Source organism: Echiichthys vipera (genome assembly GCF_963691815.1).
Source record: "Echiichthys vipera genome assembly, chromosome: 23".
Lineage (NCBI taxonomy): Eukaryota > Metazoa > Chordata > Actinopteri > Perciformes > Trachinidae > Echiichthys > Echiichthys vipera.
Window position 1 is genome coordinate 1,220,480 of NC_139848.1, and position 140,549 is coordinate 1,361,028.

The 140,549-nt window shown below is 48.0% G+C and overlaps 9 protein-coding genes across 9 annotated transcripts in view; 7 read left to right on the plus strand and 2 right to left on the minus strand.

Annotated features, from left to right (window-relative positions):
- The first annotated feature begins 12,810 nt into the window (after positions 1-12,810).
- Positions 12,811-23,230, plus strand: LOC310964577 (protein Shroom2-like). The gene is made up of 10 exons (XM_083937761.1): positions 12,811-12,902; positions 13,155-13,172; positions 14,210-14,332; positions 14,418-16,746; positions 16,840-16,889; positions 19,125-19,715; positions 20,373-20,876; positions 21,943-22,117; positions 22,203-22,475; positions 22,581-23,230. Exons 1-10 carry the CDS (start codon positions 12,835-12,837, stop codon positions 22,851-22,853), a joined length of 4,404 nt encoding a protein of 1,467 aa, XP_083793887.1. The 5' UTR covers positions 12,811-12,834; the 3' UTR covers positions 22,854-23,230.
- A 5,119-nt stretch (positions 23,231-28,349) lies between these two features.
- On the minus strand, positions 28,350-31,777 carry sumo1 (small ubiquitin like modifier 1). The gene is made up of 5 exons (XM_083937781.1): positions 31,688-31,777; positions 31,279-31,353; positions 29,383-29,460; positions 28,730-28,801; positions 28,350-28,566 (listed from the first exon to the last, which is right to left on the minus strand). Exons 1-5 carry the CDS (start codon positions 31,697-31,699, stop codon positions 28,498-28,500), a joined length of 306 nt encoding a protein of 101 aa, XP_083793907.1. The 5' UTR covers positions 31,700-31,777; the 3' UTR covers positions 28,350-28,497.
- A 2,373-nt stretch (positions 31,778-34,150) lies between these two features.
- On the plus strand, positions 34,151-46,706 carry map3k2 (mitogen-activated protein kinase kinase kinase 2). Its single transcript, XM_083937767.1, is given in 18 exon segments — positions 34,151-34,463; positions 36,787-36,859; positions 37,282-37,400; positions 37,705-37,745; positions 37,869-37,968; positions 39,163-39,276; positions 40,183-40,279; positions 40,382-40,512; positions 40,603-40,682; positions 40,877-40,941; positions 41,487-41,579; positions 41,685-41,918; positions 42,014-42,162; positions 42,260-42,391; positions 42,517-42,646; positions 42,738-42,915; positions 43,058-43,092; positions 43,095-46,706. Coding segments are annotated over 17 exon segments (1,935 nt in total). The 5' UTR covers positions 34,151-34,463; positions 36,787-36,804; the 3' UTR covers positions 43,277-46,706.
- Positions 46,707-47,948: 1,242 nt separating this feature from the next.
- Positions 47,949-56,964, plus strand: cyp27a2 (cytochrome P450 family 27 subfamily A member 2; the record flags this gene model as incomplete). Its single annotated transcript, XM_083937971.1, has 9 exons — positions 47,949-48,167; positions 49,884-50,074; positions 50,946-51,145; positions 51,214-51,411; positions 51,500-51,663; positions 53,700-53,866; positions 54,356-54,437; positions 54,518-54,754; positions 54,939-56,964. The coding sequence occupies 9 exons, from the start codon at positions 47,949-47,951 to the stop codon at positions 55,053-55,055; spliced, it is 1,575 nt and encodes a 524-aa protein (XP_083794097.1). The 3' UTR covers positions 55,056-56,964.
- A 12,865-nt stretch (positions 56,965-69,829) lies between these two features.
- On the plus strand, positions 69,830-71,202 carry tmem198ab (transmembrane protein 198ab; the record flags this gene model as incomplete). The annotated part of the gene is made up of 4 exons (XM_083937770.1): positions 69,830-69,991; positions 70,068-70,649; positions 70,739-70,941; positions 71,050-71,202. Exons 1-4 carry the CDS (start codon positions 69,835-69,837, stop codon positions 71,200-71,202), a joined length of 1,095 nt encoding a protein of 364 aa, XP_083793896.1. The 5' UTR covers positions 69,830-69,834.
- Positions 71,203-73,703: 2,501 nt separating this feature from the next.
- Positions 73,704-79,890, minus strand: LOC310964583 (desmin-like; the record flags this gene model as incomplete). Its single annotated transcript, XM_083937769.1, has 9 exons — positions 73,704-73,800; positions 75,286-75,374; positions 75,895-75,938; positions 76,025-76,245; positions 77,291-77,416; positions 77,490-77,651; positions 78,375-78,470; positions 78,564-78,624; positions 79,319-79,890. 9 exons carry the CDS (start codon positions 79,888-79,890, stop codon positions 73,759-73,761), a joined length of 1,413 nt encoding a protein of 470 aa, XP_083793895.1. The 3' UTR covers positions 73,704-73,758.
- Positions 79,891-83,401: 3,511 nt separating this feature from the next.
- dnpep (aspartyl aminopeptidase) lies at positions 83,402-94,618 on the plus strand. The gene is made up of 15 exons (XM_083937620.1): positions 83,402-83,474; positions 83,718-83,805; positions 86,178-86,266; positions 87,591-87,704; positions 88,191-88,316; positions 89,180-89,304; positions 89,427-89,511; positions 89,651-89,758; positions 90,883-90,960; positions 91,085-91,165; positions 91,301-91,461; positions 92,572-92,611; positions 92,768-92,869; positions 93,807-93,974; positions 94,405-94,618. Exons 1-15 carry the CDS (start codon positions 83,469-83,471, stop codon positions 94,453-94,455), a joined length of 1,422 nt encoding a protein of 473 aa, XP_083793746.1. The 5' UTR covers positions 83,402-83,468; the 3' UTR covers positions 94,456-94,618.
- Positions 94,619-97,748: 3,130 nt separating this feature from the next.
- Positions 97,749-121,227, plus strand: ptprnb (protein tyrosine phosphatase receptor type Nb). The gene is made up of 23 exons (XM_083937972.1): positions 97,749-97,867; positions 108,025-108,075; positions 109,965-110,075; positions 110,173-110,272; positions 110,375-110,528; positions 110,706-111,156; positions 111,389-111,532; positions 111,719-111,753; positions 111,856-112,019; positions 112,598-112,684; positions 114,133-114,212; positions 114,298-114,362; positions 114,541-114,753; positions 114,848-115,156; positions 115,867-116,014; positions 116,095-116,168; positions 116,242-116,319; positions 116,542-116,661; positions 117,608-117,774; positions 119,300-119,353; positions 120,260-120,324; positions 120,933-121,006; positions 121,095-121,227. The coding sequence occupies exons 1-23, from the start codon at positions 97,789-97,791 to the stop codon at positions 121,164-121,166; spliced, it is 2,895 nt and encodes a 964-aa protein (XP_083794098.1). The 5' UTR covers positions 97,749-97,788; the 3' UTR covers positions 121,167-121,227.
- Positions 121,228-122,835: 1,608 nt separating this feature from the next.
- bin1b (bridging integrator 1b) overlaps positions 122,836-140,549 on the plus strand; it is a 24,677-nt gene continuing 6,963 nt past the window's right edge. Inside the window, exons 1-11 of the mRNA XM_083937618.1 lie at positions 122,836-123,214; positions 131,651-131,731; positions 133,693-133,747; positions 133,828-133,922; positions 135,222-135,317; positions 135,389-135,496; positions 136,984-137,069; positions 137,204-137,279; positions 137,880-137,935; positions 138,026-138,070; positions 139,872-139,908. Of these exons, the coding sequence (XP_083793744.1) occupies positions 123,134-123,214; positions 131,651-131,731; positions 133,693-133,747; positions 133,828-133,922; positions 135,222-135,317; positions 135,389-135,496; positions 136,984-137,069; positions 137,204-137,279; positions 137,880-137,935; positions 138,026-138,070; positions 139,872-139,908 (816 nt within the window). The 5' untranslated portion in view covers positions 122,836-123,133. The remainder of the gene's footprint in view (positions 123,215-131,650; positions 131,732-133,692; positions 133,748-133,827; positions 133,923-135,221; positions 135,318-135,388; positions 135,497-136,983; positions 137,070-137,203; positions 137,280-137,879; positions 137,936-138,025; positions 138,071-139,871; positions 139,909-140,549) is intronic.

The following is a 140,549-nucleotide window of genomic DNA, read 5'->3' on the forward strand; positions in this document are numbered from 1 at the left end:
TTTTTACATATTTTTTAATAGTTTAGCCTCTTGAAACAGATTTCTGCATGTTTTATTTTGCTCTCATGTTCCTGATAATATGACAGAAGGCGTCTTTGTCTAATAAGATGCTTTTTTTAACAGTGGATCAGCTGTTAATAAGCTGTATTTCCATAATAAAGCAGTTAATGCAAACGTTTAATACAAAAGCAAATCCAAATGAAGGAAGTTGAACCATAAAAACTGTTTAAAATCTTTAAAGATCACTAAATTGTTGCTGTTTTAAACCAAATATCACCGTTTTTCAGCAGTTTTTGACATGTTTTTAAAGATAAAATCTCATTATTTTGTGTCATAAACTTTTCTTTTCATCAAATATGAATTATTACATAACCTCTTTCCATAAAACGTCATTAAAACCAGCTCATAAAAGCACATATCTGTAGATTTAAGCATCATTATTCGTTATACGTTGACTTCACATCTCTCTGGGTGATTAAATTGTTTTAAAATGTGAAAATGTTTCGATTTAAACATTAAAAACAACCTGAAAATAAGTCAAAACCTTGTTAAATTAACTATAAACTGCTTTTGAATGATGGAAAATAACCGTGTTTGATGAGCAGCTGCAGGAAAATCCCATTTTGTATAGTTTATTTTACATCAGCTGCATAATTCAGGACAAATGCACGAGATCTAAACGTGTCCAATAACATTAATCTGATAATCGTGTGTAACGTGTGCACGTGGCGTCCAGATTGAATTCTTCCTCTTTGCAAATAAAGGAGCACTTTGTTCTTTATGATGCTGCAGGATTAAAAACTCCACTTTTATTTACTGCAGACAACAAGAACAGGTTTTCTTCTTCTGCATGAACCAGAGTCGCCCCCTGGTGGCAGGAGCCGTGCAGCACAGTTTATATTAGTGCACTTTTTACTCCACAGCCTCTGGAGCAGCACCTGTGCAACACCACCTTTAAATAATCCATGGTTTTAAAGCAGGACCTTTAGTGGAAACGTCTCTTTTTAGTCACTTTCTTAGTTTTTCCTCTAAAGTCCAAACTCTGACCCACGGATGCACCTTTGGGTCTTTGCTGCAGCATCAAAACTGCTTCATCCATGATCCCAGAGAAACACGGAGGCTTGGGTTCGACCCCAGGTTCGTGTGAGCGTGACTCCAGTTTGATTCCAGTTTTGGCCTCTGCAGATGGAGCCGCCTGACCCAGAGGCACCGTGGACGCCGTGGACCCCAGCGGCGGCCTGAGCGCGTCAGCGGGGACAGAGGTGGACGTGGGAGGGTGCAGAGGTGGTGCTCGAGGCAAAGCACCCCTGGGCTTCACCCTGAGAGGAGGCAGCGAGCGCAGAGAGCCTCTCGTCCTCACGAAGGTAAGAAATCATCCTGAGACGCAGCTGTTGGCTTCACTGTGACACAGGACGCTGAGCCTCACGTTAGAGACGCTGGAGCAGGAGGATGTTTGGTGTTTATGTCGCAGAAACGACTGAAATGATTCATTTAAAGACGGTTTTTACAGTTACACACAGAAAACAAAGGCCCCAAACTGCAGAAACCAGGTTTATTTAAAGACAATATGAAGCAAGGAGACAAATACTGTGACGTTTACCAAGAATGCAACAGGTGGAACATAAGATAAAGCATAATCTAAGGTGCGTGCTGCGTGTTTCCTCTCAGGGGGCAGAATTCAGAGTGAAATTTCGACCCTAATGTGAGGTTTTACACAGGTTTGAGCTCTAAAAACACGCGCTCCTCCTCCTCCTGCCGTCAGTGCTGCTGTGCCTCTGGTTACAGTCTCTGCACGGCTGAATCTTTCATCACAGCGCTCAGGTGTCCGGTGTTGTGCCGTGTTCAGCACCTCTGCTGTGAAACGCACCCCCTCACATTACAGGTGATGTTCTGGGTCTGAAGGCTGTTGTTTCCACCTATAGGAGCAGTTTATACACAGGTAACCCACAGTAACGGTCAGAACATTGGTTCCTTCCAGTCTTTAAACTATTTTAAAGAGTTTAAATCACAAACTTGGAGAATAACAAAAACAAAACTACACCTTTTTGTGTGTTCTGTGGAAATAAACTGCAGCATAGTTAAATAAATGAGTTAAATGGATCTTTGGAGCAAGTTGGATGTGTCTGACTCAGTGTTTTCTAAATATAACCTCAGCTTTTCTGCAGTTCACAGGTTCAAAAGTGTGTTTTTAACGTGGTTACCTGTGTATGAGCTGCTCCTGTAGGTGGAAACAACAGCCCACTGATCCAGAGTATCACCTTTAATGTGAGGGGGTGCGTTTCACAGCAGGGGGGCTGAACACGGCACAACACCGGCTCCAACGTGAGGATGAAACGGTGCACCACCTTTAAAAGGAGGAGAACCGTTGCACCTCAGCACCTCAGCACATCTTTGTGCAGCTACAGAGACTCTAAAGAACGGGAAGGATCAGCGTTGCTCCCTAAACACAGCTGCAGAGACTCAGACGTTACATGTCGTTACATTTCATTCAGCCGACACTTTTGTGCAAAGTGACTTAAACAGTCAGGGTCCAAACCAGAGGAGCACAGGAAGTGTGCTAGCTTCAAATAAGCCGGTGCTACATAAGTGCTTTTTTTTATCTTCTTAGCCAAGGTGCATTTTATCATTTTCTTAGTTAGTTTCTTTTCAACATTCTCTGATTCCAGCTCCAGAACTGTGAATGTTTTCTGGTTCCTTTCCTCCTCTGACAGTAAACGATCAGGAAAACATTTAAACGTGGACAAAACAAGACGTCTGAGGACCTCACACTGAGCGTTTTAGACCAAACAGCTGATCTGTTCATGGAGAAAGTCATCGACAGATTCATCTGCAGTGAAAAAAAGCTGTAGTTGCAGCCGTGTACCTGAATCAGAGAAGCTTACGGCCTGCGTGCGGAGGTACAGGCACACATGAAACGACGTGAGAGCAGCCGTAGGCCTCGTGCTCGTACACGTGCGCACGCTCGTGCTCGTACACGTGCAAACGTGCTTTACTAAAGCCCACCTCTCCCAAACGGGCCGTGGACGGCAAGCGTGCCGCTCCTAGACGTGGTACGGTTGCACTCACACTGGTCAAAGGAACCAGACTTTAGCCGTGACACGTGCTGGGGCACGGCACGGAGGCACAGTGGGAGTGCCACAGTCTCCTGTCAGGAGCTAGATTTTCTTACGTCAGGAAACAGAGTTGATAAGAGGCTCTGTGAACACTTTAATGACCAGTTACTGTGGATTTCCTGCTAAAAAATGAGCTTCTCGCCCAGGGTTAGCGTCACGTGCTGGTGCGCTGCATCTGAAGTGTTTGCAGACACAAAACAAAGACGTCGCACATAAAAGCAACATGCCTTTTTTGTTATAAAGGGGGGGGTCAGCTGCGGTAGAGCCCGCCTGAAGGCCTCACACATGAGGCCTCTCTCTGCTCGTCCCCTCTGTCCCCTGGGGTCCCACTGTCCCCCCAAACCTCACCAGCCCGTTGTCTGATCTGGAGCCGGTGATGTGCTTCATGTGGGGTGTGGTGCACTTTGACCAGACGGTGGCAGCATAACAACAAACTTTACAGTTCACTGAAGCTTTTGAACCGTTGAGTCTCAGCTCATTCTGGGTCAGACGAAGCTAGGAAGGAATAACAATAATCATAATAATAATAATAATGATATATGAAGTGTTGCTTTGTACGTGAACGAACAGTGTAAGTTCAGAACAGACTGAGTTTTGCAGACGAGAACACAGAAACAGGTAAACACACGTACGGTCCCTCTTTACTTCCTGTGTCCCTGACGTCCCGTCCTGTCACAACTCTACGCTCACTCGTAAATGGCAACAGAGTCTTAAAACCTGAATCCAATTACTCGGGGCAAAGCCAGCGGCGTGGGCTCGGCTTTGCACGGTGGTTGGAGTCAACAGGAGGGGGGGTTTCAACAACCTGCTGCTGCTGAGCGATCGCCTGATCCAAGCACCTTTAAGGAGCTCAAAGGCACCGCTCCTACTGAGACACTGTCTCTGAGAGGTCGCTCAGGCCCCCTCACAGCTGCTGCAGTCCGGGTGTCCTCCCCCGTGTGCAGGGCGGAGTGGTACGGTCCGTGTTGCCTAGGTGAGTGGACGCTGCTTAATGGGATAGGCCGTATCAGCAGAGCTCATTGTTTCCAGGGGCTTTGGCTGCTCCAGCAGGCGCAGGGTGGGTGCTACGCTCCGCTCTCCTCCCCTCTCTCTCTCTCTCTCTCTCTCTGGACACGGAGATAAAGAAGGTTTCCACTCCCAGGTACTTCCACTTCACCTCCACCTCTGTCTCTTTCCTTTCATCGGCTCTGATTGAATCACGGAGCGGGGGCTCAGATCAGGGTGCAGGGGGTTTCTACTGGGACCAGGTGACGCTCTATGGTGGATTTACCTGCAGGGGACGTTTGTGCAGGTAAACTCAAGCTTTGCATGCGTCTGACTGAGTCTTCAGATGCTCAGTGTCCATTTACAAGTGTGTGTTTAAATCAGTAAACTTGCTGTTCCTGTAACACACACACACACACACACACACACACGGAGACACACACACACACACACACACAGAGGCAAAAACAGCTAACTGCAGGTATTAAGCCTCTTCAGAGGAAGAACAGTGCTCTGTAATGTCAGTGTTTGTGGCTTCATACTGTGTTTGCACCAGATTTCACCAGGTTTGGGAGCATTGTCGCTGTTTTAGAGCTCGCCACTGCAACAGAAACACCCGTGGACCTGACGTTTATGCAGGAAAAGTTCTGATTTCCAACAGTCGTCTCTCACTAACCTGTCGCTCCTACATAATGCCTGTTATCCCTGACACAGAGCGTCCAGCCCTCAGCCACCAGGGTGATTCAATCATGTCTGTCGTGTTATCATGAACTGTGTGTTAACAGCTGAGTCATGTGGGAACAAAGGTACGAGAGCCAAACGTCCCTGAAAGCTTTGAAGTGACTTTTCCTTTAGTTGGCTGACACATCTGGAGCTCTGCAGCGTCGCTGGGACAGAGGAGCAGCTGAAACGTGTCTCTTTGAGCGTGTGACGGGTGTTTTAAACAGCAGAGTGTGTGTGTGAGTGTGTTATTGTGTTTATATCAGTGTATCCTGTGAGGACGCAGATGCTCCAGCGGTTCAGAGGTGGTTCTTTACTCTCCGCTCCGGTGTATTTTCACTCTCCCCCTCTGTTGGGGTTTGTTGCCGGTGCAGGCGGCGACGCTCTGATAAGCCCGGCTGTGATGACGCCGGCACTTTCTATTGTGTCATTGTCGCGTTCAGAGCTCAGCGGGGCCACAACGGCCCACGGGGCGCGGCTGCTCTTCTTCTTCTGCTGCTGCTGAAGAGGAGGAGGAGGAGGTAGAAGAAGCTGCAGGAGAAGAAGAGCAGCAGCTGCAGAAGAAGGAGGAGGTAGAAGAAGCTGCAGGAGAAGGAGAGGAAGAAGAGGAGAAGAAGCTGAAGAGGAAGAGGAAGAAGAGCAGCAGCGTCTCCTCTGCTTCTTCTTCCTCTTGTCCTCCTCTTCTTCTTCTTCTCATGTCTTCTTCCTCTTCTTCCTCTTGTCTTCTTCTTCCTCCTCCTCTTCTTCCTCTTGTCCTTTTGTCTTCTTCTTCCTCTTCTTCTTTCTTCTTCCTCTTCCTCTTGTCTTCCTCCTCTTCTTCCTTTTGTCCTCCTCCTTCTTCCTCTTGTCCTCCTCCTCCTCTTCTTCCTCTTGTCGTCCTCCTCCTCCTCTTCTTCCTCTTGTCGTCCTCCTCCTCCTCTTCTTCCTCTTGTCGTCCTCTTCTACCTCTTGTCCTCCTCCTCTTCTGCCTCCCTCTCCTTCTTCTTCCTCTCGTCCTCCTCCTCCTCTTCTTCCTCTTGTCCTCCTCCTCTTCTTCCTCTTGTCCTCCTCTTCTTCATCTTGTCCTCCTCCTCTTCTTCGTCTTGTACTCCTCCTCCTCCTCTTCTTTGTCTTTTTCCTCCTCCTCTTCCTCTTGTCCTTCTTCTTCTTCTTCCTCCTCTCGTCCTCCTCTTCTTCCTCTCGTCCTCCTGCAGAAGAAGAAGAGAAGCAGCAGCTCTTCTTCCTCTGCAGTGCTGCACTCTTGTATGTTGTAATATCTATATTTTCATAAAGGTGAGAAACTGTAATTGAAATGAAATAACTCTGATTTCATCACATTGATCCAGAAATCCTTTAAAGTGAGTCGTGCTCATTGATCTTTAACATCAGTCCAAAGACGCGTCCTTAACCCCCGACCCCGTGACACCTCAGAAGTGCAGCCGCTCAGGTGGTGGGTCTGAAAGAGTTAAACGCCTTTTATTCTTCAGCTGTTCCACTAAAATAAAGCTTTTACCTGTTTCAGACCCACCTGAGCGGCTGCACTGTGTCTTTCTGATCTGTTCCCTTTCCTTTGCTCTGACCTCTCACCATCGCTGCTCCTCTCCCAAAGTCAGAAGCTGTGACGTGAGACTATCTGCCTCCTGTTGTGTTTTGCACGGAGGGGCGAGAGGGGGGGGACGCTGAGCCTGCACGCTGCACGCTCTCTTGTGTTTGACACAGTACGGAGCTGCAGCATCTCCTCCCTGTGGAGGAGTCACTTCACGGTGCAGTGGTCTCTCAGTATCGGCCTCCCTCCTCCCCCTCGGCCTCACGTCGGCTGGTATCTCTCAAAAACAGACGCCAAACATTCCTGTCTGCGCTACAGTTCCCGACAAAGACGCTGAAACACAGGCGTGTGAAATAGAGCGGTGACGGGGATGCACCGGCTCACGGAGAGATCAGATACCAGGGCGACACCAGGGCGAGACCAGGGCGACACCAGGGTCGGTGTCAGAGGTTCAAAGTGTGTTGGAGCCACGTTTAAAACGTCACAAAGACAAAAAAAGGTCCTTTTTCCCTGTCAGGTTCATGCAGACTAAGGCCCAGGCTGAGGACTCCCCTTCTATAGGATGTTTAAAAGTGACTTGATTAGTCAGTTTGCACGCTCTCGTTCTCTCTGTCGCTGCTTTATTCCGCGGCTCCTGAACAGCGGGGTCAGTTTCTGGCAGCAGAAAGGCTCGAGTTACAGTTTTGACCTGACTCTTTTATCTCTGCCGCTTCGTGACAAACTGTGAGCTGTTGTCGTGTTCACGGCCCGTTGGTTTTACTTTCCCCGTGCAGGGGTAAATACTAGATTACAGCAGCAAGGCAAGGACGCCGGCAGGACAATAACTCCTCCCCCTTCGCCTCAAATCCCCCTTTATAATCCCCGAGGAAATCTCCTCCGCAGCACAAGGTGGAGGGTGTTTGTTTCCATACTGGGAGGAGAGAGGAGGAGGAGGAGGAGGAGGAGGAGGAGGAGGAGGAGGAGGGAGGGCGGCCATTCCCAGATTCCTCAGAGCGTCCTCTCTGTCAGACTGTGGAGTTGTGGTGTCAGAAGTGCCTTTTTTTAATGTCCTGGAGTCTTTCTGAAGGCGTCGTCTGTGCAGAAGTGCAGGGCCGGAGCACAAAGACGACGTGCACACACACAACAGTCACAACCAGTCCAGGTAACTGGTGAGTTTTCATGTTTTCTTGTCATGTTTTTGCTCCATTTCCCTCATTTCACTCAGAGACGCCTCTGGTTTACATGTCCTGATCACGCCCTCGATCATAGTAAACGCTTTAAACCTCCAGTCTGACGTTTTTCGGACTGCAGGAACATGTTACTTCATCTGAGACGTTTGCAGTTTGCACACAACGTGACTTTTTAGCAGCCACCTCCGGTTTAATTGCTAAGTTTCAAAGTCAAGTTCATCAACGCTTGTCTTGATTGATGCATCGATGCATCATTCAGTCTGAGAAACGTCCAGAACAAGTTTCCCAAACTCAAAGGGCGGCTGTGGCTCGGTGGCAGAGTGGGTCGTCCTCCACTAGAGAGATTGGTGGCACGTGTCGAAGTGTTCTTGGGCGAGACACTGAACCCTGAATTGCTCCCCGTGCTGCACATAGGTGTGTAAATGTGGTGTGAATGGTTACATTAGATGGTCTGTAGACGTCCACTGCCATCAGTGTGAATGTGACAAACACTGTGAAAGCACCTTGAGTCGTCAGAAGACTAGAGAGACGCTTTATAAGTACAAGTCCATTTACCAAAGTGAGGACTCTGAACGTCTAGTTTGGACAGCGAGCAGAGACGTTGTGTGGATGGAGTGATTGTTTACGTCAGGGGTGTCAAACTGATCCAGTAAAGAGTCGCTGTGGCTGCAGGTTTTCATCCCAACCAAGCAAGAACACACCTAACTGAGTCATGCAATCACCTGTACTGTCTTCACACAGTCGGTTTGTTGGATCAGAAATGGAAATGAAACCCTGCAGCCACAGCAGCTCTTTACTGGAACCACCTGAGACCCCTGGTTACGTACAGCTGGAGATGCTGTAGATGCAGCTTCTGCAGATGTTACAGTCACTTGTGCTTCTTCTCATTCCTCCACTGGAGGTCCAAACTCTTATTTCTTTAGTCTCTGATGTATTGTCTTGGTTTAATTTGTTGTCTTTGGTCTCGTTAAAGCAACAACAGCAACACTTGCACGCAAACATCCTCAGGGCAAAGAGCAGGACAGCAGTGGCAACAACAATAAAGACGCATCAACGGGACGCGGTGTTCAGGGCTCTGATGGCATCAGAGATGAAGGGATCTTGTGTCCTTGTGTCGTCTACCAGAGGGAAGAAGTTCAGACTCCCTGTTGAGTGGTTGAGAGCGAGCGTTTGCTGTTTTGGCAGCTTCTTCCTCAGCACTTGGTGCACGATGAGTCGGTGTTGTCGCTGGTTCAGACGCTCCGGGAGAAGAAGAGAGTCTTTGGTGCGATGAGATCAGCGACTCTTCTTCAGGACTGTGAGTGCTGAAGACGCTGGATCTGAGACACGTCGTCTTTTCTTGCTGCACTTCTTCATCTTTGTCACGTCCTCTCGGTGACGGGTGAAGCAGGTCGGCCGTGTCTCGGCCTCGGTTCGGGGAGAGCGGTGGGATATCGGTGACAGAGCAGCTGTGTGTCCGCGGACAAAAGACGCTCAGAGCTTTGGAAAAAAGTGGCATTTGCATTTTCATTGTGCAGGAGTTTGTTTGGACTTCGTGCGTCACGTCGAGCAGAGGGAGGGAAGCAACAGTTTGGGATGAAAGACCCATTTAGAGATTAGACATGCTTCATTTTACACATGTGATTGTGGATAAAGTAAATAGAAATGTAGATTATATATGTTTTTATTTCACTTTTATCGCGCTGTTGAAAACCAGTGAACACGGTTCTTTACGTTCTGTTCATTTTGCACCAAATTTCTTACTGAAATGATAAAATACTTTAGTTTTTATCAGTAAATTAAAAGTCTTTAATCACACAGAAGGACGTAAAAACTGGCCTTATGTGGTTATTTCATAGACTCTTTATGTAACTGCAGGAAAACACGCTGTTCCCTTCCACTTTCACCGCTAATTTAATTTGCTCTTTACTTCTTTTGACGTTGTGTTTAAAGACAAATCATCACAGGTACCAAATATCTGCTCTGTCCCTTCAGGGATTTACACGACAAACCAGTGTCAGTTCATAATAACAATAATAATAATAACTTGGACTTATATGGCGTCTTTCATGGTACCCAAGGTCGCTTAACAAATGAGGGGTTGGGGGTCAAAGGACTTGGTGCAAAGAAATGTTTTGAGGTGCTTCTTGAACGTAAGCAGGGACGGGGCGGAGCGGACATGGAGCGGTGTGGGAGCGTTGACAGAGAAAGCCCCGTCCCCAAAAGTCCGCAACCTGGTGCAGGGGGGACTGGGGGGGTCAGCAGGTCCCTGTCAGAGGACCGCAGGGAGTGTGACTGAGGGCGCACTCACACTGTCCTTCCACACCGCGACCCGTGCTTTAGGGTCCTTGTCCCCCCCTCCAGGCCCGTTTGTACTCACACTACCTGGGCCTCGCGCAAATGTCACGCCGTAACACGTCACATGCATTGATGCGTGTGTGTGGCTTTGTTTCCAGATCTTTCCGTAGACCTCGGAGTTTTCGTGCGTCTTGTCGACTGTTTTTGAATCTTTTCATCGACCAAATCTGCAGTAAACACTCCACCTCCGCATCACACCAACGTGAACCTTTCACCGCCATTGTTTGAAATGTCCGCGCATGGTCCCTCCTTCTTTTTTCTATGTCCCAACAGGCGCACAGGAAATGACCTCAGAACCGCCGTAGGCCTCGTGCTCGTACAGCTAAAGCCCACCTTTGCCGTCCACGGCCCGCTGTCCGCAGTTATGCGCGGAGCGGGTGCACTCACACTGCTTAAAGGTACTAGGCTTTAGCTGAAAAACTGGTTTTGGCCCAGGCCAGAAGGACAGTGTGAGTGCGCCCTGAGTGTAGTTGTGGAGGAGATCTGTGAGGTGTTGTGGTGAGAGTCCCTGGAGAGATTTGTAGGTGAGCAGGAGGATCTTGTAGGCCAGGGGGGGTCACAGTGATCCTGTAAAGAGTCGCTGTGGCTGCAGGTTTTCACTCCAACCAAGCAAGAACACACCTGACTCGACTCATTCAATCACCTGAACTGTCTTCACACAGGTGATTTGTTGGACCAGGTGTGTTTTTGCATGGTTGGAATGAAAACCTGCAGCCACAGCGACTCTTTACTGGATCAGTTTCACACCCCTGTTGTAGGCGAAGCGTGACTTGACCGGCACCAGTGGAGCTGTTGGAGACTGGGACAGAGTTAAGGACTCAGAGGCAGGTGAAGTGTTGCGTTAGGCGCCGCGCCTCCTTTATCCCTCTGCGGTGTGAGACGGTCAGAGTCCTGTCAGACGGCTCGTAGACGCCCCGGCTGAAGAGAAGGTAACCCTCCCCATTCCTTCACTGAAAGAATGCAGCCTCTCCCATCGTGAGCAGGCGGGGTCAACGTTTCAGTCCAAGCAGCTGAAGTCTCATCCAACTGAGAGATTTCACGTCCGTTGGTCATTTGACATTTGAACATGAATTCAGAAACATGGTTTGTCCCAGGGTGCAGATCCAATGTCAGGATTAGTGGGGGGGGGGGCCTTACCATGCCTCCATAAACTACATAGAGGCTCACTGTGTCATTCAAAAAGTGCTGCACAGGGATTCATTTCCTGTTTTTACCTTTCTTGTTTATTTGTCCTAAGGGCGCCCTCCCACTGTTCCTCCGTCCCGTGCCCCGTGCTTTAGGGTCCTTGTCCCCCCTCCAGGCCCGTTTGTACTCACACTACCTGGGCCTCGGAGAATGCTTCTTGCTGCCTATACGTCATCACGCCGTAACACGTCACACGCATTGATGACGTCATGGCGATGCGTGGCTTTGTTTCCAGATCTTTCCGTAGACCTCAGAGTTTTTGTTCGTCTTGTCGACTGTTTTTGAATCTTTTCATCGACCAAATCTGCAGTAAACACTCCACCTCCGCATCACACCAACGTGAACCTTTCACCGCCATTGTTTGAAATGTCCGCGCATGGTCCCTCCTTCTTTTTTCTACGTCCCAACAGGCGCACAGGAAATGACCTCAGAACCGCCGTAGGCCTCGTGCTCGTACACGTGCAAACGTGCTTAACTAAAGTCCACCTCTCCCAAACGGGCCGTGGACGGCAAGCGTGCCGCTCCTAGACGTGGTACGGTTGCACTCACACTGGTCAAAGGAACCAGACTTTAGCCGTGAAGCGTGCTGGGGCACGGGACGGAGGCACAGTGGGAGGGCGCCCCTAAACAGCCAATAGAGTATCACTGTGTACTTGGCTCTTAAATTAGTGAATCATCATTTTAAGGGTCATGTTAAGTCTCCTCAGCCCCAGTTCTTCTCACCATCTCCCTTTTCTCCCGGTGTACGTGACGACTTAACGCATGATTCATTGGTACGGATGAATATGAAACTCTGTACGAAACTACCGTTCAGAGATTTAGTCATAAATAAATTTGTCGAACATGTGGAGTTTGCATGTTGTCCCCGTGTCTGCGTGGGTTTTCTCCGGGTTCTCCGGTTTCCTCCCACAGTCCAAAGACGTGCAGGTGTTCGGTTCATTGATGACTCTAAATCACCCGTAGGTGTGAATGGTTGTCTATCTCTGTTCGTCTCTATGTGTCCTGTGATGGACTGGCGTCCTGTCCAGGGTGGACCCCGCCTCACGCCCGATGTCAGCTGGGATCGGCTCCTGCCCCCAGCGACCCCGACAGGGACAAGAGGCTGAAGATGAATGAATGATTTTTTCCACCATTTCAATGCTTTATTGGCTGTTTAGGACGAATAAACAAGAGAGTATCACTGTTTACTCGGCTCTTATATTAGTGAATCAGCATTTTAAGGGTCAGTCTTCTCACCATCGCCCTTCTCTCCCGGTGTCAGGACGACTTTACGCACGATTCATTGGTATGGATGAATACGAAAAGTACCCGTACCCATTCATGTTTTGCAGAAATTGGTTCGTCCTTGTAAGATCGTTTCTTTCTAACCAGTGAAAACTTCTTTTCAGTGTGAAACTTTCAAAATTGAAGCGTTAAATCCTGGAGGAATGGGGCGTTCTGGTGGTTTCAGGGGGCAAACACTCATTTTTCTGAAAGCTGAGCTCGGTCTGGGCCATATGGCTGTGACAGACCTGTCTCCCTCTCCTGTTCTGAGAGCCCTTCACAATAAGAGCAGGGCCCCGCCTGCCTGCCTGCTTCAACACCCTTCTTTGAGTAACTCTGCTCCATGATTGGTCCAAACGGTGCCTCCATAACGACCATGCTCTCGAGCTCGCCGTATGTTTCCTAGATTGCATTTGAAAGTGTCTTCTTCTGTCTTGTCGTCCCTTTTGTTAACCTTTGATGCTGACACGTCTTCCTCTCCTTCCCTCACTCGCCGCCCATAACAGCTAAAATGGTTGATGTTGCATCGCCGTGCACGATGCCGTCAGACACCGAGGTTCATGTGGCGAGGAGCTTCCTCACCAAGATTTTGCGGAGCTCCATGAGGTACCGTCGGACAGCTGTTGTGTTTGCTGGTGGTCTTTGTCGGTGGGGTGCTTTGTGCTCCTACCTCGTGTGGTGTTAGTCGTCCAAACCAAACATCCTTTAGTCGTCATTTGCACATTTATCTTGTTCCTGGAGTTTGTGATTCAGCCCAGTGACGTTCAGCCTCCTCATCCTTCCTCTGGTTCAGTTGAAAGGTGTCGTGTTCGGATGTTAAACACGTGTAATTCTGTTCTTTTCCAACATGCTCTCCAGGAAAAACCGCTTCAAAGGGTACGTGCCAGTGTGTAGTTGAGCTTTCTGGTGTTTTTACCAAGGTTTGGGTGATATTATAACAACATATTTAATATGGGCCAATACAAATGACTGCAAATGAAGCACAGAGTCCAAACTCAGAGACATGAAGGAGTCTTTTCTGCATGATTCTTTAAAAATGCAGGAATATTAAATTCACATTAGTGAATGTTGTGTTTTTAACCCTCCTGTTCTCCTAAGGGTCAATTTGACCCCATTTAATGTTTAAAATCTCTAAATAATGTCATTTTTTTTGTGTTTTTTTGCTTTATATTTATGATTTTTCCTCATTTTATGGGGACGACTCATAAAAAACCTAAAATTATCATGATTATATATATTTTTATTGTTCTTATCGTACATGTACTTGTGTCATCGGTGTTCCTTTGGGTCAGTTTGATCATCTGGATGATTTAATCATTATTATTATTGTTTATTTTACATTTCAAATATTATATGAGGTCAAATTCATGCTGCTGTCGTTGATAACGGACGTTACTTTCATTCCAGATGTTACAAATAACACAAAATAGCACTTAAAATAACAGACTTACTGTAAAACACACACACAGAAATCCCTCCATGCAGTTTAACATCAGTGATATTTTTCATTCTGTTAAATAAAAACATACAGTACCCGACTTCACTTGAGTCACACATTGATTTTGATCATTTTCCAGATGTTTAACGGTCAAATTGACCCCGAGAATAAATGGTGTTAGTGAAATCTGAGGGCAACAGGACGGTTAAGTGAAGTTGGATCCGTTTGGAAGGATTTACCTTTGATAAATATTGATGTGAGAGCTCTCTCTCCGTCTGTAAGTGTTGCAGTGTCAGATGAAAATCCTTGCACCTTCAAAACTCTGCAAACTAATATTTCAAGTGTTTTAGGTAACACCTCATCCCTGAGAGACAGAGAATGATGGACTCCTAAAGCAACATTGTTCAACCCCTCTGCAGCTGAAATGCCAAATACTCTCATGTGTAAAGTGTTTTCGTGCCTCTTTGCTTTGCAGGAAGAATGATCCGGACTCGCGCCCCCATTCCTGGCACGCCTCCAAGCTGACAGAAGAGGAGTCGGAGCCCGCTGGGCGAGAGGCCACCGCAGCACCGCTCTGGAAGCCAAAACATGACACAAAGTGAGACTAAGGGCGGAAAATAGGAACTTTTCAAGCATTAAGTCGTAAAAAAACACTCAAATACTGTTTTTCTTTCCACCACCAGGCTCAAAGAGTCATCCAATCAAGGGCACAAGTACACCCAGAGTCAGCTAACCGGCCAGCTCAGCGCAGCGAACACCATGGAGAGACTGGAGCGTCCGTCTCACCCCTTCCCACCAGGTCGTCTTTCCCCGAGTAAATACATCAACACCTCTGAGCCGCTCTGTGGACCAGGAGGTAAAAGAGACTCTGGGTTCAGCTGTTTCTCCAGCACCTCCAGCCCTCCTTTCCATGACCAGGTCACGTCTGATAGGAAGGGAACCAGCTCTGAAAACATTTTCTTCAAGGGTCCTTTGAGTGAGGGGCCCCAGCAGGCAGAGCGGCCCAAGTACCTGCAGCCGACGCTGGGGAACGGAGGCTGGGAGGGCTCAGGGGGCGAGGAGCCGCCTGCCTCTCGGGTCTCTGTCGCAGGGAGACCCGGCATCAGCCCGGTGTGGCAGGTACCAGAGAAGAAGAAGTCCCAGTCCCCCCCTCCCCCACCCCCTCCCCTGCGCAGTGACAGTTTTGCCGCCACAAAGGTGTTCCCATACTCCGAAGGGCCTAGTGGTCCAGCAAAGACCCACGGCAGACCAACTGAAAATAAGGACCAGAATGGGGTCAGATCGCACCAGGAGAAAACCTCAGAGTCCAGACGTAGCTTCAACCCCCTGCCCACCAAAGACTTACTCCACCCCAACATGGCAGCTGATCACAACCACAACCAGCTGCACCCGAACAAACTCTTCTCCCTGTCCAGCAACGACGTCAGACAGCCTCATTACACCCAACCACCTGCCCACCAGAGGCAATACAGTGATGAAAGCCCGCTCTACCTGCAGACCAGGTCCGCTCCCCCCACCAAGATTCAGAGTGTAGGAAGCTACTATCGCAGCCTCCAGGATCTGCCCACAAACACCTTCAGCCGCAAACCATTTCGGCACTCCACAGCAGCCATGGCAAGTTCTGTTGCAAACCCAATCTTGGAGAAGGGGGGGCAACACCGATACTACGGCCCTGGAAGCAAGCATTCGGTTCAGACGGCTGAGCTCCAGGCCAGGCAGGGAAAAGCCGAGGGCCGGAGGGGGGAAGCAGAGAAATCCCACAGGGTAAACGGCAAAGAACCAGGATTCCTAAGTTCCTTGAAGACAAATGTTAAGGCAAAATACTCTCTACCTCAGTCCCAGCTGCCTTATAGTGAAAATAAGGAGCGCGGTGGCCTTTGCCATCTGGGGAACGGTCTGCATTATGACCACCAAACCTCTGAACCTTCTGTTCGAAGCTGCAGCCCAGAGGACGCTGCAAAGAGGGGTGAAGGGAACGCTAATGACGTGAAAAGACACTTCCCACCACATCAAAGTAATGATACAAAAGTCACTCTTTCAAGGCACCAAGACCCATGGGTGCCGCAAGAAGATCACCGAATATCCCCCCTGAAAACTCCACTCCTCCACTCCCTGGCCCAGGAGAGCCGGAGTCTGGCTGTGCGGCAACCAGCAGCCACCACCACGGGTGTCGTGTCCACGCAGGACGCCGGTGACACCATGGCCGCCAGCAGTGGAAAATCTAATCGGCGCGGCGACCGTTACGCCACCACCCTCCGCAATGAGATCAAGCAAAAGCGAGCCCAGCTGCAAAAGAGCCGCAGCGCTGCAACCCTGACGTGCGATGCCGAGGATGAGGAGGCAGAGGAGTGGAGATCCACAAAGACTTCTACATCTTCTGGAGTCTCCTTCTCCAATACCTACAAGGACCACCTGAAAGAGGCCCAGGCCAGGGTCCTCCAGGCCACCTCCTTCCAGAGACGTGACCTCGAGCCTCTTGGACCAGAGGCACCAGTGGTTAAACCCTCCAATGGACGCATCAGAGGACGTAAGCGCTTCCACCTGGCCAAGAGGATGCACTCCTTCTCAGAGCCTGACAAGATAGACAAGGTGGGAGTAGAGGGAGAGCCTCAAACAGGGTCTTTTGGAGATCGGAGGAAGTTCTTTGAGGACAAACCGGCATTTTCCCGACCTGTGCTGAAGTCCAGCCAGGGTGCAAACTTGAATGCAGACCTTGGTGAGATAAGCAAAGCCAAAGAGAGAACTCCCTCTGGAGAGCCGGAGGAGGCTCACCCATCCGCAGACCTCGAACACCTCAGCCCTGGACATAAGCAGGTCTTACTTGAGCAGCAGAGGCTTGGGACCTTCGCTGAGTACCAGGCCACGTGGAACAAACAGAAGAAGTCATCAGAGGCCAAGACACAAGGAAGGTACCACTCAGCCGAGAACATCTTGGACGCAGATGCCGAGGAGAAGGCTGTGTGCGTCCATGAGAGATCCCGATCCTCGCCCTCTGCAGACTTCTATACACAGGTACTTTTTAAAAAACACATCAACTTAGACCGGACGAGCTCATCAATGGGTTACAGAGTTAAGCAAAGAAGCCCTTTTCCTTTTCTTTTGCAGGATATTCCTTCACCATGGAGAGACCCTCACAGCCACCAGAGCAGTTACAGGTGAGATTAAGGTTTACGACAACTAGTGTTGTTTTTGACGGCTTGTTTTACTTTTAGTCTAGTTTTAGTCGACTAAAGTCTGAGAGTTTTAGTCTAGTTTTAGTCAAATAAAATTGTATATTAGTCTCTTTTGAGTGATGCAATAAGTGATACATAAAAGTACCTAGTAGTATTGACAAAACAAACATTTTCTTGCAGATATCTTTAGTTTGTACGGGTCGAGAATAAGTAATCCAATTTATGTTGATGCCAAATTCAGTTCAGTGTTATTTGCTCTGTGAAATACAAAACTAGTGAAAGTATTTGGCCAACAAGGAGAAGTTTAGTGCACTTATAGAGTGAGTCAGTCAGTGTAAAGTGTGTTTTTAGGAACTAAAAACACACTTTACACTCTCACAAACAAATACACACACACACTTGTTCTCAGCTCCAGTGGCTAACGCTAAAGCTAGCGTTAAAACCGTAGCCTCGTGTGGCATGAGCTTTCTAAAACAGAACGTTACATTATGTCTTGACTTACCTAAAGTTCATTATGGGATGCCCTGAAGTGTCTCTTAAGACTCGTGTTGTTTTTTCCTGTGATTTTGTGGCTGCATTTCTCCCAAACACGCCCCCCGGCTGGTGTCACACTTTGTTCTCATGTTTCTTTAGTTGTCGCTAACCGGCTAACGGTAACACTGACCCACAGCAGCGGCAGCTTCTGAATCTGAATAATGCGTGTGTGGGGATTGAGGAAGTGACGTCGTCCAGACGCGAGACTGGGAAAAAAGTACAAAATAATAAAAATAACGTGACTAAACGAGACGAAACAACGTTATTTCGTCTCATTTTTATTCGTCAACAAAATTGCATTATATATTTATAGTCATCGTCACATGACCAGCATGTTTGTTTCGTCTCGTCTAGTTTTCCTCACGTGATAAAGGTTCGTTGACAATATTTCGTCATCATTTTCGTTGACGAAAGCACTATTGACAACAACTAATGGGGATGGGCGTGAGTGATCGATTCCTCGAGTAGTCATGTTTCAGATTAGATCGATTGGTAACAACAGCACTCCAGGTTTTTGTGTGTGCAGCACAGGTGAGCTGGAGTTCACCTGCTGGAAAGACAAACTAAAAAGGATGCGATCAAAACTCAGTAAACGGACGGGGGAATAATCAAGGGAGCAGCTCTTTACTCTGACTGTGTTTCAGGGTGACGAATCACCAACGTCCAAAGGGAAATGCATGTGAAGTATCATGTAAATGTGGAATGTGTCTGCGTGGTGAGATTTCAGGGCAGAGAGAGCACACGTCTCGTCCCGTGTTTCCTGAGCTGAAAGGAAAATCTCGTCTTCAGTGACACCAGATCTGTTCCCCAGCTTATCTCGTGTTGTCGAGGCGAACCGAATCCTCCGCTCTCCTGTAGTGAACTACACCCAGATTTACTAAAGTGTAACCGTGCAATCGCTGGTGATTTAACCTGCTTTTGAAAGTGTTTCTTTGTGCGTTCGGCTGTCAGTGAACCGCACACTTAAACAAAGGGCTGTTGCAAAAATGCATGATACTCCAAATAGGTTAGGGGAATGACTGGTGTAAGAAATATGTTTCTCTAAGTCCGACGCTGGCCCTTTCTGTCTCTGCTCAGGTGTAATCCAACCTCTGTGTTTGGTTTTCACACCCATGGCTCAAGTTTCCAAAGCTGTAACACACACACACACACACACACACACACACACACACACACACACACACACACACACACACACACACAGCACTCAGAGTAGAGACTTCACTGTTGGACTGTATTGAAGCAAACTTGGTGCCCACAGAATTTCAGAATACAAATGTTTTTCTACTAAAACCACGAAAGCGTCAGCCTTGTTTTCTACACAGAGCTGTGGTCCAACCAGCCAGAACACTACCCATGACTCATGGCGTCTCGGAGTTTGAGTTGATGCCCAGTTTCTTCCCGATGCCACAGAAAAACGTATCCAGTGTGCAAACAAAGCTTCAGGCTGTTTGTTATAGATGCCAGTAAACGAAACATCTTTGAAAGTTCTTCTAAACTGATACTAAATATTGAAAAGAAGGAAAAGGTTCAGGTTTCTTGCACCAGAAACAAAGCACACGCAAGGATGAGGGACATTTGATGAAACGACTTGAAAACCTTCGCAAGAACGACCTTGTTTGACCTTTGGTGAAGACTTTTCCTTCAGATACTGATGAAGTTTGTCTTTACTTTGACCTCTAGAGGAAAAACTGAGAGCAGGCAGCGATACATGCCCGACCACAGCCCACAGACGGCCCCGTCAGTCCCAGGCCTCGCTGACCACAGGACCAAACCAGACCACACCACACACTCCTCAGGCCCTCGCAGCCTCAGCCCCAACCCAGGCTCTCAGCTCCCATCCCAGCTTCCACAAGCCAAGGGCCTCCTGCCTCCGCCCAGGCCCCATTTAGGCGCAGAAACCACATCCTCCTCCCAAGAATTCCTCGCTGGCGCCCAGGCAGACCCGACAGCGCTCCAGCCTCTGTCCAGCTGCAGCTCTGACACCCAGCGCCATGCTCCTGCGCAGAACTCCTCCGCCGGCCCCGTCCCGACCAGCTCCCCTCACCTCAGCGGGACGTCCGGAGCGGACATGAGCAGAGGAGGTGGAGAAAACGAGGCGGAGAAGGGGCAACCGCTGCCAGCGTCCCTGTCCCCGTCGTCCCTGTTCTACTGGACGGCCGCTCTGTCTCTTCCCGCAGCAGATGGAGCGCGGTCTCCATCGCCACAGTTCGCACCGCAGAGACTGACTGACAAACCCCCGGCCGTGTTGCTGCAGGATGACTCACCACTCAGGTAAGCAGCTTAGTCAAAGGGCTTCAGGTCTCCTCGCCGCCCCTCGGTATGTAAATCTTTCCCCTCCTGCTCAAGTAGACAAACGAAGCTTTGAACTTTAGGGAAACGAGTTTGCGTGAGGCAGCGATCGACAATACAGTAACAGTAGAAACAGGAGGTGGTTGTGCATGAAGTCAAAGTCAAATGTGCCCAAAGAGAAGACGCTCACTTTGGTTTTCTGAGTCAAATCAAACCGGAGGCTGTAATTCTGCTAAAGCCACATGGCTGCTTTGTTCTCCACTGCACTTCTACTGCGTGATCCATCCTTTAATTAGAGACAGGCGAGTGTGAAGCTCCGATGTGTTTGACAAATGTTTCTGTGCTCTGTGCTTCATCCTCAGCACTCGAGCGATGCGTCTTTGGTTGTTTTAGGTCGTTAAAGTGAAGTTAAACATGAGAAGTGTGTGTGATCTGTGCTCTTCTGTCACTTTTCTCTCCTGTTTGACGGTGAGATAAAAAGATCTCCCCCTCAAAGAGTTGCCGTGTGTTTGAGTCCCAAACTTTGCGTTCATCTTTGTTGTTTTGCAGGTTTTCAAACTGAAAACTTGAGGCTGAAAAGACCAATAATAGAAATAAATAATGATGATTTCAGGCCTTAATGTTGATGTTTCCTGTCAGATCGCACAGTGATTCCACGCTCCCTGACATGGACGTGAGGAGTCCGGCGAGGAAAGTCCCCGTGAGGATCGTCCATGCTGAGAGCAGCTCAGAGCGCGAGGGCAGGGCCTACCTGTCCCAGAGCAGAGACCCCTGCAGCGCCCTCCAGCCGCCAGCCCACGTCCCCTCCCTGGACCCAGCAGAGGGCCCGGCATCCTCCCTGTTCAGCGCCTACACCCGCCCCCAGGATCTGGGTCAGTCTGTTCAGGAGCTGGTCCCTGAGTCCAGTTTAGCGGGGGCTCGGCGCTCAGAGGAGGACGCCAAGAGAGAGGAGCTGGCCAGGGACATCATGGGTAAAGACAAGACCCTGGTGGACATCTTGGACCAGAGCGGCAGAAAGACCACCATGGACCTGATGGAAGGACTCTTCCCCACCGAGGAGCAGATCCTGGAGGGGACCCACCAGCGGAGGAGGGGCTCCTCTGGCTCCAGACTGCCCACCTCATCCCCCAGGAGCATGGACAGGTGGGGCTTTAAGTACAGCCAGGTGTGCAGCGTCAGTCAGGGCGCCATCCCACTGTGCCTCCGTCCCGTGCCCCGTGCTTTAGGGTCCTTGTCCCCCCCTCCAGGCCCGTTTGTACTCACACTACCTGGGCCTCGGAGAATGCTTCTTGCTGCCTATACGTCATCACGCCGTAACACGTCACACGCATTGATGACGTCATGGCGATGCGTGGCTTTGTTTCCAGATCTTTCCGTAGACCTCGGAGTTTTTGTGCGTCTTGTCGACTGTTTTTGAATCTTTTCATCGACCAAATCTGCAGTAAACACTCCACCTCCGCATCACACCAACGTGAACCTTTCACCGCCATTGTTTGAAATGTCCGCGCATGGTCCCTCCTTCTTTTTTCTACGTCCCAACAGGCGCACAGGAAATGACCTCAGAACCGCCGTAGGCCTCGTGCTCGTACACGTGCGCACGCTCGTGCTCGTACACGTGCAAACGTGCTTTACTAAAGCCCACCTCTCCCAAACGGACCGTGGACGGCAAGCGTGCCGCTCCTAGACGTGGTACGGTTGCACTCACACTGGTCAAAGGAACCAGACTTTAGCCGTGACACGTGCTGGGGCACGGGGCGGATGATTAGAGTCATTGTAATTGCATCCAGAAGGGGCTAAATGTAAACTTTAGGCACTGAGTAATTCACCTTAGAGCAACACACTCTTGCTCTGAGGTGAATTACTCAACATGATGGAGCTTCTCTGTCACAGCAACTGGGAATGTGTGTGTTGTGTTTGTTTGGTTTGACTCTCCAGCATCAGTTGACTTCATTGGTGTCAAACATGCTGAAGCCTTTTGTCTCAGCAGCCCATGAAGGAGCCTCCACTGTGGCTGCCCTCTGGTGCACACATGTCTCATTACAGCTGTCTGCTCCAGACACAGCTGCTGTTTCACAAAGTGTTGCATCTGTCTGTAACTGAATCTGATTCATTCTAAACCCATGTTTCTGTCCTCTAACATGTCTGACATTAACTTTAAACCCTGACTCTTCCCACCCTCTCGACACTGTTGGCTGTTGTTGTGTGTCAGGAGGGAGGAGGAGGACTTGTCCGCGTCAGCAGCCGCCTCTCTGGTGCCCAGCTCCTCCTACTACAACACGTCGGCTCCCAAAGCTGAGCTGCTCATCAAGATGAAGGACATGCAGGAGCAGCTGGAGGAGCAGGACTCCGAGGACGAGCTCGACGTCGACCTTGCCAGTAAAAAGGTAAAACTCCGCCTGATCTTTGAGGTAGAGGAGCAAAGCTTCCTCCCCTCGTGTTTGAACGCTCTCTGTGTCTTTGATTCTCCAGCAAGAGCTGATCTGCAGCCTGGCGAGGAAGCTGGAGGTGCTGCGGGAGGCTCGGCACAGCCTGCAGGAGGACGTGGAGGACAACGAGGCCCTGGGCCGGGAGGTGGAGGCCACCGCGCGGCGCCTCTGTCAGGCCAACCAGCTCGACAAGTTCTGCATGTTTGTGGGCGACCTGGACAAGGTGGTGAGCCTGCTGCTGTCGCTGTCGGGGCGGCTCGCCCGGGTGGAGAACGCCCTCAACAGCCTGGAGGACGAGGCCCCGCCGGAGGAGAAGGTAACGGTCTCGCTCACATGAGGGCTTATGTTCAGATAACGCACACATGGCGTCCATACTGTCCGCCTCATCTGCTGATAACCACGTGCATCCGTCCTTCACCAGCGGACCCTGACGGAGAAGCGCAAGCTCCTGATGCAGCAGCACGAGGATGCCAAGGAGCTGAAGGAGAACCTGGACCGTCGGGAGCGGCTGGTGTCCGGCGTCATGGAGGCCCACCTGGACCCGGAGAGCCTGGACGACTACCGGCACTTTGTGAAGATGAAGTCCGCCCTCATCATCGAGCAGCGCAAACTGGAGGACAAGATCAAGCTGGGCGAGGAGCAGCTCAAGTGCCTGGTGGACAGTCTGCCGCTGGAGCAGAGGCCGCGGCTCTGATGCCCCGACGGTACCGTTAAGGTTTTATTGATTCTCCTGCTCTTATCGATACTTTGAGCGTTTTTTTTCCACGACTTAATCGTTTACAACAGCAGACGGCGCCACTTACCGTGCCTCTGTTCATACGCGGAGTGACACCTTCTGAGAGGACGTGTGTGTGTCAGGTGTGTCGGTGAAGTATCGGCTCTTTACCCACAAAGGTTCGACGCACCGACAGCGACAGGGCGTAGTCGGAGCAGCTCCGACCGGACGGAGACGCTGCAGCCGATCGTTCGCTACACCGAGACGATCGAAAGCACCAATGAGAGCGTTTCAGCACGAGGGAGTCGAATCGTTTTGTTTGTACCGGGGCCCGTTTGTACCAGGGCCCGTTTGTACCGGGGCCCCCTGCTCTGGTGGTGTTCACCTCTAACGGCACCTGGTTCATGGAGGTCGTGCAGAAAAGATCTAAACAGAGACAGGAAGTGAACTTTGTGTCCACTCAGGAGATTCGGGCTGCTGGGTGAACACGTCTCGCCGCCTCGTGCACATTTAACCATCTAATTTTCCCGAGTCAGCATTAAATTACCAACTGCGTGAACCTTAGCTGATGCTCGGAAAGGCTCCACTGCTCCTTACTGAGGTCAAACTGGATCAAATGTCCTCTCTTTGTTCCCGTACTGAGGAAGAGCAACATTAGACTTTACGTTGACGCTCCATTAGCGTGTTAGCATCTGTTAGCATCCCAAAGTCACTGTGTTTATTGTTCACTGATGTTACGGAACATCTTAAAGTCACAGAACATGAACATCTACGTACGGCGTCAGTGCACTTTACCCCTGTCACGTCCGCTCGCTGCTGGAGGCTTTTTAACGCCACGTCTGTCTCCAGACACGCTGATTTAAGATGGCGTCTGACGGCGTCTCCAGGCTCCCTCGCTGTGCGTTTGCAGTTTTATCTCAGTGATAGTCTCCAGTTATTTATTGTAGCCTTGCTGAAAACCGTCTTCAGACGAAGGGGAAAAGTTTCCCCACTAATTTATTTCCACTCATGACGTATTTTTTGTGTTTTCACACCAAATGAAACGGAGAGTTTGAGTTTTCCTCCTCCACCTCCTCGTTTCTGGTGTATTTTCTAACGGGAGACGACTTTTACACCTTTAACTCATCATGAACTTCTCATTTTGGGGTGAAACTCTTTGATGTTTGCTAGAATAAGAGCTGATGAGTGGCTGCTTCTCCTAAAGACGACGGGTTTCCCCTGGAGGCTGTTGTTGCCGTGTCCTCGGTGCTTTTACTCTCCCCCAGACTCCTGACTCGTGTCTTTTTCCACCTTCTCTGAGTGAGACACTGTTTCTGCACAGGTCCATCTCACCCTGGTTTATACTTGTATATAATTACACATGGAGACATGCACATGTAGGCTTTATGTGAAGACGTGCCTACTGTGAACCTCCTGGACTGACCTGTGTGTGTGTGTGTGTGTCCTGTGATGACCCGCACACACACACACACTACATGTATGCCGTGCTCTCTTTCACCAACTTAACAAGCAATAAAACACTGAAGCTGACAGGTCTGGTTGTTTTTGTGACTTATATCTGACGAGGTAAAGCAGAACAGTGACGATATACAGGAATATGCAGAGGAAGCTTCATCTCACACTTACTACTACTCCAATCTGGGCTTTTACTGCACCTGCTGCACACGTTTATGCTCCTAGAGGACACTTTAACACACGTTTATGCTCCTAGAGGACACTTTAGCACACGTTTATGCTCCTAGAGGACACTTAAGCACACGTTTATGCTCCTAGAGGACACTTTAGCACACGTTTATGCTCCTAGAGGACACTTTAACACACGTTTATGCTCCTAGAGGACACTTTAACACACGTTTATGCTCCTAGAGGACACTTTAACACACGTTTATGCTCCTAGAGGACACTTTAACACACGTTTATGCTCCTAGAGGACACTTTAACACACACATGCTTTGTGTCCTCAGAGGAGCTGCAGGTGCTTGTTTCCCAGGTAACCAGGTGAGGAAGGAAAGAGAGAATAAAAGAGGAAGAGGAGAACGAGCGGCAGCCAAGGAGAGGTGACACCTTCTGCCTGGCTGTGACCTGCAGACGACGTCCACTCTGGGTTGGATCAGGACTTTGCCGGTAACCTTCTGCTCTGTTGTGGAAGAGGTGCTCGATTGATCAGACGTGTTAAGATGGAACCTGCTGATTTAGCACACGTTTATGCTCCTAGAGGACACTTTAGCACATGTTTAGGCTCCTAGAGGACACTTTAGCACACGTTTATGCTCCTAGAGGACACTTTAACACACGTTTATGCTCCTAGAGGACACTTTAACACACGTTTATGCTCCTAGAGGACACTTTAGCACACGTTTATGCTCCTAGAGGACACTTTAGCACACGTTTATGCTCCTAGAGGACACTTTAACACACGTTTATGCTCCTAGAGGACACTTTAGCACACGTTTATGCTCCTAGAGGACACTTTAGCACACGTTTATGCTCCTAGAGGACACTTTAACACACGTTTATGCTCCTAGAGGACACTTTAGCACACGTTTATGCTCCTAGAGATCACTTTAACGCACACGTGCTTTGTGTCCTCAGAGGAGCTGCAGGTGCTTGTTTCCCAGGTAACCAGGTGACGGAGGAAAGAGAGAATAAAAGAGGAAGAGGAGAACGAGCGGCAGCCAAGGAGAGGTGACACCTTCCGCCTGGCTGTGACCTGCAGACGACGTCCACTCTGGGTTGGATCAGGACTTTGCCGGTAACCTTCTGCTCTGTTGTGGAAGAGGTGCTCGATTGATCAGACGTGTTAAGATGGAACCTGCTGATTTAGCACACGTTTATGCTCCTAGAGGACACTTTAGCACACGTTGGGGCTCCTAGAGGACACTTTAGCACACGTTTAGGCTCCTAGAGGACACTTTAGCACACGTTTACGCTCCTAGAGGACACTTTAACACACGTTTATGCTCCTAGAGGACACTTTAACATACGTTTATGCTCCTAGAGGACACTTTAACACACGTTTATGCTCCTAGAGGACACTTTAGCACACGTTTATGCTCCTAGAGGACACTTTAGCACACGTTTATGCTCCTAGAGGACACTTTAGCACACGTTTACGCTCCTAGAGGACACTTTAACACACGTTTATGCTCCTAGAGGACACTTTAACACACGTTTATGCTCCTAGAGGACACTTTAGCACACGTTTATGCTCCAAGAGGACACTTTAACACACGTTTATGCTCCTGGAGGACACTTTAGCACACGTTTATGCTCCTAGAGGACACTTTAACACACGATTATGCTCCTAGAGGACACTTTAACACACGATTATGCTCCTAGAGGACACTTTAACACACGTTTATGCTCCTAGAGGACACTTTAACACACGTTTATGCTCCTAGAGGACACTTTAGCACACTTTATGCTCCTAGAGGAAACTTTAGCACACGTTTATGCTCCTAGAGGACACTTTAGCACACGTTTATGCTCCTAGAGGACACTTTAGCACATGTTTATGCTCCTAGAGGACACTTTAGCACACGTTTGTGCTCCTAGAGGACACTCTAACACACGTTTATGCTCCTAGAGGACACTTTAACACACGTTTAGGCTCCTAGAGGACACTAACACAGGTTTATGCTCCTAGAGGACACTAACACAGGTTTATGCTCCTAGAGGACACTCTAACACACGTTTATGCTCAGTTCAGGTAAACTCTTCCATCATTAACTAGAATCACAGATGACGCAGGGAGGGAAAATTACACAATAACGAAGCACGGCAGCATTTTCTTAAATATTTTATTCAAAAAAAGCAGAAAAGCTCATCTCCAGAATTTCAAACCATCTGTATCAATGTTCCTCTAGTGCTGAACAGTCCCTTCACCTCCCGAGAGCAGGGTCGGGGCTCGGACGGCGGCCTCTCCCGTCTCGGGGCGCGGGTGGAGCAGAGGAAGGATGACGAGTTCTCCAGGAGGAGAGATTTTACCTCTGGGAGATGAGGACCACCCCACTGATGACCTGTGGGGACTGACTTCCTTTACCCGTGTGTCACGACCACGCCGTGGTGTGAAGCAGAGGATCAGAGTTTGGATCGCGTGCGCTGAAACCGACCCAGAGGTGCGGTTCGATCCTCGTCCGCTGCAGCCGTGACCCCGAGTTTGTGAGGAGTGAAAACACCCGACGTGCCTCTGCGTCGCCTGTGAGTTCACCCTTCAGAGGTGGAGCGCCTCAGCGTGCGGACATCTTTGTGTTCTTGTTCGTCTCGGGTCAAAGATGCCACAGTTTGGCGCCGCTCGTGGTTTTCACCTTCTTGAGGAACGTCACACAGCAGAGATTTTTACGTTTCACTCCAAAAAACCAAAGGAAAAGCGTTTAAAAACCCAGTTTCACACGTCAACGCTCGCTGATGTCGTTCTGACTCTTGTTTACTTGAACCAAACTGAAGAGGACAGAACAACCGGAGCCTAACGCACTGGAGAGCAAAGTATTTCAGGTATATATTTAGATATATCACAGAGTTAAGCCCTCAAATATAAATAAAGACGACACGGGCAATACGCATGGCATATCATTCAGACACTAATACCAACACAACATATACAAGTAAAGCACAACTATCATCTTTTTAAAGTGGGTTTGAACCTCGACGGTTTCACCATGAGAGCGGTTTTTCTAAACAGGCTGCAAATGGAAGGGATTCAAACCTGAACGTGAGGACTGAACCGCCTCACGGACAAACGACTGTGTTCTGTGAACGTCCTGTACAAAGGATTTAGGAGATGAAGACTGTTTCAACAGTTAAAGGAAACGTGCACCACAGCTTTGCTTCAGCCTCCTCACACCTGATCTCTAATCGTTTCCAAAACAGCATCAAGAGCAAACGCTCGACTCTCAGGGCGCCCTCCCACTGTCCCTCCGTCCCGTGCCCCGTGCTTTAGGGTCCTTGTCCCCCCCTCCAGGCCCGTTTGTACTCACACTACCTGGGCCTCGGAGAATGCTTCTTGCTGCCTATACGTCATCACGCCGTAACACGTCACACGCATTGATGACGTCATGGCGATGCGTGGCTTTGTTTACAAATCTTTACTAAAGCCCACCTCTCCCAAACGGGCCGTGGACGGCAAGCGTGCCGCTCCTAGACGTGGTACAGTTGCACTCACACTGGTCAAAGGAACCAGACTTTAGCCGTGACACGTGCTGGGGCACGGCACGGAGGCACAGTGGGAGTGCGCCCTTAGAGGTTTTTTTAATTATGTGGTCATTTGTTTGCAGGAAGTCGACACAAAGCTGCGGAGCAACTGGTTCAGGATGAACTGTTGCGTTAGCATCGTTAGCTTCTGCTGACAGGACAAAAACAACAACAGGATGTTCGTCAGTGTGAATTTGGATGAAATGCTTCTGCTCGGGTCAACGACATGAGCACCACTGCCCTCGAGACCCGGAGACCCTCCCCCCGCCCTCACCTCAGGCCGTCACCTCCCCCCCTCACACATGGAAGCCCTGATAAGAGTCCGTTTTGATCCAGATGGTTTGAAACCGAACAAAAAAACGTACATATACAAAATAAAATACAAAATAAGAAAGAATTATTTTTTTGTTTGTTTTTAAGAAATGCCGAAGGTTCAATCGTTCCGAAGTCCGCCGGTCTGTTCTTGATAAACCTCGATGACGTCCTCGTCCTCCATCCCCAGCTGAGGTGAGCGAGCGGCAGAGGAGACACGAGCGTCAGTCACACACACACACACACACACGTTTCTAACACTTTACAGCTGCAGAATCAAACGTTTGTCGTATGTTTTGCAAAGTAACTCAAACTGTTTCAGCACAAAGACAAAAGAGACGCTGGAGTTTTACCTCTTTGGGAGTTTGGTTGTCTGCGATTCTTTGTCCTTCGAACAGAAACCGTAGCGTTCCTGCTGGAACACCCTGCAACACACACACACACACACACACACACAGCATCTTAAATAACGAACTGACCTGGAATTTAACCAAACGTTTAAACCCCCCGTGACTCAAAATCCAGTTTATTATCATTATTACGATGACAGGCAAAGATAGGGATGGACTCAGATGCTCTTTTAAAGGGTAAATAACACCCTAAATAACTATTTCACCTATTCTGCAGCTATTATTATACACACACACACGTGTTCTCCAGGTCATGCAGCAACAAAAAAGCTTTGTTAAGCAGTGACAGGACGTGAAATACATCAACAGCTAACGTGCAGAGCTCCAGAGACTCCAAATCCAGTTTAAAGGGTTTAAAAAGTGAAGTCTGTGTTTGTGTTTCATGCTTCAAATCAAACTTCTGCGCGGTTATGTAGAAACAGTGTTTTTGTTTCATTGCTGCCATAGTTGGTACACAAAGAAACACTGTTGTTACTGAATTATGGATCTGTTTCCCGCCTCTCCGAACAACCTGTGGTGCTCCCAGAGTTGTGTATATTGGGATCCAGGTGTGAGCTCGTGTTCAGACGTGCGTGCACAAACGTAAAGTCCCGTACCTGTCTCTGGCTGTACGACTCCTTCAGCTTCTTCAGATGCGTCGTCATTTTAACCTTAAAGTGTATTTCGCTGCTGTCCTGTGGGGAGAGAGAGACGGTGGGGAGGAGGATGAGAGGCGGTGGGAACACGTGACGGCGCTCGTTTATGATGAATTCTGACCGAGAGGAGTCAGAAGAAAGCAAGACAAGTTAAAAACAACGGCTCAGATGAAAGCAAAGGTGCGATGGCTAACTGGACTTATGTCTTTCTCTCTTTTAGCGTGACTGAATCAGCACTTTACAGAAACTCAGCGTATCCAAAACGCTGCAGTCCTGACGAGAACAAAGGTTTGAGCGCAGCACTCCTGTTTTATCGGCTCCCAGTTCAACAAAGAACTGATTTTAAAAGACGTCTTATTGTTTCTAATGTTGTGACGGCTCCTGCTTACGTTGTTGACGTGCTCTCTAAATACACACCAGTGAGATCCCTTAGACCAGTGGGTCTCAGACTTTTTTCAGCCCAGTACCTCCTGACAACTCAAAACCAGTTTTGTTAGGGGTAAAAAATCCTTTATAAAGCCTTTAAAATATACAAAAACATTCTCTGCTGCTACGGTTCAACCATAAATCCTGAGTGCATTTGATGACAGCAGTTAAAACAGGGAACGCTAGATATGAAACGGGGAATTAGGATCCATGCATGAGTCAGATTTCTTTAGTCTCATGCACCCCTGCATAGTCCAAAGTACCCCCAGGGGAACATGTACCCCCATTTGAGAAAGGCTGCCTTAGACCAGGGGGGTCAAACTGATCCAGTAAAGAGTCGCTGTGGCTGCAGGTTTTCATTCATTCAGCAAGAACACACCTGACTGGAGTCACTCAATCACCTGAGTCGTCTTCACACAGTTGGTTTGTTTGGTCAGGTGTGTTTTTGATTGGTTGGAATGAAAACCTGCAGCCACAGCGACTCTTTACTGGATCACTTTGACACCCCTGCCTTAGATCATCGGGTAAAGAGCTCCTCACTCTACCCAGAATCAGCTCCAGATCAGCTCCTGGTGCTTTCAGCCACTGTGGTCCTCCTCTGGACTCTCTTCCACATGAACTACGCTCTGCTACGACAGCGTCTGCTTTTAAAAGTCAACTATAAACTTAGTTTGTCTCCCGAGCTTTTGGTTATGTTTAAAGAACGTGTTTTCATTTCTGTTTGTTTGCTTTAAGTTTTATCATCATTATTATTATTACTGCTATCTCCTTTTTAAATGATGATGATCTTTCTTGTATGATTGTATATTGTCCTTAATGTTTTGTTTTTATGTTTAATTATTTTTATCCTATTTAATGTTATACACAGTATCTTTGTTTTAATGTCTTGAAGCACATGAGTTCACGTTCGCCGTATGAAATGTGCTGCATAAATAAATTTGACTTATTGTTAAATGAACGTTGCTTTTTATCCCTTTATCTCCTCTCTACTGTCATCTGACTGTGTAATGTATCGTTTTGTGTCCTTTCATCTGTTGATTTGCCGTCTCTTCTTATTTTTTATATATATTTTGTAACGTATAAGGGAGCACGGGTGCAAATGAGCAGCTTTGCTATAACCTGGCATGTTTACAGACAGATGTGTAAATATAAGTGTTCATTCATGTGCACTTCATCTTAAAAATAAAGCATTATTATGATAAAGTTGAATAAACTTGGATCCAGATGCTCTTTTAAGGGGTTGTGACTCCTTTGTTTATGTTGTACAAGCTATTACACCTATTCTGCAGCTATTATAACACATAAACACGTGTTCTCCAGGTCATGCAACAACAAAACAGCTTTATTATCAAGTGACAGGACGTGAAATACATCAACAGCTACGGTGCAGAGCTCCAGAGAGCCCCCCGTGGACCCTGCACTCATACACACCTGCCCGATCACTTTTAACTTGATGTACTCTCCGTCCTTCTTGTCCCCTCCGTCCTGGCTGGATGGTTTTGTCTCCTGAAAACACACAAACAACAACAAACTTCAGCATCAGGGGGCCTGTGAGCGCCGCACAGGGTCCACACGGGCCCGGGGGGGAGGTGGAAGCACCCGGGTCCTCATAAAACCCGCCATAAACCCGGGTTACACTTGCTGTTTCACATCTAAACTCGTGCAAAACACCATAAAGCTCGCTGCACAGCTAAACAGCCCTGGGCCTGAAGCTACAAGCTAACAGTTAGCATGTTAGATAAGCAGGCGCGAGACAGAAGCCACACACACACTAACGTGTCTCTTTTCCTTTCCCGCCACATCTAAGAACCATAAAGAGTGTTTGGAGTGTGTTTCTCACCGTATCCGACATGTTTCCCCCTCTGTGTGAGCTCTTAAAGCGTCCTGACAATACGAGCAGCTAGCGTTAGCGTCCAGTCGCAGCGCTCCATCAACCGGAAATGACGTAAGAGGTCGTGCTTTTCAAAATAAGAATCTTTCCACAGTGAGACGCAGCTCTGTTGTGTTGCTGCCCCCAATGTTTTCACATCACATCCTTCTGTGCCATCCTGAGTCCTAGAGGACACTTTAGCACACGTTTATGCTCCTAGAGGACACTTTAGCACACGTTAATGCTCCTAGAGGACACTTTAGCACACGTTTATGCTCCTAGAGGACACTTTAGCACACGTTTAGGCTCCTAGAGGACACTTTAGCACACGTTTATGCTTCCAGAGGACACTTTAGCACACGTTTATGCTCCTAGAGGACACTTTAACACATGTTTATGCTCCTAGAGGACACTTTAGCACATGTTTATGCTCCTAGAGGACACTTTAGCACACGTTTATGCTCCTAGAGGACACTTTAACACATGTTTATGCTCCTAGAGGACACTTTAACACACGTTTAGGCTCCTAGAGGACACTTTAACACATGTTTATGCTCCTAGAGGACACTTTAACACATGTTTATGCTCCTAGAGGACACTTTAACACACGTTTATGCTTCCAGAGGACACTTTAACACACGTTTATGCTCCTAGAGGACACTTTAGCACACGTTTATGCTTCCAGAGGACACTTTAGCACACGTTTATGCTCCTAGAGGAGACTTTAGCACACGTTTATGCTCCTAGAGGACACTTTAGCACACGTTTATGCTCCTAGAGGACACTTTAACACACGTTTAGGCTCCTAGAGGACACTTTAACACACGTTTATGCTCCTAGAGGACACTTTAACACATGTTTATGCTCCTAGAGGACATTTTAACATACGTTTATGCTCCTAGAGGACACTTTAGCACACATTTATGCTCCCAGAGGACACTTTAGCACACATTTATGCTCCTAGAGGACACTTTAGCACACGTTTATGCTCCTAGAGGACACTTTAGCACACGTTTATGCTCCTAGAAGACACTTTAACACACGTTTATGCTCCTAGAGGCCACTTTAACACATGTTTATGCTCCTAGAGGACACTTTTGCACATGTTTATGCTCCTAGAGGACACTTTAGTACACGTTTATGCTCCTAGAGGACACTTTAGCACAGGTTTATGCTCCTAGAGGACACTTTAGCACACGTTTATGCTCCTAGAGGACACTTTAACACACGTTTATGCTCCTAGAGGACACTTTAACACACGTTTATGCTCCGAGAGAACACTTTAGCACAGGTTTATGCTCCTAGAGGACACTTTAACACACGTTTATGCTCCTATAGGACACTTTAGCACAGGTTTATGCTCCTAGAGGACACTTTAGCACACGTTTATGCTCCTAGAGGACACTTTAACACACGTTTATGCTCCTAGAGGACACTTTAACACACGTTTATGCTCCGAGAGAACACTTTAGCACAGGTTTATGCTCCTAGAGGACACTTTAACACACGTTTATGCTCCTATAGGACACTTTAGCACAGGTTTATGCTCCTAGAGGACACTTTAGCACAGGTTTATGCTCCTAGAGGACACTTTAACACACATTTATGCTCCTAGAGGACACTTTAACACACGTTTATGCTCCGAGAGAACACTTTAGCACACGTTTATGCTCCTAGAGGACACTTTAACACACGGTTTATGCTCCTATAGGACACTTTAGCACAGGTTTATGCTCCTAGAGGACACTTTAGCACAGGTTTATGCTCCTAGAGGACACTTTAGCACATGTTCAGGTTTTGTTGTTGAGTTTAAATATTTAATCAGCCTCTCTGGAGATTAAATACAGAGGAAATAACCAAAGATTATAGCCAAACTACTTCTGATGTGTCGTTTCTTGCCGTTTGAAGGATTGTGACGTTGCTATTTTATTCTATTTTACTACTAAATATATATATTGTGTGTTTGGCTTGTCTTTTATTGAAGGCAGATATTAAAACAAAAGAATAACCTGATCTAAAATCCTTATTATGATTTTGTTTTGGTGCAGAATTTAATTATTTAACTCTGTCATAGTGAATAAAACATGACCACCAACAGTTTAGTGTGTGTTTCCAGATCTTGAATGGAAATAAATGTTTCCCTTGGTAAAAAATAATAAATAATAAATAAATAAAGACATGTCTCTGACGTCACAGCTTGTGTTTTTGTTGGATTCGACCAACCAGGTTGTGGAGGGTGGAGGGGGGTTAAAAAATCAAGTTTATTAAGGTTATAAAGTTACATTTCCGGTTAAAAACTCTCATAATAAAACACGGAATTTGTTTCTGTGTTTTCCCCCCTACCAGTGAAACTTGGTGCTTTTATTTTGTAAACAGAATCCCTTCACTTCCGGTCGCCATTTGCAGCTTGACGCAACCAGGGGCAACAGCGAGCGGAGCTGCCGTCAACCGGGCTGGAAAGTGCAACAAAATGAAAGCTGCGGGTTAGCTGCTGTGTTACCGCACACACACGGACACACACGGTCGGACACACCGTGACCCCGCCGCTCACCGCGCCCGGTAACTCCCGGTAAAGGACTAAACGGACAGCCGTCGGGCCTCGTCGTCGTGGCCCAGCGGGACTCGAGTGAAGTTGGGAGCGGACTGCCAAACTTCTGCTTCCTCCAGCGGCCTCTCCGCAGGGCCCGGGGCTCCTGTCACCGGCCCTGTGGATGAGGACGTGAACGCGGATCCAACCGAGCTCCAGGTGAGGGGGTAACGCCGGTAAACACCTCGCATTTGTCCGTTTAATTGCTGCTTTTTACGGCCGTGCAGTGCGGGAGAGAACGGCTATGCGGCTAGTTAGCTTAGCTTAGCTTGACAACTTCCCTGTATAAGGAACTCTCAGCTAGCATTAGCCACTTAGCCTCTCCCATCAGCTAAATAGGTGCAGTTTATTGTGTGTTATGATCATATTTAAGCACATTAAATCATTTATTAAGCACATTTCGTCGTGGACAGTAAAATAAAATGAGCTAGCAAAAGTTGTTAGTCAGTTTTAGCATGCTAGGCTACTCAGCTAACGCTAGCAAGTTATTTTTTAACTTATTTTGATTGATAAACAGTTTCAGTTTCAGGGTTTTACTCACTTTAAAAAGCTTTAATTACCACAGCAGGGGCTTTATTGTCCTGTGGGGATGCTGCTGTACTCTTACTGTGTTCTATTATCTGTCATTTTTATCATTTTTAGTGAAATTATGTCTTTTATAGCAGTAGTTTGTGTCATTTTCCCCATTTTTGTCAGATTTCTGAGACAACATCAGGGACAGTTTTGGTTCAAAGGTGTAAAAAACCTCCAGAACATGAACAGGATTAATATTCAACATTAGTTTGATATTCAGAATAAAAACTATTTTGCATTTAAACCATTTTATTGAATTAAGTCAAACCACTTCTGAAACATAAAGACTAATATTCATCATGAATCACATGTTTGTTTTTGAATAATATATATTTTATGATTAAAAACTAATATTCCTCAATATTCCTCATGTTTTGAATAATATATTTTAAATGTTTTTTAGGATAAAAAACTAATATTCTTCATGTATTAGAAGGTTTGTTATTGAATAATATACATTAAAGGAATTTTTAAGGATTTTTAAAATTATTTTTTAATGATGTTTTAATCTATTTCTAAATCTATTCTGCTTCCAGATGCAAAATGACTGAACACAGATGCAAAATGACTAAAAACAGATGCAAAATGACTGAAAACAGAAGCAAAATGACTAAAAATAGATGCAAAATGACTAAAAACAGATGCAAAATGACTAAAAATAGATGCAAAATGACTAAAAACAGATGCAAAATGACTAAAAACAGATGCAAAATGTCTAAAAACAGATGCAAAATGAGTAAAAACAGATGCAAAATGAGTAAAAACAGAAGCAAAATGAGTAAAAACAGAAGCAAAATGACTGAAAACAGATGCTAAATGACAAAAACAGATGCTAAATGACTAAAAACAGAAGCAAAATGAGTAAAAACAGAAGCAAAATGACTGAAAACAGATGCAAAATGACTGAAAACAGAAGCAAAATGACTGAAAACAGATGCAAAATGACTAAAAACAGATGCAAAATGACTAAAAACAGATGCAAAATGAGTAAAACTAAAACATTATTTGTGTAAACAGCAGCGTGGACTTGTCTCTGTCTCTGACACAGTTTGGTGTAACACCGACCGTTGTAACGTCGTAAAGATAAGATCCACTGCACGGCTCTTTATCAGACGCAGTTTTAGCTCCTCCCAGCTCCTCAATCAGCCACCGAACGTCACATTTATCAGGAAATGACCTGAAAATATCTTACTATTCATATCTTTGTACTAAATTAAGTAAGTAATTAAAGTTACTGTGGGATTTAAGAAGAAGAAGAATTCATTCAATTCATTCAGACACACACACACACACACACACACACACACGCACACGCACACGCACACGCACGCACACACAGACACAGACAGGACCTATACACATGCAGTTAATGGAGAGATGTCAGAGTGAGGGGGCTGCCAGTGGCTCTGCAGTTGGGGATTCGGTGCCTTGCTCAACAGCACCTGGGCCCAGGAACCATGAAACCATGCGATTGGTGTGAAGCGTAATTCGTTTAATCATGTTTAATAAACGACTGGGCGGTGGGCTCCGGCTCTGGTCCCGGTGGGCTCCGGCTCTGGTCCCGGTGGGCTCCGGCTCTGGTCCCGGTCTGCCCAGGCCCTGGTCCCGGTCTGCCCAGGCCCTGGTCCCGGTCTGCCCAGGCCCTGGTCCCGGTCTGCCCAGGCCCTGGTCCCGGTCTGCCCAGGCTCTGGTCCCGGCCCTGGTCCCGGTCGGCCCCGGTGGGCCCTGGCTCTGTTCCCGGTGGGCTCCGGCCCTGGTCCCGGTCGGCCCCGGTGGGCCCTGGCTCTGTTCCCGGTGGGCTCCGGCCCTGGTCCCGGTCGGCCCCGGCCCTGGTCCCGGTCTGCCCCGGCTCTGGTCCCGGTCAGCCCAGGCTGCGTGTCAGGACTAACGCTCCCCTCTTGTGTTGCAGGAGACAGGAACCCCTTTGATGGGAGAATCCTCTTTCCTGGCCTCCCGGGTCAATCGCCGTGCCATGATGATGGGTACGTGTGTGTGTGTCTGTGTGTGTGTGTGTGTGTGTGTGTGTCTCTGTGTGTGTGTCTCTGTGTGTGTGTGTGTCTGTGTGTGTGTGTGTGTGTGTGTGTGTGTGTGTGTGTGTGTGTGTGTGTGTGTGTCTCTGTGTGTGTGTGTGTGTGTGTGTGTGTGTCTGTGTGTGTGTGTGTGATAGCGTTGCTGTTTGGTGTCAGCTTTTGTCAAACCTACAACCTCTAATTCTTCTTCCTCTCCTCCTCTCCTTCCCTCTCCTCTCCTCCTCCTCCCCTCCCCCTCTCCTCCTCCTCTCCTCCTCCTCCTCTTCCTCCTCCTCCCCCTCTCCTCCTCTTCTCCTCCTCCTCTCCTCCCCCTCTCCTCCTCCTCTCCTCCTCCTCTCCTCCTCTTTAATAACCTGTATCTCGTGGACCCTCAGATGAGCAGGAGGCGCTGAACTCGATCATGCAGGACTTGGCTGAACTGCACCGCTCCAGCCGTCCGGCCATGTTCCTGTCGGACCTGGGCAAACCCAAAGCCTCCTCGCCCCAGAACCAGGTGTGTGTGTGTGTGTGTGTGTGTGTGTGTGTGTGCGCGTGTGTGTGTGTGTGTGTGTGTGTGTGTGTGTGTGTGTGTGTGTGTGTGTGTGTGTGTGTGTGTGTGTGTGTGTGTGTGTGTGTGTGTGTGTGTGTGTGTGTGTGTGTGTGTGTGTGTGTGTGTGTGTGTGTGTGTGTGTGTGTGTGTGTGTGTGTGTGTGTGTGTGTGTGTGTGTGTGTGTGTGTGTGTGTGTGTGTGTGTGTGTGTGTGTGTGTGTGTGTGTGTGTGTGTGTGAACTAAATGTGTCGCTGTGTCTTTCCAACAGAACGACGTGCGGGTGAAGTTTGAGTTCAAAGGGGAGAAGAGGTGAGGCTCGTTCACCACGTTAATGTCGACCTGCATCTGTGACCTCCTGACCTCCGACCTCTGACCTCTGACCTCTCTTCTTCTTCTTCTTCTTCTTCTCCTTCTTCTCCTCCTCCTCCGTAGGATCCTGCAGTTCCCCCGCCCCGTGGAGCTGGACGAGCTGAAGGCCAAAGCTAAAGTGGCCTTCGGTCAAACGATGGATCTTCACTACACCAACAACGAGGTGAGAAGCTCCTCCTCCTCCTCCTCTTCTTCTTCTCCCTCCTCCTCTTCTTCCTCCTCTTTTTCTTCCTCCTCCTATCCCTTCTTCTATCTCCTCCTCCTCTTCTTCCTCTCCTCCTCCTCCTCTCCTCTCCTCCTCCTCCTCCTCCTCCTCCTGACAGACTTGTTGTCCTGTCTTCCTGCAGCTGGTGATCCCTCTGACCACTCAGGACGACCTTCTCCTCCTCCTCCTCCTCTCCTCTTCTTCCTCTCCTCCTCCTCCTCCTCCTCCTCTCCTCTTCTTCCTCTCCTCCTCCTCCTCCTCCTGACAGACTTGGTGTCATGTCTTCCTGCAGCTGGTGATCCCTCTGACCACTCAGGACGACCTCCTCCTCCTCCTCCTCTCCTCCTCTCCTCCTCCTCTCCTCCTCCTCTCCTCCTCCTCCTCCTCTCCTTCTCCTCCTCCTCCTCCTCCTCCTGACAGACTTGTTGTCTTGTCTTCCTGCAGCTGGTGATCCCTCTGACCACTTAGGACGACCCTCTCCTCTTCTTCCTCTCCTCCTCCTCTTCTTCCTCTCCTCCTCCTCCTCTCTTCGTCTCCTCCTCTCCTCCTCCTCCTCCTCCTCCTCCTCCTCCTCTCTTCCTCTCCTCCTCCTCCTCCTCCTCCTCCTCCTCCTCCTCCTCCTCCTCCTCTTCTTCCTCTCCTCCTCCTCCTCTCCTCCTCCTCCTCCTCTCTTCGTCTCCTCCTCTCCTCCTCCTCCTCCTCTTCCTCTCCTCCTCCTCCTCTCCTCCTCCTCCTCCTCCTCTCTTCCTCTCCTCCTCCTCCTCTCCTCCTCCTCCTCCTCTCTTCCTCTCCTCCTCCTCCTCCTCCTCCTCCTGATAGACCTGTTGTCTTGTCTTCCTGCAGCTGGTGATCCCTCTGACCACTCAGGACGACCTTCTCCTCCTCTCCTCCTCCTCTCTTCGTCTCCTCCTCTCCTCCTCCTCCTCCTCCTCCTCCTCCTCCTCCTCCTCCTCCTCCTCCTGATAGACCTGTTGTCTTGTCTTCCTGCAGCTGGTGATCCCTCTGACCACTCAGGACGACCTTCTCTTCCTCCTCTCTTCGTCTCCTCCTCTCCTCCTCCTCCTCCTCCTCCTCCTCCTCCTCCTCCTCCTCCTCCTCCTCCTCCTCTTCCTCCTCCTCTCCTGACAGACTTGTTGTCTTGTCTTCCTGCAGCTGGTGATCCCTCTGACCACTCAGGACGACCTGGACAAGGCTGTGGAGCTTCTGGACCGCAGCGTTCACATGAAGAGCCTGAAGATCCTCCTGGTTCTCCAGATCTCCTCTCAGGTGAGCAGCGCCCCCTTTACCTGTCCACCTGCTCGTTAATGCGGATCCCTAATCAGCCAATCACATTCAGGTGTGTAGACGTGGTGAAGAGGACGTGCTGCAGGTCAAAGCAGCATCAGAACGGGGAAGAAAGGTGATCTGCGTGACCTTGAACGTGGTGTGGTTGTTGCTCTGCTCTACTGGGATTTTCACGCACAACCATCTCTGGTTTACAGAGAACGCTCCGGAGGAGGAGGAGGAGGAGGAGGAGGAGGAGGAGGAGGAGGAGGAGGAGGAGGAGGAGGAGGAGGAGGAGGAGGAGGAGGAGGAGGAGGAGGAGGAGGAGGAGGAGGAGGGCCAGACTGGTTGGAGCTCCTCTTCTTCTTCTTCCTCTCTTCCTCCTCCTCCCATTCTTCTTCTTCTTCCTCTCTTCCTCCTCCTCCCATTCTTCTTCTTCCTCTCCTCCTCCCCCTCCTCCTCTTCTTCTACTTTCTCCACTCCTCGTTCTCCTCCTCCTCTTCTTCCTGTCCTCCTCCTCCTTCTTCCTCCTCTTCTTCTTCTTCTTCTTCCCTTTCCTCCTCTTCTTCCTCTCCTCCTCCTCCCTCTTTCTCTTCCTCTTCCTCTTCCTCCTCTTCTTCCTCTTCCTCCTCCCTCTTCCTCCTCCTTTTCCTCCTCCTTTTCCTCCTCCTTTTCCTCCTCCTTTTCCTCCTCCTCTTGCTCCTCCTCTTCCTCTCTTCCTCCTCCTCAGCTCGACAAAATGCCCAGCATTAAGTGTAACAAAAACTCCTGCTGGACTTTCAAAATAAAACACATAATAACGTTGGCTGCAGTCCAAAGTTTGACAGGAATTTAACCATAAAAGCAGAGTCATCATTTAAACCGTTCCATTAGTGACGTCTCCTGACTTCTTTTCCTCTGTTTCTCCAGAACTCTTCCTCCAACATGGACCTCCTGCCGTCCCACGAGGAGCTGGACAACACGGGCTTCAGGGTCGCAGACAACAAGAGTATGCTGGCTTTGATAGGTGAGCACTGTCTCATGGTCAGACTCATTTTGCCCCATAGAGAAGGTAAAACATGAAGCCAGTTCATTATAAACGGAACTACTTCTGTTTCACCCGCCCCAGGCTCCCACTCCACGGACCGCAGCTCCCCTCCGCCCGGATACATCCCTGACGCGCTGCAGCAGGTGGCGAGGAACGGCTCCTTCACCAGCATCAACAGCGAGGGGGAGTTCATCCCTGAGAGCATGGACCAGGTACCGTCCCTCAGCTGTGGTTCAGTGTGTAGGTGCACGGACGGAGAGGATGTGATGATTCATGTCTCGGGGTTTCTGTCTGTTCTTCAGATGCTGGACCCGCTGTCCATGAGCAGTCCGGAAAACTCCGCGTCGGGAAGTTGCCCCTCTTTAGACAGCCCACTGGACAGGTCAGGGCCGCCATGCTTGATCCACGCAGCAAATAAACTTAAGTTGGGTCTGATCCCAGGCCCCTATTTGTGTTTCTGATGGAGTGTGAAGTGTTGTTTAATATCACATGTCTGCAGATCAGATAAAGCTCTTGGATGCACACGAGTAAACTCAAGTCATCTCTTTCTTCTTCTTCTGTTTTCACGCTGTGCAGCGACTACCCGAAGTCCAGGATGCCCCGAGCGCAGAGCTACCCAGACAACCACCAGGACTTTCCAGGTGAGTGTTTGAGTGTCATTCATCTTCAGCCTCTTGTCGGGCGTGAGGCGGGGTCCACCCTGGACAGGACGCCAGTCTATCACAGGACACATAGAGACGAACAGAGACAGACAACCATTCACACCTACGGGTGATTTAGAGTCATCAATGAACCGAACACCTGCACGTCTTTGGACTGTGGGAGGAAACCGGAGAACCCGGAGAAAACCCACGCAGACACGGGGACAACATGCACACTCCACACAGAAGGGCCCCAGCAGGGATTCAAACCAGGAACCCTCTCACTGTGAGGCGACAGTGCTACGACAGTTTCAATACAAAGATAGGAAAGGGTCAGAGTACCAATAAGCATAAAAACATAAATAATGACCTGTTGATGGAGGTTTCAGATTAGCATCCCTGAAACAAAGGTCGTTCCATTCGTGACGTTTGGGACGATGGTGGAACAAAAGTCCAATGCTGAGCGTTCTGTCAGCTGCTGCTGGACGTCCTTTCATCATAAATCGTACGTGTGCGTTCCTTATCGCGCTCCTCTTTGTCTCCAGAGTACGACATCCCCGTGTTTGAGAAGTCGGGGAAAGGCGGGACGTACCCTCGGCGATACGGCATTCCCTTCGGCCTTCAGGACTACAGCGATGGTGGGTGCTTTCTGTTTTTTGACGCCCCACAAGTTCAAATAACCGCCACTGTTTCATATCCCTGACTCTCCGTGCTCCTCCTCCTCCTCTTCCTCTGCTCGGCAGGGAGGAAGACGTTCCCTCGGGCTCGGCGGACGCAGGTTCACGGCTTCCGCTCGCCGGTTAACTTCAGCCCCACTGAGCAGTCGCCCAGCACCAGCAGCGGCAGCAGCGTCTTCACGCCCGATCTGGAGGAGGCCCCCGGGCCCGCGAGGAGGCCGCGGAGGGGCAGCGACATCGAACCCAACCCAACTCCAGCGCCAACCCTGTCTGTGATGGACATCAGCCCGCCCAGCCGCTGTGAGCTCATTCGTCCCTACAGCAGCTGCACAAAGCGGTGTCTTCCTCTGTGGTTTGGTTGTGTCTCACGCTTTTCCTCATGTGTTCATGTTCAGCTCCACGCGCCCCAACAAACTGGCGGCTGGGAAAGCTCCTGGGTCAGGGCGCCTTCGGACGGGTTTTCCTTTGTTACGACGCCGACACGGGGCGGGAGCTGGCGGTCAAACAGGTCCAGTTTGACCCAGAGAGCCCGGAGACCAGCAAGGTGAGAGTCCGATGTGTGGTTTATCAGATGGTGCGCCTGTTTGTGTCACAGCTCGACAGGAGAAGATGATTGTTGCGTGTTTTCCCCGGTCATTCAGGAGGTGAGCGCGTTAGAGTGTGAAATCCAGCTCCTGAAGAATCTGTGCAACGAGCGGATCGTCCAGTACTACGGCTGTCTGCGGGACACGATGGAGCGCACGCTCTCCATCTTCATGGAGTACATGCCAGGCGTGAGTGCTCGCCCACTGCCACAGACACGCACAGTAACGTTAGTAAAAGTAAAAAACAGCCGGATGAGGAAGTATTATATTTGTTTTCACACACATGTACACGTCTGTCATGTCGTGGTCCTTAGGGCTCCATTAAGGACCAGCTGAAGTCGTACGGAGCTCTGACGGAAAACGTGACGCGGCGCTACACCCGTCAGATCCTGGAGGGCGTGTCCTACCTGCACAGCAACATGATTGTCCACAGAGACATCAAAGGTGAGTGGATGTTTGTCTGAATCAGCAGCTCCTGGGGGGGGGGGACACGGGGGCCACAGCAGCTGAGTGACTCTTTCTCCTCCGTGTTCAGGCGCCAACATCCTGCGTGACTCGGTGGGAAACGTGAAGCTGGGGGACTTCGGGGCCAGCCGGCGGCTGCAGACCATCTGCCTGTCAGGGACGGGCATCATGTCGGTGACTGGGACCCCTTACTGGATGAGCCCAGAGGTGATCAGCGGAGAGGGCTACGGCAGGAAGGCCGACATCTGGTGAGGTCACACTCTGGTGTTTCACTTCCCTCATCCGAACGCCCTGTGATTGGCCGAAGTGTCCGTCTCAGGCCTGAAACAGCCAATCAGAGGAGCAGAAGTCTCGTTCTCTGGTCTCACGTTTGTCTCCGTTTCCCTGCAGGAGCGTCGGCTGCACCGTCGTGGAGATGCTGACCCAGCGCCCCCGTGGGCTGAGTTTGAGGCCATGGCGGCCATCTTTAAGATTGCCACCCAGCCCACCAACCCCGTGCTGCCCGCCCACGTGTCGGACCACTGCCGGGAGTTCCTCAGGCGGATCTTTGTGGAGACGAAGCAGCGGCCGTCTGCTGATGAGCTACTGAGGCACATCTTTGTACATTAACCCTTGGACCTTTACCCGCCCGCAGCGCTCGCCCTCTGAACCGCCAGATACGGCCTTATGTGATGGGGCGCCCCTGCCTCTGAGCCCGCCCCCTCCACCTCCACCTCCACGCTGAAACCGTTTTGGACCAGGAGGAAGTGAGTGGGAGAAGGGGTGTGTCTGCGGTGGGGCGGGGGCGGCGTGCACCGGCTCCTCCCGTCTCTGTTTGTATGAGACCGCCATAATATTATTTTTTCTCCACACGTTGCACCTTAATTCTCCAACCAGGAGGGGCGGAGCACTTCCTCCCGGCTCCTCTTCATGTTTGTACCGTTTCGGAGTGGAATGGCGTCGCCGTCGTGGACCTACAGGAGGCCCTGCCCCCCCCCCCCCCCCCCCCCCCCCCCCCTCTCGCTGACCCGACCCAGAATGTAGTCTCCTGCCAGAACCCAGAGGGATGGCGAAGACCTGGGCGCGCTGCTATCAACGAAACAAACCCCAGATGCAGAGAACACACTCCCGCCTCACCTCGTCCCTCCTCCTCTTCCTCGCTTCGTCTCTCTGCTTCACCGTCTGTAACCTTCCTCCTTCATCTCGCCTTCGTGTGCCTTTTCTGTTTTCTAAACGCAGTGTCGGAGCGATAACCTCCGTTCTTCTTCTTCTTCTTAGCCGCAGTGTTTTCTCAGCGTTGTTTTGCCTCCCGGATAAACTGCCTTCACACCGTTCGCCCGATCCAGCTGACCTCAGTTCAGCCGTTAATGTCCGTTTCTGCCTTTTGTCTGTAACGGGGAGCGGCGAGCATCCCGGTCCCGCCTGCTCTGCCTGCCTGGTAACCAAATATCCCTCAGACGCTCGGTGTGAAACACGTGCCGTGCTGGTTTCAGGTGCTCCTGCTTCGGTCTTTAGAGACGGCAACAACGCGCCGCTCTCTCTGCTTCTCCACGCGTCCACGCGACAGATCACAGTTCAGCTTTGAGGTAGTCAGTTGTAGTAGTAGTTGCAGCAACGACTACCGTCACTTGTCCCCGAGTGGCTGCCGTAGTTGTGTTCTCCGCACCAGCTGCACGAGGCTCTTGCCGCTCTGCGAGGTGATGACCCTTAGGCCCGGCTTGCGTCTGTTGACCACTCGTCGATCCATTGGTTAGTTGTGAACAGTGCGGAGTTGTGATGTCAGAGGGTTAAATGTGAATGTTTCCTGGTTTCTTTCCTCCTCTTTGACGGTAAAGCCATTATCTTTGACACACTTGAGGAAGTCCTCTTGGGCTTTGGAAACACTGATCCACGTTTTTCACCACTTTGAGACCAAACAACGGAGGAAACGAGCCGCAGATGAATCGACCCGACCCTCTTTAGATGCATCAGCTCAGTTATTCTGCTGATCAGGAACCATCTGCTCAAAACAACACAAACCAGGCCGAGAACGCCGTCGTTCCCTGAGCTTTTGTGTGATTCTGCCTCAACGACTCGTGATCACCTGCAGCAGGAGAGGGGGCGAGAAGCTCACAGCTGATTGGCCGGAGGTGCGGCTGTATGACGCTGCGTCCCGGACACTCGTGCGGTTTCACGAGCAGCTCCGTGTCTTTCCCTTCGCTCGGCACCGGCTCCCTGTGCGTCCCGTGTCGTTTGAGTTCGGGTCGCCCAGCTTCGATCATTTCACCCCGATAAGATGCTAACTCGTCACTTTAGGCAAACCACAAACACTCCGTTCCAAGCGTGTCGGCTCCCGTTGGCGGTGCCGAGCTCCTGTAACATCTGTCCGCTCAGTGCAACTCGCTGTTCACATGGCCGGCTCCATAACTATGCACCAGTGTCGAGTCCACGCACTGGTCCTCTGCTCACCGCGCGTCTCTGACAGTTACCACACACACTCCCCTGGTTCATGCTGGACGCTTTAACGTGATCACGCACACCTCCGAGAGCGGTTCGATGCTAATCCCACAGAATAATAATAATAATAATAATAATAATAAATAATAATCTGCTGCTGCAGCTTTAATCAGAGTGATAAGAGGATTTAAAGAGACGGTATCTGAAGCTCTTCTCCTGCATGTGTTCAGCTCAAATGTGACGTTTCTGTCGGTTAAAGGTGCAATCAGTAACATTTAACCGGCACAGCCTTTATTAGCTGTAATAACATATTGTAGAGTTGAACAGTACGATGCAGAGGTCTGGGTTTTGGTACGTTTTTGCTACTCGCTAACAGTTTACGTCTATGATAATTTTGCAAACAGTACAAACAAGTTTCCTGGTACGAAGTCACTGAAATAGAGCGACGGTCATCTGGATAAAGTCTCCTTTTGTTGTTGTAGTTCCCCGCAGCGACCACCAGGGGGCGGTGAGGGGCCGTGTGTTACTGATTGCATCTTTTTAAAGCAGGAGGGGAAACGCTTCCTTGACCTCCGCTCCTTCAATCTCCCGTGAGTTGCTCTGCGCGGACGGATCCACACAGGCTGTGGCGTCTGAAACGCCTCCCCCGTCACTCCGTTTATGCATTTCCCAGAAAGCGCACGTGTCCAAAGGAAGCTGCAGGAGAGACGTCAGTGGTTGTATTGGGTTTGAGGCGGTGGCATCAAACCGCCAGCACTGGTTAACCCTCGATACGCGCGGCTGTTATGCACTATCCTCGCCCCACTGTTGCTTTCCCACGGTTCCTCATCGGCTGCCACTCGTTCAGCCTCCTTTTCTTTGCACATTTAAAGACTATTTTTTATTTTTACACAAGTGTGAATGCGAGCAGATGTTTATTTGTGTGCGTAAGTGTAAGTGTGTGTGTGTGTGTGTGTGTGTGTGAAGACTCGGTGCAGGAACGTAATGTGTCTTTTTTTGTAACCGCCTCTTTCACCTCCGCGGATAAACTCCTCGGTGCAAGTATTCGTCACCTGCGAAACGCCAAGACACCTGTAGTTCTCTCGCTGCCACTCCTTGGTGTGTGTGCGTGTGTGTGTACGTGTGTGTGAGCGCGTTTGATTGTGTGTGTGTGTGTTTGTAAACGTGCATTTACTGCAATTTGTGCTCTTTGCGCCCAGAATGCCTCGAGCATTGTGACTGTAAGAGGGGAGAAGATTGAACTAATAATGAAATGATGAAAAACACAAATGTACAAATGTAAAAAATGAAAGTGTACCTTTTTAAAAGAAGCAAAGTCTACGTATCCCCCACACGTCTGGTCTCTGTGTATCGTAAAAGAAGCCATGTTTATAATTCTGATTGGTTTGTGACCAATACGCCTGTTTATATCAGATCTGTATATCAGTGGTACGCATAATTTTTTAATATATATTTTTTATTTGACTTTTTTTTTTAAATGGGAGATTTTATGCATGGTTGGGTCCTGAGAGACACAGCGGTGCCGTCGAATGGTTGCTGTTTTCTGGCAAAATTCTGGAGTATTGCGACAGCTCTGTGTTCATAATTACGATTATGACGATGGAAAAACAATAAAAAGATATTTATTTCACTTTTCTGTCAGCGTCTTTTGGTTTCAGGCAAAGATTTCTGCTCAAATAATGTTATATTCTATTTTATGCACCAATGGTTTGTTCTTTGCTTCGCTTTTACGCTGTTGTCAATACGTTTTAGCGCCCTCTAGCGGCCGTGGTCGTGAACTCCAGCTGCGTTCAAATCACGTTAGACATCATTGTTCAAAATAAAACTTTACTGACACTTTTAAAACACGATTTACCTGTTCTCACATGAACAAAAGCAGGGGAACGTTCGTTTCAGGATAAAAAGGGCTTTTGTTAGCGTCGGCTAGCCAGGTTAGCTAACTACAGTGGCCCTGACAGGTCAACGCACATGCTAACGCTAATACTGTAAGCTAATCAGGAAACTCTTCTAATGTCGTCTCTGGTGATTATGTCACGTAAATATTAGTACAATTAACGGTTGAATTTGTAGAACGATCAGAACAGCTCCATCTAGAGTCTCCAGATCGTCGACTCAACAACAAAAAAGAAGTCCAGCAGTGGGGTTGCCAGGTTGGTCAGACCCGGCCCAGTAGCTCCAGGAGACCGGAGTCTGTTTGAGCCTGTTTGAACCCGTCCCCTCCAGAAAACCACAGCATCAAAACAAGGATTAGAGGAGTTTGACTGACAGTTAGCGTTAGCGTTAGCTGTTAGCGTTAGCCGTTCCAGCTAAGTAAACATTAAAGCTAGCTTAGCAATCAAGGAGAAACGTAGCCATAAAAACAGACGTAGCGTCTCCGTCGGGGTCCGTTCTGAACTTGATCCAGTCGTCCTCGCCTACAGGAGTCTCCATCTTGTCAGATTTTGACTCCGCCTCATTTCCTCTGACCAAAAAAGGGCATGTATGTGACGTTGGGGGGAGGGGCGTACGTCTATCTGGCCGACGATTACCTCCGAGGAGAAGTGAGGGCCACAGGCTAGCTGTCACTCGAGGCCCCGCCCCTAATTATTCATAAAATATTATTCAGAGTAAATATATTTTTTATGGAAAATCGATACTTTTATTCTTTTCCTTAAAAACAAAACAAAAAAAAAGCTTTTAATAAAGATTCTACTTATTTAATCTTTAAACTTTAAATACAGAAGGACGTGTTTGTCGCCCTCCTGCGGCCACAGCCGGTAACCACACCTGTGCAGTACTTCCTGTGACATCCTTCAAAATAAAACAAAAGCAGACCGTCCACACTCACTCAGACGCTCACTCCCACACACACACACACACACACACCATGGGCTCCTGTGCGGCTGCAGCCCGGGCTCCGCGGCTCTCTGCGCGGCTCTGTGCGCGGCTCTGTGCCGCCGCAGCCCCCGGGAGGAACCGGAGCGTCCAGGCGACCACGGAGGCGGGGAAGCTGAAGAGCATGGACGAGCTGCCCGGGCCCACTTTACCCACCACCCTGTACTGGCTGTTCCTCAGAGGGTACGCGGACAAGAGCCACCTCCTGCAGGTAACACACACACACACACACACACACACACACACACACACACACACACACTCTCCTCTGCACACACCAGAGTCATGCATGAGACGCGATCGACCCTGTTCCACACACACGCATCAGGGATTTATGGATTTCTGGAGTTATGGATGAAGCTTTGACTGTTTTTCCAACATGTTTGTGTTTCAACTGCAGCCGCCACTTAGTCTCTGTTGCGTGTCTATTACTGCACTTACAGCCGCCACTTAGTCTCTGTTGCGTGTCTATTACTGCACTTACAGCCGCAGCTTATTAGTCTCTGTTGCGTGTCTATTCCTGCACTTACAGCCGCCACTTATCAGTATCTGTTGCGTGTCTATTACTGCACTTACAGCCGCCACTTATCTGTATCCGCTGCGTGTCTATTCCTGCACTTACAGCCGCCACTTATCAGTCTCTGTTGCGTGTCTATTACTGCACTTACAGCCGCCACTTAGTCTCTGTTGCGTGTCTATTCCTGCACTTACGGCCGCCACTTATCAGTATCTGTTGCGTGTCTATTACTGCACTTACAGCCGCCACTTAGTCTCTGTTGCGAGTCTATTACTGCACTTACAGCCGCCACTTAGTCTCTGTTGCGTGTCTATTCCTGCACTTACAGCCGCCACTTATCAGTATCTGTTGCGTGTCTATTACTGCACTTACAGCCGCCACTTATTAGTCTCTGTTGCGTGTCTATTACTGCACTTACAGCCGCCACTTATTAGTCTCTGTTGCGTGTCTATTACTGCACTTACAGCCGCCACGTATTAGTATCTGTTGCGTGTCTATTCTTGCACTTACAGCCGCCACTTATCAGTTCCTGTTGCGTGTCTATTCCTGCACTTACAGCCGCCACTTATCAGTATCTGTTGCGTGTCTATTACCGCACTTACGGTACGGGTCAAAGTGAATGGGAAAGCTGTTTTTTTTATACTTTAATTTCCTGATTTTCAAGAACTAAATAAACTTATTCCATATTTTTTTATGTATGCATTTAAACAGTGACTCTGACTATTATTATGGAAAATATCAGAACATTTTACTTTATGGTTTTATAATAAATTAGATTTAAAAACCCTCCCAGCGTCAAAGTGCACACTGGTGAATGGATCATTTCCTGATTTTATAAGTTAATTAAAATGATTCCAAAGAAGGTTTGAACATATTTATAATGTATTCTTGTTCTCAGTGACTCTGACTGTCATTATGGGAAATAGACCAGTGCAGTAATAGACACGCAGCAGATACTGAGTGGCGTCTGTCTGGAGCGCAGCGTCCTGAAGGACCTGGTTTTACACTTCCTCTCCAGTTCTTTGCGTCGTTGCTTCTGGAACACGTGTTTTCCACACACTCATCCTCTCTAATGGCGTCCAGCTGCAGCTCCCACTGCTGCTGATGTGTCGTGTGTCGTCAGACGTGTCCATCTTTCATGTTCGTGCACGTGGGATATTTGTTCTTTTTGTTCACACAAATGTTTGAAATGACTTCTATATGTGTAGGTTCCTGTTTCATTCATTCATTCATCTTCAGCCTCTTGTCCCTGTCGGGGTCACGGGGGGCTGGAGCCGATCCCAGCTGACATCAGGCGTGAGGCGGGGTCCACCCTGGACAGGACGGCAATGTTCATAAAAACACACTCACGAGACCTTTGTACGTCACGTTGTTGTGCTTTTTCTTTCACACACTCTCTTTATTTCCCAGGGTGTGCAGAAGAGGCTCTACGGGCCCATCTGGCGCTCCAGGTTCGGCCCGTTCGACATCGTCAACGTGGCCTCGCCGGAGCTCATAGCTCAGGTGATCCAACAGGAGGGCCGCTACCCGCTGCGAGCCGAGCTGCCGCACTGGAAGGAGTACCGGGACCTGAGAGGACAGGCCTACGGGCTGCACGTGGAGTGAGTGAGACGGGCGCCAAACGCTCTCTGAGAGTTCATCAGACTTCCTTCGCTAATAATGTCCCCAAACACAAGTTGGTCTGGTCCTTAATCGTTAGTCGACCTTTAACTTTCACAGAGAAGTTTCAGGACCTTTCTCAAAAACACCCTCAGGGCGCCCCTCCCACTGTGCGTCCGTCACAGGTTAGAGCGCCCTCCCACTGTGCCTCCGTCCCGTGCCCGGTGCTTTAGGGTCCTTGTCCCCCCTCCAGGCCCGTTTGTACTCACACTACCTGGGCCTCGGAGAATGCTTCTTGCTGCCTATACGTCATCACGCCGTAACACGTCACACGCATTGATGACGTCATGGCGATGCGTGGCTTTGTTTCCAGATCTTTCCGTAGACCTCTGAGTTTTTGTGCGTCTTGTCGACTGTTTTTGAATCTTTTCATCGACCAAATCTGCAGTAAACACTCCACCTCCGCATCACACCAACGTGAACCTTTCACCGCCATTGTTTGAAATGTCCGCACATGGTCCCTCCTTCTTTTTTCTACGTCCCAACAGGCGCACAGGAAATGACCTCAGAGCCGCCGTAGGCCTCGTGCTCGTACACGTGCGCACGCTCGTGCTTGTACACGTGCAAACGTGCTTTACTAAAGCCCACCTCTCCCAAACGGGGCCGTGGACGGCAAGCGTGCCGCTCCTAGACGTGGTACGGTTGCACTCACACTGGTCAAAGGAACCAGACTTTAGCCGTGACACGTGCTGGGGCACGGGACGGAGGCACAGTGGGATTGCGCCCTTAGAAGGTCCCTAAAAGAATCCTTTAAAGTCAGAAAGAGGTTGTACGTGCACAGCCAGGATCTGAAAACGCTCTTTTACTCTCCAGCTCTGGACCGGAGTGGTTCCGCATACGCAGCGCCCTGAACCCGAAGATGCTGAAGCTGCGAGAAGTGTCGGCCTTCGCCCCCATCATCCACCAGGTGGTTGGAGACCTGCTGCGGCGCGTGGAGCTCCTCCGGAGTCGCAGCGCGGACGGGGCCACGGTGTCGGACATGACCGCTGAGCTCTACAAGTTCGGCTTTGAAGGTGGGACTCGCCTCGGTGGCAGTGGGCGCTGAGGTGGGGTGGTTTCTGACTCTCCTCCCCTCCTGCAGGTATCTCCTCCATCTTGTTTGAGACCAGGTTGGGCTGCCTGCAGGAGGAGATTCCCAAAGACACGCTGCGCTTCATCGCCGCCGCCAACGACATGCTGACGCTGTCGGAGACCGTGGTGCTCTTCCCCCGCTGGAGCCGCGGCGTCCTGCCCTTCTGGAGACGCTTCGTCCAGGCCTGGGACGACCTCTACGACGTAGGTATGAAGCAACAACATAAAGGGGAGAGTTGTGCAGCTGCGGCTTCACGTGCTCGTCAGTGAACGGTGTGGGGTTTGTGTCTCTGCAGCCCAGACTCTCATCAACAGGAGGATGGCTGAAATCCAAGCTCAGGTGATGAGCGGCGAGCCGGCAGACGGCCTGTACCTGACCTACCTGCTGTCCTGTGACAGGCTGACCCTGGCCGAGGTCTACATCAGCATCACGGAGCTGCTGCTGGGGGGCGTGGACACGGTGAGCTTCCCCGCGTCAGCAAACGCCGCTCCACTGTGAAGTAGTTTCCACCCAGAGAAGCGAGAGAGTCCTTAAAGTAGCAGCTTTAGAGGAAGGTCCTGGATCCAGAGGACTTATTTAGAGGTGCAAGTCCTCACTCGTCCTCCAATAAATGCAGCTCAATAAAGGAGCAGGACCCAAAGAACCAGGTCCAGGTCAGGACCCAAAGAACCAGGTCCAGGTCAGGACCCAAAGAACCAGGTCCAGGTCCAAGCGTGTGAACTGTGTTTCCTCAGGAGGGGGGCTGGAGTCTCCCTTAGAGAGAGGGGGAGAAGTTCAGCATCCGTGAGGAACTCGGAGTAGAGCCGCTGCTCCTTTGTGTTGAAAGGAGCCAGTTGAGGTGGTTCAGGATCATCTGGTAAGGATGAACCCTGGGCGCCTCCCTAGGGAGGTGTTCCAGGCACGTCCAGCTGGGAGGAGGCCTCGGGGAAGACCCAGGACCAGGTGGAGAGATTAGATCTCCACACTGGCCTGGGAACGCCTCAGGATCCCCCAGTTAGAGCTGGTTAATGTGGCCCGGGAAAGGGAAGTTTGGGGTCCCCTGCTGGAGCTGCTGCCCCTGAGACCTGATCCAGGATCAGAGGCTGAAGATGAGATAATAATAAAGGAGCAGAAATAGAACGTCAGCGTGATACTTGAGTTCAGATGGTCACAGTTGGATGGTTTGGGAATTTCCTGTTGTTGCAGCAAAGACTTGGCTGTTTTACTTCACGTGTGCCTCTTATCAGTGTTTGGCTCACGCAGAGTGTGTGTTTTGTGTGACATTGCATGGTTTTAAGGGCAGGACTAGGGCACAATTATGTGTGTGTGTGTGTGTGTGTGTGTGTGTGTGTGTGTGTGTGTGTGTGTGTGTGTGTGTGTGTGTGTGTGTGTGTGTGTGTGTGTGTGTGTGTGTGTGTGTGTGTGTGTGTGTGTGTGTGTGTGTGTGTGTGTGTGTGTGTGTTTGTGTGTTTGTGTGTGTGTGTCTGTGTGTCTGTGTGTCTGTGTGTGTGTGTGTTTAAATGTTTACTGAACACATTCTCTGCCGCTCATGTTGAAAGAACCGTGTCACACACACTCCTCCTCTGACATTTGGCACGATCGTTCGAACACGACGGTCGACTTTGACCAACCAACGACCTGGAACCACGTCTGTGCCAAACCCCCGTGCAAAGATCTCTCTGCAGGGATCTGGGGATGAGAGTCTGTCAGTAATCCGACCTGCTGGTCCTGAGGAAATGTAAAACCTGCAGCGGCACAACAACAGCCGGGGGTTGTTGCTGCACGCAGGAGCAGCAGAGCTCGTCCGGCTGCATTCTCAGGCAGGGTTGAGGCTTGTTGGCATTGTTTTAGCTGCAAGCCTCAGTTTGAATCTGGAGATGGGAGTTGTGATGGCTCTAACATGGACATGCTTTAGATAGACAACATGGAAAACAACAGTGCTGCACCTTTTATAGTGAAATCATCACGACAAACTTGCAGAATCCCTCAAACTTGTGCAAATGCATTTGTTGAAGTGTTGTAGGCAGATTCCACTTCTGTCCTGCTGCGTTCACGGCCTCTTCAACAGACTGCACGTGCACAGAAAGACACAAGTGCAGTCAAAAACCCTTTGTTTTAGTGGGTAAAGGTTAAAACACCAGCGCGTGTCGGCTCGTGCCTTCACAGAGACGCATCCACTCTGGTAAAATCAGTTCAGCTGTGAATCCTTAGACCTGTGCAGTGCTCCTCAGGGCCTGCAGGAGGGTTTTTAACTTTTTCAGACCAACTTGAGCGGCTGCACTGTTTTCTTTCCAAGAGCACGGGTGGTTTAAGGGACACCAGCAGCGCTCCTGTGATTCCTGTTTGAAAGCCCTGGAACTGAATGTGCTGTGTTCTGCACGAGCACTGAGCCTTTGAACCTTCAGGAAAGACACTTTAGCAGCTGTTGTGAATGTCTCAACAACCCCTGGATGGATGCTGAAGACTGTGGTGACCCTCTAACAGACAATAATGTGATTTCTCCTCCCTCTCCTCAGACCTCTAACACTCTGTCCTGGGCGTTGTACCGCTTGGCGAGGGACCGCAGGGCTCAGGATCGACTGTACAGAGAGGTGAACTCCGTGTGTCCGGACAGACGGGAGCCGAGCACAGACGACCTGAGCAGGATGCCCTACCTGAAGGCCGTCATTAAGGAGACTCTCCGGTGAGCTGACGGCGGACCGCTCAACCTTTAGGCATGGTGGAGTTATGTGCACCAGCATGAGGAGGAAGGGGTCGGTGATCCTGAGCCCTCTTCGTCTGCGTGCCCCATTAATCCGTCCACATCCACCCGCTCCGTTTAACCGTCACACGTGAACAAGAACCCGAGATCCTGCAGCTCCTTTGCTTGGGGCAGTTACTCGCTCCCCGCCTGAAGGGAGCAATCCAACGTTTACCATTTTCATAGTCTCTCTGAGAGTCAGTCGAGCATCTAACCATCAGAAACGGGGTGCCCCAGGGGTCTATCCTTGGTCCACTGTTGTTTATGTACAGCGTAAACAGCAGCGGACCAAGGACAGACCCCTGTGGCACCCCGTTTCTGATGGGGTTCTTCCAAATATCCGATTCTTTGCTGATGACACGTTTCCATACCTCATAAATAAAGAACCTGAGCTCACGCTGCACGAGTGCCGTCTGTGTCTCTCCCCTCCAGGCTTTATCCCGTGGTCCCTGGGAACGGACGCTTCATTTCAGAGCACGAGGTGGTCGTGGGAAACTACTGGCTCCCCAAGAAGGTAGGAGCGCCGAACCCGGAGCCACGCTCGTTTAACTTGAAAGAAAAAACCTGACCTGCTGTCTCATCTTTTCCCTTCAGACTCAGTTCCACCTGTGTCATTACGCAGCCTGCCACGACGAAGCAGAGTTCGTAGACGCGGAGCTCTTCATCCCGGAGCGGTGGCTGTGCACAGAGGCCACCGGCAGCGTCTTCAGTAGGGCGCCGCCCGGCTCCTTCCAGCATCACCCGTACAGCTACATCCCATTCGGTGTCGGGGTGCGAGCCTGCGTGGGGAAGAGGGTGGCAGAGATGGAGATGTTCTTCGCTCTGTCCAGGGTGAGTGACGTAGACGCAGAGCAGCTTTCCTCTGGACGACAAATGCAAATGTGTCCAGCTGTTTTTGAGACGTCCTGTAAAATTGGACGAGCAAACATGAACTGAAGGATGTGTCGACTGAGGTGAGAGGTCGTGACGTGTCAGACAGAATGAGCATTTAAAGGCAGTCTGTGTCCTCTCACAGCTCATGCAGCACTACGAGGTCCGGCCTGAACACGGAGCCCCGCCCGTGGAGCCGAAAACTCGAACCCTGCTCATCCCCGGGAAGCCCATCAACCTGCGCTTCCTGCCCAGAGCCTGATGAGGGCGCGCTGAGGGTCGGCAGCACCGGCGTTTAGGATTATCTCTGCTAGTGAGTGCAGGATGAGGAGCAATGGAAGAACACTTGGGCAGCAGAAGAGGTTTCTGAGTACTTGGAGTACACTTTGGAGCAGGTTTCAGGCGGGTCGACAGTCCCGCGTGCACGTTTATATCCAACTCTGGGCTCTTTGAGTGACGCGCGGTGCACGGGAGAGGAGCTGTGACATGTTTAATCAGAGCGGGGAGGGTCGAAATCACAAGAACATGCACGACTCACTGGAGGGATCCTCTGGATGTGAGACGCCGCAGGTCTGTCTCTCTCTGAACTCCACGGGAATCACACTCGTGTTTCCTGTTTCCTGTTTGAGCGTGAATGTAGGTCACAGGTCAGTGGACGCACACTTAAATAACTCTCTGGAGTCTTTGTTTTACTTCCTGATGAGTGTAAACCTTTATTAACAGCTGTAAAAACAGATTTCCCGTGATTAATACAAACGTTACAGACTCCACGTTAAGCAGATGGAGGCAGGAAATGAACGAAAGCAGGATTTCACGCTGAACTTCACTCTTTACTGTTTCGTTTTATATCAAGCGACGCTTCTTCATCTTCTCACACGACGTCTTCAGCGCCTTTAAAGAGTCTCATTTCAGATTTGATGTGTTTCATCCACACAGTGACGCTCTCTCCGTGTGTTAGTGTCTCGTCTCTCTCTTTGAGCCCACGCTGTGCAGGAACACCACGACAGAGACGCTTCTCTCACGCTCTGTCTGGATGCGTGCACGCCCCGAGCTTGTCTATCTGTTACTCTATGATGCCGTTCAGTAAAGACTCCAAACAGAGGGGCACAATCGAGCATTGTGCGTCCTGGGAAACTGGAAGTGGGTCAACGGTGGGAAGCAGAAGCGTGCTCCTCTGCTGCCCCCTGCTGGACACAATCACTGCACTCACACTGGACGGATCCATGCGTCCTCTTTACCTGTGTTTGTCTTTCAACGTGTGCATTAATATCCCGTCTCAAACCCGTGTTCAACACTTTTGACGTCATATGTCAGCGACAGATTAAAGCTTGGACCTGCATGTCTTCTCTTGTCTGGAAATGTGAGCATGCAAACTTGTGTTTCTCACTTTATTACGGGGAAAACAGACTTGAGCAGCGTTCAGAGGCTACGGGCTGCACCGCAGGGCCGCAGTCGTCCGTCAGGGGGACCCTTGACCAACACGGGCCCCTGTGGACTCTCATATCGTCTGTGTGAGTGCATCAGAACCGTCCCAGTGTGACGCTGGCATGGTGCATTAATGCTGCACGTTCAAAAGGATTTGACGCTTCTGCAACAACGTGGGAACAGGCCTCATCTGCAGGGGCGGATTCAGGTGATCGGGGGCCCTGGGCTCCTGTTTGTTTGCCCCCCCACACACACACACACATTATAAAAAACAACGCTAGAACAAAAGAAGTGTCTGCAAACTGTAAACATCCTGTTAATTCAGGAGTTCTCTTGAGCAGATCTGGGTCCCAGTGTTCTGTTCTTCTTTCGTCACATTTCCTCTGACGTTTCGCAGCGATGCTGTGCGGTAACCATAGTTACTTTTCAAACTGTGACGAGCATCAGCTGCTTGATAACCAGCACATCATCAGATTCAGGTGTGTTAGAGCAGAGAGGAACCTAAAACATGCAGGACAGTGGCTCCAGGACCAGGATTACCCCCCCTCCCTGGTCTCACGTCTTTTCTGTGTTTGGGAAAAGTGAAATATTAACAAACTAAGAGGCTCCGCAGACACGCGTGCATTTTACTTTTGCGTATTTGTTCTTTTTCTGATCTTTGTTCTGATGAAAGGGTGAAAGCAGCCGTGTGTTACTGTTCGTCTTGTGTTGATGTTTGAACTCTCCAATAAAGATTTTATTCTTCAGTTTTTATTCCTGATTTAACGTTTGAACATAAATGTGTTTGTGGACAGAATGATGTTTGATCCAACTTACATTTACATTTACATGAACTTAGTTATTTGAGTTAATATGCATGACTGATGTTTTATTAAATAACATTTAAAAACATCTCTCCCTGCAGCCCCCCTCTGTGGTCTTTTCCTTTACATCAATAAAACACATTTCCACCGTGAACTGGAGCAGAAAAATACAAATGTTGGGCGCTCAAACACGGCTCCAGGAAACCTGTTTCAGCACCGGGGCAGCAGGACCTCCTCCCGGCCTCTCCCAGGCCTCTTTCAGACCTCTTCCAGGCCTCTTTCAGACCTCTTTCAGGCCTCTTCCAGGCCTTTTCCAGACCTTTTCCAGGACTCTCCCAGGCCTCTTCCTGACCTCTTTCAGGCCTCTTCCAGGCCTCTTCCAGGCCCCTTTCCGAGCCTCTTCCAGACCTCTTCCAGGCCCCTTCCAGGACTCTTCCAGGCCCCTTTCCTAGCCTCTTCCAGGCCTCTTCCAGGCCTCTTCCTGACCTCTTCCAGGCCTCTTCCAGGCCTCTTCCAGGACTCTTTCAGACCTCTTTCAGACCTCTTCCAGGCCTCTTCCAGGCCTCTCCCAGGGCTCTCCCAGGCCTCTTCCAGACCTCTCCCAGGCCTCTTTCAGACCTCTTCCAGGCCTCTTCCAGGCCTCTCCCAGGCCTCTTCCAGGCCTCTTCGAGACCTCTTCCAGGCCCCTTTCCGAGCCTCTTCCAGACCTCTTCCAGGACTCTTCCAGGCCCCTTTCCTAGCCTCTTCCAGACCTCTTCCAGGCCTCTTCCAGGACTCTTCCAGGCCCCTTTCCTAGCCTCTTCCAGACCTCTTCCAGGCCTCTTCCAGGACTCTTCCAGGCCCCTTTCCTAGCCTCTTCCAGACCTCTTCCAGGCCTCTTCCAGGCCTCTTCCAGGCCCCTTTCCTAGCCTCTTCCAGGCCTCTTCCAGGCCTCTCCCAGGCCTCTTTCAGACCTCTCCCAGGCCTCTTTCAGACCTCTTCCAGACCTCTTCCAGGCCCCTTCCAGGACTCTTCCAGGCCCCTTTCCTAGCCTCTTCCAGGCCTCTTCCAGGCCTCTTCCAGGCCTCTTCCAGACCTCTTCCAGGCCTCTTCCAGGCCTCTTCCAGGCCTCTTCCAGGCCTCTTCCAGGCCTCTTCCTGACCTCTTCCAGGCCCACTGGTCACAGTCATGCTGTGTCTGGATCTTGTCTGCAGGAGATCTAAGTCATGTTGCAGAATACTGTGTGTCATTATTATTATTATTATTATTATTATTATTATTTTATTTTGAAGGTCAAACCACCCTTCATCTCCTCTCATATAATAAACATAATAATAATTTTAACGTGCTGTTTGGAGGGGAACATCACATGAGTAGAATAAGCCCTGGTGTTGCGGGTGCATTAAGCCCCTCTGCCTCTAGGAGCCGCTGCGGGATTTCCGGACTTCTCTCCGGTTCATGTGATGTAGCTGGAGCAGGTCTGGTCTGGACTCGTTTTTTCTGTGTGCAGCGGAGGCCACCGTCTTCACCCAGCGACAGACTCTTATCCTCCATCCATCCACCATCCACCCCCAGCCCGGAGCCTGGATGGTGCAACACCTCATCCGCACTTTACGCGCACAGCTGTGCCTTCGATCCGGGATGTAACCCGGGTTACTGCTCTCTTTCAGCCCGGTTTAAGCGCGTTTTTCCCCCATGGAGGAGTAGTGTGGTCGGGGATCCACCGCCCTGCAGGCTGCCGGGGAGCCGCGGACCTCCACACCGACGAGGAGGACGTTCAAAATGGTCGGTGCTTCGGGCTCAGGAGGCTCCTTTTGCCGTCGTGTGAACGCGGACGAGGCGCGTCAACCTGCCGGGGATGATGATGGTGAGTGGCCGGATTACGCGCACCGTGCGTCTCTTTTGTCTCTCTCACACACACACACAGACACACACACACACACCTGCTGTCAAACATGATGAACCCGGGAGTTTGGGTGTGAACGGACCAGGAGAGCAGCCCCTGAAGGCAGCAGATGAATTGAGGTCAGCTGCTCTGGTGATGGACGCGGGGGTCGGCGGTGCGTGACCCGGATGGTCGCATCGCGGTCGATCCTCCTGTCAGAGTCGATTTCTCCTCATCAGGGCAGATGGATGGATGCGGAGGGCAGAGCTGGGTTCGTCCTTGGGTCCCCCAGAGGTCCCTGAAGGGCTCATGAAACACATCCAGGGTTAAACCCCCTTAATGAAACGAGAGCAGGGGGAATAATTCAGGTTTCCTTCACCTGCATCCTTTAAACGTGAGCCCACATCCGCGTGAGCCTCGGCCTCCTCTCTCTGCTGTTTCAGGCCAAACTCTGGATGTGTGTGTGTGGGGGGGGGGGCTGGGTGAACCTGGACCTGCAGTCTGAGGCCTTTAATGAGTTTCTATTCTTGGTTCCTGTGAATGTGTGAGTGGCTCTGCAGGTGAGGGTTTGAGTTCAGCTGCTCATGTGAAGGGAGACGATGTTTTTCTGGCTGCATTTCTGGATCTGTTCTGTCGACTTGTGCAGATTCAGACCGCCGGGTTAAAGGAGGGGGACGTCTTCACATGTCCTCACACCTGGTGCTTCACAAATGCACAGTTCAGTTCATGTCAGAGTGCAGGGAAGTCCAGCCTTTATGCTTCCTTTCTTTCAAGAATAAGAGGTCGAAGCTAGAGTTGTTTTGGAGAAGTGAGTACATCTACGGGCCCCTAAAGTTATTATCTCCTGTGCACAAGATCAAAACCTGTTGTTGTTGTTGTTGTTGAGCCCACACACACACACACACACACACACACACACACACACACACACACACACACACACACACACACACACACACACACACACACGCACACACACAGTGGCGGTTCATGTCCAGACGGAGCTGTCCGTGGTTCTGAAGGGTCACTGCTGACCTCCTGTCCCTCTGGCCCTGTAACATCCTCTCACATGGACACTTTAAACACTCTCTTCTGTGCAAACCTCTGCAGCAGCATGAGAAGAGTCCATACACACACAACAAAGCATCATCAGCGTAGTTAGTGAAGCCAGAGTTTATTAAAGAGTGTTTTAAAGACTTACCTACTGGCCCCTGTACCAGCTCCTCTCATAGTAAAGTCCATTACAGTGGAAGGAGCCCATTGGTGCTTTGTTGTGTGTGTAGGGACTCTTCTCATGCTGCTGCAGAGGTTTGCTGTTATTTTCAGCAGCATTAGTGGTTAAAAAAGACCTTTGAATGCCTTCACTGTACTGCCCCGAGCTAACCACTGTTAGCCACATTTGGCTGTTAGCACCTCTCCGTTATTGGATGAGTGTATTTGCCTAAAAAGACCCTGGGATGAAGAAGAATTTGTCTTTAACTGGGTTCCTGCCCCCTGGAGGTCCTTGCAAAGCATTCTGGGAAGTGTAGGACGTGCTCGCTGAAGCAGACGAAGTGAAAGGAAGCGTTTCATCTCAAAAACAAGCTCCTGTCTGAAGTTATGACAGAGTGCGAGCGGCGGCGGACGCAGACCTTCAGCTGCTCTCTGTGTTTTCACCGTGGGTCTTATCAGCGCAGTCAGGCGGCTCCGGCTCTGCAGCCCACCGGGGGAAGGAAAATGCCACAACACATCCACCACTGGGTCAACATCTCCCTGCTCCCTCCCTCACCTCCCCTCCTCCTCCTCACCCCCTCCTCACCCCCTCCTCTCCCGCTCCTGTCTGAGTCCGTCTGGTGTCTCGCTGCTGCAGCTTCTCGTTCAACCGTCACTTTCACATCTGGGACTAGAATCACAACATTATCTCACATCTGCATCGAGAGAAACATGCGATTCAACCTCTTTGTGGCATTTCTTCCTCCTGCACACAACATCAGCCTGTTCCTCTAAAGCAGGGGTGTCAAACTCAGGCCCCTGGGCCAAATCTGGGCCAGGGTGTAATTATATTTGGCCCCTAAGATCATATCAAGGTTCTCTGAGAGTCTAAAGCACATCCACGTCTACTTTTCTGTTCACACACATGAGCATCCATGCTACCAGTCTCTGCAGACACACTGAATCCACCCCTCCTCAAAAACGACCCAAAGAAAGATGGAGGACAGGATCTTTCAGCAGATGATCTGTGTCTGAAGGTAAAGAGCTGTTTGTCACCGTGGCTGTGACCAAAGAATCAAACATGAGAAACACCACGACAAGAACAAGGAGCTGCACTGGAAAGGTTCAGCGTTACACATCTGGAGAGGAGGAAACATGCACGTTTGCAGCCTTTTTTTTTTTTTTAGTAAAAACAGATGAAAACACCACAAAAATGTGACAAAACGACTAAAAACAAACGCAAAACTGCACAAAAAGATGCTAAATGACTAAAAATAGATGCAAAACCACCACAAAAAGATGCAAAATGACTAAAAAAAGATGCAAAACCACCAGAAAAAGATGCAAAATGACTCAAAATAGATGAAAACACCATAAAAACATGACAATAGGACTAAAAACAGATGAAAACACTACAAAAAGACGACAAAACGACTAAAAACACACACATTTGCAGTCTTTATTTTAGTAAATATGGAGTTTGGCCCTAAAACTTTGTCCCCCTGTTTGACATCGCTGCTCTAAACTAAACTATTCCAACGTTTGAATCTGCCGTGCCGTTTATTCAAGTTTACAAAGACACAAAAACACATGTAGTGACTGTTTGTGTCTTATTTAGTTGCATATAATTCATATTTAGCAGATATAATGCTCCATATTCACACACTGACCAGATGACCTTTGACCTAAATGAAGAACTTTAGGTTGATTCACAGTGAGAATCTGCAGGAGGGAGGATGTCAGTCTCCTACGAGGCGTTCAGGGTCCAGCGGGGCGGACGTGAGCGCACTCGTGAACAGTCTGGTGCGCTGAGCTGCGGCCTGCAGGCTGCTGAAGGCCAGATGTTCAGAGCATCAGTGTGTGGTGGAGCCGACAGGTGCAGGGAGCTGAGCTGTTGCTCGCTGCAGCACAGCAGGAGGAGACAGGAAGTGCCTTTTATCTGCAGGGACAACAAAGTCAAAGAGACGAAAGTCCTCCTGATAGAAAGCGCACAGACATCTGCAGCTCGTTGTTGTCTGTGGCTGAAGCCCTGGAGCTAGGAACGATTGGGTTCGACCCTCCTGTTGTGTGATCACACGCACGTAAGGGCGAGCAGAGAGGATCATGGGTCATCCCTGCACGTGTCTATCCAACACACGGGCTCTGGCCCTGTGTTTGGTTTCTCCTCCTCGGGAACAAACATCATTGATATTCCTGAGCGGCTCCCTCAGGGCCACAGCGAGCCGCTCTGGGCTGTTCAGTCATACTGAGCAGTGTGAGACAGAGGAGCCTTTGTGTCACTGCTGTAAGAATGTGTTCAAACATGCTGCTGCAGGTGTGGGGACACCTGACAGCAGCCTGCAGGGGACACCATGTAGGGGACACCTGACAGCAGCCTGCAGGGGACACCATGTAGGGGACACCTTACAGGAGCCTGCAGGGGACACCTGACAGCAGCCTGCAGGGGACACCTGACAGCAGCCTGCAGGAAAAACCTGACGGGAGCCTGCAGGGCACACCGTGTAGAGGTCGGTCCTGAGAGGCGGTAAAAGACCCGCTGTTAATCCCAAACAGTCGGTCAGATGTCCTTATGTGTGGGTCCGCGGTGAACGGGGGACACAGGATCATCAGAAGAGTGTCGAGTGATCAGCGTGAACATGATTCACCTGCTCTTTAACCCATGATCCAACCGTTCGGCACAGGAGCAGAGAGACAAAGAGGCCTTGTTTCAGGGTTTAGATGCTGCTTTAAAACACTTGCCCCTGTTGAGGTGCATTATGGGAAATGCTTCGGGTTTGTGCCACGTGAAATGACATCTTATAATGTCTGGTTTGCACACATAGCTTTATCGCATGCCCAACGGGGCCTGGTAGTTTACGGTGCACCGCTGCGTTGCAGTGCGTTGCATTGTCTACGGGCGGCCCTGCGCGGGTGCTTTATGCCTTTTTTTGACTTTTACAGATCTGAGAACTGCAGAGGTGTTATTAGATCCCAGAATAAATGGACATTTCTCTGCAAAAAGGTTCTCAGACGTCAATATTTGCTGTTTGATGTCATTGCAAAGTGAATATCTGTGGTTTGCACTGAAGAGCAGGACATTTACGAACTTTTTCATTAACTGCATTAGTAAGTGTTGGATGCTGTTCTCTCAGCAGTGTGTGGAGGTGAACACAGAGTCTGGACAAAGACCTCAGTGTCCTCCTCCTCCTCCTCCTCCTCCTCCTCCTCCTCCTCCTCCTCCTCCTCCTCCTCCTCCTCCTCCTCCTCCTCCTCCTCCTCGTCTTCCCCATCAGCACATTCTCCACATTCTGTCCAATCAGAGGAAACGACAGCAGCCACACGTGGTTCTCAGAAGTGGAGCAGCAGATTCACTCTCAGCCTTACGTAACCTGCTCGCTGAGTGTCTGAGGAGGTGTGAGAACGCCTCGGCGCTCGTGCCTGATCCGGAGCCGTGCGGGTGTCTGTGGGTGAGAGCCGCCGTGAACAACATTCATCTGCACAAGTCACATAACGTTGTTGTTGGTTTGACCTCGTTAGAGAACCAGTCATTACTGATGGAAGTGTCTAAAGGGTTTAAGGGAAACAAAAGGTTCGTATCCACGTGTGAAGAATCTTTCTTATCCCTCTCCTGCTGCTTTTCAACAATTACAAAGCTGCTTTATGAACGATTTGAGTCCAAAAATGCTTCACTTTTACCCCAAAGCATCCAGGAAACCCCTTCACCCTCTGATCAGTGTAATCAGGAGAGTGATGGTCTTGATCGTGCAGCAGAAAGCTCGTCGTTTGGATCCAGACAGACAGACACAAGCGCTCCACAGAATCCCCAAACTCTCTGACGTGAGGTGGAAATGAAAACTACCTGTGGTGCGGATGCATTTTAGGAAAATCCAGTTTGTTTCCACATCAAAAACACCTGAAACCTGCACAACGTGGAGCAAAAACTGGGTCCCCTGGAAGCCAGAGGTGCTGTTCATGCCCTAACATCTGACCCTCCTGTCTGTGTTTGTGTCTCACTGAGACACGTGATGACACACACACACACACACACACACACACACACGCAGTGATCCTGCATCCTCCCCTGCACACGCTCACGTTCCCCCTCATCCCCGGTCCGTATTGATTGACATGTGCAGAGGGACGGTCTGTCGGGGTGCCAGGTTATCGGCAGGACCATCGACGACAACAAGCCTCTCTATGGAAACCAACCGGTGACACACACACACTCGCTCGCTCTTCCGCTGCGAGCGACGGGACCCTGGCAGCTCGCTCTGAGTTCGTCATGAGCCGGCCTGTTTTTGGCAGCTCCTCGGACGCCTCGTGAACGACGCACACAGACGGAGAGAGAGAGGTCTGCCTGCATCGTATGCTCCAGCTCATTCTCTCATCACACTGCTGGCGCTCAGACACGGTGAAGAGGGGACACGGGGACATGTCGCAGCCTCGCTCACACCGGCAGATTCCTCAGGTCAGTGATGGAGAGAGGACCTCACGTCTCTGATGCAGGAGTGATGCAAGGAGAGCAACGGTCCAGTGCTCTGGATTATCAGCGTTCAGTGGAGTCGTTATCGCTTCACTCGTGAGTCTCAGAGATCCTCAGGGAGGTGATTACCTAAAAACCCAGGGAGCAAAGTGAGGGATGAGAAGAGAAAGGGAACAGAGGAGGAGGAGGAGGAGGAGTGGCGCCAGAGTCAGGTCAGAAGCAGGAAGCAGGAACAGCCAGAACGAGGAGGGAGGAGGTGGATAAATGCACGATTTGACCCGACGAGAGGACGGTTTTTAGCGTCAGACGAGCAACGGTCCAGTGTTCTGGATGATCAGCGTTCAGCGGAGTCGTTCTGTGCCTCGTTATCGTTTCACTCGTGTTCTCAGAGCGTCAGTTTTGCCTTAAACCCAATTTAGACTCATGTAATGTTGCATAACAGCATGCAAACTTTGTCTTCTGTGCTCATAAATAATAATAACTTTGATTTTACGCTGCAGACTAACTCCAGACAACCTGCGTCCTCTTTTCAGCGCCACGTGCCCGGTGAACGCCGCGTCACCGTGTGTGTGTGTGTGTGTGTGGAGCTAAAATGGCAGAAGTAAAGCTGCAACTATCGGCTTCCTTTAGTGATTCATCTGCTGGTGAATGCCCGTCTGCAAACATCCATAACATGCTGATTGTTCTCACCGTAGATGGAGAAAAGCAGCTGGATCTAAGGAACCATGTCTGAGATTTCCTCTGCACCTGAGCAGAACCGTCTAAGGTGACTCCTTTTGTTTGAATCCTTGTTGATTCAAAGAGACTTGGAGCGGCGCTGAAGTGCAGTGACTAATGCATTATGAAGCCGTTACGTAACCCAGCATGGTGGGAAGGCCGGTGGCGTGCCCCTTCCTCTCCCTTTCCAGTGTTTGACTGCGTTTGTCAGCTGCTGCCTCACATCGATGCTCCATCAGAGGGTTTCTGGGGTTCAGCTTCAGTCAAAGATCCCTCTGAATGTGCTGCGTTAAGGGCGCCCTCCCACTGTGCCTCCGTCACCGGTTAGAGCGCCCTCCCACTGTGCGTCCGTCCCGTGCCCCGTGCTTTAGGGTCCTTGTCCCCCCCTCCAGGCCCGTTTGTACTCACACTACCTGGGCCTCGGAGAATGCTTCTTGCTGCCTATACGTCATCACGCCGTAACACGTCACACGCATTGATGACGTCATGGCGATGCGTGGCTTTGTTTCCAGATCTTTCCGTAGACCTCGGAGTTTTTGTGCGTCTTGTCGACTGTTTTTGAATCTTTTCATCGACCAAATCTGCAGTAAACACTCCACCTCCGCATCACACCAACGTGAACCTTTCACCGCCATTGTTTGAAATGTCCGCGCATGGTCCCTCCTTCTTTTTTCTACGTCCCAACAGGCGCACAGGAAATGACCTCAGAACCGCCGTAGGCCTCGTGCTCGTACACGTGCGCACGCTCGTGCTCGTACACGTGCAAACGTGCTTTACTAAAGCCCACCTCTCCCAAACGGGCCGTGGATGGCAAGCGTGCCGCTCCTAGACGTGGTACGGTTGCACTCACACTGGTCAAAGGAACCAGACTTTAGCCGTGACACGTGCTGGGGCACGGCACGGAGGCACAGTGGGGGTGCACCCTAAGTTCAGCTTAAAGGTTCTGGAGGTTAAAGACTCAACTTTACTTCTGCAGCTGCAGTGAAACTCTCACTTCCTCTTGTCTTCAGGCTGGAACCTGCCTCTCCGTCGAGCGTGCGCACACATTTGTGCGATTTTGAGGAACAACGTGTCCAGGTTCGGTTCTGTTTTGAACAGGAAGTTCTCTCCGTCGCAGCCGCAGGTCCAGGAACAGTCACTGAGTCCTGCTGGTTGTATTGTGTGTCACTCCTCGTCCGCTGCTCCTCAGCGTCACCGAGGCCTCGCCGCCCGTCGAGCTGCTGTCGATTCACATGTTGGAGGAATCTGTTAAGTGACACACAGAGGGTTGAGACGCAGATGGTCTCATGATGACACCATCGTCTGTAGGCAGAGGCAGAGGAGATCAGCGCTCCAGAGAAGAGCAGCACTGATGTTTCAAAGTAATGCAGGAGTTGATAAAGAGGACTTTATCAGGGGTTGGACGTCAGGTTTTCATCTGTAAAGTGGATTTAGATGAATGTAGACGAGTACGCAGCACTGGTGGGATGCATGCGGCTGTCCAGGCGCTGGTTGATGAGGTCACAGGACTCTCTGCCGTCTTTTTGGCTGACGATGAACGACAGGCGAGTTCAGGTGGAGAGCGAGTCTGAGGGGATTAACACACACACACACACAAACACACACACACACACACACACACACACACACAGCCGAACTACGTCTCCATAAGTGTCGTGTTATACTCTCCATATGTCGAAGCTGCTGGAAATGCAGCGTGTGAAGAGAGGAGGAAGATTTAAACAAATCCACCGTGATGAACGTGGTTATGAAACTTCCAGAAACGCTCCGACACACACACACACACACACACACACACACACACACACACACACACACACACACACACACACACACACACACACACTAACACACACTAACACACACTTCGTGACCTGAAGTCTGGGTCAGACGGGGGGAAGAAGCTGCAACATTCAGATGCATGAAAACAAAGTGAATCAGGGCTCCCTCTTCCTCCTCCTCCTTCTCTTCCTCCTCCTCCTCTTCCTCCTCTTCCTCCTCTTCCCTCTCCTCCTCCTCCTCCTCCTCCTCCTCCTCTTCCGCCTCCTCCTCCTCCTCCTCTTCCTCCTCTTCCTCCTCCTCCTCCTCGTCCTGTGTCGACCTTTTCAAGAGGGAAGTAACAGGAGTGAAACAGGAAGGATGCGTTTTTACGCCTGCGTGTGAACATGAATGTCTTGTTCATCGTCTAAAACGCTGAATATTTGGTGCGTGTTAATGATGTCAGAGATGCTCCCCACGTCTTTTGGCGTTGAACACAGGACTGCGCTCAGCTGTGGCCGACCGGGCGCTTCCTGTTGTGCGCTGATATGACTGTCAGGTGTAGTTAGGCTGAAGGAAAGTAGTTCCTGGAAGTGAAGCGGCTCCGACACGTCTGTGGATTTACATCAGTGACAGAAATGTTGCTGTTGAGTTTTTGAATGAGCAGAAAAAACCACGTGCATCTACTTCCATTAAACTGGAGAGACAGGCACACACACACACACACACACACACACACACACACACACACACACACACACACACACACACACACACACACACACACACACACACACACACACACACACACACACACACACACACACCCAGCTTCAGGTGGGAGGAAGGTGAACTGTCCCTTTAAATGATTAAACTTTAATTGTTGTGCTTTTGTAAACATGCTGAGGTCACGTTAGTACACGAACACTGGAGTCATTATTTCATAGGAGCAGCACCGGCTTTTACCACACACACACACACACACGCACACACACACACACACGCATACAAACACATTCAGAGGGAACAGACGGGCCCACCGATTGGCTCTCATGCTGTTGCTATGGGAGTTGAAGCCGCTCCCTCATTGGCCAGGCTTCGGACCGAGACTGCCAGCTGGGGCTGTCAGCATCCCTCCGTCGTCATGGCGACAGACAGGAAGCAGGGCAGGAGGATGTTGTTGTCGATTTGAACAGCAGAAGAAGAAACTACTCTGTTGTCTCTCTCGCTCTCGTGCATGAACGGATGATCTGTCTGCAAACATAAAGACTGCACGTACAAAACAGCTTAGTGCTCACACACACACACACACACACACACACACACACACACACACACACACACAGGGTCACCCGCCAACGACCTGCTAATCCTCAAACCAAAAGATGATTATTAATATGTCATGTCTGGATGAAAATGGGGATGGAAATGTGCATCTGTGTGTATTTGAGATTCAAAAGCACACACACACACACACACACACACACACACACACACACACACACACACACACACACACACACACACACACACACACACACACACACACACACACACACGCACACACAGACACACACTGGAACCATTAGGACCAATCCCTTCGCCCCGTCGTCCGATCATTCTGCATTTCTCCGTCGTATTTAACATTAAAACCGTCTTTATCTGCGTTGCCAGATCTCACGAGCGAAGGAGACGTTCCTCCTTTTTCATCCATCACGTGAAATATGCTTTATTTTATTTAACACACACATGCTTTGATTCTCCTGCTGCACAGATGGAGTTCGGCTCCTCAGAACGTGCCTGTGAGCGAGCGTTTCCATGCAGAACGATGTCGTTTGTTCCTTAAAACACTGATGTCTGTCTGTAAATGTAGACTGTGAAAGGAGGAAACGTGCTTCTGTCAGACGTCACATGGTTGTCGAGTGGAAACTGGCGCTCCCGGCTGTTCATGTTTCATATTTACATCACAAGACTTCAAACCCCAAAGTGTCCTTGTTACATTTCTGCAAGTGCGACGCTCAAAACGGACAAGACCGAACATGAAAGTCAGTGTGTTGCAGAGGTTTGGTATGCTATGCTAAGCTAGGCTAACGTTGTCAAGCTAACCAGACTCGACCCTCGGGGAGGTGATTACCTAAAAACTGAGGGAGCGAAGTGAGTGATGAGAAGAGAAAGGGAACAGAGGAGGAGGAGGAAGAGTGGCGCCAGACTTCAGAAGTAGGAGGCAGGTGATTGAGGAGGGAGGAGGAGCGAACGAGGAGGGAGGAGGTGGATAAATGCACTCTTTGACCCGACGAGAGGACGGTTTTTAACGTCACACGCGCTGCACGTGCTGCTTTAACTCTATCGTGGGCGAGGGGGTTTTGAAAATCACCCAAATCAAACGTGAACTGCTGAGAAAAGAGCGAGAGAGAGAGAGAGAGAGAGAGAGAGGGGCTTTGATTTCCCCTCCTCCGCTCAGCTCCAGCTCTATTATTATCTGCTGCTTCCGCCGTCAGGGGGAAGCCAAACACCGTGACACAACACACAATCTGTTTCACACTCTGAACGCCACGCTATGAACGGGGGCGATGGGTCCGGATGCTGCACAGCGCGGGTCAGATGCCACACGGGCCTGAGTCAGCACCACAGACACAGTTTTTGCTTCATAGCTGGAAGGGAAGTAGTGGAAGTCGTCTGTGTGACGCTTTTCTCTCCCCCCCCCGTCCTCTTCTGTCTGTCCGCAGGTGAGACCACGCGGAGGTGCGCTGCTCCCTAGCCTCCCCTGTCCCTGCTCACCTCTCCACCTCCATCCCTCCTTCCTCGTCTCCTCCTCTTCGCCATGACGACCACTGCGGAGATGCTGCTCGCCCAGCCGGACCAGGAGCTGAGCCCCGAGCGGCTGGACGGCTGCGAGGACTTCGGCGGACGCTACAAGGTGGTTCCCACGGTGGTGTGCTCCATGTGCTGCCTCTTCGGCATCATCTACTGCTTCTTCGGTGAGTCCTGCCTCCTGTAGTCGCAGAGTCGCGCCCCCCCTGCGGTGTCGTCACGTGTCACTTCCTGTCGTTTCAGGCTACCGCTGCTTCAAAGCGGTGATGTTCCTGACGGGCCTGATGTTTGGCTCCGTCGTCATCTTCATGCTCTGCTACAAGGAGCGCGTTCTGGACACCCAGCTGAGCGTGGAGGCCTCGGTGGGCATCGGCCTCGGCATCGGCACGCTCTGCGGCCTGGTCACCATGCTGGTTCGCAGCGTGGGCCTCTTCATGGTGGGCCTGCTGCTGGGTCTGCTGGTGGCCGTGGCCACCCTGGTGGGCATGGAGGAGCTTTCCGACAGCCCGCCGCGCTCCGTCTGGGTGCCCCTGGGCGTGCTGCTTGGCCTGGGCATGCTGTTCGCCGTGCTCACCCTGCAGTGGCAGCGCCTCTTCACCACGCTGTCCACGGCGATGTTCGGCGCGGCCGTCATCACCGTGGCGTTGGACTACTTCGTGGAGCTCTTCGCCCTCGTGCTGTACATGTACGAGCGACTGAAAGCGGCGCCCGCCAAGCCTGTGTGCTGGCTGACGTGGGTGGTGCTGGGGGTGTGGCCCGCCCTCACCCTGCTGGGGGTCATGGTCCAGTGGAAGGTGACCGCGGAGGGATACTCCCACACCAAGGGTGAGGAGTAGAGCTTTACTAACGCTTCCATTAAGCTGCGAGCGGATTCTAACTTGTATATTAACGTTGCCTGACTCCGCCCTCCACAGTCATCATCAGCCGGCAGCAGAGGCGGATGCAGGTAATGCGGATCCGTCAGCGGGACGATCGCTATCGCAACAAGAAGAAGAAGAAGCAGCAGCACGGCTCCTCCTCCCACCACCAGAACCAGGCCAAGCAGCTTCACACTGAGCCCGCCTACCGCCGCAAGCCCAACCCCATCCGCCGTTACGACACTGACGTCCTCTCGCCGGTGAGGAACTATTTTCTCTCTCTCTCTGTTCTCTGTGTTCTGTGGTGATTAGACTCTTAACTTGATGGAAGTTTCTCTATTCACGCCTTTCCTTCGTCTCTAAACCAGAGCTACATCCAGAGTTTCCGAGAGCGGCAGGTGCAGGCGCAGCCCGTCCCCAGCCGGCTGGTCGGCCGACCGCACACCATGGTGGATGTGGGCTACGACTGCGGCTCCACGACCCCCCTCACGGGAGCAGCAGGACCCTCACTACACGTCTGACCGTCCTCCCCGGGGAGACACGTGACTCTGCGGTCACCGCCCCACCCGTCCAATCACACCGGTGCTCCGACAGGAATGCAAAGACTCTGGGTTTGAACGTTATCTGGGTTTAGCCACGCCCCCTCTGAGGATTTACCCACAATGCAATACACGTTTAACCCTTTTTACCTGATTACGATTTAAATGGTAAAGCTGAGGCGACCCGCTGGAGCCATGAGTGCGGTGCGGAGGGGTTCACAATGCACAGACGCATGCGTGCACACACACACACACACACACACACACACACACACGCCGCAGCTACAATCCCCAGGGTGGACGTGGGAACCCTGACGCCGCCCGCCGTTCCCCGACCCCCTGCCTTTGTGTCACAGAGTGGAACCACATCAGGGATCCCAGCTTCAGGTTCATCGTCTGAAGAATGGAAACACAACGCGGCACTTTAGTTTCCGACGCCGTCGCCGATTTTCAACTCACGGTGCAGAAGAAACTCGCTCCTCAGCCCGCGGGCGTCTTAACGTCACGCAAAGGTCGTCTGTGAAGGGAGGGAAGGCCCTTACACGCAGAACCCGGATCCTTTATTTGCTTTCTGGACTAAAAACAGGAGAGGAGGAATGTTTAAAGGGGGCAAACCCTCGGTCGGAGGCACAGTGGGAGTTCGCCCTAAGATTTCACACAAGAGATTATTTAAGGCACTTTTATTCCATTAGTGAAGATTAAAGATTCGTGTAAAGGTGCAGCCCGTCTCACGCTCCATCGTCCCCTCACTCGTGAACCAGATCCCTGGATCGCTCTGGGGGGGGGGGGGGGCTGCCGGTGTAAACGAGGCTGAGAACAGGACGATAAACTCCGTCACGTGCTTTGGTTTTCTTTCTTTCACACGACAGAAACGTGAACATGTGGACACTTTATCGTCTTTACCTTCGGTTTTTTAAGGAACAGCAGGCGAGGGTGCGTTAACGGGGGGGGGGGGGGGTTTACTCTTGCATGACCTCACCCCTGCGTCCCATCCTGATCCACCCTCTACCCGTCCACGCGCATCCCACCCGTGTGGAACCTGTACATAAACCACAGCTCTCACTTTCTTCTGTTTGTTGTTTTCACCGCTTCATCCGAGCGTTTCTTCCGTTCTGAGCGTTTTGATTTAACGCACACACGTTTCCACTCCGCGGGGGGACGGGGGGACAGGGGGGGGGGAGACGGGGGCACGGACGGGCGGGGGGTGGGGTGTATTTATTGATCTGCTGTTTATTTATTTGCGTTGTGTAAGACGAGAGTTTCTGACTGTGACCATTAAAGCATGTGTTCCTCTGGGCCTGTGCACCGTCACTGTGTGAGTCGTCTTTTACCTCAGGGACACACACACACACACACACGCACACACACACGCACACGCACACACACACACACACACACGGGGAAACACACACACTTCAAACTCACAGGGGAGCATCTCTCTCTCTCTCTTCTGTATCTTTGACCTCCTTTCTCTCTCTTCATCTCTTCCTCCGTCGCCTCCTCTTCATCCCTCCTTTCTGCGTCTCTCCATCGATTTTTGTGGTGTTTTCATCTGTTTTTAGTCGTTTTTGTCGTGTTTTTGTGGTGTTTTCATCTGTTTTTAGTCATTTTGTCATGTTTTTGTGGTGTTTTGTGTCTGTTTTTAGTCGTTTTGTCATGTTTTTGTGGTGTTTTGTGTCTGTTTTTAGTCGTTTTGTCGTGTTTTTGTGGTGTTTTGTGTCTGTTTTTAGTCCTTTTGTCTTGTTTTTGTATTCAACTTTTATTAGCAAAGATTTCAAAGTCACAAGGGATCAACATCTCTCTCTCTCTCTCTCTCTCTCTCTCTCTCTCTTTTCTGTATCCTTGACCTCCCATCACCTTCCCTCCTATCTCTCTCTTCATCCCTCCTTTCTGCGTCTCTTCATCAAACACACACACACACTTCACCACCTGTTTGGACACAGAAGAAGAACACGACCGCGTATGGAAGAAGAATCATAAACACAACAACAACAGGAAAGAAAAACAGAATTACTTGATGCATCCGTGCACTTTGCGTGGTTTAGATGAAAGATTTAAAGTGAAAGTACATTAATTTGGTGGCGTTTCAGTTCAAATTGCAGGGTGGGAAGTTGTTTTTGCTCTTTAAGTTGTTTTCTTTAAGTCTCCTGCAGCTGCTCGCCGTATTCTTTGTCATTTTGAAGGAACAGACACGGTTCTTAGAGAGTCAAAGGGCTTTCAGGGGTCGGTTCAACGCAGACGTGACCCTTTGGACCCTTCACGCAGCAGACATTTGACCTGTCGCAGCAGAAGCACGTCAGCCGCCCCAGGAGACGTGCACAGCTGCAGCTGGAGTCTGAACGCGTGCTGTGGAGAGGCTCCGCAGACGGACGTGTCTTTGCTCGTGCACCCGTAGGTGAGTAAAGACCGCAGCACCCTGATATACGTGTAACTGTGAACCACACCAGCACCGGCCATTAATCATTTTATTTTCTGCATCTTTTCTTGTTTGTTGTCGTTTTCTTTCTTCTTCTTCTTCCTCTTCTCCTCCACAGACGGTTACATGATGTCTTGCTGGTGCTGCGTCGACTCGCTGACGACCTGGAGGTCAGAAACACACAAACACGGCTCAGAGCGTCTGTTTGTAGTCGTTTTTGCAGAGTTTGTCATCCGTCGACATCAACGGACGCAGACATATCCTTTAAAAATGTGGACTTGTCTGAACACGAACGTGATGTGATGTGTTTTCCCTGGAAGCTGCGGGTACGGCGTGATTGCATCAGGTGTGTGTGTGTGTGTGTGTGTGTGTGATTATGAGACTTGGGCCCCTGGGCACAGACATGTGAGAGCCCCCCCCCCCCCCCCCCCCCCCCCACTCTGTCTAAATTCAAATAGTCTACCCCTAGCCATTTTACATTCCTTGTGTAGCTGTTTTGCATCTTTTCTTAGTCATTTTGCATCTTTTTGTGGTGGTTTTGCATCTATTTTTAGTCATTTTGCATCTTTTTGTGGTGGTTTTGCATCTATTTTTAGTCATTTTGCATCTTTTTGTGGTGTTTTGCATCTATTCTTAGTCATTTTACATTCCTTGTGTAGCTGTTTTGCATCTTTTCTTAGTCATTTTGCATCTTTTTGTGGTGGTTTTGCATCTATTTTTAGTCATTTTGCATCTTTTTGTGGTGTTTTGCATCTATTCTTAGTCATTTTGCATCTTTTTGTGGTGGTTTTGCATCTATTTTTAGTCATTTTGCATCTTTTTGTGCTGGTTTTGCTTCTATTTTTAGTCATTTTGCATCTTTTTATGCTGGTTTTGCATCTATTTTTGGTCATTTTGCATCTTTTTGTGGTGGTTTTGCATCTATTTTTAGTCATTTAGCATCTTTTTGTGGTGGTTTGGGTTGGTTTTGTGCTGGTTTTGTGTATGTTTGTGCTCATTTTGCATCCCTCGAAGCCTCCTGATGATGGAAAACAGTGTTTTTCCCCAAAGGTCAGAGGTCACAACTGCTAATTGAGCTTTTAAAGCCCTCACAGCTTCTTTTCCCCGTCAGATCAGATAATTGACCACTTCTGGCTTTTTAGAGCAGAATGAACTGAAAGTGAGTACGGATCAATAAGTGAGGGAAACTAAAGTCAGTCGATCTTTGATCCTTTTAACCCACAGCCTCGGAGCTTTTATGACTTTTAATTGTTTCAAACAAAGACAATAATGTTTAAAAGGCCCGGATCTTTTCAGCTGTTATTCCATTCATGCATCACATCCCTGGAAAATACAAAAGTATCAGAATAAAGTAAAAGTGCTCATTATGATGCAGGATAACTATTAACGATTATAGTGATGATGGATGCATTTTAACTGTTATATGCACTTCATCGTTTAGTTTAGTTTAGTTTTGTTTTAATGACCAGGATTTGAAACGTAAACATCTGTTTTTGAAGCAGGTTTTTAATTTAAATGTTAAAAAACTGTAAAAAGCATCAACATAAAGCTTGTTTATAAAAAGAAACCCAGGGGGGGTCCAGGTTAACAGGTTATTCTGCAGAGGCACCATACTTTAAACATTTTAATAAGGACTTAAAGAAGTTTACCTCTCCATCGCGGGTTTCGATGGTCTTGATGAGGACCGTTTTCTTTGAATGCAGCTCAGAGGAGCGCTGCTGCTGCTCCGGGCTCGTCTCTGTGTAACAGAAGAGATCGTTTCTTTATACTTTTACAGAAATAGACAGACCATAATGTAAAACACAGGACATGCCATCTTTATGGGATTATCAGAATCGTATTTTGCAACCTTTTGTGCTGGTTTTTAGTCATTTTGTCATGAGTTACGACAACACTGTGTTTTTCATCAACAGGAGGTTGCAAGAGATGCTAAATGACCACAAACATACACAAAATGACACAAGGAAATGCAAAATGACTAAAAATAGATGCAAAACCAGCACAAAAAGATGCAAAATGACTAAAAATAGATGCAAAACCACCACAAAAAGATGCAAAATGACTAAAAATAGATGCAAAACCACCACAAAAAGATGCAAAATGACTAAAAATAGATGCAAAACCGCCACAAAAAGATGCAAAATGACTAAAAATAGATGCAAAACCAGCACAAAAAGATGCAAAATGTCGTCTTTATATGATTATCAGTAATCGTATTTTCTCGTGGTGCGTTCAGGGTCCAGCAGGAGTGTCTGTACCTCTGAAGCTCAGGGTGGAGTAGCTCTGCACAGGTAAGGTGATCCTGCAGAGATGGAAAATAAAACCATATGAATAATAATTTTTAAAATGGCGTTCGTCTTTGAAACGTGACCAAAGAACACCGTTCACCTGCTCTCCTCCCCCTCCAGCAGCTTCCTGTAGGTGGCGATCTCCACGTCCAGCGCCATCTTGACGTTGAGCAGGTCCTGGTACTCGCGGAGGTGGCGCGCCATCTCGTCCTTCATGTTGGCGATCTCGGCCTCCAGCCGGGCGATGTTGTCCTGGAAGCCGCCCCCCTCGCGTCCGTGGCGGTCCTCCATGTCCCTCATCTGCCTCATCAAGGACTCATTCTGGGTTTGTCAGGGAGAGGAGCATAAACGTGTGCTAAAGTGTCCTCTAGGAGCATAAACGTGTGCTAAAGTGTCCTCTAGGAGCCGAAACATGTGCTTAAGTGTTCTCTAGGAGCATAAACGTGTGTTAAAGTGTCCTCTAGGAGCATAAACGTGTGTTAAAGTGTCCTCTAGGAGTCAAAACGTGTGTTAAAGTGTCCTCTAGGAGCATAAACGTGTGTTAGTGTCCTCTAGGAGCATAAACGTGTGTTAAAGTGTCCTCTAGGAGCATAAACCTGTGTTAAAGTGTCCTCTAGGAGCATAAACCTGTGTTAAAGTGTCCTCTAGGAGCATAAACGTGTGTTAAAGTGTCCTCTAGGAGCATAAACGTGTGTTAAAGTGTCCTCTAGGAGCATAAACCTGTGTTAAAGTGTCCTCTAGGAGCATAAACGTGTGTTAAAGTGTCCTCTAGGAGCATAAACGTGTGCTAAAGTGTCCTCTAGGAGCATAAACGTGTGCTAAAGTGTCCTCTAGGAGCATAAACGTGTGTTAAAGTGTCCTCTAGGAGCATAAACGTGTGTTAAAGTGCCCTCTAGGAGCATAAACGTGTGTTAAAGTGTCCTCTAGGAGCATAAACGTGTGCTAAAGTGTCCTCTAGGAGCATAAACGTGTGTTAAAGTGTCCTCTAGGAGCATAAACGTGTGTTAAAGTGTCCTCTAGGAGCATAAACGTGTGCTAAAGTTTCCTCTAGGAGCATAAACGTGTGTTAAAGTGTCCCTCTTCAGTGGTGTGTGTGTGTGTGTGTGTGTGTGTGTGTGTGTGTGTGTGTGTGTGTGTGTGTGTGTGTGTGTGTGTGTGTGTGTGTGTGTGTGTGTGTGTGTGTGTGTGTGTGTGTGTGTGTGTGTGTGTGTGTGTGTGTGTGTGTGTGTGTGTGTGTGTGTGTGTGTGTGTGTGTGTGTGTGTGTGTGTGTGTGTGTGTGTGTGTGTGTGTGTGTGTGTGTGTGTGTGTGTGTGTGTGTGTGTGTGTGTGTGTGTGTGTGTGTGTGTGTGTGTGTGTGACACATACGGTGCCCTTGAGGGAGTCGATCTCGCAGGTGTAGGACTGGATCTGGTGTCTGAACTCCATGGTCTCTTGCCGCGCCTGCTTCAGGGCGTCGTTGTTCTTGCTCACCGCCTGGTTCAGGTCGGACACCTGGAAGAGACGGGGGTCAAAGGTCACGCCATCGTCAGCGTCGTCACGCCGACCAGTCTCTCCCACCGCTCACCTTTGACTTGTACCAGTCCTCGGCCTCGGAGATGTTCTTGGCGGCGATGCCCTCGTACTGGGCTCTGATGTCCCGCAGCGCCGCCGTCAGGTCCGGCTTGGACATGTCCATCTGGATCTGCACCTGAGACTCCGTCATCTGCGTCTGCAGCTCACGGATCTCCTGCAGGAGCACGAGGAGGTCAGAGAGAGGCGGGGCAGGCTCCTAACGGGTGCTAAAGTGTCCTCTAGGAGCATAAACGTGTGCTAAAGTGTCCTCTAGGAGCATAAACGTGTGCTAAAGTGTCCTCTAGGAACCTAAACGTGTGCTAAAGTGTCCTCTAGGAGCATAAACGTGTGCTAAAGTGTCCTCTAGGAGCATAAACGTGTGTTAAAGTGTCCTCTAGGAGCATAAACGTGTGCTAAAGTGTCCTCTAGGAGCATAAACGTGTGCTAAAGTGTCCTCTAGGAGCCTTAACGTGTGTTAAAGTGTCCTCTAGGAGCATAAACGTGTGTTAAAGTGTCCTCTAGGAGCATAAACGTGTGTTAAAGTGTCCTCTAGGAGCATAAACGTGTGCTAAAGTGTCCTCTAGGAGCATAAACGTGTGTTAAAGTGTCCTCTAGGAGCATAAACGTGTGCTAAAGTGTCCTCTAGGAGCATAAACGTGTGTTAAAGTGTCCTCTAGGAGCATAAACGTGTGTTAAAGTGACCTCTAGGAGCATAACAGGAGGAGAGAGGAGGAAGAGGAGGAGGAAGAAAGGAGGTACAGGAGGAGGAGGAGAGGAAGAGGAAGAGGAAGAGGAGGAAGAAGTGGAGGAGGAGGAGGAGGAGGAGGAGGAGGAATAAGAGGAGGAGGAGGAGGAGGAGGAGGAGGAGGAGGAGGAGGAGGAGGAGGAGGAGGAGCACCTCCTCGTGGATCTTCTTGAGGAAGGCGATCTCCTCCTGCAGCGTCTCGATGCGTCTCTCCAGGTCGAGGCGAGCGAGCGTGGCCGCGTCCACGTCCTGTGAACACACGCAGCCGTCAGTGGGAACGCTGCTCTACGGAGAACGCGCTTTCTCCTCTACACGCGGAACCAAGAGACAGGAAGCACTCACCGCCCTGAACGCAGCCAGGCTGTTCTCTGCCTCCTCCTTCTGGAGCATCTCCTCCTGGAGCCTGGAGGAGGTGAAGAGACACGCCGCGAACCATGAGGCAGGGGTTTAGTCTAGTTTAGCCATTTTGCATCTTTTTTTAGTCATTTAGCATCTTTTTGTGGTGGTTTTGCATCTTTTTTTAGTCATTTAGCATCTTTTTGTGGTGGTTTTGCATCTATTTTTAGTCATTTTGCATCTTTTTGTGCTGGTTTTGCATCTATTTTTAGTCATTTTGCATCTTTTTGTGGTGGTTTTGCATCTATTTTTAGTCATTTTGCATCTTTTTGTGGTGGTTTTGCATCTTTTTTTAGTCATTTTGCATCTTTTTGTGGTGATTTTGCATCTATTTTTAGTCATTTTGCATCTTTTTGTGCTGGTTTTGCATCTATTTTTAGTCATTTTGCATCTTTTGTGGTGGTTTTGCATCTATTTTTAGTCATTTTGCATCTTTTTGTGGTGGTTTTGCATCTATTTTTAGTCATTTTACATCTTTTTGTGGTGGTTTTGCATCTTTTTTTAGTCTCTCTATCCACACTTTCATGTGTTCGTTTTCTACCTCTGCACGTTTACGTTTTGCTTCTTTTACACCTCTGAGTTTCTGCACACACACACACACACACACACACACACACACACACACACACACACACACACACACACACACACACACACACACACACACACACACACACACACTCCGTCTTTGCCCCTCCCACCTGAGTTTGAGCTTGTCCAGGTCGTCGGCCATGTTGTCCCGCTCCACCTCTATCCGTGACCTCTGATTGGTCAGGATTTCCACCTGCCTCCTCAGCTCGCTCATCTCCTCCTCGTACAGGTCGGCGATGCGCGTCGGCTCGCGGCCGCGCATGCGCTCCACCTCCACGGCCAGCGCCTGGTTCTGCTGCTCCAGGAAGCGGACCTTCTCGATGTAGCTGGCAAAGCGGTCGTTCAGGTGCTGCAGCTCCACCTTCTCGTTGGTGCGCGTGGTCAGGAACTCCTGGTTGAGGGCGTCGGCCAGGCTGAAGTCCAGCGTCTCGCCCATGCCGCCGTAGGAGCGCCCGACGGAGGCCCGGGAGGTCGCCAGGGGCTTCCCGTAGCTGGAGGAGACCCGGTAGGCTGGCGTGGAGCTGCTCCGAGTCACCTCGTAGACCCTGGAGGACATTTGGCCTCCGCCCCCACCGCTGTGCCCCAGGAACACGCGGTTGAGGGAGGGCGAGGCGTAGCCGCCGTGGCCGAAGTGGCGGCGGTAGGAGGAGGCGGTTTGGGCGGAGGAGCTGTAGGAGGCCATGTTGGATGATACGGAGAGCCTGGTGAGGGCTGCAGCAGGCGGAGGCACTGGAGCAGAACTTGGTGCCTCTGGCTATTTGTAGTTACCCCCTCCTCCATGTGAACCGCCCTCCCTCTCTCCCTCCCTCTCTCCCTCCCTCTCTCCTTCCTTCCTCTTCATCCACTCCTCTTCCTCCCCACTCATCTTTTCCATCTCCCCCCTTTCTCTCACTTTGCCCCTCATCTTATTTTACGTGTTAATGCACAGGTTGAGATGTGGAATCAAACATCTACGGCCGGACGTGGCGGCTTTAAATCAGAGAAACCAGCTGCAGGAGACTCGGGGGGGGGGGGGGGGGGTTTGTAACTGAGGGAGCGACAGTTTTCCCACTTTATCAGGAGCTTTAGGACGAAGTAAGGCGTGGGAGCAAAGGCGTTGAGCCCCGTGCTCTCTCTCTGAGGGTGGGACGGGAGCAGGTGGAGAAGTAAACGCCACTATAGTCACAGGAACATCCAACCTGAGCGCTCTCTGCAGGTTTAGTTTGCAGGAGTCCTCCATTGCATGAATGTTTCCACCCTGACTCCTTAACCACCACGTTAGCACCGCAAACACACGTTTGCCTATTATGGTCTTGACTCAGTCTTGACTCAGGGCTCTTGAGGACCTGGTCTTCCGGGCTCTGTGGACCCCAGGCCTGTTGTTTGGAAGGTGATTAAGTTCAGGGGAATCGTCGCCTCTTCCCCTGCGTCTGTGATCTCATGACACAGCGATGCCAGGACGCCGGGCCGGTGGCTTTGTTAAAGACGGCGCCCGCGGGGAGGAGAGCTTTGCCTTAAAAAGGAAAACTATCCCATCCTGGGGGACGTACGGTCTGTCCCTGCAGGCGGGAGAGAAAAGCCACATCCCCAAACAATCCTCACACACTCAGATCATCATTCAGATAACACTGCAACAGGGAGGTGATGGGATGTGAAGGGAGGTTTCCCTGTTCGCAGACACACGGGGCTCTGGAAGAACAGCTGCTGGAGGTGTTTGCTCTGACAGCTGTGTGTAAAGAACTTACAGAGTGTTAGTTAGACTGTGTCTGAAGCATTACAAGCGTGCACAGGGGTCTCTGCAGGTCACAGCGACGCAGACTAAAGGTCCTGAGTCCAGTCCAGTCCTGACACCGTGCTTCTACCTTTAAACCAGACAAACCCCCAAACTGTGAGACCATACTGCTGCTCCTCTGCAGCCTGATGCATCTATTAATAGAGCCTGGATGCTAATGCTAATGCTAACGTCTGTGTGTGTGTGTGTGTGTGTGTGTGTGTGTGTGTGTGTGTGTGTGTGTGTGTGTGTGTGTGTGTGTGTGTGTGTGTGTGTGTGTGTGTGTGTGTGTGTGTGTGTGTGTGTGTGTGTGTGTGTGTGTGTGTGTGTGTGTGTGTGTGTGTGTGTGTGTGTGTGTGTGTGTGTGTGGCCCTGGGCTTCCTCAGGAGCAGGAGAGACGCTGCAGGCTGACAGCTGATATCAACATCTCCTCCTGGTGTTCAGACCCCCCCCCCCCTCCTGGTTCAGGTCTTTATAAGGCCAGTTCCTGCGGGGCTGCAGGGATGAATGTTAGCATCAGGAGGAGGAGGCAGAGGAGAGAAAGGAGGGGTGGATGATCAAACATTTCTCAACATTACATCACAGCTGCTGCTCTGCACAGTCCAGCTCCATACACAGAATATTTCTACGCACAAACGCATTTTAGGGATTCAGAACTCAAATAAAGGAGCGTTTTTAAAGACACATTTAGGAGAGGAAGCTCCACCCACGGGGACAGAAGGGAACCTTCTCACAGACTCAAGTTGGTTTGGTTTCATTTGTTGTCTTTGGTCTCGTCAAAGCAACAAGCAGGATGTCAACAACAACAACAGCAACACTTACACGCAAACATCGTCAGGGAAAAGAGCAGGACAGCAGCGGCAGTAACGATAAAGACGCATCAACAGGACGCGGTGTTCAGGTGCTCCGATGGCATCAGGATGAAGGAATCTTTAAAATATTACATGAGCCCTTGGGACCTTGTGTCGTCTACCAGAGGGAAGAAGTTCAGACTTCCTGTTGAGTGGATGAGAGCGAGCGTTTACACTTCCTCGTGCGTACAACGTAATGGTTTCTGTCTCATCCTGTGGTTTCATCACCTACGTACAAAGTCATGGTTTTATAGCATCTGAAGCGTAAACACACCAATGAAATAACAGATAGAATGACTGGAGAGCTCCTGCAGCGACAGAGGGCATCACATCTCCTTCCTGCAGCTGTTTGACTGCACACCAACACCAAAACAACAACAATAATAAGTTTCTTCTATGTTTATGATCCACTTTGTTGCTGTGATGTGTTTGTTATTCCCTCTGTGGCAATAATAAAACAATATCTTATCTTATCTTATAATAAATAATAATAAACTCTGCTAAATAAATATAAAGTACAGAGAAGAAGAAGAAGACTCCTGGAGGGCCCTTTAACACACGTTTATGCTCCTAGAGGACACTTTAACACACGTTTATGCTCCTAGAGGACACTTTAACACACGTTTATGCTCCTAGAGGACACTTTAGCACACGTTTATGCTCCTAGAGGACACTTTAGCACACGTTTATGCTCCTAGAGGACACTTTAACACACGTTTATGCTCCTAGAGGACACTTTAACACACGTTTATGCTCCTAGAGGACACTTTAACACGTTTATGCTCCTAGAGGACACTTTAACACACGTTTATGCTCCTAGAGGACACTTTAACACACGTTTATGCTCCTAGAGGACACTTTAACACACGTTTATGCTCCTAGAGGACACTTTAGCACACGTTTATGCTCCTAGAGGACACTTTAGCACACGTTTATGCTCCTAGAGGACACTTTAACACACGTTTATGCTCCTAGAGGACACTTTAACACACGTTTATGCTCCTAGAGGACACTTTAACACGTTTATGCTCCTAGAGGACACTTTAACACACGTTTATGCTCCTAGAGGACACTTTAGCACACGTTTATGCTCCTAGAGGACACTTTAACACACGTTTATGCTCCTAGAGGACACTTTAACACACGTTTATGCTCCTAGGACACTTTAACACACGTTTATGCTCCTAGAGGACACTTTAACACACGTTTATGCTCCTAGAGGACACTTTAGCACACGTTTATGCTCCTAGAGGACACTTTAACACACGTTTATGCTCCTAGAGGACACTTTAGCACATGTTTAGGCTCCTAGAGGACACTTTAGCACACGTTTATGCTCCTAGAGGACACTTTAACACACGTTTAGGCTCCTAGAGGACACTTTTACACATGTTTATGCTCCTAGAGGACACTTTAACACACGTTTATGCTCCTAGAGGACACTTTAGCACATGTTTAGACTCCTAAAGGACACTTTAGCACATGTTTAGACTCCTAAAGGACACTTAAAGGTGCATTCTGTGGCGGCTGTAATTGCACCTCCCGTCCTCCTGGGGTCACTGTGGTCCCTGGTCTCTGCAGCAGTCAGCTGATCTGTCCCTGCTGCTGCCTCCACCGTGCAGAGGCTCCAGAGTTCACACCGGGGGAGAGGAGGTCTTCATGCAGGTAAGAGCCATAAACATGAGTGTGTGTGTGTGTGTGTGTGTGTGTGTGTCCGCGGCATGTGGAGGTGCTGCTCCCTCACTGACACCTGCTTTGAGTCTGCTCAGCAGAGGAAGAAGAGCGGCGTGCAGGTCAGAGAGCAGGGGCCGGAGCTAGGTGGCTAACTGCTAACTCAGCTGTCTCATTGATACCTCTGCTCTCTCTCTCTGTGTGTGTGTGTGTGTGTGTGTGTGTGTGTGTGTGCAGTGTGTGATCATGAGCTCCAAAGAGGCCGTGCAGGCAGCTGCCAAAGAGTTCCTGCAGTTTGTCAACAGAGGGGTGTCTCCATACCACGGTAATGTGTCAACAACAACAACAACAACAACAACAGAACACCTCTTTACTGACAGTGATGCATTTTCCTGCTGCAGATGTTTCAACGTGTGCTGTTTTAACCAGGGGCTGCACAGACTTTTTAAAGGGCAGGGGCCAGAAGGGAAAGAAGGGGCACTTTTGCACACATTTATGCTCCTAGAGGACACTTTAGCACACGATTAGGCTCCTAGAGGACACTTTAACACACGTTTATGCTCCTAGAGGACACTTTAGCACACGTTTATGCTCCTAGAGGACACTTTAACACACGTTTATGTTCCTAGAGGACACTTTAACACACGTTTATGCTCCTAGAGGACACTTTTGCACACATTTATGCTCCTAGAGGACACTTTAGCACACGTTTATGCTCCTAGAGGACACTTTAACACACGTTTATGTTCCTAGAGGACACTTTAGCACACGTTTATGCTCCTAGAGGACACTTTTGCACACATTTATGCTCCTAGAGGACACTTTAGCACACGTTTATGCTCCTAGAGGACACTTTAACACACGTTTATGCTCCTAGAGGACACTTTAGCACATGTTTATGCTCCTAGAGGACACTTTAACACACGTTTATGCTCCTAGAGGACACTTTAGCACAGGTTTATGCTCCTAGAGGACACTTTAACACACGTTTATGCTCCTAGAGGACACTTTAACACACGTTGATGCTCCTAGAGGACACTTTAACACACGTTTATGTTCCTAGAGGACACTTTAACACACGTTGATGCTCCTAGAGGACACTTTAGCACACGTTTATGCTCCTAGAGGACACTTTAACACACGTTTATGCTCCTAGAGGACACTTTAGCACAGGTTTATGCTCCTAGAGGACACTTTAGCACACCTTTTGGCTCCTAGAGGACACTTTAACACATGTTTATGCTCCTAGAGGACACTTTAACACACATTTTGGCTATATTTAGTAATTTTGCATCTTTTTGTGCATATATTTTTATATTTTTTGTGTATATGTGGTTGTTTTGTGTCTCTTTGTGGTTGTTTTGCATCTTTCTTTCGTTGTTTTGAATTTTGGAGTTGTTTATCGTCGGTTTGTGCACGTTTGTGGTCGTTTAGCGTCTCCATTAAATATTCTGTAAGATCATCATGGACGACGCAGTTTCCAGAGGCGTTTAAAGACTTTAATTAAATAAAGAAGCAGGACTTTAGTACTTGGCACTTTGTTTTATTGGCTCAGTGTCTGATTGTCTTTGATAAGAGAGAAGAGCAATAACTGCCCGATGCTCAGAGTCTGAAGTCTGTCGTGAGGACAAAGACACGTGCGTGTGTCAGCGTGAAGAAGCGGAGATGACCTTGAGCTCCAGATAAGATAACGTCTCTGCAGATGAATCAGACGTCTTATCTCTGCACTCCGACCCCAGGTGTCTGCTGCATCCAGGTCACTGTCATTAAAGTGGAACAGCGAGCTGGAAAATAACCGTTTAAAAGACGAGAAAACAGGTTTGAAACAGGGAAAGCCCTGAAACTTTCAATCAACATCATCTCATCTTCAGCCTCTGATCCTGGATCAGGTCTCAGGCGCAGCAGCTCCAGCAGGGGACCCCAAACTTCCCTTTCCCAGGGTACATTAACCAGCTCTAACTGGGGGATCCTGAGGCGTTCCCAGGCCAGTGTGGAGATCTAATCTCTCCACCTGGTCCTGGGTCTTCCCCGAGGCCTCCTCCCAGCTGGACGTGCCTGGAACACCTCCCTAGGGAGGCGCCCAGGGTTCTTCCTTACCAGATGATCCTGAACCACCTCAACTGGCTCCTTTCAACACAAAGGAGCAGCGGCTCTACTCCGAGTTCCTCACGGATGCTGAACTTCTCCCCCTCTCTCTAAGGGAGACTCCAGACCCCCTCCTGAGGAAACACATTTCACACGCTTGGACCTGGACCTGGTTCTTTGGGTCCTGACCTGGACCTTATTCTTTGGGTCCTGACCTGGACCTGGTTCTTTGGGTCCTGACCCAGCTTTCATGACCACAGGTGAGGGTAGGAACCAGGACTGAGGGTAGATCCAGAGCTTTGCCTTCCTCAGCTCTCTGCGGTGCAGTAGACCGACTGCAGCTCAGGAAACAACCCAATTCCTCAGCTCTCATCCTTAAAGTTTCCTTGGTGGAAGGTTATTTGCAATAAAACGTCTAAATTCGATGGCTTCATTAGCAAACGTCGAGCTCTGGTGCATCAGAATGAACTCTTTATTACAGCTGAATTCATCCGTATTGTCTTTAACACCTGTCCCTATTTTTAATGATAAATGAATAAAAAACCAGCAGAGACTGAAGACTGTGAGTAACCACCAGCCTCACGTCTCCTCCTCTCCTTTCCGTCCCTGCAGTGGTTGAAGAATGCCGACGGCGTCTGCTGGCGGCGGGCTTCATCGAGCTGAAGGAGACAGAGCAGTGGGACATCAAGCCGTCCAGCAAGGTCAGTCCGTCAGCGGGCAGACGCACGGACGGTTTAACTCCTAGAGGACACTTTAACACATGTTTATGCTCCTAGAGGACACTTTAGCACACGTTTATGTTCCTAGAGGGCACTTTAACACACGTTTATGCTCCTAGAGGACACTTTAGCACACGTTTATGCTCCTAGAGGACACTTTAGCACACGTTTATGCTCCTAGAGGACACTTTAGCACACGTTTATGCTCCTAGAGGACACTTTAGCACACGTTTATGCTCCTAGAGGACACTTTAACACATGTTTATGCTCCTAGAGGACACTTTAACACACGTTTATGCTCCTAGAGGACACTTTAGCACACGTTTATGCTCCTAGAGGACACTTTAGCACACGTTTATGCTCCTAGAGGACACTTTAACACACGTTTATGCTCCTAACACACGGACGGTTTAACTCCTAGAGGACACTTTAACACATGTTTATGCTCCTAGAGGACACTTTAGCACACGTTTATGCTCCTAGAGGACACTTTAACACAGGTTTATGCTCCTAGAGGACACTTTAACACATGTTTATGCTCCTAGAGGACACTTTAGCACACGTTTATGCTCCTAGAGGACACTTTAACACATGTTTATGCTCCTAGAGGACACTTTAACACACGTTTATGCTCCTAGAGGACACTTTAACACACGTTTATGCTCCTAGAGGACACTTTAGCACACGTTTATGCTCCTAGAGGACACTTTAACACACGTTTATGCTCCTAGAGGACACTTTAGCACACGTTTATGCTCCTAGAGGACACTTTAGCACACGTTTATGCTCCTAGAGGACACTTTAGCACACATTTATGCTCCTAGAGGACACTTTAACACACGTTTATGCTCCTAGAGGACACTTTAGCACACGTTTATGCTCCTAGAGGACACTTTAACACACGTTTATGCTCCTAGAGGACACTTTAGCACACGTTTATGCTCCTAGAGGACACTTTAACACACGTTTAGTCTCCTAGAGGACACTTTAGCACACGTTTATGCTCCTAGAGGACACTTTAACACACGTTTATGCTCCTAGAGGACACTTTAACACACGTTTATGCTCCTAGAGGACACTTTAACACACGTTTATGCTCCTAGAGGACACTTTAGCACACGTTTATGCTCCTAGAGGACACTTTAACACACGTTTATGCTCCTAGAGGACACTTTAACACACGTTTATGCTCCTAGAGGACACATTAAGATACATTTGTCAATTCTGACAGTTTTGCTGAGTAATCCTTAAAACGGTGTGTGTGTGTGTGTGTGTCCTGTGTGTCCCCATGTCCTGTCGTCTGCAGTACTTCGTGACCAGGAACTTCTCCAGCCTCATCGCCTTCGCCGTGGGCGGACGCTTCCTGCCAGGAAACGGCTTCTCCATGATCGGCGCCCACACCGACAGCCCCTGCCTCAGGGTGAGAGCCCGCCCCCTTCCACCTGTCAATCACTGTCACTGTACTCCACTGTCCGCGCTGACACCTTAATGTCTCAGCTTGTGTTTGTCCTCCTGTCACAGCAGAAAACACTTGAATTTCAGCGTTCACACGGTGTCAAAGTGCTTGAAATGTCCCGTTACATGACGACGGTGGTTACTTTTGGTTGTTTAAATCACACTAACATCTGCTTTAATGTGATGAGCAAGTGCATTAACCCGTATACTGACTAAACTGTGTGTTCTCTGTACAAAAGTGTAGTTCACCACAGCTGTGATGTGCAGGAAAGGTGTGAAAATGCACCTTGAGATGCTTGAATCTGCGTTTGGAAAAGGTGCAGGAGCCCTCAGCGTGTTGCCTCCTGTTTGTTTGTTATCCTGGGACCTGGAACAGGAGACAAACCTTAAACATTAGTGACTTTAACTTAGCTGCGTCGTGCACGTGCTTGATGATGCGTTTGTGTTCCAGGTGAAGCCCAGGTCGAAGAGGACGAAGCAGGGCTGCCTGCAGGTCGGGGTGGAGTGCTACGGCGGCGGCATCTGGAACACCTGGTTCGACCGTGACCTGACCATCGCCGGCCGCGTCATGGTCAAGGTAACGGGATTATGAGATATTATAATACATGCATTTACTGTGGCGAATGAGGGGACGATGGAGCGTGAGTTTGGCCGGAGAATCGGAGCAGCAGGGGCGGAGCTGCAGTCGCTCTACCGCACCGTTGTGACGAAAAGAGAGCTGAGGAAGACAAAGCTCTGGATCTACCCTCAGTCCTGGTTCCTACCCTCACCTGTGGTCATGAAAGCTGGGTCAGGACCCAAAGAACCAGGTCCAGGTCAGGACCCAAAGAACCAGGTCCAGGTCAGGACCCAAAGAACCAGGTCCAGGTCAGGACCCAAAGAACCAGGTCGCAGGTCCAAGCGTGTGAAATGTGTTTCCTCTGGAGGGGGGCTGGAGTCTCCCTTAGAGAGAGGGGGAGAAGTTCAGCATCCGTGAGGAACTCGGAGTAGAGCCGCTGCTCCTTTGTGTTGAAAGGAGCCAGTTGAGGTGGTTCAGGATCATCTGGTCTGGATGAACCCTGGGCGCCTCCCTAGGGAGGTGTTCCAGGCACGTCCAGCTGGGAGGAGGCCTCGGGGAAGACCCAGGACCAGGTGGAGAGATTAGATCTCCACACTGGCCTGGGAACGCCTCAGGATCCCCCAGTTAGAGCTGGTTAATGTGGCCCGGGAAAGGGAAGTTTGGGGTCCCCTGCTAAAGCTGCTGCTCCTGAGACCTGATCCAGGATCAGAGGCTGAAGATGAGATGAGATGTAGAACGTGCACAATTTAAAACTTCGTCAAACCAACACACGTGTGAGGTTCAAACGAGGTGGAAAGAGGAGATAGAAACATCGTTTTAAGAGTAAAAGTCTTCATATTTGTCAGTAAACATGTCTGGTGATGTGCGTTCTCCTCCTCCAGAGCGACGGGCGGCTGGTTCAGAGGCTCTTCCACGTCCCCAGGCCTCTGCTCAGGATCCCCCACCTGGCCATCCACCTGCAGAGGGACATCAACGACTCCTTCGGCCCCAACAAGGAGAACCACCTGTCAGTAACTGAGTCCAGGAGTGTGAGCTGCTGCAGTGTCGTCTTCTTCATCTGCAGCCTGGTTTGACTCTGTGTGTGTGTGTGTGTGCGTGTGTGTGTGTGTGTGTGTGTGTGTGTCACAGCGTGCCCATCATCGCCACCGTGGTCCAGGAGGAGCTGGAGACGGGCGTGGCGTCCTCCGGAGACGCTACATGTGCTGCTAACACGGTAAAAGAGACACAACATGTTGATCTTTGTTTACTGTACGCTCCGTCAGCTTCACTGTGGACGCGTGTGTGTGTGTGTGTGTGTGTGTGTGTGTGTGTGTGTGTGTGTGTGTGTGTGTGTGTGTGTCGTCCGTCCCCAGGCGGAGAAGCACCACCCGGCGCTGGTGAAGGTGCTGTGTACGGAGCTGAGCGTGGAGCCGGACGCCCTGCTGGACTTTGAGCTCTGCCTGGCCGACACTCAGCCTGCGGTGAGTCTGCGCGGACGCCGCCCACTTCCTGTCACATGTCATCTTCCAGGTTAACGCACCTGAAGCTGCAGCGATCACAGGACCGCAGACACGACCGCAGACACGACCGCAGACACGAACGCAGTCACGACCGCAGACACGACCTCAGACACGACCGCAGTCACGACCACAGACACACCACAGACACGACCGCAGACACGACCACAGACACGACCACAGACAGGACCGCAGACAGGACCGCAGACACGACCGCAGACACGACCGCAGACACACCACAGACACGACCGCAGACACGACCGCAGACACGACCTCAGACACGACCGCAGTCACGACCTCAGACACACCACAGACACGACCGCAGACAGGACCGCAGACACGACCTCAGACAGGACCGCAGACAGGACCGCAGACACGACCGCAGACACGACCACAGACACGACCACAGACCTGACCACAGACCTGACCGCAGACACGACCTCAGACACGACCACAGACTCGACCGCAGACACGACCGCAGACACGACCTCAGACACGACCACAGACTCGACCTCAGACACGACCTCAGACACGACCTCAGACACGGCCGCAGACACGACCGCAGACACGACCGCAGACAGGACTGCAGACACGACCGCAGACACGGCCGCAGACACGACCGCAGACACGACCTCAGACACGACCACAGACTCGACCGCAGACACGACCTCAGACACGACCTCAGACACGGCCGCAGACACGGCCGCAGACACGACCGCAGACACGACCGCAGACACGACCACAGACACGACCGCAGACACGACCACAGACACGACCGCAGACACGACCTCAGACACGACCACAGACACGACCACAGACACGACCACAGACCAACCACAGACACGACCTCAGACAGGACCGCAGACGTGCCCGCAGACACGACCACAGACACGACCACAGGCACGACCACAGACACGACCTCAGACACGACCGCAGACACGACCGCAGACACGACCGCAGACAGGACCACAGACACAACTACAGACACGACCACAGACACGACCACAGACACGACCACAGACACGACCACAGACACGACATACATTTGACATATATTCTCAGTCTCTGCTCGTCCCGTCTCTCCGCAGGCGCTGGGCGGCGTGTACGAAGAGTTCATCTACGCTCCGCGCCTGGACAACCTGCACAGCTGCTACTGCGCCTTGCAGGTCAGACGAGCACACACACACACCTCATCTCTCTCTCACACACACACACACACACACACACACACACACACACACACGCACACGCATACACACACACACACTCATCTCCCTCCTCGTCTCTCAGGGCCTGGTGGAGTCCTGCTCCGGAGACTCTCTGAGCAAAGACCCCAACGTGCGCATGATCACGCTGTACGACAACGAAGAGGTGAGTGCAGCCCCGCGTCACGGAATCTGCAACACAAGTCACCGCAGCGTCTGTTTTTAGTCCTTTTGTCATCTTTTTGTTGTGTGTGTGTGCGTGTGTGTGTGTGTGTGTGTGTGTGCGCGTGTGTGTGTGCAGGTGGGGTCAGAGAGCGCTCAGGGGGCTCAGTCCAACCTGACGGAGCTCATCCTCAGCCGCCTCTCCTCCTCCGCCTCCAACCTGACGGCGTTCCAACAGGCGGCTCCGCTCTCCTTCATGATCAGCGCGGACATGGCTCACGCCGTGCACCCCAACTACCAGTGAGTGTGCACGTGCACGCCGACACGGGCGCACACAAGCCGCTCTGTCAGCGCCCACAGATTCTCACGCTCAGAACAAATCACATCAGGAAAGTCAAGAGGGCGTGGAAACAGAAGACACACACACACACACACAAGTGCACACTCAGACACACACACATCTCATCTCCCCCTCTCACACACACACACACACACACACGCACACGCACACACACATTTCATCCGTCTCTCTCTCTCTCACACACACACACAGGTGCACACTCAAACACACACACACACACACGTGCACACTCAAACATGCACACATCTCATCTCTCTCTCACACAGACACACACACGCACACGCACACACACATTTCATCCGTCTCTCTCTCTCTCTCTCTCACACACACAGGTGCACACTCAAACACAGACACACACACACACACACACACACACACACACACACACACACGTGCACACTCAAACACAGAGACACGCACACACATGCACACTCAAACACACACACACATCTCTCTCTTTCTCACACACACAGGTACGCACTCAAACACACTCACACACACATCTCCTCTCCTCTCTCTCTCACACACACACACACACACACACACACACACACACACACACACACACACACACACACACACACACACACACACACACACACACACACACACACACACACACACACACACATCTCATCTCTCTCTTTCAAACACACAGGTGCACACTCAAACACACACACACACACACACACACACACACACACACACATCTCATCTCTCTCTCTCACACTCTCACACTCAATCAAACAAACACACACACACACACACACACACACCAGATAGTCCTACCCCAGACATGTTTTTTGCAAAATAACACAAATTATAATACATTTTTACGCAAAATTAAACATATATATCATTTTTAATCCGTTTACTCGCTGGAATAATCGTTAGAACACAGGATTACAAACAGATCCGATAGCTGCAGCCTGAGTGCAGGTGTGTTTGTTATATATATATATAAATATATATTTATATTTATATACATGTATATTATTTGATGAGATTTGATCTCAGGCTGTAAAAGTTTTTGTTTTTCTTCCTTTAAGGGAGAAACACGAGGAGAACCATCGCCCGGCGTTCCACAAGGTCAGAACTTTTCTTTATTTCAATACAGATGCAAATTAAATCCTCATTTCTTTATTTATCTATTTATTTATCATAGCTGCAGCAGTTTAACTCAAAATCAACACTTTAATTAACTTAAATATAATAATATTAATCCTATAAATGTCCTTTTTTCAGGGCCCGGTGATCAAGTTCAACAGCAACCAGCGCTACGCCACCACGGCCGTCACTGCCTCCGTGGTCAGAGAGGTGGCCGGCCGGGTGGGCGTGCCCCTGCAGGTACAGTGTGTGTGTTTGTGTGTGCGTGTGTGTGTCTGGATTCACTCGGCATCCAACACAGATCTCCTAGCAACGCGTGGCGCTGCTCCACGGCGACGGCGACGGAGAGGAAAGGAGGAGAATTCATGTGTGAAATAAAAGAAGTGCAGCTCATTAACAGTGATCATGAAACAGACGTGGAAACATATAACAACAGAACAGAATCCCAGATGCTGCTCACACACTTCAGTAAGAGGCGGTGTGGTTTACCGTCTTTTAGGGCGCACTCCCACTGTGCCTCCGTCCCGTGTCACGGCTAAAGTCTGGTTCCTTTGACCAGTGTGAGTGCAATCGTACCGCGTCTAGGAGCGGCACGCTTGCCGTCCACGGCCCGTTTGGGAGAGGTGGGCTTTAGTAAAGCACGTTTGCACGTGTACGAGCACGAGCGTGCTCACGTGTACGAGCACGAGGCCTACGGCGGTTCTGAGGTCATTTCCTGTGCGCCTGTTGGGACGTAGAAAAAAGAAGGAGGGACCATGCGTGGACATTTCAAACAATGGCGGTGAAAGGTTCACGTTGGTGTGATGCGGAGGTGGAGTGTTTACTGCAGATTTGGTCGATGAAAAGATTAAAAAACAGTCGACAAGACGCACAAAAACTCTGAGGTCTACGGAAAGATCTGGAAACAAAGCCACGCATCGCCATGACGTCATCAATGCGTGTGACGTGTTACGGCGTGATGACGTATAGGCAGCAAGAAGCATTCTCCGAGGCCCAGGTAGTGTGAGTACAAACGGGCCTGGAGGGGGGGACAAGGACCCTAAAGCATGGGGCGCGGGACGGAGGCACAGTGGGAGTGGTGAATCCCTCTCCAGTGTTTCTGCAGCGCCTCCTCACGTCCACCAGGAGGCAGAGCATGTGACCGTGTGTGTGTGTGTGTGTTCCTTCCCTGCTACAGGACGTGATGGTGCGTAACGACAGCCCCTGTGGAACCACCATTGGACCCATCCTGGCCGCCCGCCTCGGCGTCCCCGTGGTGGACATCGGCGCCCCGCAGCTCTCCATGCACTCCATCCGAGAGATGTGCTGCACCTCCAGCGTCCTGCAGAGCACCACCCTGTTCAAGGTAACGCTGCTGTGACGCTGACCTGGGGACAAAGGGTCATTTAGGAGCAGACACACCTCAAATGTTCTGAAATTAAGATTATTAACGGATGACACTATGATGTCTAATATGTTATATTATATATTATATATTATATTATAATTGAAACGGCGTTACGTCCTGACTGAACAGACAGATGACGCAGAGCTCCTCTGGGGGCGGTAGAAGTCCCGCGCTCTCGCTTAAACTGTGAAACCTGAAAGAACCCGCGGCTCAAACACGGTTTCTCCTCCTCACACACGCGTCGGAGCGTCTTCTGTCGTCTCTCTCTCCGCCGACTTTGTTCTCCAGCTGTGATTATTTCCTTTTGCTGTATTTCCCTCCTCACTTCCTGTCACTTTGGTGTGTTTTCTAACCCGCGCTCCCACTTCCTGTCTGCTTCCTCCTGCAGGGTTTCTTCGAGTTGTTCCCGGCGGTCCGGAGCACGCTGGTGGTGGACTAGGAGAACGGCAGCTGGACGCCATTCTCAGCGTGCGTGTGCACTTTAACGGCGTCGATCGGGACACGCGAGCATCATCCTTCTACAGATTTCAGATCTCAGGTGTCGCGCTCGTGCACGACCGCACTCTGCAAACACACGTCACAGCGCACGAGCACGTCTCCTCTCCACCTTTCTTATGAAGTTGTTCAGAAAAGAATAAAAGTTTTGAAGGTTTCTGTGTCGTCTCTTGGTTCTTCTGTGTGTTTCCTTCGTGCACAGATGTTTCCCTGTCGTCTCTTGGTTCTTCTCTCTGTGTGTTTCCTTCGTGCACAGATGTTTCTGTGTCGTCTCTTGGTTCTTCTGTGTGTTTCCTTCGTGCACAGATGTTTCCGTGTCGTCTCCTGGTTCTTCTGTGTGTTTCCTTCGTGCACAGATGTTTCTGTGTCGTCTCTTGGTTCTTCTCTGTGTTTCCTTCGTGCACAGATGTTTCCGTGTCGTCTCTTGGTTCTTCTGTGTGTTTCCTTCGTGCACAGATGTTTCCGTGTCGTCTCTTGGTTCTTCTGTGTGTGTTTCCTTCGTGCACAGATGTTTCCGTGTCGTCTCCTGGTTCTTCTGTGTGTTTCCTTCGTGCACAGATGTTTCTGTGTCGTCTCTTGGTTCTTCTCTGTGTTTCCTTCGTGCACAGATGTTTCCGTGTCGTCTCCTGGTTCTTCTCTGTGTTTCCTTCGTGCACAGATGTTTCCCTGTCGTCTCCTGGTTCTTCTGTGTGTGTTTCCTTCGTGCACAGATGTTTCCGTGTCGTCTCTTGGTTCTTCTGTGTGTGTTTCCTTCGTGCACAGATGTTTCTGTGTCGTCTCTTGGTTCTTCTGTGTGTTTCCTTCGTGCACAGATGTTTCCGTGTCGTCTCTTGGTTCTTCTGTGCGTTTCCTTCGTGCACAGATGTTTCTGTGTCGTCTCTTGGTTCTTCTGTGTGTTTCCTTCGTGCACAGATGTTTCCCTGTCGTCTCTTGGTTCTTCTGTGTGTTTCCTTCGTGCACAGATGTTTCCCTGTCGTCTCTTGGTTCTTCTGTGTGTTTCCTTCGTGCACAGATGTTTCCGTGTCGTCTCTTGGTTCTTCTCTCTGTGTGTTTCCTTCGTGCACAGATGTTTCCGTGTCGTCTCTTGGTTCTTCTGTGTGTTTCCTTCGTGCACAGATGTTTCTGTGTCGTCTCTTGGTTCTTCTGTGTGTTTCCTTCGTGCACAGATGTTTCTGTGTCGTCTCTTGGTTCTTCTGTGTGTTTCCTTCGTGCACAGATGTTTCTGTGTCGTCTCTTGGTTCTTCTGTGTGTTTCCTTTGTGCACAGATGTTTCCGTGTTGTCTCTTGGTTCTTCTGTGTGTTTCCTTCGTGCACAGATGTTTCCGTGTCGTCTCTTGGTTCTTCTGTGTGTTTCCTTCATGCACAGATGTTTCCGTGTCGTCTCTTGGTTCTTCTGTGTGTTTCCTTCGTGCACAGATGTTTCCCTGTCGTCTCTTGGTTCTTCTGTGTGTTTCCTTCGTGCACAGATGTTTCCCTGTCGTCTCTTGGTTCTTCTGTGTGTTTCCTTCGTGCACAGATGTTTCCCTGTCGTCTCTTGGTTCTTCTGTGTGTGTTTCCTTCGTGCACAGATGTTTCCGTGTCGTCTCTTGGTTCTTCTGTGTGTTTCCTTCGTGCACAGATGTTTCTGTGTCGTCTCTTGGTTCTTCTGTGTGTGTGTTTCCTTCGTGCACAGATGTTTCCGTGTCGTCTCTTGGTTCTTCTGTGTGTTTCCTTCGTGCACAGATGTTTCCGTGTCGTCTCTTGGTTCTTCTGTGTGTTTCCTTCGTGCACAGATGTTTTCACGGTGCAGGAGAAGCTGCTGGGTTCGTTTCTGTTCCTCACTTTCAGTAAAAAACAAGTGATTTGACAGAAAGAGCCACAGGAGCCGCGTCAGCAGACGGGAACTCCTCCACACTGCAAGAAAAGAGCCTCTTTTCTCTGCACTCTGAGTCCCGTCACTCGTTTATGTGAGGAAGTGAAGAAGCGTCGGTGGAGGTGAAGAAAAGTCCCAGAACACCTGCGACGACGCGTTAAAGTCTAAAAACACAAACCTGAACAAGAAAAGACAGAAAATAAATCAACATGAAGTGAAATGTTAAAAAAAAAAAATTCCTTTTATAAAAATAAATATGCATTAATTATTTGTGTCAATTAATATTTGTATTTATTATGTTATATATATTTATTATTTATTTTCCTTTAAAATTTTCATTTATCTTTTAAACATTTGTTTACATTTATTATTTATTTAATTTTAATATTTTTATTTATCTTTATTTAGGACTGATTATTTTCTTTAATCTTTTCTTACATAGTATAAGTCTATTTAATTTATTTTAATCCATTTTTGTTTTTATTTGTTATATTATATTTATTTATTTACGTTTAAAATATTCATTTATCTGTATTTATTTTTGATTATTTTCTTAAATTTTTCTTATAAAGTATATTTCTTTAATAGGAATAAAGGCAATTATGCACATTTAAACTTCACCGTTTATTAATACATTTATTTTTTTGCAGATCATAAAAGAAAAAAGACCGTAAATAAAAATAAAATAATATTGATATATATGAATAAAAATAATAAATGCAAATATGAATGGATAAAAAATAAATGAATGCATATATAAATATATTTTATATATTTTATTTTCCCTTTTACATATATATATTTATATGCCTTTATTTTTTTCATCATTCATATTTTTATTATTATTTTTATTTATTTTTAATATTTTTTATTTATCTTTATATATATTTGAGTTATTAATTTAAAAATAAATTATTAATATATTTTATTTATATCAAATAAATGAACTTCAGAGGAAATTAAATAGGGAAATAAATAAATGTGGTAAATCATTTCTCCAGTTATGGTTTTTAAATATGACTCCTGGTGCATTAAAAGTCTTATTCTTTATTATATATTTATTTTTAATAACAGAACTAAACTTTGACTCTGATTTCATTTAATTTGTAACAAAAACTCTGATGTTTTTAATTAATTTACTGTGAAAATATTCAATTTTTTTATTTCCTCTGCTCCAGTGAAAATATTTCTTGCAGTGTGGCGCCTCTTACACACACACACACACACACACACACACACACACACACACACACACACACACACACACACACACACACACACACACACACACACACACACCTCCCTCAGCGGCAGCGGCAGCAGCAGCAGCAGCGGCTCCTCCTCGGACATGGCTCGCCGGTAGAAGCGCAGCAGCAGCGGCCGCTCTCGCCCCGTCGCGTCGCTCCGGTGGATGCTGGATGCACCATGAGGTCCCCGCGGCTCTGGGCGGCTCTGTGCCTCCTCCTCACCGCCTCCTGTCGGCTGTGCGCCGCCGCCCGACACGGTAAGCCCCGTGAGCCGCCCCGTGAGCCGCCCCGTGAGCCGCCTCGGCTGCGATGGAGACGCGCGCACTTCTCCTGCGGGGCGGCGCGTAAATCACGACTTCTCCGCCACTTTGAGCGCCTCCGCGGCACTTTCTCCCCCCGCGCCGAGTGTGTTTGGACTCAGATGATGAAAAACACACTTCCCTCTAAGAGCTTTTGCTTCCATTTCTGCTGAACGTGCTGCGAAATTTGTGCAAAATGAAGCTTTGGAGTCGCTCGATGGTGACAGGTGTCTTTGCGCGTGTCGAGCCTTAATTTAAATATTTAATATTCTTTATAATAATGAGTTTATTCCGACTCTGCCTCGGGTCTGCTCGGTGCTGAGCTGCGTCGCTGCAGCTCGGATGAATCATTGTGTTTGTCGGTGTGTAACAACAACAACAACAACAACAACAACAACAACAACAAGCAGCAGGAGCATCAGTTATCCAGAGTCATGCAGAGACGCAGCTGAGAGGAAAAACACCTGCATTGATCTGAAATATGATGTTTTATTTGCACATATTTCAAAATAAAGGCGTAATAATGTTTAATAATGTAGATGTAATCATGTAAAAGTGTGGTGATATCAGGATCACAGAGGAATAAAGGATCCAGACACATTATAAATCCTAAAAAGGTCGTTTTAATGTTAATAGAGTTAGAAAACAACCATAATAATAAAAGAACTGCGTGAGTGTCACTCTTCACATGCTGCACGGTGTCATATTAGGGTTTAAATTCACTGTAACTTTATTATTTATCTCTGTGAGGATGTAAAAACCAAAGAATAAAACAAGAAAATGTCAGAAAAGTCAGATTATGAGGCGAGAAAAACACAGAAAAGCAGATTTTTGTCCCCAGATTGGAGCAGAAGACGCTGTGAGTGTGTTTTTCAGTGTAAATGAACATTAGAGCGACACAACAGGGCGGCACAGGTATGACTCACGCGTGCAGCGGTGACTTCCTGTCGCCTTGAGGCTCCAAACACAGCTCAGTGTTTCAGCACCAAGGACAGAGACCTGCAGGAAGATTCCAGCCTCTTTACCCGACAGCTCAGAGTTTCATCTGTAAACAGGGCCGTGCATGGAGTTTATCATGGGCAGGGGCCAAAAGGAGAGAACGGGGCACCAACAGGGCGTCCTCACCACTGAAGAGGACACTTTAGCACACGTTTAGGCTCCTAGAGGACACTTTAGCACATGTTTAAATGTTTCAAACGTGTGTTAAAGTGTCCTCTAGGAGCATAAACGTGTGTTAAAGTGTCCTCTAGGAGCATAAACGTGTGTTAAAGTGTCCTCTAGGAGCATAAACGTGTGTTAAAGTGTCCTCTAGGAGCATAAACGTGTGTTAAAGTGTCCTCTAGGAGCATAAACGTGTGTTAAAGTGTCCTCTAGGAGCATAAACGTGTGTTAAAGTGTCCTCTAGGAGCATAAACGTGTGCTAAAGTGTCCTCTAGGAGCATAAACGTGTGTTAAAGTGTCCTCTAGGAGCATAAACGTGTGTTAAAGTGTCCTCTAGGAGCATAAACGTGTGTTAAAGTGTCCTCTAGGAGCATAAACGTGTGCTAAAGTGTCCTCTAGGAGCATAAACGTGTGTTAAAGTGTCCTCTAGGAGCATAAACGTGTGTTAAAGTGTCCTCTAGGAGCATAAACGTGTGTTAAAGTGTCCTCTAGGAGCATAAACGTGTGTTAAAGTGTCCTCTAGGAGCATAAACGTGTGTTAAAGTGTCCTCTAGGAGCATAAACGTGTGCTAAAGTGTCCTCTAGGAGCATAAACCTGTGTTAAAGTGTCCTCTAGGAGCCTAAACGTGTGTTAAAGTGTCCTCTAGGAGCCTAATCATGTGCTAAAGTGTCCTCGCATAAACTTGTGTTAAAGTGTCCTCTAGGAGCATAAACGTGTGCTAAAGTGTCCTCTAGGAGCATAAACGTGTGTTAAAGTGTCCTCTAGGAGCCTAAACGTGTGTTAAAGTGTCCTCTAGGAGCATAAACGTGTGTTAAAGTGTCCTCTAGGAGCCTAAACGTGTGCTAAAGTGTCCTCTAGGAGCATAAACGTGTGTTAAAGTGTCCTCTAGGAGCATAAACGTGTGTTAAAGTGTCCTCTAGGAGCATAAACGTGTGCTAAAGTGTCCTCTAGGAGCATAAACGTGTGTTAAAGTGTCCTCTAGGAGCATAAACGTGTGCTAAAGTATCCTCTAGGAGCATAAACGTGTGTTAAAGTGTCCTCTAGGAGCATAAACGTGTGTTAAAGTGTCCTCTAGGAGCATAAACGTGTGTTAAAGTGTCCTCTAAGAGCATAAACGTGTGTTAAAGTGTCCTCTAGGAGCCTAATCATGTGCTAAAGTGTCCTCGCATAAACGTGTGTTAAAGTGTCCTCTAGGAGCATAAACGTGTGCTAAAGTGTCCTCTAGGAGCATAAACGTGTGTTAAAGTGTCTTCTAGGAGCATAAACGTGTGTTAAAGTGTCCTCTAGGAGCCTAAACGTGTGCTAAAGTGTCCTCTAGGAGCATAAACGTGTGTTAAAGTGTCCTCTAGGAGCATAAACGTGTGCTAAAGTGTCCTCTAGGAGCATAAACGTGTGTTAAAGTGTCCTCTAGGAGCATAAACGTGTGTTAAAGTGTCCTCTAGGAGCATAAACGTGTGTTAAAGTGTCCTCTAGGAGCCTAATCATGTGCTAAAGTGTCCTCGCATAAACGTGTGCTAAAGTGTCCTCTAGGAGCATAAACGTGTGTTAAAGTGTCCTCTAGGAGCATAAACGTGTGCTAAAGTGTCCTCTAGGAGCATAAACGTGTGTTAAAGTGTCTTCTAGGAGCATAAACGTGTGTTAAAGTGTTCTCTAGGAGCCTAAACGTGTGCTAAAGTGTCCTCTAGGAGCATAAACGTGTGTTAAAGTGTCCTCTAGGAGCATAAACGTGTGCTAAAGTGTCCTCTAGGAGCATAAACGTGTGTTAAAGTGTCCTCTAGGAGCATAAACGTGTGTTAAAGTGTCCTCTAGGAGCCTAATCATGTGCTAAAGTGTCCTCGCATAAACATGTGCTAAAGTGTCCTCTAGGAGCATAAACGTGTGTTAAAGTGTCCTCTAGGAGCATAAACGTGTGCTAAAGTGTCCTCTAGGAGCATAAACGTGTGCTAAAGTGTCCTCCAGGAGCATAAACGTGTGTTAAAGTGTCCTCTAGGAGCATAAACGTGTGCTAAAGTGTCCTCTAGGAGCATAAACGTGTGCTAAAGTGTCCTCCAGGAGCATAAACGTGTGTTAAAGTGTCCTCTAGGAGCATAAACGTGTGCTAATGTGTCCTCTAGGAGCATAAACGTGTGCTAAAGTGTCCTCTAGGAGCATAAACGTGTGTTAAAGTGTCCTCTAGGAGCATAAACGTGTGTTAAAGTGTCCTCTAGGAGCCTAATCATGTGCTAAAGTGTCCTCGCATAAACGTGTGCTAAAGTGTCCTCTAGGAGCATAAACTTGTGTTAAAGTGTCCTCTAGGAGCATAAACGTGTGCTAAAGTGTCCTCTAGGAGCATAAACGTGTGTTAAAGTGTCCTCTAGGAGCATAAACGTGTGTTAAAGTGTCTTCTAGGAGCATAAACGTGTGTTAAAGTGTCCTCTAGGAGCCTAAACGTGTGCTAAAGTGTCCTCTAGGAGCATAAACGTGTGTTAAAGTGTCCTCTAGGAGCATAAACGTGTGCTAAAGTGTCCTCTAGGAGCATAAACGTGTGTTAAAGTGTCCTCTAGGAGCATAAACGTGTGTTAAAGTGTCCTCTAGGAGCCTAATCATGTGCTAAAGTGTCCTCGCATAAACATGTGCTAAAGTGTCCTCTAGGAGCATAAACGTGTGTTAAAGTGTCCTCTAGGAGCATAAACGTGTGCTAAAGTGTCCTCTAGGAGCATAAACGTGTGCTAAAGTGTCCTCCAGGAGCATAAACGTGTGTTAAAGTGTCCTCTAGGAGCATAAACGTGTGCTAAAGTGTCCTCTAGGAGCATAAACGTGTGCTAAAGTGTCCTCCAGGAGCATAAACGTGTGTTAAAGTGTCCTCTAGGAGCATAAACGTGTGCTAATGTGTCCTCTAGGAGCATAAACGTGTGCTAAAGTGTCCTCTAGGAGCATAAACGTGTGTTAAAGTGTCCTCTAGGAGCATAAACGTGTGTTAAAGTGTCCTCTAGGAGCCTAATCATGTGCTAAAGTGTCCTCGCATAAACGTGTGCTAAAGTGTCCTCTAGGAGCATAAACTTGTGTTAAAGTGTCCTCTAGGAGCATAAACGTGTGCTAAAGTGTCCTCTAGGAGCATAAACGTGTGTTAAAGTGTCCTCTAGGAGCATAAACGTGTGTTAAAGTGTCCTCTAGGAGCATAAACGTGTGCTAATGTGTCCTCTAGGAGCATAAACGTGTGCTAATGTGTCCTCTAGGAGCATAAACGTGTGTTAAAGTGTCCTCTAGGAGCATAAACGTGTGCTAAAGTGTCCTCTAGGAGCATAAACGTGTGCTAAAGTGTCCTCTAGGAGCATAAACGTGTGTTAAAGTGTCCTCTAGGAGCATAAACGTGAGCTAAAGTGTCCTCTAGGAGCATAAACGTGTGTTAAAGTGTCCTCTAGGAGCCTAAACGTGTGCTAAAGTGTCCTCTAGGAGCATAAACGTGTGTTAAAGTAGCTGTAGGAATTAAAACAGCTGCTAAATCACTGATTAGTCGACAAAGTTCTGACTCTTTGCGCCGGTGCTGCAGTGAGCTCCAGTCAGAAGTGTAAAGCTTAAAAGAGCTGAGGCGGGTTCAAAGCTCGCCGTCTCTGCTGGCGCCCAGACGCACGCCGCAGGTTTCATTGTGGATCATTCCACCTTAAATGTCCTGTGTCAGCAGGCTCACGCTCACGCAGCTGCAGCCACAGATGCCAGCAGCACCATTATGGAAATGACACTGGATTCAACCCGGCGGGCGGTTAATGGACGATGAAAGCAAAGGCACAGAGACACCGATGATGGTGGTGGTGACGATGAGTCAGCGTTTCCCACGTTAAACACGTCCTTTAAATCAGGAGAGACGGAAGTGTCTGTTTATTCTGAAGGTTCCTTTAAATCTGTTTCCCTGATCCGTCCGATTGCCACTGACTTACTCATCCCTTAAAGATACACACTGAAAAAAACACTCTAGGAGCCTAAACGTGTGTTAAAGTGTCCTCTAGGAGCCTAAACGTGTGCTAAAGTGTCCTCTAGGAGCATAAACGTGTGTTAAAATGTCCTCTAGGAGCATAAACGTGTGTTAAAGTGTCCTCTAGGAGCATAAACGTGTGCTAAAGTGTCCTCTAGGAGCATAAACGTGTGCTAAAGTGTCCTCTAGGAGCATAAACGTGTGCTAAAGTGTCCTCTAGGAGCATAAACGTGTGTTAAAGTGTCCTCTAGGAGCCAAAACGTGTGTTAAAGTGTCCTCTAGGAGCATAAACGTGTGTTAAAGTGTCCTCTAGGAGCATAAACGTGTGCTAAAGTGTCCTCTAGGAACATAAACGTGTGTTAAAGTGTCCTCTAGGAGCATAAACGTGTGTTAAAGTGTCCTCTAGGAGCATAAACGTGTGCTAAAGTGTCCTCTAGGAGCCTAAACGTGTGTTAAAGTGTCCTCTAGGAGCATAAACGTGTGTTAAAGTGTCCTCTAGGAGCATAAACGTGTGCTAAAGTGTCCTCTAGGAACATAAACGTGTGTTAAAGTGTCCTCTAGGAGCATAAACGTGTGTTAAAGTGTCCTCTAGGAGCATAAACGTGTGTTAAAGTGTCCTCTAGGAGCATAAACGTGTGTTAAAGTGTCCTCTAGGAACATAAACGTGTGTTAAAGTGTCCTCTAGGAGCATAAACGTGTGTTAAAGTGTCCTCTAGGAGCATAAACGTGTGTTAAAGTGTCCTCTAGGAACATAAACGTGTGCTAAAGTGTCCTCTAGGAGCATAAACGTGTGTTAAAGTGTCCTCTAGGAGCATAAACGTGTGTTAAAGTGTCCTCTAGGAGCATAAACGTGTGTTAAAGTGTCCTCTAGGAGCATAAACGTGTGTTAAAGTGTCCTCTAGGAGCATAAACGTGTGCTAAAGTGTCCTCTAGGAACATAAACGTGTGTTAAAGTGTCCTCTAGGAGCATAAACGTGTGTTAAAGTGTCCTCTAGGAGCATAAACGTGTGTTAAAGTGTCCTCTAGGAGCATAAACGTGTGTTAAAGTGTCCTCTAGGAGCATAAACGTGTGTTAAAGTGTCCTCTAGGAGCATAAAAGTGTGCTAAAGTGTCCTCTAGGAGCATAAACGTGTGTTAAAGTGTCCTCTAGGAGCATAAACGTGTGTTAAAGTGTCCTCTAGGAGCATAAACGTGTGCTAAAGTGTCCTCTAGGAGCATAAACGTGTGTTAAAGTGTCCTCTAGGAGCATAAACGTGTGTTAAAGTGTCCTCTAGGAGCATAAACGTGTGTTAAAGTGTCCTCTAGGAACATAAACGTGTGTTAAAGTGTCCTCTAGGAGCATAAACGTGTGTTAAAGTGTCCTCTAGGAGCATAAACGTGTGTTAAAGTGTCCTCTAGGAACAAACGTGTGCTAAAGTGTCCTCTAGGAGCATAAACGTGTGTTAAAGTGTCCTCTAGGAGCATAAACGTGTGTTAAAGTGTCCTCTAGGAGCATAAACGTGTGTTAAAGTGTCCTCTAGGAGCATAAACGTGTGTTAAAGTGTCCTCTAGGAGCATAAACGTGTGCTAAAGTGTCCTCTAGGAACATAAACGTGTGTTAAAGTGTCCTCTAGGAGCATAAACGTGTGTTAAAGTGTCCTCTAGGAGCATAAACGTGTGTTAAAGTGTCCTCTAGGAGCATAAACGTGTGTTAAAGTGTCCTCTAGGAGCATAAACGTGTGTTAAAGTGTCCTCTAGGAGCATAAAAGTGTGCTAAAGTGTCCTCTAGGAGCATAAACGTGTGTTAAAGTGTCCTCTAGGAGCATAAACGTGTGTTAAAGTGTCCTCTAGGAGCATAAACGTGTGCTAAAGTGTCCTCTAGGAGCATAAACGTGTGTTAAAGTGTCCTCTAGGAGCATAAACGTGTGTTAAAGTGTAGGAGCATAAACGTGTGCTAAAGTGTCCTCTAGGAGCATAAACGTGTGCTAAAGTGTCCTCTAGGAGCATAAACGTGTGTTAAAGTGTCCTCTAGGAGCATAAACGTGTGTTAAAGTGTAGGAGCATAAACGTGTGCTAAAGTGTCCTCTAGGAGCATAAACATGTGTTAAAGTGTCCTCTAGGAGCCTAAACGTGTGTTAAAGTGTCCTCTAGGAGCATAAACGTGTGTTAAAGTGTCCTCTAGGAGCATAAACGTGTGCTAAAGTGTCCTCTAGGAACATAAACGTGTGTTAAAGTGTCCTCTAGGAGCATAAACGTGTGTTAAAGTGTCCTCTAGGAGCATAAACGTGTGCTAAAGTGTCCTCTAGGAGCATAAACGTGTGCTAAAGTGTCCTCTAGGAGCCTAAACGTGTGTTAAAGTGTCCTCTAGGAGCATAAACGTGTGTTAAAGTGTCCTCTAGGAGCATAAACGTGTGCTAAAGTGTCCTCTAGGAGCATAAACGTGTGTTAAAGTGTCCTCTAGGAGCCTAAACGTGTGTTAAAGTGTCCTCTAGGAGCATAAACGTGTGTTAAAGTGTCCTCTAGGAGCATAAACGTGTGCTACAGTGCCCTATAGAAGCCTGAACGTGTGCTAAAGTGTCCTCTAGGAGCCTGAACGTGTGCTAAAGTGTCCTCTAGGAGCATAAACGTGTGTTAAAGTGTCCTCTAGGAGCATAAACGTGTGCTAAAGTGTCCTCTAGGAGCATAAACGTATGTTAAAGTGTCCTCTAGGAGCATAAACGTGTGTTAAAGTGTCCTCTAGGAGCATAAACGTATGTTAAAGTGTCCTCTAGGAGCATAAACGTGTGCTAAAGCGTCCTCTAGGAGCATAAACGTGTGTTAAAGTGTCCTCTAGGAGCATAAACGTGTGTTAAAGTGTCCTCTAGGAGCATAAACGTGTGTTAAAGTGTCTTCTAGGAGCATAAACGTGTGCTAAAGTGTCCTCTAGGAGCATAAACGTGTGTTAAAGTGTCCTCTAGGAGCATAAACGTGTGTTAAAGTGTCCTCTAGGAGCATAAACGTGTGCTAAAGTGTCCTCTAGGAGCATAAACGTGTGCTAAAGTGTCCTCTAGGAGCATAAACGTGTGTTAAAGTGTCCTCTAGGAGCATAAACGTGTGCTAAAGTGTCCTCTAGGAGCCTGAACGTGTGCTAAAGTGTCCTCTAGGAGCATAAACGTGTGTTAAAGTGTCCTCTAGGAGCATAAACGTGTGTTAAAGTGTCCTCTAGGAGCATAAACGTGTGCTAAAGTGTCCTCTAGGAGCATAAACGTGTGCTAAAGTGTCCTCTAGGAGCATAAACATGTGTTAAAGTGTCCTCTAGGAGCATAAACATGTGTTAAAGTGAACTCTAGGAGCATAAACCTGTGTTAAAGTGTCCTCTAGGAGCATAAACGTGTGTTAAAGTGTCCTCTAGGAGCCTGAACGTGTGCTAAAGTGTCCAGGACGACTCTAACGAGATGATGATCTCCAGGAAGCAGAGGAGGAGGGGGGGGGGGGGGAGAGATAAGGAGGGAGGGATGAGTGGGCGGAGGAGAGAGGACAGAGATTAGTCATCGTGTGGCGTTTGGACGGATGCACGGAGACGCTCTGTGTTCTGTGTTCAACTCCACGCTGACGCTTTCTGTAGGTTTATGTTATTATAGATGATATTTAGGTTATTATTAATATTGTTTATGTTATTATTAATATTATAGATGAGGAGGAGCGGGGAGGAAGTCCCCGACAACAGACACAGACAGAGTTCCCCTGTCGGTGTTTTTATTATAAAAAATTAAAAGAAAATGCAAAATAAAAATAATATAAATGCTAAATAAAATGTTAAATAAACAGCACGTTCAGGATCCGTCAATCGTTGACCGTTTGAATAAAAGAGAAATAATAATAAAATAAAATAAATAAATAAAACAAAAAGTACAACAAGTCAATTACTGACCATTTAAATAAATAATAAATTAATAAAATAAAATAAAAATAAACAAACATTAGTACTATCAGTAAATTTAAATATTAATAATAAATAAATAAAATAAAAAATAAATGAACATTAGTAGTATCAATCAAATTAAATATTAATAATAAATAAATAAAATAAAAATAAAACAAACAGTATCAATCAAGTACTGACTATTTAAATAAATAATAATAAATAAATAAAATAAAAATAAAACAAACAGTCAAGTACTGACTATTTAAATAAATAATAAATAAATAGATAAATAAAATAAAAATAAATAAACATTAGTAGTATCAGTCAATTTAAATATTAATAATAAATAAATAAAATAAAAATAAAACAAACAGTATCAGTCAAGTACTGACCATTTAAATAAATAATACAAATAAATAAAATAAAAATAAAACAAACAGTCAAGTACTGACCCTTTCAATAAATAATAATAAATAAATAAAATAAAAATAAAACAAACAGTCAAGTACTGACCCTTTAAATAAATAATAATAAATAAATAAAATTAAAATTAAACAGTACAGTAGTATCAGTCAAGTACTGACCCTTTAAATAATGTGCTTTTTATTTATGACGTTTAAAAAAGCAGCAGAGAGTCGAGGAGGAGCAGGGAAAGAAAGATCTCAATGTCTAAAAACAAGAAACCGGTGCACGAACACGACTTCTGCAGCTCCATAATCGATCATTCAGATGGGAATCAAAGCGTCAGAGGGAGTGGAGTCAGTGGAGCAGTGGTGTGTTTGCGACCCCAGGGTGTGTGAACGATACACAGGATTACATGCAAACACAACAGAGCCAGGCGGCGTTCACTGCCTCGCAACAGACGAGGAGCTGGGAAAGGTCAAGGCTGACACACGCGTGCTCGCGCCTCTGCTGCTGCTTCACCCTCATCCACGTCCCTTAGTGCACTTTAGTGAAACGGGGTTTTAAACACGGGTGTTTCAGGGTTTTACAGCGTTACAAGTTCGGTCCTGAACTGTTCATTCTTCTCTTCTTCTTCCTCTTCTTGTGTGTGTGTGTCTCTGTGTGTGTGTGTGTGTGTGTGTGTGTGTGTGTGTGTGTGTGTGTGTGTGTGTCTGCAGGTTGTCTGTTTGAAAAGAAGCTCTGTCCCAGAGATCAGCTGTGCAACGACGGTGAGTTTTCACGTCCTGTGTCCACCACGTTTATGCAAAATGGCATCTGTGAGAGGGAGCACGCACAGGAGACACTGTTGTTCATGTTCATGTTCATGTGCTGCCACACAGACGCTACGCTGACCGTCTGACACTGTGTCCTGATTGGTTGGAGGGCGTTCATCACGTAGCATCATCATCATCAACATTTTAGATAACCCCTGTGAGCTGAAAGGCTTCGATCGTTGCATGAGCTGCAGCAGAGCTTTGAGCTGAAGGCTGATGACGTCAAAAACAGTCAAACAAGAGTCACTCAGGTTCACTTTCACTAAAGGATCAGTTCACCCAAATCACACCAATCACATCTCTCCTTATTAGAACGTCAGTGTCTCGTCTGGGAGGCTGACGTCGGCGCTCTCCTCCCCCGTGGGAAGCTCTTATTCACGGTACTGTGAATGCAGCGTGACGAGAATAGTAAATGGACTGATAGTGAGCAAGTCCCAGCCGGCTCCAGTGGCAGCGACGTCTCCTGTCCATCAAACAGTCAGGAGCCAGCTCGCCGTCACGCCTCGCTCTGCCTCTAACAGGGCCGTCTGTAATCCTTCACTGAGCTTCCTGCTTCCTTCCTGCGTGTGCAGACACGGTTAGGATGTCGTTAAAGGAGGAGCGTGCACGAGCGTGAGCGTGCACGAGCGTGAGCGTGCACCTGTGTGTCTCAGCCTTCAGAGAAAGCTGAATTATTGATGCTGGGATGTTTCTGTGTTCTCCTCCAGGATGTTTTGTTCTTCTGTTTCCACAGACGGGAACATTTTAGGGAACATGTGTGTGGAGAACAGGAGAGAGTAACAGGTCGCAGTGCAAACGCAGCACATTTAAAGCAAGAAAAACACCTGTAATCTGTGTTAAACACCTGTAATCTGTGTTAAACACCTGTAATCTGTGTTAAACCTCTGGAGTGTTAAAGTACAATACACTTAGTTTCAGTCTGTGCAAAACAAAGACACTCAGTAGCTTTAAACATCTGTAATCTGGGTTCAAACCTGGGTGTAATTCAGCAGAGAGCGTGTAATTCAGATGTTAGTTTGTGCACGTAAACATCTGTAATCTGGGTTCAAACCTAAAATAAATACAAAATATATAAAACATATGAAAACAATCCAGACTGCACTGAAAAAATGTCGTTTCTTTAAACATCTGTGACCTGCAGACACGTTTAAACTCAGCACACGACGACTGCGTTTCAGCGTGTGTGTGCGTGTGTGTCTGTGTCTATGTGTGTACGTGTGTGTGTCTGTCCGTGTGTGTGTGTGTGTGTGTGTCTGTGTGTGTGTGTGTGTGAGGGTCGTCACGGCGGCACAAAGGTGGAGAGATTACGAGACAAAAGCGAGAAAAAGAGCGAGGGTGCAACGTAAACAAGGTCTCCCTCCGTCACCGCTCTCTGCCAATCGCAGCCCGTCCTGGCCGTCTCTATGACAACAGTGACATCAGTTGCCTGACGACCGTGTGTCTCCGTCGTGTGTGTGTGTGTGTGTGTGTGTGTGTGTGTGTGTGTGTGTTTGATGAGAGATGAAGGGAGACAGAGGTGATGACTCACCACTGCCCACACACACACACACACACACACACACACACACACACACTCACCAGTGTACAGTGTGTATTTGCAGGCTGTGTGTTTATTTGCATACACTATATTTTATGGAGGGATGTGTGTGTGTGTGTGTGCGTTTGTGCGTGTGTGCGTGTGTGTGTGTGCGTGTGTGTGTGTGCGTGTGTGTGTGTGCGTGCCTGTGTGTGTGTGTGTGCATATGATGTTACCATGTGATATATGTATTGACGTACAGTAGATCTGTGTGATTCAAGCCGGTGCCGTGTCCTCACAAGTGACTTGTCGGTGTGTTCCTGTGCAGACGGTTTGTTCGGACAGTGCCAGGCCCCTCACCAGGACCCGGTCCAGTACCAGGTCTCTGTCCCGGTCCTGCACAAGCTGCAGGCAGTCCTCAAAGACCTGATGGTGCAAGGTGAGGCTCTTTCACTGTGACGTTTGAAGCTTGAGGACACTTGAACGTCCCCTCCCCGGTGTAAGACATGGTTCTGTGTGACCTTTGTGTCGCCCAGGTCTGACCTGGAGGGACGACGTCACCCAGGCCGTCATCGCCCGGGAGCTGAGTCGCCTTCCCACTGTCGGCTCCGAACTTCCCGAGAAGTCGCCAAGGCAGTAAGACGACGTGCCCCCCCCCCCCCCCCCCCCCCCCCCACACACACACACACACACACTAGAACAGAAACATCCTTGTAATGCTTTGAATTGTTTGTCCAGACTGTCGGGCCCCGGTCAGCGGAGGCTTCAGGGGCCCGAGGACCCGGCTGACCCTGAGATGATGCAGCAGTACCTGGACTACATGGTCCTGGAGCCGTCCCGGTCCTCCGTCCACATGCAGAAGCCCCTGCTGGACCCTTACACCTACCACCAGGTGGGGAACCTCCTCCAGCAGCTGTTAAATCCTGATTATAGTCATAACTATGCAACTGTGTGCAGCTTTTAGTGCTTTTCTAACAGACTTCGATGTCACAGGTGTGTGTTTCAGCTCGCTGTAGAGTTTTTCTGCCCTCTAGTGGCCAAAAAAACAGTTGTCTCTGCGTTGTTGCAGCAGCAGTACGGCTCCCAGGAGGAGGAGGAGCGCTCCCTCAACGCTCTGGATGAGAACCCGGCCTTCCCGCTCCTCACCTCCGCCTCTCGCTCCAGATCCAGAGGAAACACTCTGGACAGAGACCGGCAGCTCCTCCAGGACCTGGTGTCTTTTTACCTCACCTCCCCTTCTTCCTCCTCCTCTTCCTCTTCCTCTTCCTCCCCTGTGCAGTCCCTGTCCCGCCACAGAGGGGCTGTAGCAGCAGCAGCAGCAGCAGCAGCAGGATTTCCCCCTTCGCTCTCCTCCTCCTCCTCCTCCTCCTCATCCTCCTTCTTCCCGGAGCTGGACTTCCCCCTGGACTACGGTGAGGACTACGTTTCCCAGGTGGCTCAGCTCGGCGAGCAGCAGCAGGAGAAGGAGCGGGCGGAGAAGAAGGCGCAGGACGAGTACGACGCTGTGTCAGGACTGGATGGTGAGACAGGAAATCAAACATTCAACAAGTGTGACGATGAAAAGTCCCTTTAAAGTTCAACAAACACGCAGCAAACGACAAATAAAGTACATTTACTCTACGACTGCTGCTTCTACTCCACGTTCACAAGCAGATATTCTACCTTTTAACGCAGGGAAATCTGAATCTGCAGCTTTTGTGTGATCGCAGTGCAGTAAAAGAGACTCAGCGCTCTCCCGTCTGTGTGTTTCAGAGCGCTCTCTGCAGAGGCTGGCTCTGCTGCTCCAGCACTACGGCCTCGACGTCAAGGACTTGTCCCCCGAGCAGAGAGACAACCTGCCGGCCGCTCTGAAGCAGCTGCAGGTGGAGAGCTCCTACGGCCACAGGCTGACCAAAGGTGGGTCGGCTCGGAGGCCTCTGCACTTCACCGACACCCTGCTCATCACTGGCTTTGCACAGCACACGCTCATAAACACAAGATGGCGTCAGGGAGCACCTCATCATGTGCACAAGCCCAACATGATATCTCAGTCTTTGCAGGTTTATTACAAAGAGTTCAGTTATGTTTGTGTTTCCTGTTCAGATAAATACGGGAACGCTGCTGCCACGGGAAAGAAGGTGAGCACGGTTTCTCCCTCATAGATGATTTGATGTTAAAATATTCCCTCGCCCATGCAGCTGCTCTTTAATGGAATGTCTTTATGTATCTTCATGCATCAGGTCACAGAGGGTTCAATGGCGTATAAGATGGCCGCCCCCGAGGCTCCGCCCTCCACCAACAAGCCCCTCAAACCAGAAGAAGCCCAGAGAGATCAGCCTCCCGCTGGGGCCGCCGACCAGGACAAGACGGAGGAGGAGTTCGGCTTCATCGTCACCAACCAGAGGTACAGCGCACTCACGTCCTGCACCGATCAGGGCCGATCAGGGCCGATCAGGGCCAGTGGTGACGTGTGAGGACGTGTGAGGTTGTGTGAGGACGTGTGAGGACGTGTGAGGACGTGTGAGGACGCGTGAGGACGTGTGAGGACGTGTGAGGACGCGTGAGGACGCATGAGGACGCATGAGGACGCATGAGGACGAGTGAGGACGTTTTTCTGTTGCCTTCATGTTGAGAGTTTGCGGAGAAGACGTAGAGGTGTGTGTGTGTGTGTGTGTGTGTGTGTGTGTGTGTGTGTGTGTGTGTGTGTGTGTGTGTGTGTGTGTGTGTGTGTGTGTGTGTGTGTGTGTGTGTGTGTGTGTGTGTGTGTGTGTGTGTGTGTGTGTGTGTGTGTGTGTGTGTGTACCTGTGTGTTTACGTGTGTGTGTGTGTGTGTGTGTGTGTGTACCTGTGTGTTTACCTGTGTGTTTACGTGTGTGTGTGTACCTGTGTGTGTACGTGTGTGTGTGTGTTTACGTGTGTGTGTGTGTGTGTGTGTGTGTGTGTGTGTGTGTGTGTGTGTGTGTGTGCGTTTTGTCGCTGCAGCCCCCTCAGTCTGAACGACGGGGTGCGACTGCTGCAGCTGCTGTCAGAGAGGATCGGCCTCTCCACCGCCGCCGTCACCAGCATCAGGTAGGCCCGAGGACACGGCGGTCATGTGACAGTGTGACAGTGACGCCCCCCTCGCCCGCGGGTCTGATGCCTCGGGATCCTCCATGTGTGTGTGTGAGGTCATTTGACCTAAACCTCTGCCCGAAGCTGAACGCCAAAACACACGGGACAATAACACCAAGCAGAGCGACAACTTTCTGCATGTGGAAGTGATTCTTTCTGCTTGGGCTCATCTTCACCTTTGACCTTTGACCTTTGGCTCCTAGAGGACACTTTAACAAGCGTTTATGCTCCTAGAGGACACTTTAACACACGTTTAGGCTCCTAGAGGACACTTTAGGACACGTTTATGACACTTTAGCACATGTTTATGCTCCTAGAGGACACTTTAACACACGTTTATGCTCCTAGAGGACACTTTAACACACGTTTATGCTCCTAGAGGACACTTTAACACACGTTTATGCTCCTAGAGGACACTTTAACACACGTTTATGCTCCTAGAGGACACTTTAGCACACGTTTATGCTCCTAGAGGACACTTTAACACACGTTTAGGCTCCTAGAGGACAGTTTAACACACGTTTATGCTCCTTGAGGGCACTTTAACACATGTTTATGCTCCTAGAGGACACTTTAACACATGTTTAGGCTCCTAGAGGACACTTTAGGACACGTTTATGCTCCTAGAGGACACTTTAACAAGCGTTTATGCTCCTAGAGGACACTTTAACACACGTTTAGGCTCCTAGAGGACACTTTAACAAGCGTTTATGCTCCTAGAGGACACTTTAGGACACGTTTATGCTCCTAGAGGACACTTTAACACACGTTTATGCTCCTAGAGGACACTTTGACACACGTTTAGGCTCCTAGAGGACACTTTAGGACACGTTTAGGCTCCTAGAGGACACTTTAACAAGCGTTTATGCTCCTAGAGGACACTTTAGCACACGTTTAGGCTCCTAGAGGACACTTTAGGACACGTTTATGCTCCTAGAGGACAGTTTAACACACGTTTATGCTCCTTGAGGGCACTTTAACACATGTTTATGCTCCTAGAGGACACTTTAACACATGTTTATGCTCCTAGAGGAGACTTTAACACAAGTTTTAATTCCTAGAGGACACTTTAGCACACGTTTATGCTCCTAGAGGACACTTTAGCACACGTTTATGCTCCTAGAGGACACTTTAACACACGTTTAGGCTCTTAGAGGACACTTTAGCATGTGTTTTCGGCTCCTAGAGGACACTTTAGCACACGTTTATGCTCCTAGAGGACACTTTAGCACGTGTTCTGGCTCCTAGAGGACACTTTAGCACACGTTTATGCTCCTAGAGGACACTTTAACACACGTTTATGCTCCTAGAGGACGCTTTAGCACGTGTTTTGGACCCTCCTGGTCCCCGCCTGGTAACGAATGTGATAACCACCTGTGAATATTGTTGTGTTTCGTCCTCTGCAGCGTCGTTGGACCTGCGATCACCTTCAGGATCAGACCCAACGCTCAGAACCTGACGGCTGCAGCGGTGGCACAGAAAGCCGGTGCGTCACGTTTAATGCAGTAATAACTTTATTACAGAATATTCAACATTACGTTATTATTAAAGCTTGTATTGTATTTGTGCAGTGGCAGAGAAGAACGTCCTGGAGTCAGAGACGGGGCTGAAGGTGCTGCAGGGCGGAGCTGCAGAGGTCCGTGTCTCACTCTTCTGTTCTTTACATGTGTTTATTTATATTTTATTTATTTTATTTAACTTTATTTACCTGTACTATGTTTCAAAAACACTTTATAAGAAGTTTATACTGAGAAACTTTAGCGCAAAATGAGACAAAACAAAGCAATATATTGATTTATTTCATCTAATTCCAGAGGAACGATGGGAAGGCGTTGCCCCTGGCGACCCGAGTCCAGCCCAGCGGCTCCCGTTGGGTGTTCGCCGTGCTGGTTGCCATGGCGTGCATGGGCAGCATCCTGGTGGCGGCCATGGCTGTCGCCTGCCTGCGTCACCACGCCCACCGGCTGGCAGCGAAGAAGCTGGGTCTGGGGCCCGAGGGGGGAAGCTTCACGCACCAGGAGTACCAGGTGAGAGGGAGAAACCCTACGGATGCACCAAAATAATAAATAATGAATAAATACATTTAAAGGTGCAGTGATGCGTGCATAACTGGCTCACCAGGACCTGTGTCGCCAGCACATGGCCTCTAAAGGCGCCTTTGGACGCATGGAAGCTGCTGCCCTGGGCGCCGTGGGAGGAGCCAGCGGAGGCGGAGGAGGAGGAGGAGCGAGCGGAGGAGGAGGTGGTGGTGGTGGTGGTGTCGGAGCAGGAGCAGCAGGAGGCGGAGGTGCAGACTCCAGGGTGAGCAGCGTGTCGTCCCAGTTCAGCGACGGAGCCCAGCCCAGTCCCAGCTCCCACAGCAGCACGCCGTCGTGGTGCGAGGAGCCGGCCCAGGCCAACATGGACATCTCCACGGGTCACATGATCCTGGTCAGTGCATCTGAGGACGCATTCACGCCTTTATCCAGATCATTATGTGTTTGAAAGATGAAAACAATGATCATTATGTGATGGACAGTGGCGTGCACAGACGGTTTGAGGGGCAAAAAGGACAAAAAGGGCACATACAGCGTCCTCACCACTGAAGAGGGCACTTTAACACTCCTCTAGGCTCCTACAGGACACTTAAGCACACGTTTATTCTCCTAGAGGACACTTTAACACACGTTTATGCTCCTAGAGGACACTTTAACACACGTTTATGCTCCTAGAGGACACTTTAACACACGTTTATGCTCCTAGAGGACACTTTAGCACACGTTTAGGCTCCTAGAGGACACTTTAACACACGTTTATGCTCCTAGAGGACACTTTAGCACACGTTTATGCTCCTAGAGGACACTTTAACACACGTTTATGCTCCTAGAGGACACTTTAACACACGTTTATGCTCCTAGAGGACACTTTAGCACACGTTTATGCTCCTAGAGGACACTTTAACACACGTTTATGCTCCTAGAGGACACTTTAACACTTGTTTATGCTCCTAGAGGACACTTTAACACTTGTTTTGGCTCCTAGAGGACACTTTAGCACACGTTTTGGCTCCTAGAGGGTGACCCCTCCCCCTCTGCCCCCCTCTGTGCACGCCAGTGGTGATGGAAGAGGAAAGTGAGTGTGTGTTTCCCGCCCTCCCTCAGGCGTACATGGAGGACCACCTGAGGAACAAGGACCGTCTCTTGAAGGAGTGGGAGGCTCTGTGTTCCTACCAGGCCGAGCCCAGCGCCGTCTCCGTGGCTCAGAGCGACGCCAACGCCAAGAAGAACCGCTGCCCCGACTCCGTACCCTGTGAGCCTGAAGAAAACACACATTAGAGTCAGGACGAGCGTGTCTGAAACGCTGCTGAACATGTCTCTGTTGTCCCTCAGATGACCACTCCAGGGTGAAGCTGAAGGCGGAGATCAACCCTTCGCGCTCGGACTTCATCAACGCCAGCACCATAGTGAGCATGCACACATGTCGGTATCGTACGTGTTCCCTCGCCCTTTGACCTTTCACCCCCTTCCTCCCTTCAGATCGAGCACGACCCCCGGATGCCGGCGTACATCGCCACCCAGGGCCCCCTGTCACACACCATCTCGGACTTCTGGCAGGTCGGCAAACACACTTTTGCACTCGTCTCTTTTCTTAAGTTCATGATTTTTAAATGATTTTAGAAATGCAGGTTCTTGTTTATGTTGTTGGTGCTTTTCACGTGTTTTCACACACATGCAGAGTCGTCTCTGCGCTGAGCGGACGGAGGAACACGTCTCTGTGCGTGTCTCTGCTGAGTGCAGGAGCTCAGACGCTGTGTCTGTGTCTGTGTTTGTGTGCAGATGGTTTGGGAGAACGGCTGCACCGTCATCGTGATGATGACCGCGCTGGTGGAGGACGGAGAGAAGCAGTGCGACCGCTACTGGCCCGACGAGGGCTCCTCCCTCTACCACATCTACGAGGTGAGAGCCGGGGGAGGGACGGTGTGTTAAAGTGTCCTCTAGGAGCCTAAACATGTGTAAAAGTGTCCTCCAGGAGCCAAAACATGTGCTAAAGTGCCCTCTAGGAGCCTAAACATGTGCTAAAGTGCCCTCTAGGAGCATAAACGTGTGCTAAAGTGTCCTCTAGGAGCATAAACGTGTGTTAAAGTGTCCTCTAGGAGCATAAACGTGTGTCAAAGTGTCCTCTAGGAGCATAAACGTGAGCTAAAGTGACCTCTAGGAGCATAAACGTGTGCTAAAGTGTCCTCTAAGAGCATGAACGTGTGCTAAAGTGTCCTTTAGGAGCATAAACGTGTGCTAAAGTGTCCTCTAGGAGCATAAACGTGTGCTAAAGTGTCCTCTAGGAGCATTAACGTGTGGTAAAGTGCCCTCTAGGAGCCTAAACGTCTGCTAAAGTGTCCTCTAGGAGCATGAACGTGTGCTAAAGTGTCTTCTAGGAGCATAAACGTGTGTTAAAGTGTCCTCTAGGAGCATAAACGTGTGTTAAAGTGTCCTCTAGGAGCATAAACGTGTGCTAAAGTGTCCTCTAGGAGCATAAACGTGTGTTAAAGTGTCCTCTAGGAGCATAAACATGTGCTAAAGTGTCCTCTAGGAGCATAATCATGTGCTAAAGTGTCCTCTAGGAGACTAAACGTGTGCTAAAGTGTCCTCTAGGAGCATAAACGTGTGTTAAAGTGTCCTCTAGGAGCATAAACGTGTGCTAAAGTGTCCTCTAGGAGCATAAACGTGTGTTAAAGTGTCCTCTAGGAGCATAAACGTGTGTTAAAGTGTCCTCTAGGAGCATAAACGTGTGTTAAAGTGTCCTCTAGGAGCATAAACGTGTGTTAAAGTGACCTCTAGGAGCATAATCATGTGCTAAAGTGTCCTCTAGGAGCCCTTGATGATGGGTTTTTTTCTGCCCCTCTAGGTGAACTTGGTGTCAGAGCACATCTGGTGCAACGACTTCCTGGTGCGGAGCTTCTACCTGAAGAACGTGCAGACGCAGGAGACCCGGACGCTGACGCAGTTCCACTTCCTCAGCTGGCCGGCTCAGGGCATCCCCACCTCCACGCGCCCGCTGCTCGACTTCCGCAGGTACGGCCGCCGCTCCTCTCCTCTCTCTTCTCCTCCTCTCCTCCTCCCCTCTCTCCCCCTCTTCTCCTCCTCCACCTCTCCTCCTCCCCTCTCTCCCCCTCTCCTCTCTCCTCTCCTCCCTCTCCTCTCTCTCCTCTCTCTCCTCTCTCCTCCCCCTCTCCTCCTCTCCTCCTCCTCTCATCCGTCCGTGTCGTTCTTGTGGTCTGCAGCTCGTGGTCCTGGTCCTCCTCTCCCCTCTCTCCTCTCTCTCCTCCTCTCCTCCTCTCCTCCTCCTCTCCTCTCTCCTCCTCTCCTCTCCTCCTCTCTCCTCCCTCTCCTCCTCTCCTCTCCTCCTCTCCTCTCCTCTCTCCCCTCTCTCCTCCTCTCCTCTCCTCCCTCTCCTCCTCTCCTCCTCTCCCCTCCTCCTCTCCTCCTCCTCTCATCCGTCCGTGTCGTTCTTGTGGTCTGCAGCTCGTGGTCCTGGTCCTCCTCTCCCCTCTCTCCTCTCTCTCCTCCTCTCCTCCTCTCCTCCTCCTCTCCTCTCTCCTCCTCTCCTCTCCTCCTCTCTCCTCCCTCTCCTCCTCTCCTCTCCTCCTCTCCTCTCCTCTCTCCCCTCTCTCCTCCTCTCCTCTCCTCCCTCTCCTCCTCTCCTCCTCTCCTCTCCCCCTCTCCTCCTCTCCTCCCCTCTCTCCTCCTCCTCTCATCCTCTCCTCTCTCCTCCTCCTCTCCTCCTCTCCTCCTCCTCTCCTCCACCTCTCCCCCTTCCCTCTCTCCCCCTCTTCTCCTCTCCTCCTCCTCTCCTCTCTCCTCTCCTCCTCTCTCCTCCTCTCCTCCTCCTCTCCTCCTCTCTCTCCTCTCTCTCCTCTCTCTCTCCTCCTCTCCTCCTCTCCTCCTCCTCTCATCCGTCCGTGTCGTTCTTGTGGTCTGCAGCTCGTGGTCCTGGTCCAGTTGCATAGTCACAAAAATGATCATGGACTGATGAGGCTGCAGCCGGAGCTCCGTCGCCCCCAAACACACACACACACACACACACACACACACACACACACACACACACACACACACACACACACACACACACACACACACAGACCACAGACACACACACACACACACACACACACACACACACACACACACACACACACACACACACACACACACACACACACACACACACACACACACACACACACACTCTTCTTTACTCTTTTTATTATAAAAAAACAAAATAAACAGAGATATTTGTGTGTTTCAGGACTTTATTTAAGACAGAAATGAGATTTTTTCAGTTCTTTTGTTTCCAAACATCTGCACAAAAGCACCGATGTGTATTTATTAATGTTTTATTATAATAAACATTGTTTGTTTGTCCTTTAATTAAAGTAAATCCAGATAAATTCAGATGTTTTCAGCGTCTCATTGGCTCATTTATGCGTCTGTGAGCGTTTATGCAGCAGCTGAAATACTCGTGAATATAATAAATAAGTAAAGATCCTTATTATTTATATTTATATGTTTATATTATTATTGTTTTTCTCTTCAGGAAGGTGAATAAATGTTACCGAGGACGCTCATGCCCCATCATCGTGCACTGCAGGTAAACATCGTCCAAACAATCAAATACAATCTCTATTATATTTATTATTATTTTATTTTATTTTATTTTAGTTTAGTTTATTTTTTTTAATTTTTATTTATTTTATTGTATTATTATTATTAATAATTTTATTTTATTTTATTATTATTATTATTTTATTTTTTTAAACTATGGATTTTTTAAAGTGTCTCTTTTATCCTTTTCTAATTTTTTCTTACTGTAAATTAAACATTTTTTTATAAATCACCTTTGTATTTTAATTTTAATATTACATTTTTTTAATCTCCGTTATTATTATTATATTTTATTTTATTTTATTAAACTGGTATTTTTTATTATTTTAATATTAAATGTTTTCGATCTCCGTTATTAATATTAATATTAATTTATTACTGTTGTTTATTTTACTCTTTATTGTTTGTAGTTTTTTATTTCTTAAATTCTGAATTAATTTATTAAAAAAATCTGTTTTGTATTTTTATTAAATTATTTGTTATTATTCTTTTTAACTGTAAATTATATTTTATTTTTATATTGCATCATATATTGTATTTTTAATTATAAATCCCCACTATTATTATTATTGTTAATATTCATTTTTAATTATTTTACATTTTCTATTTTTCATCCACTTAATTATAATTATTATAAATATTTTTCCTCTTTATTAATCTTTATATTGCTCTGCTTATCTTTCTGTCTCATTTTTAATAAATGTTAAAAAATAAATAAAATTGTAATAATTAAAAACCAAAGAAGTTGAACTCAGATTAAAAACTGTGCAGATCTGAAACACGTGCACGTTGTGTTGCAGGTGTGCATAAAAAAATGGGATTTTTGAGTGTTTACGATCCGCTGCAGCAGAACTTTGACTTCCTCTAACTCCAGTTTTCTCTGTTTCCATAGCGACGGGACGGGCCGGACCGGCACGTACATCCTGATCGACATGGTTCTCAACCGCATGGCTAAAGGTGACGTTTCTCACTTTAAACGCAGATTATCTGACCAAATAAGGGCATGTATGTGACGCTGGGGGGAGGGGCGTACCTCCATCTGGCTGACGTTTCCCTCCAATAAAATCAAAACTAGCCTAAAAGTATTTAAATTCACTACTCAAGTAGAAGTTTACAGTTTACAAAGACAAAAGTACTTAAAGTATAAAAGTTAAAGTAATGTAAGGGGGGAAAATGACATTATTGCAAGCTCGGCTCTCAAAAAACGCGCGTTTTTTAACTTTAAACGCATTTTATTTCCACTGATCGACTGAGACGTGCGAGCAGACGCACGTGCATCATAGACGTCGTAAGAGACAGACGTAGCGTCTCCGTCAGGTCCGTTCTCTAACTTGATCCAGTCGTCCTCGTCTACAGGAGTCTCCATCTTGTCTTTGACTCCGCCTCATTTCCTCTGACCAAAAAAGGGCATGTATCTGACGCTGGGGGGAGGGGCGTACGTCCATCTGGCTGACTTTTACCTCCAATAAGATCCAAACTAGCCTAAAAGTATTTAAATTCATTACTCAAGTAGAACTTCACAGTTTACGGTGCAGTGAACGTGTGCGTCCTGTTGTCGTCTGCAGGCGTGAAGGAGATCGACATCGCTGCGACGCTGGAGCACGTCCGTGACCAGAGGCCCGGCATGGTCCGCACCAAGGTCAGCGCCCTGAGGGAATTAAAGGTGTGACACACACAAACTGCACGTTTCAACCCGTCCTCAAAGTGTCTTCTTGTTCTTGTTCCAGGACCAGTTTGAGTTCGCCCTGACCGCCGTCGCTGAGGAGGTCAACGCCATCCTCAAAGCTCTGCCCCAGTGAAACCACAACACCGCGGACCGGCCCCTCCCCCTGCCTCTCGCCTCGCCTCTCCTCTCTCTGATGACGTTTTCACGACCAAGAACGACGCCACGCTCCTCGACAACACAAAGAAAGACGCCAGAGTGCGACCACGCGGCTGTTAGGAAGGATCAACGCAGGCGTGTTTCTGATTTTTAAGTGTTTGTGGCACGTGTGATGCGTTCAGGGGCGTTCAGAGGGTGAAAAAAGCGTCACATTTGATTCAAAATGAACCAGAAAGATTAAAAAAACCCTGAGATTCAAACAAATCCCTCTGGAGCTCGGGTTCATCTGAGTGTTTTTGCGGCACTCTCGAACCGTGCCAACACACACGCACGCTGCACGACGCCTCCACGACACAGAACCAGATTAAAAACATGCAAATCTTCAGTGAGAACCATTCAAATATATTATTATTCCACTGCTTATGCGCACAAATGCAGCAGAGCAATGACAGAAGCTCCTTTTCTCAGCAGTAAAGTTCCTTAAGCTTGGATAAAACGCTCCAGAGGGTTTGTTTGGATATAAAAAAAACACCCTGAATGCATTTTCCCAGACTTTAAACGTCAGAAATCCGCCCCTGAAGGCCTCATTTCAAACCCAAACCGAATGTTGTCGTCACATATGTGGTTGGAGTTCTGTGACATCGTGCTGCTGTTGGGTCACGCTCGGCTCTGATCTCAGCCAGGAAGCAAAAAGATGCTGAAAAGAGTTGAAAAGAGTTGAAAAGAGTTGAAAAGATGCTGAAAAGAGTTGAAAAGATGTTGAAAAGAGTTGAAAAGATGCTGAAAAGAGCTGAAAAGAGTTGAAAAGATGCTGAAAAGAGTTGAAAAGAGTTGAAAAGATGCTGAAAAGTGTTGAAAAGATGTTGAAAAGAGTTGAAAAGATGCTGAAAAGAGCTGAAAAGAGTTGAAAAGTGCTGAAAAGATGCTGAAAAGAGTTGAAAAGTGCTGAAAAGATGCTGAAAACAGTTGAAAAGATGCTGAAAACAGTTGAAAAGATGCTGAAAACAGTTGAAAAGATGCTGAAAACAGTTGAAAAGAGTTAAAAAGCTGCTGAAAAGTGCTGAAAAGCTGCTGTTGCTGCTGTGAACAGAGTGTAAACGCTGCGGATCCTCGCTCCCTTCCTCCCTCACACCTGCAGTGAACCCAGACAGGCGCTCCCTCTCCCTGTGTGCCGTCCACGCCCCTGATATATTGTTGTTTACCTCGTGCAAATCAGAAAAAACACAAAAAAAACAAGAAAAAATAAAAAGCTGATCCTCAAAAACAAGAGAAGCTATTTTGTATCTGTGACATCAATTAAATCTTGTGTTCTGCAAAGGGCTCGTGTCACTTTCTGTACTTTTAAAAACCTAATTTTTGACTTTTTGTTGTGTTTTTGTTTGGATGCATGTGATTGGACGACCCGCGGACACGTGAACGCACCTTCTCTGGCATCTTCCAGGTTGATCTGGCGGAAGCAGGTGCGCCGTGCCGCGTGCGTGCGTGTCTCGGGCGCATTTAGCCCTCACATCTGACTCTGGGTGCAGAAATAGCGCCGTGTGTGAAGACAGAGACGCACCAGTTGCATGTGCGCAACAGATGTCGGCTAATAATACGCGCGGCCCGCTGCGCCTTTAAGAGGATGACCGCGGGGGAAACTCAATACCGCGCTCAGGTCTGCGTCAGTTTGGAGACACAGCCCCGAGAACGGGACGATTTGTGCATCTGCGCCTCCAGCTCCACCTGCTTTTTGTTGTTTCCTCGTGTCTGCGCGCACACAACCCGGATTAAATTACGCGCTGCACCTTTAAGAAGCTGTCACCAACGGGATTAGGGTTACGCGCAGTGAGCCAAGTCGCCCTCCGGAGGGGTTTTACGCACCGAGCAGCGTCTCTTTCACGACACTTCCCCCTCTTCTTCCTCCTCTTCTTCGCCGGGTCCTGACTCTGGTCCACGCCGCGCAACATGGCCGAGCTCGGGAAAGGGGTCACCGCCGGGAAACTGGCCATCAACGTGCAGAAGAGGCTCACCAGGGCGCAGGAGAAGGTACGCTCCGTCCCGCGGCCGCCGTGAAACCTAACCCTCAACTTCTCCCCGTCTAATTCTCCTGGAGGGGGGGGGGGGGTATCTAACCTGGCACGCGTTAATCAGGGGGGTCTCACATATGTGGGTGAGTTTGAGGGGTTTTAAATGCACCTTTACCTCAATCCAGCACGCGGGGTCAACCCTGGGACACCTGACAAACCCAACCTGAGGGAATAATCCACATCACCTCACATCATCCAAATCCATCCAAATCCATCAGTACTGTTTATTAAAGGGGAGCATTTAAGCCTGAAACCACCTTAAAAGAGTTGTGCTTTCCAGTGCATTGTTGTATTTTTAACTATTTTAAGGAACTTTCTGCACAAAAGGTCAAATAAACTAAAAGTTACATTGACCTCAACCTCAAAACTGGGGTCAACTCACATGTTGAAACCCCTTAAACCCAATTAAAAGACTTTAAACACCTCATTCATTATGAAATGTTACAAAATCCATCTGTGTCTGACAGCAGCCCCCTTAAATTTGACCTTTCACGTCTTTACATTCACCCTTAAGATGCTTTTTAAGGTTTTTTTTGTGTTTTCAGGGGTAAAATCCCTTAAAATCAGTAAAATAACATGAAAAACTTGCATTTAAACCTTAAAATAAACTTTATTTTTCCAACAAAGGTGAAAATAAGTATGTTAAGGGCTTTAATCCACATTTAAACTCTACTTAAAAAACCATTAAACTCATTTATAAGACTTTAATCGCCTCATTCATTATGAAATGTTACAAAATCCATCTGTGTCTGACAGCAGCCTCCTTAAGTTTGACCCTTAAGCTGCTTTTTAAGGGTTTTCTGCACAGTTCTTTGGTGTTTTCAGGGGTAAAATCCCTTAAAATCATTAAAATAACATGAAAAACATGCATTCAGACGTTAAAATAAACTTTATTTTTCCATCAAAGGTGAAAATAAGGAACGGAGTTCACACTTTTGACACGTTAAGAGCTTTAATCCACATTTAAACTCTACTTAAAAACCCCTTAAACTCATTTATAAGACTTTAAACACCTCATTCATTATGAAATGTTACAAAATCCATCTGTGTCTGACAGCAGCCTCCTTAAATTTGACCTTTTACATCTTAACATTCACCCTTAAGCTGCTTTTTAAGGGTTTTCTGCACAGTTCTTTGGTGTTTTCAGGGGTAAAATCCCTTAAAATCAACGAAATAACATGAAAAACATGCATTCAGACCTGAAAAGAAACTTTATTTTTCCATCAAAGGTGAAAATAAGGAACAGAGTTCACACTTTGGACATGTTAAGGGCTTTAATCCACATTTAAACTCTGTTTTAAAACCTTTAATGTGATTGAATCTGTTAATTTTTGATCAATTAAAGCAGAAATTTCCTGAACGAGCAACAAAACAGCTGTGAAAGTGCATTTAAGTGAAACATGAGGCTGTTTTTAGAGGTTTTGGTTCAAGTTTCACACCTTAAACTGAGAATTAGACGTTTGTGGATGGATTAAAGGTTTTTAAGGTCAGAGGGTCCTTTCAAAATAAAGGTCCGATCCTGTTTAATCACATTAATAATCACTTTAAAGGTGTTAGGGTTGTTTGTTTGTTTGTGAGCAGCACGCTGAAGAAGAGGAAAGGTCAAAGGTCAACGTGTCTCTGAAGCAAAGAGTGGAAGTAGTGGCGTTAGATTTTCAAAGTAAAAGTCAGAGGAGGAAAGGGACAACACGGATTTTTCTGATTTTCAGAAGAAAATCCTTAAAAACATAATTTCTAGAACAAAATGTTGCATAAAAAATAAGAATTAGTTATAAAAAGTATCAAAAGTAAAAGGCTGTTTGTTGTTTTAGTGATTTTATGCTTTTAAAATAAAAATATCTAAACGTTATGATGATAATTAAAAATAATAATAAATAAATATAAATATCCAAACATGCTGACAATAAAACAAATAATAAATAAAAATAAACATTATCACGACAATTAAAAACAATAATAAATAAAAATAAATATATCTAAACATTATTCTGATAGTTTGAAATAATAATAAATAAATATAAGATATAAAAATCATGTTGATAATTTAAAAAGATTATTAAATTAAATAAAATTAATTAAAATTATTAAATATCTAAACATCATTCTGACAATTTAAAATAAAGAATAAATATAAAAAATAATAATAGTTAAATAAACTTCATGTTCAGTATCAGTCAGTTAATGAACATTTAAATTAATAAAAAAATATAGATATAGTTAAATAAACATGTTTATTATCAAAAAATAAATGAAAATAAATAAATAAAAAAGGAAAAATTGTAAAATAAATAAACATCATCAGTCGATTAATAAACATTTAAATAAAAAATAATAAAATTAAAATCACAGCTAAATAAACTTCATGTTCCGTATCAGTCGATTTCTGACCATTTTAAATAAATAAATAAAATAAATATAAATCAACATCATGATCAGTATCAAAAAATAAATAAATAAAAATAAATAAAAATAAATTAAATAACGGCTAAATAAACATGTTGCGTATCAGTCGATTAATAAACATTTAAATAAATAAATAAAAAATACTAGTTAAAAAATCGTGTTCAATATGAGATTTCTAAACGTTTAAATAAATAAAATAAAATAAATATAAATAAACATCAGTATCAAAAAATAAAAATAAATAAATAAATAAAAAATAAAAATAATAGTTAAATAAACTTCATGTTTAGCGTCGATTTCCAACCATTTAAATAAATAAAATAAATAAATATGTGCATCTCTGAATCCCTGCACGCGCGGTTTCCTGCATCATTGTTGTTTAAAAAAGTTTCCTGTATCAGGAACCGTCCACGCTGATGCAGAGGGATTCGAACCCACGGCCTCAGCTGTAGCTCCTCTGCAGCTGCAGGTGAACGTGCTGAGCGGCGTGCGTCCCTGGGTTATTATGGTCGGTCCTAATCGCTGTGGCTGCTTAAGCCTGCGGAGCTTTAATCACCTGCAGGAGTCACACCGCAGACCACTTCTTCCTCTCACTGCGGCTCCACTTAACGGTCCCCAGAAAAGACCCTCGCCCCGCGGACGCTCGTAACTCGAGGCCGCCCTGCCTCTGTGGCAGCTGCACATATTTCCAGACCCTCCTTTTACGTCTGTGCAGCTTTAAAAACGTTAGAAATCAGTGTTTCTTTGCATTTCTGACGGTTTTTGTTGAGTTTTTTAACATCAGGCTGCAGGAAACAGCTGATTTACACGTTTTAAGACTTTAATTTAGTCAAAAATCTGAATTTATCTTTAATTTTCAGCCTGTTTTTGGTCTTATTTCCCCTTTAACTCCCCCTCTGTGCTTCTGTGCAGCTTTAAAAACGTTAGAAATCACAGTGTTTCTTTGCAAAGTCACCAGTTATGACGTCATTTTAACATCAGGCTGCAGGAAACAGCTGATTTACACGTTTTTACACTTTAATTTAGTCAAAAATCTGAATTTATCTTTAATTTTCAGCCTGTTTTTGGGCTTATTTTCCTTTTTAACTCCCCTCTGTGCTTCTGTGCAGCTTTAAAAACGTTAGAAATCAGTGTTTCTTTGCATTTGTGACGGTTTTTGTTGAGTTTTTAAACATCAGGCTGCAGGAAACAGCTGATTTACACGTTTTTACACTTTAATTAGGTGAAAAATCTGAATTTATCATTAATTTTCAGCCTGTTTTTGGTCTTATTTCCCCTTAAACTCCCCCTCTGTGCTTCTGTGCAGCTTTAAAAACGTTAGAAATCACAGTGTTTCTTTGCAAAGTCACCAGTTATGACGTCATTTTAACATCAGGCTGCAGGAAACGGCTGATTTACACGTTTTTACACTTTAATTTAGTCAAAAATATTAATTTATCTTTAATTTTCAGCCTGTTTTTGGTCTTATTTCCCCTTTAACTCCCCTCTGTGCTTCTGTGCATCATCAGAACAGAATAAAATAACTTATTATTGGAGTTTAAGTGTAAATGCATTCATGTGTGCGTCCCTTTAACACTGCAGCAGTAAAAGCCTCATTTATGTGAAATTCTGAGGTGATAAAAGCACTTTGCTCATTAATTTCCTGTCGTTATTTCATGTATTTGACTTTAGCACTTCTGTGACTTCACTCATGCTGATAAAAAAAGCGTTTTTACTGAGAACTTTTAGAGATTTCACAAATAAAACGTCAGTAAAAGTCTTTAATTCAACTTTTTACTGTGGTTTAAAGTTAAAAAGAAGTCAATAAAATTATAATATTGAATATAAATAAATATTAAATGGAAATAATGTATTAAAATAGATGAAATAATAGATTGTTGCATAATTTTAAAGAAATAAAAAAATAATAAATACATTTAAAAAAGTAAAATTAAATATAAAAAACATAAAATGGAAATAATTTAATTAAATACATAAAATAAAGTATTATTGCATTTATTTTAAATAAATAAAAAAGAAATATATAGATTTAAAAATAAAAAAGGGAAAATTAAATTAAAAAATGAAACACCAATTTATTTTAATTTATTTTATTTTAATTTTAACATTTAATTAATTATTATATATTATATTTGGTTAGCCCTTTAGCATCTTATATATTTCTATTATTAATATTAGTGTTTATCTGTTCAGTTCCCACTTTCTACAAGAATAAATATAAATAATAATAATAACATGAATTCATCACACATTCATTTATTCATAAATGTCCCAGAAATATAAAATACACCAGGAACCAATCAGAGCGCTTCCTGTTCCCGGGGTCAAAGGTCGTCTCTGTGCTTCATAACCACACTAATGAACTCGTTCTGAGCTTTTTACAAAAGTGAAATAAATAAAATCCACGTGAATCCAGACGTAAACGTACGTCCAGTACGTGTTTAATGAGATTAACGACCTTTAATTTCTACAAAATGGCGGAAATTCATTCATCTGTAAGTCCCTCTGCAGGAAGTGGTCTATTAAATAAAATAATAGAAATATTAATGTTTAATTGTGTTTTTGACTTAAAAAACAACTAAAATCATAGAAATATTAATGTTTAAGTGTGTTTTTGACTTAAAAAACAACTAAAATCATAGAAATATTAATGTTTAAGTGTGTTTTTGACTTAAAAAACAAATAAAATCATAGAAATATTAATGTTTAAGTGTGTTTTTGACTTAAAAAACAACTAAAATCATAGAAACATTAATGTTTAAGTGTGTTTTTGACTTAAAAAACAACTAAAATCATAGAAATATTAATGTTTAAGTGTGTTTTTGACTTAAAAAACAAATAAAATCATAGAAATATTAATGTTTAAGTGTGTTTTTGACTTAAAAAACAACTAAAATCATAGAAACATTAATGTTTAAGTGTGTTTTTGACTTAAAAAACAACTAAAATCATAGAAACATTAATGTTTAAGTGTGTTTTTGACTTAAAAAACAACTAAAATCATAGAAATATTAATGTTTAAATGTGTTTTTGACTTAAAAAACAACTAAAATCATAGAAATATTAATGTTTAAATGTGTTTTTGACTTAAAAAACAACTAAAATCATAGAAATATTAATGTTTGAGTGTGTTTTTGACTTAAAAAACAACTAAAATCATAGAAACATTAATGTTTAAGTGTGTTTTTGACTTAAAAACAACTAAAATCATAGAAATATTAATGTTTAAGTGTGTTTTTGACTTAAAAAACAAATAAAATCATAGAAACATTAATATTTAAGTGTGTTTTTGACTTAAAAAAACAACTAAAATCATAGAAATATTAATGTTTAAGTGTGTTTTTGACTTAAAAAACAAATAAAATCATAGAAACATTAATATTTAAGTGTGTTTTTGACTTAAAAAACAACTAAAATCATAGAAATATTAATGTTTAAGTGTGTTTTTGACTTAAAAAAACAACTAAAATAAGAAAAAACGAATGTTTAAGTGTGTTTAAAGCCATTTGAATGGCGTTGAACGCTCCACTCCTGAAATCCAACACAAAGCAGCGTCTGCAGGCAGCGAGCAGGAAGGTCAGAGTATCGTCTTCCTCCCGGAGGCCGAGGTGGAGGTGGAGGAGGGGAGCGCCGGCTTCAGCTGTCGCTCTGCTGGCACGCCGCCCTCCACCCTCCACCCTCCAGCTCCTCCTCCCTCCACCCTCCAGCTCCTCCGCCGCTGCTGCAGCGCCTCGCTCCATGTCTCTGTCTCTGCAGCGTCTCTGCAGCCACAGGACGGAGTCAGTTTTTTACGTTTCTGCAGGAAAACGCGCCCAAAACCAACCGCCATCTTTGTTCTGACCTTAAACCGTCTCCTTTAGTGGCTTCACTTAACCGTCTCCTTTAGTGGCTACACTTAACCGTCTCCTTTAGTGGCTTCACTTAACCGTCTCCTTTAGTGTCTACACTTAACCGTCTCCTTTAGTGTCTACACTTAACCGTCTCCTTTAGTGGCTACACTTAACCGTCTCCTTTAGTGGCTTCACTTAACCGTCTCCTTTAGTGGCTACACTTAACCGTCTCCTTTAGTGGCTTCACTTAACCGTCTCCTTTAGTGGCTACACTTAACCGTCTCCTTTAGTGGCTACACTTAACCGTCTCCTTTAGTGGCTACACTTAACCGTCTCCTTTAGTGGCTACACTTAACCGTCTCCTTTAGTGGCTACACTTAACCGTCTCCTTTAGTGGCTTCACTTAACCGTCTCCTTTAGTGGCTACACTTAACCGTCTCCTTTAGTGGCTACACTTAACCGTCTCCTTTAGTGGCTACACTTAACCGTCTCCTTGAGTGGCTACACTTAACCGTCTCCTTTAGAGGCTACACTTAACAGTCTCCTTTAGTGGCTACACTTAACCGTCTCCTTTAGTGGCTTCACTTAACAGTCTCCTTTAGTGGCTACACTTAACCGTCTCCTTTAGTGGCTACACTTAACCGTCTCCTTTAGTGGCTACACTTAACGGTCTCCTTTAGTGGCTACACTTAACCGTCTCCTTTAGTGGCTACACTTAACCGTCTCCTTTAGTGGCTACACTTAACCGTCTCCTTTAGTGGCTTCACTTAACCGTCTCCTTTAGTGGCTACACTTAACCGTCTCCTTTAGTGGCTACACTTAACCGTCTCCTTGAGTGGCTTCACTTAACAGTCTCCTTTAGTGGCTACACTTAACCGTCTCCTTTAGTGGCTTCACTTAACCGTCTCCTTAAGTGGATAATTTTATTACATAGTTCCATAACGTGCTTTTTTACCTTTATTTTGATTTCACTGGGCGCCGTTACAGGCGGTGATGACATGAAGTGTGTGTGAGCAGGTGTGTGTGTGTGTGTGTGTGTGTGTGTGTCAGTGGGGAAGTCCCCGTCGTCGTGGTGATGTGGTGTGTGTGTCCGTCACAGGATTAGGGCGGCAGCAGGTGGTGCAGGCGGCGGCGGCGTTGCTCAGATTAGCCCGTGACCTCGTCCCAGTGACAGCAGCAGAAACGACCTGTTGGGTTTATTATTAGAACTTTTTTTATTCTGCTTTCATATTTATACACACTTTAATATTTATATTTACTTTTATATTTATACACACTTTAATATTTATATTTACTTTTTAATATGAAACTTTCCTCAAAAAAACAAATAAAATAAGAAAATACTAATGTTTAAGTGTGTTTTTGAATTAAAAAATGAATAAAATAATAAAATTTGAATAAAAAAATGAATAAAATAATAAAATTTGAATAAAAAAATAAATAAAATAATAAAATATGAATTAAAAAATAAATAAAATAAGAAAATATGAATTAAAAAGTAAATAAAATAAGAAAATATTAATGTTTAAGTATGTTTTTACAAAGCGATCTGAATTAAAATATAAATAAGATCAGGATGTATATAAATAAATGCAATACTATCCTCTAGGGAAAGTAAAGTAAAATAAATATACATGCTGACTTTTTCTTTATTATGAAATGAATTTGCAAATTAAATAAATCAGAGGAATTTTATTTATTTATTAATGATGTCACGGCCATATTTATATATTTCTGTATCTATTAATTAATATTGTGCTGAACATTTGTCTTATTCACACACACACGCACACACACACACACACCACACACGCACACACGCACACACACACACACGCACACACACACGCACGCACACACACGCACACGCACACGCACACGCGCACACACACGCACGCACGCACACACGCGCGCACGCACGCACGCACGCACGCACGCACACACACACACACACACACACACACACACACACAGCTGGTGGTCGTCGTGGAGACACATGGCTTTGACAGGCGGCCTGAAAATAGCCGCAGACATGCCTCCGGTTATAGACGTGAATGAAAGGACACATGAACAGATTAATGATGATATTAATAATATTATCAATATTAATATTAATAATAATAACTATAACAACACTGACGCGTGGCTCGTCTCCTCTGCAGGTCATGCAGAAACTGGGTAAAGCGGACGAGACCCGAGACGCTGCCTTCGAGGAGATGGTGTCCAACTTCAACAAGCAGATGGTCAGAACTCGCTCTCCTCCTCCTCCTCATCCTCTTCCTCTTCCTCTTCCTCCTCCTCTTCCTCCTCCTCCTCCTCTTCTTCCTCCTCCTCCACCTCTTCCTCCTCCTCTTCTTCCTCCTCCTCTTCCTCCTCTTCCTCCTCCTCCTCCTCTTCTTCCTCTTTCTCCTCCTCTTTCCCTCCTCCTCTCCTCCTCTTCTCCTCCTCTTCCTCTTCCTCTCCTCATCCTCCTCCTCTTCCTCCTCCTCCTCCTCCTCTTCTTCCTCCTCCTCCTACTCTTCTCCTCCTCCTCCTCCTCTTCCTCTTCCTCCTCCTCCTCTCTTCCTCCTCTTCCTCTTCCTCTCTTCCTCCTCCTCTTCTTCCTCCTCCTACTCTTCTTCTTCCTCCTCCTCCTACTCTTCTTCCTCCCCCTCCTCCTCTTCTTCCTCCTCCTCTTCTTCCTCCTTTCCTCCTCCTCCTCTTCCTCCTCCTCCTCTTCCTCCTCTTCCTCCTCCTCCTCCTCCTCTTCCTCCTCCTCCTCCTCCTCTTCTTCCTCCTCCTTCTTTCTCTTTGTTTCTTTTGTTTCATTTGTTTCGTTCTTTAAAAAGCTTAAAAAAGACCTTTGAATGCCTTCACCGTGCTGCCCCGAGCTAACCACTGTTAGCCACGTCCGGCTGTTAGCGACTGTTAGCAACTGTTAGCAACTGTTAGCAACTGTTAGCAACTGTCCTGGACTTTAACATTAAGACACTCGTACGATCATAAAGTGGAGGCGTCTGTAAAGAGCAGAGACCTGTTTACATTCACATGTCTGGAGGTCAGAGGTCAGAGGTCAACGGACCCCTTTGGACACCTACGTTTTTACCCCGTCAGAGTTTAGCCTTAGCATTGTTCAGCCGCCCTCCTGATGACAGGGTTGGCACTGATGGATTCTTTAGACTGCCTACTTTCAGGAGGTTTCTGTTGTTGTGGGACGTCAATAACAAGTGGACTCTTGCAGTAGAGGGACTCGAACCGGCGTCTTTGGTTCCACGAACGAGAAAAAACTCAGAGTTGTTGAGTCTCTCCCCAGGAATTCATGGACCCTGGTAGTGAGAGGGCACACCTTGTTGGGCCCCCTCATCTCAGCTGAATTTGAGGCAAGGTTGAGGTAGGACCTTCGCTAAGGATGGTCAGTCCTGCCCCACACGCGCCTCTCACTACTCCAGGTCCCGTCTGGGGCGCCAAATTGTTGTGAAAGAATGAGTCAATAAGGGTCAATCAAGAAAGACGAAGAGACCGTAAGATCGGCTTCTCCGTGTGAGTCTATTTCCAAATCATTTCCTTGCAAGGAAGTCCCTTGAGAGGGACTCGAACCCTCGTCCTTGGTACCACAGATAGAAAAAAACCCAAACTTGTTGAGTCTCTTCCCAGGGATTCAGGATTCATGGACCTTGGTAGTGAGAGGGCACCCCGGTTGTTGGACGTTAGGCCCCCCATGTCTCAGCTGAATGTGAGGCAAGGTTGAGGTAGGACCTTCGCTGAGGATCGTCAGTCCTGCCCCACACACGCCTCTCACTACTCCAGGTCCTGTCTGGGGCGCCAAATTGTACCGTAAGATCAGCTTCTCCGTGTGAGTCTATTTCCAAATCATTTCCTTGAAAGGAAGTCCCTTGAGAGGGACTCGAACCCTCGTCTTTGGTTCCACAAACAGGAAAGAAACTCTAAGAGACTTGACGAGTCTCTTCCCAGGGATTCATGGACCTTGGTAGTGAGAGGCAGATTTCCCCGTCCACCACTTACGCCTCTCACTACTCCAGGTCCTCCACAGAGTCGTAATGATAAACTCCAGTCCCACTTGCCCCCCAGGGTCAGTCAGAGACACTCAGGGTGTACGCTGCACGCAGAGATGAAGCAAACGTCTGCACCATGAGGAGATGATGTGTTTAAAGCCCAAACGTGTAGATTGTGATCCCCGTGTCCCCGGCTGTGCTTGCTCCCTCAGACAGAAGGCACCAAACTGCAGAAGGACCTGAAAGCGTACCTGACCGCAGTGAAGAGTGAGTGGCTCCAGCTGATCGTGCCTTTGCGTCTCAGTGTCACACACGCAGAGTGTGTTACAGGTGTGTTTGTGTTGCAGCCATGCACGACGCGTCTCGGCGGCTGCAGGACTGTCTGGCCGACATGTACGAGCCGGAGTGGTTCGGGAAGGAGGAGATGGACGCGCTGACGGAGGTGAGACCAGGGGCACATGTTTATCGTGTTGTGATCGTGCACGGATCCTGAGAACGAGACGAACGAGACGCCCCCAAAGTCCAAGAGTTACTCATTCGTCTGTTTACACTCTTTGCCTTTGTTTGTGGTGGTTTTAAGTCTATTTTTAGTTGTTTTGCGTGTCTTTGTGATGGTTTTAAGTCTATTTTTAGTTGTTTTGCGTGTCTTTGTGGTGGTTTTACATGTATTTGTAGTCATTCTGCATCTCTTTTTACAAACTTTGCATCTTCTTGTAGTTGTTTTGCATCTATTTTTAGTTGTTTTATGTTTCTTTGTGATTTTTTAACGTATATTTTAGTCATTCTGCACCTTTTTGTGGTCATTTTTGTGGTTTTCCATCTGTTTTTAGTAACTTTAGGTGTCTTTGTGGTCACTTTAGATGTCTTTGTCATCATTTTGCGTCTATTTTAGTCGTTTTTTTGCCTCCTTTTGGTCACGTCTTGCATCTTTTTGTAGCCATTTCTCATCTCTTTTAAGTGACTTTGGGTCTCTGTGATAGTTTTGCATGTCTTTGTGGTGTTTAGTTATTTGCAGCTCCTTGTGGTCTTTTTTATGGTGTTTTTAGCGACTTTAGGTCACTTTGTCATCACTTTGCATCTCCTTGTGATCGCTTTGCGTCTAGTTTTCATCTTTTGTGTCTCTTTGTCGTCCTTTTGGTCATCTTTTGCATCTTTTTGTAGCCATTTTCCGTCTCTATCTAGTGATTGTTGGTGTCTTTGTGGTTGTTTTGCATCTCTGCAGTCGTTGTGTGTATGTTTGTGGTCATTTAGCGTCTCGTTTGTGAGTCAGGGCCCTTGACCCCCCATGGGCCCCTGACCCCGTGGGTCCCTGACCCCGTGGGCCCCTGACCCCCTGTGCCCGGTAGACCCGATCCCTAATCCACTCATGCTTGTGACACCTTTTAGTTTTTCTTAAAATAATGAATATTTCAAACCTCTCACTCATCCTGTGTCTTTTCCTTCCTTCTGTAGCTGCTAACTCTTTGTTTTTCTTAACTGCATGCGTCTTTCCACCCTGAAGGAGATGATCGAGAAGGAGATGGACAATAACCTGGAGGTAAAGGGCGGAGAGCGACCGGTGTCTCCCACAGTGGGAAACTCTGCTTCAGCGCTGCAGTAGAGGAGAAGTAGTGGCTGCTTTGAGACCGTGCTAGTGTGCAGGAATAGATATCACTGTAGATGGATCCGCTGGTTATTGAGCCCTGAGGAGGCAGCAGTGACATCGTGATTTCTTATTCATCTGAGGTCAAATGTGTTTCAGGACACAGACACTCAGTGGTTAGACTACCACCAGAACATCATGGACAAGTCTGTGACGACCGTGGACTCGTACCTGGCCCAGTTTCCTGATATTAAGGTGTGTATGTTTGTGTTTATTAATAATAATACTAATGAAACAGCAGTAATCTGACCTGAGCTCTGCTGTAGGCTCGTATCGCCAAGCGTGACAGGAAGATGGTGGACTTTGACAGCGCCCGGCATCACTTCAGCTCCTTACAGAAAGGAAAGAAGAAGGACGAGGCCAAGATCGCCAAGGTGACCGCCTGTGTGTGTGCGTGTGTACGTGTGCGTGTGCGTGTGTGTGTTGACTTAAGGTGGTATGAGGACAATTCATGCCACCTTAAGTAACTGTGTCACTAAAATGTGTGAGCTAATGAGAGCCCGAGCCAACGTAACAAACCTAAAAGTATCTTTATCAGCGTAAAATATCATGTTTTTCTTACAGAACATATAATGATGAATGCAGCGAGGGCATTATTAATTAAATTTTGAATTAATTCTTGATTTAAATGGTCACTTAGGGCGCCCTCCCACTGTGCCTCCGTCCCGTGCCCCGTGCTTTAGGGTCCTTGTCCCCCCCTCCAGGCCCGTTTGTACTCACACTACCTGGGCCTCGGAGAATGCTTCTTGCTGCCTATACGTCATCACGCCGTAACACGTCACACGCATTGATGACGTCATGGCGATGCGTGGCTTTGTTTCCAGATCTTTCCGTAGACCTCGGAGTTTTTGTGCGTCTTGTCGACTGTTTTTGAATCTTTTCATCGACCAAATCTGCAGTAAACACTCCACCTCCGCATCACACCAACGTGAACCTTTCACCGCCATTGTTTGAAATGTCCGCGCATGGTCCCTCCTTCTTTTTTCTACGTCCCAACAGGCGCACAGGAAATGACCTCAGAACCGCCGTAGGCCTCGTGCTCGTACACGTGCTCACGCTCGTGCTCGTACACGTGCAAACGTGCTTTACTAAAGCCCACCTCTCCCAAACGGGCCGTGGACGGCAAGCGTGCCGCTCCTAGACGTGGTACGGTTGCACTCACACTGGTCAAACGCACGAGGCTTTACCCGTAAAACCTGTGCGGTGCGGAGGAACATTGTGAGTGCGCCCTAATTGACTGTTTGGGCCCTTAAGAGCTTATTAACTCTTGTTATAATATCTATAAGTCAATGCTCATTAACATGTTTGTGTTTGTCTTGAATTTTTCTGCTCTCTCTCTCTCTCTCTTCTGTTCTTCCACTCCTCCTCTCTCTCTCTCTCTCTCTCTCTCTCTCTCTCTCTCTCCCCCTCTCTCCTGCATGGTGTGTGTTGGTTAGCAAGCAGCCCTGTTGGAGATGGCGGCTCCCAGCTGGGCTCAGGGTTTGATATCAGCCCACCAGGTGGCTCAGACTAACCTCTCCTTCAACCAGGTGAAACTCTGGTTCATCCCCGACTCCCCCCTCCTCACCCCTCAGGCGCTCTGCACACGATCAGCGTTGGTATCATCCAACTTTCACGATGATCGTGTGCAGATCATGTCGCTGTAATTCGATCCCCAACCCAAACTACTGTTGACGTTGTTTTTGTGTCGTAGAAACACGTTTTTATGATGTTATGAAACCCTGAACGTTTGTCTGCGTGCTGCTTTGATCCTGGAAATCTGTCTTTCTGAAACACTTTGAAGAGCTCGATTATATTATTATTATTATTATTATGTGTGTGTGTGTGTGTGTGTGTGGTGTGTGTGTGTGTGTGTGTGCAGGCAGAGGAGGAGCTGGGCCGAGCTCAGAAGATTTTCGAGGAGCTGAACGTGGAGTTACAAGACGAGCTCCCATCACTGTGGGACAAGTGAGACTCTTGTGCTTTTAGTCTTCTTCTGCAAAAGTTGTTAACGGTGACGGATGTTTAACGTGTGTGTGTGTGTGTTGTGTGCGTGTGTATGTGTGTGTGTGTGTGTGTGCGTGTGTGTGTGTGTGTTGCAGTCGTGTTGGCGTCTATGTTAACACATTCCAGAGCCTGGCAGGTCATCAGGAGAAGTTCCACAGGGAAATGAGCAAGGTGAGTCAGACTCTCAGAGACGTGCTGATTGGTCTGCGTGCTGATTGGTCTGCGTGCTGACTGGTCTGCGTGCTGACCGGTCGGCGTGCTGATTTGTCACAGTGCTGATCGGTCGGTGTGCTGATTGGTCGGCGTGCTGATTGTTCCGTGTGCTGATTGGTCGGCGTGCTGACTGTTCGGCGTGCTGATTGTTCCGTGTGCTGATTGTTTGCCGTGCTGATTGGTCTGCGTGCTGATCGGTCTGCGTGCTGACTGGTCTGCGTGCTGATTGGTCTGCGTGCTGATTGGTCTGCGTGCTGACTGGTCTGCGTGCTGACTGGTCTACGTGCTGATCGATCGGCGTGCTGATTGTTCGCGGTGCTGATCGTTCGCGGTGCTGATCGTTCGCTGCCCTGATCGGTACAGTGCTGATTGGTCGGTATGCTGATCAGTCGCCGCGCTGATCGGTCGGCGTGCTGATTTTTTCACAGTGCTGATTGTTCGCGGTGCTGATCGTTCGCGGTGCTGATCGTTCGCCGCCCTGATCGGTCGGCGTGCTGATTTTTTCACAGTGCTGATTGTTCGGCGTGCTGATCTGTGTTTATCCGTGTGTCTCCTCAGCTCAGCCAAAACCTGAACGACATCATGACCAAACTGGAAGAGCAACGGGAGCTGAAGTAAGTGACGCCCTCCGTCACATTTGAGATTCTTTTAGCGAGGTGTAGGAGAAATGAGAGTAACGTCCCTCACGTCGCCCCCTACTGTAGAAAAGGTGTCACTGCAGCAGCAAAGACAGAAGACGGTGCCAAGAGGTAAAATCTGACACACGCAGCGGGCGCCACGACATCGAACAGTGTCTGATGGCACGGCGCCATGAGTCGAGCGGTAAAATCATCTTAATCCAGCGCTGTTTCCTGCTCGCCAACTGCTCTTTGGAGGACTCCAAGAGCCAATGAGAGGGCAGGACACAGGCTGATGGGAGACCAGGGGGAGGGGCCTGTAACAACAGGAACTTTACTGGATGTGCGCCCGCAGACGGACCCTGCCCGTGGGGCGGCGAAGCAGAACGTTTATGCCGCTGTACCATCAGACACTGTTCGATCTCTGCGTCACTCACGCTCAGCCGGGGCATGCAGCGCTTTGTTAACCCGTTGTTTGTTTTTGGCTGCAGGGTGACGCAACCCTCACCCCGTAACCTACAGGAAGACCATATCCAGCTGTTCAGTGTGACGTAACACCCTTTCAAAATAAGATTTCCGGGTCCAAACGCTCTGTTGAGACAAAACAGACACAACGGCCGAACATGTGAACAATTAGATCACCTCTTTCATCAGTTAGATTCTTTTTAAACCATAAGAAAGAGGTAAAAATACATTTACGTTGTTTTTAAACAGCTCAAACAACGGGGAACACGGCACTGCGGCGTTGGAGAAATACAAAGCTTGGACTAGGAAATCTTATTTTGAAAGGGTGTAACGTCAAAAAGCGTTAAAAGGTTTTTTGTGCTCAGATACTAATGATTGAAAATGACTCAATATCATAGTTAAATAGTATATAACTGCATCATCAGCCCCCATATGCATCTGCAGGCTGCATGGATCATATAAACATGATATTCTTGTTAATCCGCATTAATAATGTTACGGATCGTCAAGGAGGAGGACCCAAAAGCGGAAGACTGAGCGAATGAACACAGGAGTTTATTAACAAAGTTCAAAATGACTAACAGAAAGTGTCCAAAAGGATTAACACAAGGTGTCCGCGTTGGCAGGCGGCTGGAGGCTGGAGGCGAGCGCGTGGCAGGCAGGGCGGCGAGGCACCGAGCTGACGAGGGGAACAAAATCAGAGTTATGGCAAAATTCTCCTCAAATGTTAAAGTGTTTACCAAGACGCAGAGAACGCTGGCGACAAGCTCGACCGATGAGACGCAATAATCTGGCACCGTAGTGGAGTCAGAGCTTCTTATGGAGCAGGTGATCAGGTGAAGACAGGAACCAGGTGTGCCTCGCTGCGCTCGCCTGAGTGGGTCAGCCCCGCCTCCTGCCGCTCTCCACACTGAAAGTAAAAACACAGAAAAGAGCAGGGTGCACACAAACATACGTCCCCGGGGCAGCCCGAGCCATGACATATAAAGACCTTTCATCTGTGATCATGTAGATCATATCTTATTAACGGGATGAACGTTTGAGCTGCGATGATCAGAAAAACAAGCAGGACGTTCTGAGCATGACATCATTTAAACAAGACGTTAAACGACTCTTTACTGCACCCAAAAGTTCATGATGCGCATGTTTCCTGACGTGAGAGTTTGCTTTGCTGATCTTCTTAACAGCACGAGTATCAGCCAGTGTGCAGCGTCGCCACTCTGGGATTTGAACCTGTGACCTTTTCCCTTCCCTCTCTCTCTCTTGAGTTGTGTTTCTAACATCCTGTGCACACACTGCAGCTCCACCTGTTGAGATGCAGTTTGTTTGAAGCTTGTTGTCGCCCTCTTGTGGATTCAACTGAGAACTGCACGTGTGATCAGCTCCGCTCTCTTCCTCTCTTCCTCTCTTCCTCTTTTCCTCTCTTCCTCTCTTCTTCTCTGACTTTCCTCTTTTTCTGTCTTCTCAGTGAGAACCACAGTGACTCTGCCAGCTCACCACCAAAGGTAAAACCACAGCCACACAATGTTCAAATGAAGGTATAAACTTTGTCTTGATTGAAGATGAGGATAAAAAAACAAGCTTTAAAGAAGTCTAAGGGCGCACTCCCACTGTGCCTCCGTCCCGTGCCCCAGCACCGTTCAAAGCTAAAGCCTGGTTCCTTTGACCAGTGTGAGTGCAACCGTACCACGTCTAGGAGCGGCACGCTTGCCGTCCACGGACCGTTTGGGAGAGGTGGGCTTTAGTAAAGCACGTTTGCACGTGTACGAGCACGAGCGTGCGCACGTGTACGAGCACGAGGCCTACGGCGGTTCTGAGGTCATTTCCTGTGCGCCTGTTGGGACGTAGAAAAAAGAAGGAGGGACCATGCACGGACATTTCAAACAATGGCGGTGAAAGGTTCACGTTGGTGTGATGCGGAGGTGGAGTGTTTACTGCAGATTTGGTCGATGAAAAGATTCAAAAACAGTCGACAAGACGCACAAAAACTCAGAGGTCTACGGAAAGATCTGGAAACAAAGCCACGCATCGCCATGACGTCATCAATGCGTGTGACGTGTTACGGCGTGATGACGTATAGGCAGCAAGAAGCATTCTCCGAGGCCCAGGTAGTGTGAGTACAAACGGGCCTGGAGGGGGGGACAAG

Bases quoted from the DNA above. Each gene is read 5' to 3' on its own strand.
- sumo1 (XM_083937781.1), bottom strand. The intron at 28,802-29,382 runs GTACGGGACTTT...TGTGTGTTGCAG, and splicing joins AGTCGTACAGCCAGAGACAG to GGTGTTCCAGCAGGAACGCT. The intron at 28,567-28,729 runs GTAAAACTCCAG...CGCTCACCTCAG, and splicing joins ACAACCAAACTCCCAAAGAG to CTGGGGATGGAGGACGAGGA.
- ptprnb (XM_083937972.1), top strand. From the start codon at position 97,789: ATGAGGTCCCCGCGGCTCTGGGCGGCTCTGTGCCTCCTCCTCACCGCC. The intron at 114,213-114,297 runs GTGCGTCACGTT...GTATTTGTGCAG, and splicing joins AGCGGTGGCACAGAAAGCCG to TGGCAGAGAAGAACGTCCTG. The intron at 117,775-119,299 runs GTACGGCCGCCG...TTTTCTCTTCAG, and splicing joins CCGCTGCTCGACTTCCGCAG to GAAGGTGAATAAATGTTACC.
- LOC310964577 (XM_083937761.1), top strand. From the start codon at position 12,835: ATGCCGTCAGACACCGAGGTTCATGTGGCGAGGAGCTTCCTCACCAAG. The intron at 16,747-16,839 runs GTACTTTTTAAA...TTTCTTTTGCAG, and splicing joins CTGCAGACTTCTATACACAG to GATATTCCTTCACCATGGAG. The intron at 20,877-21,942 runs GTGGGGCTTTAA...GTTGTGTGTCAG, and splicing joins TCCCCCAGGAGCATGGACAG to GAGGGAGGAGGAGGACTTGT.
- dnpep (XM_083937620.1), top strand. The intron at 83,806-86,177 runs GTAATGTGTCAA...CCGTCCCTGCAG, and splicing joins AGGGGTGTCTCCATACCACG to TGGTTGAAGAATGCCGACGG. The intron at 91,462-92,571 runs GTGAGTGTGCAC...TCTTCCTTTAAG, and splicing joins GCCGTGCACCCCAACTACCA to GGAGAAACACGAGGAGAACC.